The sequence below is a fragment of the Salvelinus alpinus genome, chromosome 29, assembly GCF_045679555.1.
Source record: "Salvelinus alpinus chromosome 29, SLU_Salpinus.1, whole genome shotgun sequence".
NCBI classification, from domain to species: domain Eukaryota; kingdom Metazoa; phylum Chordata; class Actinopteri; order Salmoniformes; family Salmonidae; genus Salvelinus; species Salvelinus alpinus.
The window spans coordinates 41,951,655-42,073,550 of record NC_092114.1 but is presented as its reverse complement, the minus strand read 5'-3'; the positions used below and the strand labels follow the sequence as shown (position 1 = coordinate 42,073,550).

The window sequence follows — 121,896 nt, the reverse complement described above, 5'->3', positions numbered from 1 at the left end:
ACTGCAGAGCTCTCCCTGTCCTCTGCCGTGCCTTGATTGTATTACTGTTGATGATATCTGGAAATGTGCATGTACACCCTGGCCCATCTACTGTTGCTAGCCCCAATTCTGACTTGTGCTCTGATATCTACTTCACTGATTTCTGCTCTCGTAAAAGCCTGGGTTTTCTGCACGTTAACACTAGAAGCTTATTACCTAAAATGGATCAATTGAAAGTGTGGGTTCACAGCTCCAATCCAGATGTGTTGGTCATTACTGAGACGTGGTTAAGGAAGAGCATTTTGAATACTGATGTTAACCTTTCTGGTTATAACCTTTTTCGGCAAGACAGATCTTCCAAAGGTGGGGGAGTGGCAATCTTTACCAAGGATCACCTTCAGTGCTCAGTTGTCTCCAAGTCTGTCCCAACAATTTGATTTGCTGGTTTTAAGCATTAAACTTTCAAATAGCTCTTTGTTGACGGTTGCTGAGTGCTATCGTCCTCCATCAGCACCGGCCTGTACACTACCTGCCCTAAGCTCTCTCCTGGCCCCTGACATTAAGTCTGAATTCGTCCTGCTAGGTGACCTAAACTGGGACATGCTTAAACCACCTGCCTTCTTTAAAGTTAATTTGTGGAATTCTTTACCTTCTTAATGCGTTTGAGCCAATCAGTTGTGACAAGGTAGTGGTGGTGGGGGGGGGGGGGGGGGGGGGCTATGATGAAACTGACTCTCATGAGGACCGCCACAGGAAAGGAAGACCCAGAGGTACCTCTGCTGCAGAGGATAAGTTCATTAGAGTTACCAGCCTCAGAAATTGCAGCCCAAATAAATGCTTCACAGAGTTCAAGTAACAGACACATCTCAACATCAACTGTTCAGAGGAGACTCTGTGAATCAGGCCTTCATGGTCAAATTGCTGCAAAGAAACCACTACTAAAGGACACAAAAAAAGAAGAAGAGACTTGCTTGGGCCAAGAAACACGAGCAATGGACATTAGACTGGTGGAAATATGTCCTTTGGTTTGGAGTCCAAATTAGAGATTTTTGGTTCCAACCGCTGTCTGAGACGCAGTGTGGGTGAACGGATGATCTACGCATGTGTATTTCCCACCATAAAGCATGAAGGAGGTGGTTATGGTGTGGGGGTGCTTTGCTGGTGAAACTGTCTGGGATTTATTTAGAATTCAAAGCACACTTAACCAGCATGGCTACCACAGCATTCTGCAGCGATACACCATCCCATCTGGTTTGAGGTTAGTGGGACTATCATTTTGTTTTTCAACAGGTCAATGACCCAACACACCTCCAGGCTGTGTAAGGGCTATTTTACCAAGAAGGAGAGTGATGGGGTGCTGCATCAGATGACCTGGCCTCCATAATCCCCGACCTCAACAAAATTGAGATGGTGTGGGATGAGTTGGACCGCAGAGTGAAAGAAAAGCAGCCAACAAGTGCTCAGCATATGCAGGAACTCCTTCAAGACTGTTAGAAAATCATTCTAGGTGAAGCTGGTTGAGAGAATGCCAATAGTGTGCAAAGCTGTCATCAGGGCAAAGGGTGGCTATTTGAAGAATCTCAAATATAAAATATATTTTGATTTGTTCAACACTTTTTTGGTCACTACATGATTCCATATGTGTTATTTCATAGTTTTGATGTCTTCACTATTATTCTACCATGTATAAAATAGTAAAAAGAAAGAAAAACCCTTGAATGAGTAGGTGTGTCCAGACTTTTGACTGGTACTGTATTTAACTTTGAGCTACTTGTATGTACATATGCATAGTATGTTCTGTACAGAGTAGGCCACACTATACTATCAGTTGTCTTGTCTCACTCTTAACAGTCCTGTATCTTGTACACCCATCACCATGGTGTTCAGAACATCTTGCTCAGTGTTTCTAGATTATGTCTGTGTGAATCCTGATAGCCAGTCAAGATGATAGTCAGACAGTACCACTCCTCAATTTTGACCTGTCTGCATTATAATAACATGTGAAAGCCCATGATGTCCCCGAATTTCTTTCTCCAAGGAATACATGACAGTATACTGTAACTTAGCTACAATTGAAGATCTATGAAAGAACAAGACACCTTTTAGATTAACAAGACATTTGAACAACAGTTTCATTTTTGATAGTTTTATTTAATATTTATATATTTTATAACCACTCATTTCTTTTCACATTCTATTTTTGGTATCAAAGAATAATGCATTGAGGTGCAAGGCATTTGTGTTAAATAATACAAATAAGAACGTAACCGGTATATTGACAGTGATTGGCAATGTATGATTCATATCTATGAAAATAGATATACCATAGTGAAATAGAAGAACATACTGTGTAGCATTAGAGAGGAACTGCATAAAAGCCCACAGAGTCATTGCACTGCATCATACATTATTATATGTATTGTGTATGTATTATACTGCATCATACATTATTATATGTATTGTGTATGTATTATACTGCATAAAGAATACACTTCCCATCCAATGTTTTCCCAAAACGTAGTAAACTACATAGTCAGTATGTAGTTTACTACATTTACCCAAAAAATACAGAAAATAATGTGCATAGATTTGGCTTCCTTTATGAATCCCTCTTAAATATACTGCTTGTAGCCACAGATGATGTATCATATAGTAGATGTAACGTGACCTTCCCAATAATCATTAGTGGGTTCAACTGAATGGTTCTGTCCACTACTGTGTGTGCTAAGCCGGGTCATACCATCTAAGTCAAGGAAGAATCTGAGAGGGTAGAATGTCTGTAAATAGAATAATCCAAATACACACATTTTAAGGGAGGGGAAAAGAAGGACTACCCTTCCCATCCTCTCCAGTTGACCACATCCAAAAGCACTGGTTGTTGATTGTTGAGTCATTCGTATGCTGCTGTCCTCACATTCAGGCTAAAAATGATAACCCCTCATATGATTCTTCACAGAATTCAAGAAACCCTTTAACTGCAATGAAGATGTTCTGGGGTCCTCTTGAGAGTGCCTGACCATAATGACACAAGGTTAAGTCTGTGGTGCTTCCTAAAGGCCATGTCCATCTCCGCAGACTGAAAAGCAGGAGTTCTGAGGGGTTGGGGATATTGGAATGTATTGTATTGGAGGAGCGGGTGAAGGGTGCAGGTTGAGGGAAGGTTATTGGAAGGTTACAGCAGCTCCAGCTCCCACTGTTGGCAAGGCCTCTCCTCACTCTCTGGTAAAATCACCACATGGTCTCTGTCGTACTGCTTGCCACCTGAGAGAATTGTATGTTGAAAATACCCTCAAATAAAAGGTGACATTCTGTACTGTCGCCTCATATGAAACATTTGGGAGTGGGGATTACCCCAAACATTTACGCAATAGGTGCTGAGTGGTCATCATATTACATGAAAGTACAAATCATGTATGTGTAGGTCCTATAATTTCACTCCTAAAATTAGACTAGTGTCTCACCCTTGATGTCCAACACCATGCCAGGGAAGGTGAGGCTGGGGATGGAGCCTCTCATCTGGGCCGACCAGGTCTGGACAGGCTGCCGGGTCTCTGACCACAGCACCACTTTCACCCCCGCCTCCACGTTCCCCATTACCTGCAGGCTCATAGTAGGAGCCAACTAGAGAACGAGAGCAAGAGACATAAGAAATTGACAAATCTGGCGTGCTCAACTAGCAAAACATCTAAGCGATGTGGATAGGATATGTGGTAAATTAATTGTAAAACATGATAAATATAGGTGTAAAATAAATAGGAGAAATAACATCGGAAGATATAAAAATGCTCGATATTTACTTCTATGGGGGAAAAAAACGGATTCTCTGCATTTTAGGGCTGTCAATGTATGTATGTGTTAACTCATGTGGTCCCAGGGGTTCCTCAGTAAGGTGAAAGAAAATGATCATGAGAATGAAAAAGCCGAGGCACTTTATTCCTAGTGAGTAATACCTTGTTCTTGATGAGGCCTTCCTGGTAGAACCAGATTTCGCTCATGCCCTCCACCTGCTCGGTCACCACCACGCGTCCCGACTTCATTTCCTCTACGCCACCCTGGATGGACAGGAAGTGACCTCGCTCTTTGCTTTTGATGCGAAAGAAGTGCCGCCTCTGCAGGAAATGGGCACATGTAAATAATATATATGAGGAAATATAAGTAATAAAAAGAGGAAACATGAATTGGGTAGAACTACTGTATCATCAACCAACCCAAACAAAGTGAATGAAGTCATCGGGATTCTAACCTGCCGTACTGGGTACATTGAGCCAATGGTGAGAAGCTGACTGAATTTGGGCCAGTTGGAGATTTCAATGGGTTCTAATAGGAACTGTCGCCCCCTGTAGTTACTGTGCTCACACATCACCCAGCTGCAAAGAGAGCAAGTGAGGTATAGGGAGAGAGAGTGACACAAGGGAAACGTTTGTGGTCATACGCACATCCTTAAAAACATAGGTGCCGGTCTAATAAAGAATACTAGTACAGAACAAGAAGGGCCCCACACTGTTAAAGCTCCCAATTCACCGCTTTATGACAACGTTTCCATCTGGAACGGATCTTCATCAGGTCAGAAACACAAGAGAGCATAATGTCAACACACACACACACACACACACACACATTTAAACACGCATACCCTTACGCACATACATACGCACACACTTAAACGCAGACTCACCAGCCTCGGTTGACTCTGACCGAGAGTAGATGGTTGTTGTAGCCCTCCTCAAGCATATTGGCCACCTCTGTGTCCACTGTGATCTCCCTGCCCTCCAAACACTCCAGACCAAACAGGGAGACGGAGGGCACTGAGAATACCTGGGGAAACGGGGGGGGGACAGTGTTAAGATATACTTTATTAGTCCATATGGGATGGAAATGTGTTGTCTGTTTTTCTTCCAACCCCTCCTGTATAAACACACACTAGGTTGGGTAGGCTGCAGCGGTGTTACAGTGGGTCAGGGTATGGGGTTGGGAGGAGTAATGGTGTGGGGAAGAGAGAGGGCTGGGGGCGTCAACCTGAATACAACAACCTGATTCATTAACTGATATAGAGTGAGAGACAGACAGAAAAAAGTGAAGGACAATGTGACGTTGAATAAGCCAGTTTATATGAGTGTGACCAGTATATGAGGATTGGTCTTACCAGCGGGACAGTCTTCAGCGAGCGTATGACACAGTTCGGAGGACAGCCCATGCTGGTGAAGTTGGGGTAGTCTCCTTCTGACAGGATGTACAGGTTCCCTGAATACTCACGGCCCTCGTACACCACCCAACTGGAACGTTAAGGAACACACAAAACCCATTTAAAACGAATTTACTAGCACACTCATCAGTACAGTGAACTCCCCTTTAATTGTAATAATTATATGCTGGCTCATCTCTAGGTTCTGCAGTACTCCATACCATCCCTCTACAGCTCCACTAAGCCTGTGTATACTGCCATCTCTCCTAATTCTACATTTTTCCTACACTTGGTGTGTGTGTGTATATATGTATATATATATATATATATATATACAGTATATCACAAAAGTGAGTACACTCCTCACATTTTTGTAAATATTTGAGTATATCTTTTCATGTGACAACACTGAAGAAATGACACTTTGCTACAATGTTAAGTAGTGAGTGTACAGCTTGTATAACAGTGTAAATTTGCTGTCCCCTCAAAATAACTCAACACACAGCCATTCATGTCTAAACCGCTGGCAACAAAAGTGAGTACACCCCTAAGTGAAAATGTCCAAATTGGGCCCAAAGTGTCAATATTTTGTGTGGCCACCATCATTTTCCAGCACTGCCTTAACCCTCTTGGGCATGGAGTTCACCAGAGCTTCACAGGTTCCCACTGGAGTACTCTTCCACTCCTCCATGACGACATCACAGAGCTGGTGGATGTTAGAGACCTTGCACTCCTCCACCTTCCATTTGAGGATGCCCCACAGATGCTCAATAGGGTTTAGGTCTGGAGACATGCTTGGCCAGTCCATCACGTTTACCCTCAGCTTCTTTAGCAAGGCAGTGGTCGTCTTGGAGCTGTGTTTGGGGTCGTTATCATGTTGGAATACTGCCCTGCGGCCCAGTCTCCGAAGGGAGGGGATCATGCTCTGCTTCAGTATGTCACAGTACATGTTGGCATTCATGGTTCCCTCAATGAACTGTGGCTCCCCAGTGCCGGCAGCACTCATGCAGCCCCAGACCATGACACTCCCACCACCATGCTTGACTGTAGGCAAGACACACTTGTCTTTGTACTCCTCACCTGGTTGCCGCCACACACGCTTGACACTATCTGAACCAAATAGGTTTATCTTGGTCTCATCAGTCCACAGGACATGGTTCCAGTAATCCATGTCCTTAGTCTGCTTGTCTTCAGCAAACTGTTTGCGGGCTTTCTTGTGCATCATCTTTAGAAGAGGCTTCCTTCTGGGATGACAGCCATGCAGACCAATTTGATGCAGTGTACGGCGTATTGTCTGAGCACTGAGCACTGAGCAATGGGCTGACCCCTCACCCCTTCAACCTCTGCAGCAATGCTGGCAGCAATCATACGTCTATTTCCCAAAGACAACTTCTGGATATGACGCTGAGCACGTGCACTCAACTTCTTGGGTCGACCATGGCGAGGCCTGTTCTGAGTGGAACCTGTCCAGTTAAACTCCTGTATGGTCTTGGCCACTGTGCTGCAGCTCAGTTTCAGGGTCTTGGCAATCTTCTTATAGCCCAGGCCATCTTTATGTAGAGCAACAATTCTTTTTTTTCAGATCCTCAGAGAGGTCTTTGCCATGAGGTGCCATGTTGAACTTCCAGTGACCAGTAAGTATGAGGGAGTGTGAGAGCGATGACACCAAATTTAACACACCTGCTCCCCATTCACACCTGAGACCTTGTAACACTAACGAGTCACATGACACCGGGGAGGGAAAATGGCTAATTGGGCCCAATTTGGACATTTTCACTTAGGGGTGTACTCACTTTTGTTGCCAGCGGTTTAGACATGAATGGCTGTGTGTTGAGTTATTTTGAGGGGACAGCAAATTTACACTGTTATACAAGCTGTACACTCACTACTTAACATTGTAGCAAAGTGTCATTTCTTCAGTGTTTTCACATGAAAAGATATACTCAAATATTTACAAAAATGTGAGGGGTGTACTCACTTTTGTGATATACTGTATATATATATTGTGCATGTTGGTTCTGTCCCACCTTCCTCCCACCACTCTGCAGGACATGGCGACGAGCTTGTCAGAGAGGGACTCCTGGTTCTTGTCACACACATGGCATTCCCCCTGGAAATCTGGCTCGGTGTACAGCATCACCTGAGACGGACCGGGGCAGCGAGGGAAGAAAGAGAGTTCAAATCTGTAGTACATAGTACAAGTGAAGTGTGAAAAGAGAGGAGCGTGACTGCAGAAGGATACACACACACGATACTACACGATGTCTCACCTCACTTCTGACGCTGCCCTGGTTTTCACTTGGAGCCTGAAAACAGACAAGAGAACCGGGTGCACCGAGTAAACACCACGATGTCTGACACCAGCAATCCCTTCACATGTTCCTCAGCGATGAATACGTTTCAATGTTAACATTAAAGGAGCATCTAAGCGGTGCGTGTGTGTTCTCCTTCCAGTTCATTTGCCTGCCTGTTTCCGTCTTCTCCACTGTCAACTCCGTACAAAAAAGCGTCTCTGGACGACCTACTCACCTGCAGGATGGGCTGGACAGAGCAGATGCGGTTGTCTGAAGAGCCCCAGTCGGCAGAGTTACTGTAGAAACCTTTCTCCAGGACATACTGGTCACCAGAGAAGTCCACGTGAGAGTAGGCGATCCATCTGGAGGAGGAGACAGTGGCCACTTAGCGTCAAACCTCCACTAATACTCCGTAACATCCTTCATTCACTGTTGGAGGGAACTTATGTTTAACGTATTATGTCTATAAAGGTATTGTCAAATATGATCGTATTCTTATCAATGTATCAGCCAGTATCAAGTTATTATCAGAGCCCTATCTACTGTGTATTGGCTCTAGTTATGAGCATGTTCTTACTATCTTATCAGGCACAGTTAAAATGATATCAGTCATTACTGTTCAACACTGGATTACACCCATGTTGGACTGTAACGCTGCTCGTCACAAGCATTTGTACTCACGCTCCACTGACGACGTGGATGGAGCGCGTGGTGGTGCGGAATCCAAACAGCTCCACGTCAGGAATGGCCTCGGTCACCTCAAAGGTGTTGTCCTGCTCCACCTCCTGCTCCACGTCAGGCTGCTCATACAACACCAACATGGGCTCGGTCAGGTCCTACAGGGGACAGAGTGGTCAGAGGTTACATACTGTGGCTCCAGGTAGGGGTTGTCTTTAGGCACAGATCTAGGATCAGCTCCATCCTAAACGTAACCAACAGGAAAGGGGACAGCTACAGTGTGCCACTGCCCTTAAAGATGCTACCTTTAGTTCCATTTCTGGTCAAACGTATTTCACACTGATTAGTTCAATGGAACTACATTTGTTTTTGAGTGAATTATAAATTGTAGATATTTAACCCTAACGCAAACCAAAAGCCTGAGTACGTCCCTTTGCCGAGGTCAACTGCCAAAATAACGGAAACACGAGTAAATGAGGGATACAAAGTGTATTGAAAGCAGGTGTTTCCTCCCAGGTGTGGTTCCTGAGTTAATTAAGCAATTAGTATCCCGTCATGCTTAGGGTCATGTATAAAAATGCTGGACAGGCCATTATTTTGCCTCCATGGCTGTACCCCTATAGGATGACAATGCCCCCATCCAAGCGCACGAGTGGTCAATGGTTGAACGGTTTGATGAACATGAAAACGATGTAAACCATATGCCACAGGGGTCGCGTTTGCGTTTTTCATACAGAAAAGGAAAAATGAAATGCAGAAAAATATCTTGCTGCGTTTTGTAAACGCAGATCTAAATTTGATTTTATTGTAAATTCTGCTCGGCTTCAGTCAGGGTTCCCTCCAAATCCTGAGTGTTAACGGGCTATTATTGTACTTTAGTTGCACTTCTCCACTATATATTTCATTGGATCACTATACATTGCTCTGAGTGATATGTAGGCTACTTTTCCACGGTACTTTCCTCTGGTGTAGTTTTTCTCTGGTAGCAAGTTAAAACGCAGGCTTAACGTCAAACGTTAGGAAATGTAGCTGGCTACATTCTTTCTATGATAAACATTAGAAATATGACGGCCATTCATCGTAAAAAAAACAACAAAAAAACTTTTCATTGTAATTTAACTTACTTTTATGTGTGGCTGCTAGCCAAACAGTGTTGCACTTTTGCTGTCATCTGATGAAAACGATTTCCTGCCGAATGTGTTGCACTAATGTATTTTGTGTTGCACGCCTCTTATCACTCTGTTGAAGCCAAAACACACCGACTTTCAATATGAAACGCAGGTGAAATGGTTTAAAAGATTTTTGGATGGTCTGCGTTACGAAAGTGCAGATTTCTGAAAGCTAATACAGCCCCTGTGCCACGGCTGTCACCGTCACCAGATCTCAACCCAATTGAACACTTATGGAAGATTCTGAAGTGCTGCCTGAGACAGCGTTTTCCACCACAATCCCTCCAACAGAGTTCCAGACACTTATAGAATCTATGCCAAGGTGCATTGAAGCTGTTCTGGCTCGTGGTGGCCCAAAACCTATTAAGACACTGTATGTTGGATGTTTGCTTTATTTTGGCAGTTACAGTTGAAGTCGGAAGTTTGCATACACTTAGGTTGGAGTCATTAAAACTCGTTTTTCAACCACTCCACACATTTCTTGTTAACAAACTATTGTTTTGGCAAGTCGGCGAAGACATCGACTTTGTGCATGACACAAGCAATTTTTCCAACAATTGTTTACAGACAGATTATTTCACCCAACCGTGAAGCACTGGGGTGGCAGCATCATGTTGTGGGGGTGCTTTACTGCAGGAGGGACTGGTGCACTTCACAAAATAGATGGCACCATGAGGAAGGAAAATTATGTGAATATTTTGTAGCAACGTCTCAAGAAATCAGGTCAGGAAGTTAAAGCTTGGTCGCAAATGGGTCTTCCAAATGGACAATGACCCCAAGCATGCTTCCAAAGTTGTGGCAAAATGGCTTAAGGACAACAAAGTCAAGGTACTGGAGTGGCCATCACAAAGCCCTGACCTCAATCCTGTAGAAAATGTGTGGGCAGAACTCAAAAGGCGTGTGCAAGCAAGTAGGCCTACAAATCTGACTCAGTTACACCAGCTCTGTCAGGAGGAATGGGCCAAAATTCACCCAACTTATTGTGGGAAGCTTGTGGAAGGCTACCCGAAACGTTTGACCCAAGTTAAACAATTTAAAGGCAATGCTACCAAATACTAATTGAGTGTATGTAAACTTCTGACCCACTGGAAATGTGATGAAAGAAATAAAAGCTGAAATAAATAATTCTCTCTACTATTTTTCTGACATTTCACATTCTTAAAATAAAGTGGTGATCCGAAATGACCTAAAACAGGGAATTTTTACTCGGATTAAATGTCAGGAATTGTGAAAAACTGAGTTGAAATGTATTTGGCTAAGGTGTATGTAAACTTCCGACTTCAACTGTACCTGTATATATGATACACACTGAGTATACCAAACATTAGGAACACCTTCCTAATATTAAGTTTCACCCCCTTTTGCCCTTGGAACAGCTTCAATTTGTTCCACAGGGATGCTGGCCCATGTTGACTCCAATGCTTCCCACAGTTGTGTCAAGTTGGCTGGATGTCCTTTGGGTGGTGGACCATCCTTTATACACACGGGAAACTGTTGAGCGTGAAAAACCCTGCAGCATTGCAGTTGACACACTCAAACTGGTGCGCCTGGCGCCTACTACCATGCCCCGTTCAAATGCACTTACATTTTGTTTTGCCCATTCACCCTCTGAATAGCACACATACACAATCCATGTCTCAGTTGTCTCAAGGCTTAAAAATCCTTCTTTAACCTGTCTCCTCCCCTTCATCTACACTGATTGATATGGATTTAACAAGTGACATCAATAATAAATCATAGCTTTCACCTGGAAAGAGCAGACCTTCTTAATATTTTGTATACTCAGTGTATATGTCATTTAGGGCATGATCATTCCTGCAGCAGCTGGATACAAGATACAAGGGCCTGATAGAGATGGGGGTGTTACGTGATGGTATGGCCCACTCACCGCTCGTATGACTCTGACAGAGCGCAGCTCGGCATCGCAGCCCCCCCACACCCTCCAGTCATGGTACTCTCCCTCCTCCAACATATACTGGTGGCCTCGGAAACCCTCCTTCTCATAGCCCACCCAGCTAGAAGTACAGGGAGACAGAGGATGAGATGCAGGAAGTAACACACACACACACACACACACACACACACACACACACACACACACACACACACACACACACACACACACACACACACACACACACACACACACACACACACACACACACACACACACACACACACACACACACACAGTCTTCTCACCAGCCTCCCTGTACTTTGATGGACCCGGGGCTGTACATGAAGGTAGTCTGCTGTCTATCCTTCCTGGTCATGAAGTCTCTCATGTTGGTGTAGATTGTCCTCGTCTTCCCAGTGAAGTAGGGCTTTTCATAGAGCACCAGCTGGGAAGACAAAACAGCAGGCGCAAGGGGGGGCTGAGTAAGATTCAATGGAAAGTTACCCAATAACTTTTACATTGAGGTATCGGCTTCAATCATTCGTTTGTTTGTTCATTCTTACCTTGGGCTCACCAGGTTTCTCCACTCTTGGTTCACCCTGTCATAAAAAACATTAGGAAAATTTCATTTCGTGGTCATCACCTATGAATGCAAAACATGAAGTATACTAAAGCTATTTCCATGGGGTGTACATTGTCCTAGCTGTGGTCAGTCTCTACAATGTGTCTATTATAATCTTACGATTTTGAGAGGGTGCACGGAGCCCACGTAAGGGTGTTCCACGCCCCAGGCTGCGGGGTTGGGGAACCCCCCCACCTCCAGAACACGTGGTACGCCCTGGAAGAAAGGCTGAGCATATACCAGCCATCTGAAGAGAGAAGAGAGTCAATCCAATCAGAACAGAGATATCATTACAGATGACAGACCTCACCAAAACCATGCTATCACACCAATAAAATAGCCAATATACTGTAATATATTGAGCTTAACTTCTTTTCACCCAATACAACGTTAAACCCCTAGAGTTGACTGACGCACTGGTGCGTCAATCTAAGTTCCATAAAAAATTCCCCATCAAAATCCATCAGTTTAAGCTAGAGATATCGTATTTTTTTGCATTGGATGCGTTTTAAATCCACCGCATTCGCCAGTGTTGCACTTCCACATGGCAGGGCTAGAGCGGTGTTCGTCAGATCATAAGACATCCTGAAAAATCGGTCTTCTCACGGAAACGTATGTAGCGTCAGAACGGTTCGACCTCAAAACTATTATGACCACTACGGAAAGGGGAGATTCTCATGAACACGGTGTTCTCCGTTTTGCACTACGACCCCACAAGTGTCACAGGACTCTGCTGAAGGTGACCAGATGTAAAAAATATTGGAAGTATGAAGGTAGTTTTGTGCCTACACAAAAAAAGGGGTTAAATATGTGTAAAGAAAACTACAAATATTTCCTGAGCTTTCTTATATCTCCTTGATTGAGGACAGACACTTCAAACCCTTCTTTCATATGATATATTTTTTGACTGTCTTTTTTGCCATAACATTTTTTTTGGACCTAAATGGGTCCTAAAATTCAAAATCAAATAGCCAGATGGTCCATAGTACGACCATCTTAAAACAATTCCATATGTCAGCTTAGCACTAATCCCCCAGGTATAACATTTGAAGCTTTATTTGATCAAACAATACATTGTATCATCTTACTTTCATAAATGTTTATCCTTGTGCCCGACGTGGCCGACTAAAAAGCAGTTGGCGGAGCTGACTACAGTTACTCACAGTCCAGCGTTGATGATGATGGAGTTGGCTTTGATGGGGAAGCCAAATATCCTGGCGTCATCTGACGTGTCTCTGAAGGTCACCTTCTTCCCCTCGGCATTCTCCTCTGGGAACAGACTGATCTCTGGCACACTGTAGTCCTGCGGGGGCAGAGAGAAATGACAGGTATGGTACTTTGACACTAGAGGGTGCTATAGTCTCACAGAGCAGCGCAATTGTGATACATGCTCTAACAGACAGGACGGCGTTGTGAGGCAGAAATCCTTAAAGGTGCCAGAGTCTATCAACAGATGAGCACTTCTACTGAACCACACCTAATCCGATTGACATAACTCTCACCGAAAGCCTTTGGAATTCTTCTGATCCACCAAATACACAAAGCCATGTTTCTAACCACAACTGAGGCTTTAGGAGTTGCCTGGTTGCATGCCACACTTTGAGAAGCACTGCTCTAGGGCTCATCATATAATCATAATAGTAAGGGGTCATCTGTGACTTCTTCTTCTTCTTACCCTGACTACTCTTCGTACTGATCCTATGATGAACCTCCTGGCCGGCTTGGCTGCCACCACTTCTTCTCCTCCCTCCTTCTGGCTGTCCTCTCCATTCTGCGGTTGTTGTCCCTCTACCTCCTCAGGGGGGTCGAAGGGGTAGGTGAGCTCTATGTCCCCCTCGTCCAGAGCGATCTTCTCCCCTTTGAAGTTGGGCTTCTCGTACAAGACCCAGCTGAAGAGAGGAATGGAAAGACGGGGGTTAACAACAAGTCCAGTTGGATCAGTGGTCTGAACAAGATTAATTTAACAATGCATGACCTATTTTAAAAGTGAGTTAAACAGGCAAAGCTGGTGAATAGATTGGCCATTGCTCTAATGATGGGCACACTAGTAGAGCTCTACACTAGCACCCTGAGGATGGCCCTGGTGTCCCTATTGAAGATATGAAAGGGTGAAAGTAGAAATATCTATCCAGTTATGTAAGTATTCACAAGATGTTGAGTCGTCAAATCAAGCTGTATTTATACAGCCCATTTCAGACATGGAGCGCAACACAATGTGCTTTACAGAAGAAGAAAAAGAAAAAGAAAAAAGGAATGACTAAAAACGAAAAGCAAAGCTAAAAGGGTGTTATTTTATGATTATTTTATCCACAGTTTCACCCCCCCTCAGGTTCTCTGGCAGGCTATTCCAGCGGCTGGGGGCATAGTAACTAAATGCTGCCTCTTGGTCCTAGGCTTTGGGACAGTTAAAAGGCCAGTGCCAAAGGACCTGAGGGACCTACTAGATACTTAACTTCAAAGCATGTCTGACATGTATTGGGAAGCACCATCGTGGATTTATTTAAAAACCAATAGAAGTATTCTAAAACTCACAGGCAGCCAGTGCAGAGACCTTAAAACCGGTGTAATATCTGCTCTCCGTCTGGTCTTGGTCAGTACCCGTGCTGCAGCATTCTGTATGTGTTTGAGTTGACCAATGGCTTTCTTGGGTAGACCAGACATGAGACCATTACAGTAGTCAAGCCTGCTTGTAATAAAAGCATGGATGAGTCTCTCTGTGTCAGCCTGAGAGAGAAACAGCCACACCTTGGAAATAGTAAAACACTATTTTGGTCACATTCCTAATGTGTGATTTGAAACCGAGTTCAGAATCTAAAAGAACACCTAGGTTTTTTAATCTGGTGTTTTATCTTTATTGCCCGTGAATTAAAACATGTGGCCAGATTCTCTCTCTGTGCTTTGGCTCCAACAACAAGCATCTCGGTCTTATCTTGATTTAGCTGGAGGAAGTTGTGAGCCATCCAAGTATTTAAATCACTAATACAGTCAAATAATTTATCCGTGGAACTAAAATCCTCTCATTCTTTCATACCCATAGCCCACGGAGAGTTTGCAAAAGTGAGTGTTCACACAGAATAAGTGACAAATAACATTTGCTTGTTATTTGGACTTCTTTCAGTCAAACATTTGTATTAGTGATATAAATCCAAACCACCCGGTGGCACATGTTCTGTACTGCACTGAGAGTTCCGAAAACCACAAGTTCACACACACACACACACACACACACACACACACACACACACACACACACACACACACACACACACACACACACACACACACACACACACACACACACACACACACACACACACACACACACACACACACACACACACACACACACTCACACACACACTCACACACGCACACACACACACACACACACACACACACACTCTCTCTCTCTCTCTCTCTCTCTCTCTCTCTCTCTCTCTCTCTACCACACACACACACACACAAGTGATAAATAATAATCATGTCATGCCAATTCGGCCATGGCTCATTAGCTGCATATTCTACACTGAGAGTTTTGAAAAGTCAACATTCACACACACAGAAAAAGAGAGAGAGATGGAGACAGAATGAACAAGTGACAGATGTCACCCTTCAGATGATCTGTGATGGTAATGAAAGCAGCCTAATGACTATTCACCGCTGTGTCTCAGTGAGGCTTGGCGGTAGAAGGGGGTTGCACCACATCACTGTTCAGTGTTCTGGAGCCCCAGGGATGGGTGAGTCAGCATGTTCAGACCCATTTTGGACACCATGCTACCCTACACCACGCTACCCTACGGCTGCCCCCATAGAAGAACCCTTTTTTGGTTCCAGGTAGAACCACCTGTGGAAAGGGTTCTACATGAAAGACAAAAGGGTTCTACCTGGAACCAAAAACGGTTGTCCTATGGGCTAAAGTCGAAGAATCCTTTTAGGTTCTGGATGGCACCTTATTCTAAGAGTGTACAGTAATAGGTTGTGAGAGACTGTTTATATTTAAACATTTTAGAGTAGGCAAACTATAGCAAGAAAGAGAGAGAGGAAGACAGATACGCAAATATCCCTCTCCAGAGAGCTCCTAAGAAATCCCGTGCAGCACGGAGAAAGGGATGGTTGTGAGAGACTTGAGAACATTCCCCCTGCAGTGCACACACCCAGTGCAGGTGTTGGACTGTATGCCTTTGCTCTACTTCCTAATATTAATAATCCATTCCCTCTCAGAAATAATGCAATGATTATAGTGTGTATTACTACTAGGTACTTGGTTGAGCTCCTCCTGCAACTATCTTCATCATAATTCTATGGATTAGCATCTGTGGTGCACCAGGGTCATGGAGATCAGGCTTTAGTTCAGAGAGCTGGCTGGGACGATTGCACTTTGTGTGTGAACACTTACCCTCCTCTGACAACCCTGATAGAGATGGTCTCCTGCAGTTGCCAGGGTGTGGTATCAACGACATCACTCCACACCTCCATCCTCTGGCCACACATCCCTGGCCGGTCAAAGATGAACATCTGGAAAAGACAGCACCATTTCATAAGAGATGCTCAAATTAAAACAGCACACTCATACTGTACATGTACCATGGCCCATCCTCTATCCGAGCACGGACGCTAGATCTGCTCGTCTTTAGCCAATATCTGGCGTACATTAAAAGGTTCTGATGAAGGCCACTATCGAAGGGAATGAAGGCTCAAACGTCAAGCTTTTAATAAGTTGCTCAAATAAAATTATATGTTTTTAATGGTGAACGAGCGTTGCACCGTTTCCTGTTCAATGACGATGTAATTTTTTGGTTGCACCTTCACACACGTTTGTTAACCCCCCCCCACTTCTTTCCGTGCATTAAAAGGAACAAACAGATCTAATGACCAGGCTAACTCTATCCATCCCTTTTCAACATCAATCGAAGCAGCAAACAGCAAACAGCAAAAAGACTGAGATGCAACTTAGACACACTGCTTTGTGTTGTGAACCACATGAACGTTCAGGTAAGGTATGCTATTGTGTATCACAGGTAGGCTCTGGAATCAGAAACTGTCAGACCTAAATGTCAAGCAAGCCTGTAGGTGCCATGACGGAGCTGAGATAGAATGGTACAGTTGGGGGAGGAGCAATTTGGTTGCATGCAGGAGCAAGCTTGACATTTAGCTAGGTTCATAATCTCCGTCTTGATGGCAATAGGCAAATGAGGCAGGTGTTTAGCTAGTGTTACTTGTTAGGGTTGAAATACCACAGTAATTGATTAAGAGCGGGATTGTTGAGAGGAGAACAATGGCGTTGGCAAGGCACCGGCGTAACTTCTGCCAACGCAGAAATAATTACGGATGACTAATAACAAGAGATTGAAACTGTTACCAAACGATGAAACGAAAACATGCCCATCAAGTACACCACAAATATGTATTTATTTTTCTCAAGTCAAGCTCTGGAAGCTTTGGCAGGCCCGTGCTGGGGTTGCGACCCTTAGGTTGGGAACCCCTGCTCTGTAGTATGTTAGGTCTATAGTGAATGAACTGGGCTTTTAGTAATATTCTCCAAACCACTGAGTGTGCATTGGAAAAAAGAAAATGTCTTTCTTTGTGAAGACGAGATTTCCACTTCCACATAATTCTGATTGATATATCTAAATGTTCAACAGCTTAAATAGAGAACGATGTTTGGGCTGAGTGAATAAGAATACAATCATACTAATCTTATTTCCTCAGCTTTACCATGCTCTTCTCATCCTTAATTACTCGACTTTGGCAACTGTCGGTCTCTGGGGTACCTTGAAGTGTGAAGCCGTTAATTCACTTTTAATTATCATCATTAAAAAAAACATGTTTGAGGATGTTATGTGGTTACTATTGCTCCTTGAAGACCTCCATAGTTCGAGTCAAGACAGCTGGCAAAATAAACCATTTTTGATAAGGCTAAGTTGGTTGGTGAGCAGATCCCTCATTACATCTAAAAAAAGGTTGCAATGGGACATTGACCTTTCCTGCAGGACAAAGACGATAGATGAGGGACAAAGATGGGTGATTCCTGTAGTTGTTTCACAGTCAGACAGACACTCACCTTTCCTGGTCGAGGGTTGAGCTTTCCATGTTCTTTCTCCTTGGTGAGCTGCAGACACACAGCGAAAACAGCTATTTAGTCATTTCCTACTTTACCAAACCACTATAAATAGCACATAGCTATCTTACCTTGCTATCTTTTAAGATGAATGTGCAAACTGTAAGTCGCTCTGTATAAGAGCTTCTACTAAATGACTAAAAATGTCAAATGGAAAAACAAAAAGGAACAGTGCATCACTAGACTTTCTACAGTATGTCATGTTTAACTTCTAAATAGTTAACATACCAAACCTCAAAACATCTAAACTACTGCAGCAATAGTACCCAAACTACAGAAATGTAAAATCCACAACCCCCAGCCACCCTGTCAACCCCCTTTTGCAATTACTGATTAACACACAAGGCCAGCCATGTCCCATCACTCCATGAGAATGCAAACATGAACTTCACCTTGAGAGGAACGATGTATGAGACGGACAAAAACAAACTACTGTGTGTGTGTGTGTGTGTGTGTGCGTGCATCCACACAATTAACAAGATCCTTTGCAGTGATTTACTATGCGTTTCACTTTATTTCAGCACATGCCTAACCATCTCAGCATTAGTTCTGATTAACACCCCATCTAGGAGAACTGGTTCTGAGGAAGACAAGGAGAGGGGAGCGGCCATTCTGACAGGACAACAACAACAACATCTCAGATCTTCAGGAGAGAAAGACACATTCTCTTGTCACTTGTTCTACTCTCACCAGACCGTGGCATTCCTTGGTTACCCCTTTTTCTCAATGACATGTACTTATGGCATATAGTTGGAATGTGATAGAATGTGTCCACACTGTGGTCTGTAGTCCTTCACCTTTCTGGGTGGACAGGTAGAGAGAGAGAGAGAGTGTGTGTGTGTGTGTGTGTGTGTGTGTGTGTGTGTGTGTGTGTGTGTGTGTGTGTGTGTGTGTGTGTGTGTGTGTGTGTGTGTGTGTGTGTCTGTGTGTGTGTGTGTGTGTCAGGGATCCGTTAGGAAAATGTGGCGCCGGACAACTTGACCGAGAAGATATTAATTTGCCGGACATTTGAGAAATTTACCTGACGTATATGCACTGGGTGCATGACCCATTAGGGCATCCACCCCGCGGTGATCAGAATGACAGACATCACATTTCGATTATGGTAATGCATCTTAACAGAACATCAACTCATGTAATGAACTAGCCAGTAAAACGTCATTTTCAAACATTTGACAAAATGCAATTCGCGGTTAAACACCATCCTAAACAGAGCACCTGGGAAAATACCATCCTAAACAGAGCACCTGGGAAAACACCATCCTAAACAGAGCACCTGGAAAAACACCATCCTAAACAGAGCACCTGGAAAAACACCATCCTAAACAGAGCACCTGGGAAAACACCATCCTAAACAGAGCACCTGGAAAAACACCATCCTAAACAGAGCACCTGGAAAAACACCATCCAAAACAGAGCACCTGGAAAAACACCATCCTAAACAGAGCACCTGGAAAAACACCATCCTAAACAGAGCACCTGGAAAAACACCATCCAAAACAGAGCACCTGGAAAAACACCATCCTAAACAGAGCACCTGGAAAAACACCATCCTAAACAGAGCACCTGGGAAAACACCATCCTAAACAGAGCACCTGGAAAAACACCATCCTAAACAGAGCACCTGGAAAAACACCATCCTAAACAGAGCACCTGGAAAAACACCATCCTAAACAGAGCACCTGGAAAAACACCATCCTAAACAGAGCACCTGGAAAAACACCATCCTAAACAGAGCACCTGGGAAAACACCATCCTAAACAGAGCACCTGGAAAAACACCATCCTAAACAGAGCACCTGGAAAAACACCATCCAAAACAGAGCACCTGGAAAAACACCATCCTAAACAGAGCACCTGGAAAAACACCATCCTAAACAGAGCACCTGGAAAAACACCATCCAAAACAGAGCACCTGGAAAAACACCATCCTAAACAGAGCACCTGGAAAAACACCATCCTAAACAGAGCACCTGGGAAAACACCATCCTAAACAGAGCACCTGGAAAAACACCATCCTAAACAGAGCACCTGGGAAAACACCATCCTAAACAGAGCACCTGGGAAAACACCATCCTAAACAGAGCACCTGGGAAAACACCATCCTAAACAGAGCACCTGGGAAAACACCATCCTAAACAGAGCACCTGGGAAAACACCATCCTAAACAGAGCACCTGGGGAAACACCATCCAAAACAGAGCACCTGGGAAAACACCATCCTAAACAGAGCACCTGGGGAAACACCATCCTAAACAGAGCACCTGGGAAAACACCATCCTAAACAGAGCACCTGGGAAAACACCATCCTAAACAGAGCACCTGGGAAAACACCATCCTAAACAGAGCACCTGGAAAAACACCATCCTAAACAGAGCACCTGGGAAAACACCATCCTAAACAGAGCACCTGGGAAAACACCATCCTAAACAGAGCACCTGGGAAAACACCATCCTAAACAGAGCACCTGGAAAAACACCATCCTAAACAGAGCACCTGGGAAAACACCATCCTAAACAGAGCACCTGGGGAAACACCATCCTAAACAGCGCACCTGGGAAAACACCATCCTAAACAGAGCACCTGGGAAAACACCATCCTAAACAGAGCACCTGGGAAAAGGCCATTCTAAACAGCACATCTCATAGCAGCTCCATACAGGATGTGATAGACGTTCTATGTTAGAAACTTAGAAAGAGGGCGAATCTAAAGATGCAGCAACTACGATGGGTTGCTAATATGACTAGGAGTGTATCTTTGCCTTCTGGACAATGAAAGATATTGGATATGAAAACCAATAGAACAGGAGATAAATGGCATATGTGCCAAAATTATATAATTACTCCTGTGTTTGAAGAAATAAGCAAAATCATTCAAAATACTTCCCCAGAAAGCATGACTTAGCCACAGAGGAATCAAGGATCATTAGCTTCTTTTAAAAAATAGGTGTGGATAGTTACAAATTACAAGCTCATAGGCCTATGCCTAATTGGGAAGCACGCTATTTGGAAAGCGCGTGTGGCAATAGGCCTAGCTGATTATTGAGTTGCGGCTGTCAGTGAAAAGCATGTAAAAATACAGTATGTGTTTAGATAATGCGTCTGAGTATAATTGAAAATGTTGAGACAAGAAGAAGGGGAGGGGTGTGTGTCGAAGACCTAGGCGAGTCTCTACAGATGGAGCAGTGGTCTCCCGACAATTCTTGCTCATTCAGTGTTTCATTGTGTGAATTGTTTGCACTTTTATTTATATTTTTTATCAATTCCACATTACATACAGTGCCTTCGGAAAGTATTCAGACCCTTTGATTTTCCCCACATTTTGTTACGTTACAGCCTTATCCGACGATGGATTAAATAAATACAAATCCTCAGCAATCTACACACAATACCCCATAATGACAAAGTGAAAAAAAAGGTTTGTAGAAAGTCTGCAGAGAAGAATCGCCAAATAAAAGTGTGCCAAGCTTGTAGCGTATACCCAAGAAGATTCTATGCTGCCAAAGGTGCTACGACAAAGTACTGAGTAAAGGGTCTGAATACGTACACTACCGTTCAAAAGTTTGGGGTCACTTAGAAATGTCCTTGTTTTTTAAAGAAAAACACTGTTTTTCCAATTAAAATAACATCAAATTGATCAGAAATACAGTGTAGACATTGATAATGTTGTAAATTACTATTGTAGCTGGAAACAGACAATTTTTTATGGAACACCTACATAAGCGTACAGAGGCCCATTATCAGCAACCATCACTCCACATTGTGTTAGCTAATCCAAGTTTATCATTTTAAAAGGCTAATTGATCATTAGAAAACCCTTTTGCAATTATGTTAGCACAGCTGAAAACGGTTGTGCTCATTAAAGAATGAGACTAGTTGAGTATTTGGAGCATCAGCATTTGTGGGTTCGATTACAGGCTCAAAATGGCCAGAAACAAATAACTTTCTTCTGAATCAGTTTATTTTTGTTCTGAGAAATTCCATGCGAAAAATGGCCAAATAACTGAAGATCTCGTACAATGCTGTGTACTACTCCCTTCACAGAACAGCACAAACGGGCTCTAACTAGAATAGAAAGAGGAGTGGGAGAACCCCGGTGCACAACTGAGCAAGAGGACAAGTACATTAGAGTGTCTAGTTTGAGAAACAGAATCCAGCATCCCAGAGTCTCCTCTTCACTGTTGACATCGAGACTGGTGTTTTGCGGGTACTATTTAATGAAGCTGTCAGTTGAGGACTTGTGAGGCGATTTGGTTACATAAATTGCTGTTAATGCATTTATTAATTACAGTCATTTACTGTTCTCATTCTCTGAGTGGAAACGTTGTTTGCAGAGTTCACAACCTGCTAAACTTGTGAGAAACAAGTTTTGGTTTATTTCATAACCATAATTTACGAGATCTGTACATTTTTCATTGTCTTTTGTTTGGAGTGCTCCAAACGTGTCTGGTTTCTGTCCTGATAATATTGAGGGAGCGCGCGCACCTGAGCACGCATAGACGTACCTGGCCTGCTGCGAGGAAATGTAGGAAAGTGTTTTTTTAACATCCATTGTGAATGACATATTAAAACTATAGTTCCTCACAGTAAGCTATTTGAAAAATCTTTCCTACAATCTCCCACTCAGTAATCACCAATCTTCAGTGTGAAAGAGCAGTGGAAGTTATAGGCCTACCGCTGCATTGGCCTATAGGCTATGAGTTCCATGCGTTCATTTATTTAGCTGCCAATGGATCACGGTGTATAATGGTGTATCAATGTGCCCATATGGCAGAGGCTGGTGAACTTGCATTAGTTTACTTTTAACTTTGACATTTTTATCATTTTAATTCAGATTTTTAGGATTAACCACGTGACAATGATTTTGAGAAACTAAAAAGTTATTGAAATGAAACTGCTCCACGAAAATGGGCATATGAAAATCCCAACTGGCATGCAGAGCGGTATAAATGGTATAAAATGTAAGATTCTCTTTATAAAATAATTGCCTCCAGGTTTCCATGGTGGGATTTTGCCTATAGGCTACTTTGAAGCAAGGTAAGACATGCGCCTCATAATATGAAATAAAACATTCAGGTTTCAAAGAATTAAATATATTTTCATAATGCATACTGCCTCCAGCGCACATCGTAAAGTGGTGGGTGACGAGCTGAGAGCCTGTTGCCTAAACTTTAATGGTGACTGGGAGGCGTGCATCAATTACCAGTTGAGAAATAAAAATAGTAGCTCTTTTTAATCGTGCACCAAAACTGTTTTTAACACGGGACTTTATTTAGAATTGTTGCGCAATGAATGGGCTGATAAAAGCACGTTTTACTCCAACAACAACCAGCTGAGGAGCTGCAGGAGAAATCCCGCTCAAAACAGGCTCTGTACGTGTATGATCGTTGTGTTTGGATAAATAAGATAAATGATGACTAACGATCTCCTCATTTTGGTTGGCACCAGTTATATTTATCGGCTTTTAATTTGTTTTTATCGGCCAAAAGCAGATGTATGTTTGAAATGTGATAACCAATTACAAATCCCAACATTGGAACAAAAACTGAAACCTTGTCAAATGTATCAAAGGTGTCGTGCCAACATCTATAAAATAATGTAATAACGTGCAATTCAAGATAAGGCACAGGTTCGTGCTCTTTCGTTCGTACATCTTGGCTTGCTTGACGAGATGCCTTTGCAGAGCCGTAGCTGAAACATTCTGGAGCAGAACGTATAGAAAATGCTGCAGATGTGTTATGTAAGCCCTAAGTCAACTCGTAGAGTCATTAAACACACCACGTGTATCCGGGATGTCTTTGGGGTTAGAAAAACCGGACTGAAACTGCTGAGAGACGGAGTGAGCAGTCCCACAATAGAGTGATCATCATGTAGTGTCCTCACCTGTCTGGTTACGACACACTGCTGCCAAGGTCCTTTTGTCAAAAGTGATTGAGTGTCGGTTACCATGGCAATTATCCAGACTGTTTCTGTGTCGAGTGTGCTTTTTCCATTAGCGACTAGGATTTGGTTGTAAAAAACACTAGTCCATGCTAACGGGCATGACTGGCATGATTCATAACGCATACTGCCAGTAAACTTCACCTTTGGGACTGACCCACAAGTTGGCGTTACAGTTGAAGTCGGAAGTTTACATACACTTAGGTTGGAGTATTTAAACTCGTTTTTCAACCAATCCACAAATTTCTTGTTAACAAACTATAGTTTTGGCAAGTCGGTTAGGACATCTACGTTGTGCATGACAGAAGTCATTTTTCCAACAATTGTTTACAGACAGATTATTTCACTTATAATTCACTGTATCACAATTCCAGTGGGTCAGAAGTTTACATACACTAAGTTGACTGTGCCTTTAAACAGCTTGGAAAATTCCAGAAAATTATGTCATGTTTCTAGAAGCTTCTGATAGGCTAATTGACATCATTTGAGTCAATTGGAAGTGTACCTGTGGATGTATTTCAAGGCCTACCTTCAAACTCAGTGCCTCTTTGCTTGACAACATGGGAAAATCAAAAGAAATCAGCCAAGACCTCAGAAAAATAATTGTAGACCTCCACAAGTCAGGTTCATTCTTGGGAGCAATTTCCAAACGCCTGAAGGTACCATGTTAATCTGTACAAACAATAGTACGCAAGTATAAACACCACTCCTAGAGATGAACGTACTTTGGTGCAAAAAGTGCAAATAAATCCCAGAACAACAGCACAGGACCTTGTGAAGATGCTGGAGGAAACAGGTACAAAAGTATCTACATCCACAGTAAAACGAGTCCTAAATCGACATAACCTGAAAGGCCTCTCAGCAAGGAAGATGCCACTGCTCCTAAACCGCCATAAAAAAAGCCAGACTACGGTTTGCAACTGCACATGGGGACAAAGATCGTACTTTTTGGAGAAAAGACCTCTGGTCTGATGGAACACAAATAGAATTGTTTGGCCATAATGACCATCATTATGTTTGGAGGAAAAAGGGGGTGGCTTGCAAGCCGAAGAACACCATCCCAACCGTGAAGCACGGGGTTGGCAGTATCATGTTGTGGTGGTGCTTTGCTGCAGGAGGGACTGGTGCACTTCACAAAATAGATGGCATCATGAGGTGGGGAAATTATGTGGATATATTGAAGCAACATCTCAAGACATCAGTCAGGAAGTTAAGCTTGGTTGCAAATGGGTCTTCCAAATGGACAATGACCCCAAGCATACTTCCAAAGTTGTGGCAAAATGGCTCTATGGACAACAAAGTCAAGGTATTGAAGTGGCCATCACAAAGCCCTGACCTCAATCCTATGGAAAATTTGTGGGCAGAACTGAAAAAGCGTATGCAAGCAAGGAGGCCTACAAACCTGACTCAGTTACACCAGCTCTGCCAGGAGGAATGGGCCAAAATTCCCCTAATTTTTTGTGGGAAGCATGTGGAAGGCTACACACAACGTTTGACCCAAGTTAAACAATTTAAAGGCAATGCTACCAAATACTAATTGAGTGTATGTAAACTTCTGACCCACTGGGAATGCGATGAAATAAATAAAATCTGAAATAAATCATTCTCTCTACTATTATTCTGACATTTAACATTCTTAAAATAAAGTGGTGATCCTAACTGACCTAAGACAGGGAATTTTTACTATAATTAAATGTCAGAAATTGTGAAAAACTGAGTTTAAATGTATTTGGCTTGGTGTATGTAAACTTCCGACTTCAACTGTACATAACAGTTATACACTGAGTGTATAAAACATTAGGAACTCTTTCCATGACAGACTGACCAGGTGAATCCAGGTTAAAGCTATGATCCCTTATTGATGTCACTTGTTAAATCCACTTCAGTCAGTGTAGATGAAGGGGAGGAGACAGGTTAAAGAAGGATTTTTAACCCTCAAGACATTTGAGACATGGATTGTGTATGTGTGCCATTCAGAGGATGAATGGGCAAGACAAACTTTTTAAGTGCCTTTGAACAAGGTGTAGTAGTAGTTGTTGCCAGGCGCACCGGTTTGAGTGTGTCAAGAAATGCAAAGCTGCTGAGTTTTTCAAACTCAACAGTTTCCCGTTTGTATTAAGAGTGGTCCACCACCCAAAGGACAACCAGCCAACTTGACACAACTGTGGAAACATTGGAGTCAACATGGGCCAGCATCCCTGTAGAACGCTTTCGACACCTTTTACTGTAGAGTCCATGCTCCGACTAATTGAGGCCGTTCTGAGGGCAAAAGGGGGTAAAACTCAATATTAGGAAGGAGTTCCTAATGTTTTGTACACTCAGTGATTAATGACTAGAACCCAACCAATAGTAATGAGACATCAGTATGTGACGTTGATTGAAATGCCAGGCATACAGTAGGTCCACACGGCAAAGGGATGTTTTCAACTAAATTCACAAAAGCAGGGACGAGCGGGGTATGGGAGCCACCGTTCCCCGTTGAAGGCAGTGAACGTCATTCCGTGAGTGACTATCAAAATGACTAAGAATAGTTGTGGGCACTAACATTTTAGTTTTTAAGATCCTGTATCGCAGTAAAAGAAGCTTGAGTGGCACGTTGGACATGAATTGCCGCAATTGTTCTGCCAATACCGCGGAGTGACCTAACTTTTTAGTGCCTGCAACTGTAGTTATCATTATGCTAATCATCATCATTAATCAAGTCAGGCTAGTACTGCATAGTACAGGATGACATCCTGGCACTTGAGCAGAAGGTTGACTGACAGATCAGTTACTCAAGTCTTTACCTATAGTTCAGTACATCCCCCACTCTCTCTTTCTCTCGGTGTCTCTGATTAATTGAGTGAATGCTGTCAGTTCCATCACGTACCCACGCCTCACCACCTTCCACCATGCAGATCAGATGTCAACCTCAATACAAGCACTGCAGGGTGGGAATGTGCTTACAGAACGTCTTGCAGGCCCAGCGTGATCCGTTCAGACTTGTGTACGAGAGATTAACGGAACAGCGGGTAAAAGAGAAGACTTAATAATTGTTACCCCTCCACCTCCCTCCCTCTTCCTCTCCAGGGCCAGACTGTCGACTCAGCTCTGTCTGATCCACCAGTAAACAGAGGTCTAACTTAAGGTAAACGAGAGATGATAACACAAAAGACGAGGTGTGGCATCCAAAGCAGGATTCGACAGATAGATCGCTGGGTGGAGAAGTGCGATAGAGTCTCGTAAAAATAATACAAGAAAAGAAAACATAACAGTGTGCCAAGATTAATTATGCCCCTCATGCTACCTGGATGGGTAGTTTTCATTAATGTCATATACAGTTGAAGTCGAAAGTTTACATACACCTTAGCCAAATACATTTAAATTCAGTTTTTCCACCATTCCTGACATTTAATCCGAGTACAAATTCCCTGTCTGTTAAACGTCAGAATAATAGTAGAGAGAATGTTAAACGTCAGAATAATAGTAGAGAGAATGATTTATTTCAGCTTTTTATTTCTTTCATCGCATTCCCAGTGGGTCAGAAGTTTACACACACTCAATTAGTATTTGGTAACATTGCCTTTAAATGGTTTAACTTGGGTCAAACGTTTCGGGTAGCCTTCCACAAGCTTCCCACAATAAGTTGGGTGAATTTTGGCCCATTCCTCCTGACAGAGCTGGTGTAACTGAGTCAGATTTGTAGGCCTCCTTGCTTACACACACTTTTTCAGTTCTGCCCACAAATTTTCGATAGGATTGAGGTCAGGCCTTTGTGATGGCCACTCCAATACCTTGACTTTGTGGTCCTTAAGCCATTTTGCCACAACTTTGGAAGTATGCTTGGGGTCATTGCCAATTGGAAGACCTATCTGCGACCAAGCTTAACTTCCTGACTGATGTCTTGAGATGTTGCTTCAATACATCAACCTAATTTTCCAGCCTCATGATGCCATCTATTTTGTGAAGTGCACCAGTCCCTCCTGCAGCAAAGCACCCCCACAACATGATGCTGCCTCCCCAGTGCTTCGCGGTTGGGATGGTGTTCTTCGGCTTGCAAGCCTCCCTCTTTTTCCTCCAAACATAACAATGGTCAGTATGGCCAAACAATTCAATTTTTGTTCCATCAGACAGTTCTGCAAAAAGTACGATCTTTGTTCCCATGTGCAGTTGCAAACCGTAGTCTGGCTTTTTTAATGGCGGTTTTGGAACAGTGGCTTCTTCCTTGCTGAGCGGCCTTTCAGGTTATGTCGATATAGGACTCGTTTTACTGTGGATGTAGATACTTTTGTACCTGTTTCCTCCAGCATCTTCACAAGGTCCTTTGCTGTTGTTCTGGGATTGATTTGCACTTTTCGCACCAAAGTACGTTCATCTCTAGGAGACAGAACGCGTCTCCTTCCTGAGCGGTATGACGGCTATGTGGTCCCATGGTATTTATACTTGCGTACTATTGTTTGTATAGATGAACCTTCAGGCGTTTAGAAATTGCTCCCAAGGATGAACCAGACTTGTGGAGGTCTAAAAAAAAGAATTCTGAAGTCTTGGCTGATTTCTTCTGATTTTTCCCATGATGTTAAGCAAAGAGGCACTGAGTTTGAAGGTAGGCCATAAAATACATCCACAGGTACACCTCCAATTGACTCAAACAATGTCAATTAGCCTATCAGAAGCTTCTAAAGCCATGACATCTGTCACGTCCTGACTTTAGTTATATTTGTTTTCTTTATTTTTTGGTTAGGTCAGCGTGTGACAAGGGTGGTTTGTTTAGTTTTTGTATTGTCTAGGGTTTTTGTTTATCTATGAGGATTTTGTATGGTCTAGGGGTTTGTAGGTTTATGGTGGCCTGAATTGGTTCCCAATCAGAGACAGCTGTTTCTCGTTGTCTCTGATTGGGGAGCCTATTTAGGTTGCCATTTTCCATGTTGGTTTTGTGGGTAGTTGTTTTCTGTTTTGTGTTGATGCACCTTACAGGACTGTTTCGTTTTTGTTCATTCTCTTTGTTATTTTGTTTAGTGTTCTGTTTTAATAAATATTTAACATGAACACTTACCACGCTGCGCTTTGGTCCGACGACTCTTCATCCGACGACGAAAATCGTGACAACATTATTTTCTGGAATTTTCCAAGCTGTTTAAAGGCACAGTCAATTTGAATGTATGTAAACTGCTGACCCACTGGAATTGTGATACAGTGAATTATAAGTGAAATAATCTGTCTGTAAACAATTGTTGGAAAAATTACTTGTGTCACGTACAAAGTAAATATGACACGCAGCTCACTTGACAGCCATGGTCCCAACAATTTTGCGCCCTATAGGTAATATCAAATGCGCAAAAATAACTTAAGCCATAGTTTCAATTATCAGAGATTCTCACATGGCTCTTATATTAGGATATCTGTATTACTAGGCCAGTGGCAACCCGTAAAGCTAAACTATATACAGTTCCAGTCAAATGTTTGGACACACCTACACATGTCAGGGTTTTTACTTAAGTTTTACTATTTTCTACATGGTAGAATAATATTGAAGACATCAAAACTATGAAATAACACATATGGAATCACGTAGTAACCAAAAAAGCGCAATATATTTTAGATTCTTCAAAGTAGCCACCCTTTTTTGATTACCACATGATTCCATATGTGTTATTTCATAGTTTTGATGTCTTCACTATTATTCTACCATGTTCAAAATAATACAAATTCTTCTCTCTGTGCAGCAAACAGTGGACAAGCCTATGCTATATTAAGATGCTATATTAAGGCAGTCTGACAAACCAAAATGTATCAAGGGTTGATAGAGGCGTTTCCCGACTACACAAAACATGTCAAACACAAATGTGAGGAAGACCTGGTAGAAGCTATTGATGATGATGAATGGATAAAAATACTGTATGTTCGAATGCCCAGTCATGTTCATATCATCTCAGTCATAAATTACTGCAGTTTAACACCATCCATAGAACAAACTATATGCCAGTGAAACGGAATAACATGCACTCAGAAATGTCAGTCCTCTGCTGGAGCTGTACAACACCAAAGGGGACATATTGTATTTGCATTTGTTATGGTCTTGTGAAGGCTGGCTGAATTCTGGCAAAGAGTACGTTCTTTTATCTCTGCATGTCTACAGATTCTCCCTTCTCCCTGTTTTTGTTTGCATGGAAATGTTGATACTGGAGACTGTTATCTGAAGAAGCTGTGTAACCTAGCATTTATAGTGGCTAAGAAATGCATTGCCATTCATTGGAAGGTTGGTTACCATCGCACAATGTCAAGTTATGTATCACTAGATTTGATTTATTACAAGACTGAGGTTTTACTGGGAAACTTTCATAAGGTCTGGATGCCTTGTATGGAGTACAGTATGAGTAAAGAAGTCTGTATTGAAAACATGCCCACGTCAGGGGAGATACCTATTTAGGCAATCCCTAGCTGCTTGGCTGCTCAGTCCTGGCCCTGGTGGTCTGCCGTCCAGTGGGTTGTCACTCCGGCCTTGGCCTAACACACCCAAAACCAATAAGTGAATGTTTCACTAAGACCTTAAAGCTGAGTGGGGTGTGTTGTGGTGCTGCAGGGTGGTGGACCCCTCGGGACAGGACAGGGTGACCCAGCTATATTTGGTGTAAAAGTAAAAAAGAGCTCTACAATACTATTCGGCCTATGAGAGTAATTATATGGAGGAGGTGCTGTTTCTGTGTGTTAATGTGTATGTGCAGTGTTATGTGTTTTGTTGTTCTTACCAAACCTTTCCCCTGGGAATTACAACAATTGTAGGTGGGAACCGGGAAGGAAATTGTGTTGGGAGAGAGTTGAGTTATTGACGAGACTGGTGGGGGTCTGGCGTGCAGGCATAGAGGATGTCTTAATAAAGAGTTGTTTCACGAGTTGTTCATTTGTTAGGTTATTGGTTTTAGGTGCAACACAATATTTATTATTGAACTACCTTTGATCTAGTTCAGTCTTATTAATCACTTAAACTGTGGGCCCCCCCCACTTCCCACACTTCTAAAACCCTGCCCCTGAGTATTACAATTCCCCAGAAACTCCAACCATTGTGTTTTGATAGGTCTGTCTTTGCGTGTTGGACTCTCTCTCGTACACTCTCCCATCCCTATTCTCTTTTCTTCATCTCTCCATCCCTCTGTCTCTCTTTTACTATCTCATTCTCCATGTCCATGTCCATCGCTGTCTCTCTCCATCTCTCCCTCAATTCTCCTCTCTGTTGGCAGAGGGAAAGCAGGATGAGGCTGTAAAAGCCAACAGAGGGTGGTGAAACAAATGTTCCCCAAACACTCGCCTGGCAACACCCACTTGATAACAAGCCACTTACTTTACCTGTCCTAGTGACATAGCATTTGGGTCAGAGAGCCACTAACATTATAGGTAACTGAACTGCCCTTGTGACTTCTGGCTGAATCCTTACCTGAGATCTTACCTGAGATCTAGGCATGCACAGAAACGCTTACATAAATCATGTATTGATGTCAATGGGAGATTTGCTCAAAAAACTTGAGCCAGGTTGCCATTGTAAATAGTAATTTGCTCTTAATTGACCTGCCTGGTTAAATACAATAAATTTAAAAAAAAATCTCACCCATGGGGGATCTCATTTTCGGGTTGTGGATCTCATATTCTGATTTATATTAGGTTTCGGCCTACACATTTGAGGTCAGACAGCCAGTTCCATTGAGGAGCCTAATCACATGGTTCAACAGGGTCAATAATAGTCTCAGTGACACAAAGCAACATGAGCTTTACCTGTGGCCCTGACAGGAGGCAAGGCAACTAGATATCCGGACCGGAAAACAAAGAAGGCACACATGCAATGTGCCAACTCTGCAAAACACCCTACAGTTTGCATAGGACAAGCGCCAACATCTCAGTAGAATGCAGTCGGATAAAGCTCAAATGTATACTGTATGGCATCTGTATCTTCCGAAATCGTCTGAAACCCGAACTCTTCAAAGAGTATCTTAAATAGTCCCACAGCAACCACCCCCTTTTCGTGAACTAACACTCGCACTTGACTTTTTCCCCCACTTACTAGCATGAATATGCTATTGGCTACTTTACTGAGGAAAAATCCTAAATGGCTAAAATGTAAATGTATTTCCCATCGAGGATGCATCTTGTGGTGTGACATTTATGTGGCATAAACGGTATATGTAAACTGTAAAAATAAAACATAATGTCTGATTGTGAAACCATTTATGTGCCAGTTTCACAGTTCTGTAGAAGAGGCTGGAAAACTGAAAGAACTCCGGTGGAGTTTTATATAACGAGTTAACACAATCTCACACTCAATTCGTGCAAATGTGTACAAAAAGTATTTCAGCAGATTTCTTGCATTTTTGTGTGGCTTAATTTGTGTGAAAATACACACATTTTTGTGATACTTAATTAGTAGAAAAATACACCTTGTGCGACTAGATTTTTGGGGGGCAAACTTTGGAAAAATCTTTTGAAAGTTATTGGAGCAATGCATTTTGGGCAAAGATGTTCTACACTGCCTTTTTTTGTGTCCCACATTTATTTATGTAAAAAAACAAACATGGGCCCCCCGAGTGGCGCAGTGGTCTAAGACACTGCATCGCAGTGCTATGTAGCTGTGCCACTAGAGATTCTGGGTTCGATCCAGGCTCTGTCGTAGCCGGCCGCGACCGGGAGACACATGGGGCGGCGCACAATTGGCCCAGCGTCGTCTGGGTTAGGGGAGGGTTTGGCCGGCAGGGATGTCCTTGTCCCATCGCGCACTAGCAACTCCTGTTGCGGGCAGGGTGCAGTGCATGCTGACACGGTCGCCAGGTGCACGGTGTTTCCTCCGACACATTGGTGTGGCTGGCTTCCGGGTTAAGTGGGCATTGTGTCAAGAAGCAGTTGGGTTGGTTGGGTTGTGTTTCGGGGGATGCATGGTTCTCGACCTTCGCCTCTCCCGAGTCCGTATGGGAGTTGCAGCGACGAGACAATACTGTAACTATCAATTGGACACCACGAAATTGGGGAGAAAAAAGGGTAAAAGTTAAAAAAATAAAATATACACAGTTGAAGTCGGACGTTTACATACACTTAGGTTGGAGTCATTAAAACTCATTTTTCAACCACTCCACAAATTTCTTGTTAACAAACTATAGTTTTGGCAAGTCGGTTAGGACATCAACTTTGTGCATGACACAAGTAATTTTTCCAACCATTGTTGACAGAGATTATTTCACTTATAATTCACTGTATCACAATTCCAGTGGGTCAGAAGTTTACATACACTAAGTTGACTGTGCCTTTAAACAGCTTGGAAAATTCCAGAAAATTATGTCATGGTTCTAGAAGCTTCTGATAGGCTAATTGACATAATTTGAGTCAATTGGAGGTGTACCTGTGGATGTATTTCAAGGCCTACCTTCAAACTCAGTGCCTCTTTGCTTGACATCATGGGAAAATCAAAAGAAATCAGCCAAGAAAAATTATTGTAGACCTTCACACGTCTGGTTCATCCTTGGGAGCAATTTCCAAATGCCTAAAGGTACCACGTTCATCTGTACAAACAACAGTACGCAAGTATAAATAGAACAGGGCTCCGGGCAGCCGAGCGGAAATGGAGGAAAACTCGCCTCCCTGCGGACCTGGCATCCTTTCACTCCCTCCTCTCTACATTCTCCTCTTCTGTCTCTGCTGCTAAAGCCAATTTCTACCACTCTAAATTCCAAGCATCTGCCTCTAACCCTAGGAAGCTCTTTGCCACCTTCTCCTCCCTCCTGAATCCTCCTCCCCCTCCTCCCCCCTCCTCCCTCTCTGCTGATGACTTTGTCAACCATTTTGAAAAGAAGGTCGACGACATCCGATCCTCGTTTGCTAAGTCAAACGACACCGCTGGTTCTGCTCACACTGCCCTACCCTGTGCTTTGACCTCTTTCTCCCCTCTCTCTCCAGATGAAATCTCGCGTCTTGTGACGGCCGGCCGCCCAACAACCTGCCCGCTTGACCCTATCCCCTCCTCTCTTCTCCAGACCATTTCCGGAGACCTTCTCCCTTACCTCACCTCGCTCATCAACTCATCCTTGACCGCTGGCTACGTCCCTTCCGTCTTCAAGAGAGCGAGAGTTGCACCCCTTCTGAAAAAACCTACACTCGATCCCTCCGATGTCAACAACTACAGACCAGTATCCCTTCTTTCTTTTCTCTCCAAAACTCTTGAACGTGCCGTCCTTGGCCAGCTCTCCTGCTATCTCTCTCAGAATGACCTTCTTGATCCAAATCAGTCAGGTTTCAAGACTAGTCATTCAACTGAGACTGCTCTTCTCTGTGTCACGGAGGCGCTCCGCACTGCTAAAGCTAACTCTCTCTCCTCTGCTCTCATCCTTCTAGACCTATCGGCTGCCTTTGATACTGTGAACCATCAGATCCTCCTCTCCACCCTCTCCGAGCTGGGCATCTCCGGCGCGGCCCACGCTTGGATTGCATCCTACCTGACAGGTCGCTCCTACCAGGTGGCGTGGCGAGAATCTGTCTCCGCACCATGTGCTCTCACCACTGGTGTCCCCCAGGGCTCTGTTCTAGGCCCTCTCCTATTCTCGCTATACACCAAGTCACTTGGCTCTGTCATATCCTCACATGGTCTCTCCTATCATTGCTATGCAGACGACACACAATTAATCTTCTCCTTTCCCCCCTCTGATAACCAGGTGGTGAATCGCATCTCTGCATGTCTGGCAGACATATCAGTGTGGATGACGGATCACCACCTCAAGCTGAACCTCGGCAAGACGGAGCTGCTCTTCCTCCCGGGGAAGGACTGCCCGTTCCATGATCTCGCCATCACGGTTGACAACTCCATTGTGTCCTCCTCCCAGAGTGCTAAGAACCTTGGCGTGATCCTGGACAACACCCTGTCGTTCTCAACTAACATCAAGGCGGTGACCCGTTCCTGTAGGTTCATGCTCTACAACATTCGCAGAGTACGACCCTGCCTCACGCAGGAAGCGGCGCAGGTCCTAATCCAGGCACTTGTCATCTCCCGTCTGGATTACTGCAACTCGCTGTTGGCTGGGCTCCCTGCCTGTGCCATTAAACCCCTACAACTCATCCAGAACGCCGCAGCCCGTCTGGTGTTCAACTTTCCCAAGTTCTCTCACGTCACCCCGCTCCTCCGCTCTCTCCACTGGCTTCCAGTTGAAGCTCGCATCCGCTACAAGACCATGGTGCTTGCCTACGGAGCTGTGAGGGGAACGGCACCCCCGTACCTTCAGGCTCTGATCAGGCCCTACACCCAAACAAGGGCACTGCGTTCATCCACCTCTGGCCTGCTCGCCTCCCTACCTCTGAGGAAGTACAGTTCCCGCTCAGCCCAGTCAAAACTGTTCGCTGCTCTGGCACCCCAATGGTGGAACAAACTCCCTCACGACGCCAGGTCAGCGGAGTCAATCACCACCTTCCGGAGACACCTGAAACCCCACCTCTTTAAGGAATACCTAGGATAGGATAAAGTAATCCTTCTAACCCCCCCCCCCCCTTAAAAGAGTTAGATGCACTATTGTAAAGTGGTTGTTCCACTGGATATCATAAGGTGAATGCACCAATTTGTAAGTCGCTCTGGATAAGAGCGTCTGCTAAATGACTTAAATGTAAATGTAATAAATACCATGGGACCACGTAGCCGTCATACCGCTCAGGAAGGAGTCTTCTAGAGATGAATGTACTTTGGTGAGAAAATTGCAAATCAATCCCAGAACCACAGCAAAGGACCTTGTGAAGATGCTGGAGGATACAGGTACAAAAGTATCTATATCCACAGTAAAATGAGTCCTATATCGACATAATCTGAAAGGCTGCTCAGCAAGGAAGAAGCCACTGCTCAAAAACCACCATAAAAAAAAACAGACTACGGTTTGAAACTGCACATGGGGACAAAGATCGTACTTTTTGGAGAAATGTCCTTGGAGAAATGTCCAAAAATAGACCTGTTTGGCCATAATGACCATCATTATGTTTGGAGGAAAAAGGGGGTGGCTTGCAAGCCAAAGATCACCATCCCAATCGTGAAGCACGGGGGAGGCAGCATCATGTTGTGGGGGTGCTTTGCTGCAGGAGGGACTGGTGCACTTCACAAAATAGATGGCATCACGAGGCAGGAAAATTATGTGGATATATTGAAGCAACATCTTAAGAAAAGAGTCAGGAAGTTAAAGCTTGGTTGCAAATGGGTCTTCCAAATGGACAATGACCCCAAGCATACTTCCAAAGTAGTGGCAAAATGGCTTAAGGACAACAAAGTCAAGGTATTGGAATGGCCATCACAAAGCCCTGACCTCAATCCAATAGAACATTTGTGGGCAGAACTGAAAAAGCATGTGCGAGCAAGGAGGCCTACAAACCTGACTCAATTACACCAGTTCTATCAGGAGGAATGGGCCAAAATTCACCCAACTTATCTTGGGAAGCATGTGGAAGGCTACCCAAAGCATTTGACCCAAGTTAAACAATTTAAAGGCAATGCTACCATATACTAATTGAGTGTGTGTAAACTTCTGACCCACTGGGAATGTGATGAAAGAAATAAAAGCTGAAATTAATCATTCTCTCTACTATTATTTTGACATTTTACATTCTTAAAGACAGGGAATCTTTACTAGGATTAAATGTCAGGAAATGTGAAAAACTGAGTTGAAATGTATTTGGCTAAGGTGTATGTAAACTTCTGACTTTATATACAAAACAATACCCCCCAAAATATAAATGTGTTAATTAACAACCCAATATTGTTAATCAACCAAGTTGTCAGTGAAATACTTATAATATAATAGTATCCTTACATTATTTTTATTTAGATGGTTGCCAATGCTTGTTTTTGTTTAATACTTTCGGATACTGGTGCTATGTCGGTTGACAGATTGCAGTAAAAAATTGTATTTGTCTTTTTTTGTGTGGTATCAATCAATGAAGGTATTTGATCGTGGAATGGGGAAACATTTTCATGATGGGAAATTAATTAATCGATCGATAAATGTGGGGAAACAGAAGACCTGCAAAAAAAGACATGTTCGGTTTAAATTCCCCTGCCACACATGAGCCCTGGTTAGAGTTCCTGTTGCAGCTTTCACTTTCTTACGCTACATTGGTGGCAGCGTTGGGATCACGTCCAGCTCACGTCTAGTTATGTGATCTAGTGGTGGGAAGCATTCTGTTTTTCAACATTGTGTTGGGTGTAATTACATTGATATATCTAGTGGACAATGGGTAAGCATCAATGGACGTGATGGATAGACATACTTACTACTGGTGTGATTTTTTTTTACATCAAAGTTGCCTGAAGATGAATGGAAAGTGCTATGCTCTGACCAGTGATTCAGAAGAAAATCCTCTGTGACTAGACATTTACATAAGTTAACTTACCAGTGTGGACCCAAAACAAACACGTTCTACACATTGACAAACTACCTGTTTAAAGTGTTATCACAAACATGGTGTTCTTTTGTTACTGAAGCTTATACATCTTATAACCTGACAATGATCCACATCAGATGGGTGTGGATCACCCATATGCCCGTGTGGATCACCAATATCACCCATATGCCCGCCTGAGTGGCACAGCGGTCTAAGGCACTGCATCTCAGTGCAAGAGGCGTCACTGCAGTCCCTGGTTCAAATACGGGCTGCATCACATCTAGCTGTGATTGGGAGTCCCATAGGGTGGCACACAATTGGCACAGCCAAGACAAGAGTTGGCTATAACATGAGTACAAAGAAAGTGAGTGTGTGTATAAGTGTGCAAGTGTTTGTGTGCGCTTGTGTGTATTATGGTGTGTATTATAATTTCCCATCATAAAAATGTATCCCCAATCATTATGAATGAAATTGTATAATGTACATGAAAAAGTGGATCCTTGTATTAAATGCATTATGAAAAAAATAGTGTAATGTAGGCTCCCCGAAATATGAAACACATTATCAAGAAAATCGTGTTGCCTACACGAAAATAAGGGCTTTCTGACTACAAGTGCACCAGCATCCCAAAGTATTAAGCGAAAACAAGCATAAAAAACAGTATTTGCATTAATAAATAAAAAAACTGTGTAAGGCTACTATTATGTTATAATTATTTCGGGTGACAACCTGGTTGAATAACAATATTGGTTTGTTTAAAATAAGGCAGTGTAGAACAACATTGCAATGGGCACTCTAATAACTTTCAAAAGATTGTTCCCAAAATGTGCCCCCCAAAAAATGTATTTTACCTGTAAATTAAATCGCACAAAAATGTGTGTCTTTTCACACGAATTAAGCTTCACAGAAACGCACAAAACACACAAAATCTGCCAAAATACTTTTTGGAGTGTGAGACTGTGTTGAATGAGTTTAGCATGCGATCCAAGCCTTGAGGACCATAGAGTGAATGATTGTGTGTGCGCTCACACATGCATGTGCGTTCATGTCGTGCATGCCTGGACCCGTCCTGAAAGCTATTGTCATCAGAGGCACACTGCAAAACATTGGCTTAACCCACTCCCCTTGTAACCACAGCAACCCTCGCCACACAATGAGTTACTTCTTTATTTCTAAAACTTCTTATGAAATCACCTCCCTCTTTTAGTGTCACCTGTATTCTCGTGTACTACTGTATTTATTAGAGACTTGAAAATGTGTATTATGACAAGAGAGAATGCGGATGGGAAGAGCTAGCTACATGAGAGGGGAGAACAGATATCGTACATACTGTAAACTGATCTAATGTATATGGCCATGGATCGTCACCCTAGACACATTTCACTGCTCTCTCACACACCCTTTCGTTCAGCAAGGGCATCGGCATCACTGTGGTGGAACTCATTCAGTGAAAGGTTAAAAAAAATCGAAACGCATCTGTATTTCAGAACTAATGCTCAAATGCTTAGTAGGCGTCTAAAACATTTACATCCTGCATACTTAGGCTGAATTCCATTTCCCCTCCTTCTGTATTCTTTTCCTCTCACACTTGTGTTCCCACAAACTCTCGCTAAGCATTATTTAAAAAATGAATGAAGCCAATGCTGAAACACATGTCCCAGACAAATACAATCTAATTGCAGTCCTAGTAAATGCCTCCATTTCCCTCACTCTAGACCCTGTCCCATTAGTCTTTTCCATGACTCACATCACACCCCTTTTACCATCCCCATGATCCGAGTATTCACGCAATCTCTTGCTGAAATATCCTCCCTTCTCAAACCTTCCATCTAAATCAATGCTAAAAAGAAACCCCCAGGTCAGTACTCACATAGGCGTCAGGGAAAGCCCTGTACTTGGGCACCAGGTTCTTCTCAGCCTCTGGACTGAAGTGAGACCCTCCATGGGGCGAGCCCATGTTGAACAGTGGTGAGTTCAGGCCTTCGTTACTGAAGCTCCTCTGCAGACCCAGACCAATAGAGCCCACAGAGCCCACGTTGCCATTGGAACCCATACCACCCAGCCCCGGGCTGAGCTTTAATGCGGACTCATTAGCATTGGCGAAAGACCTGTGGATGTCCAGAGATGAGCTTGTGGGACTGAGAAGGCCTTCTCGGGTAGAGGTGAAGCTAGGGAGAGGAGGGGGCCTGCTCATTCGAGAGTTGGTGTCTGTGTTGTTTCCGGTTAAGGAGTCAGACATCCGGGAGGAGAAACGGTCGTAGCGGAAGTGGGTTGAAGGGTCAGTTCCTGTTCCAGTTTGGGTTCCAACTCCAGATTCAAATCCAAGTCCGCTACCAGGCCCACCAGCCATGCCCATACCAGGCCCTGAGCTCATGTGGTCCTGGTTAGGCCCTATGTCCGTTAGGGAGCCCGTACGGAACAGAGAGGGCCGCTGGCCTGGGCTATGGGCCTTGCCGTTCTCCTGTGGTTGATCAATCGATGCTGAACGATAGCTGGAGTAGAGGAGGGACCTGTCCAGGCGCGAGGGGTTTGGAGACTGGTTGCTGCTCCCTCCGTTTAGCAGAGGGGACGGCGAGTGCTCTGGGGAAGAGTCACTGCCCAAGGAGCTCTTCCTCATGACGATGCTGCTAAGAGCCGAGGCTCGGAGTGGGAGGTTGAGACCTCCACGGTTCCAATGGTGGTCTCCAGCCTGCTGCTCCTGTTGCTGCTGCTGTTGGAGCTGCTGTTGGAGCTTCATCAACTCCAGAGGGGAATGCATCTCCTTGGGGGCACTCCAGTTGAGGCCAAGGTCTGCGGGCAGGTTGTAGCGGCTGTTGGGGCCCTCCAGCAGAGACCCAGGTGGCACCTGGGGAGATTTGGTATTGGTGGGGCTTGAGCTGGGGGTGTCCTCCTCGATGGAGGGCAGGGAGGAGATGATGGAGGGGGCGGTGGTCCCACGCAGCCTCCTCTGCCTCTGGGGAAGGTTAGGGTTCATGCTCTTCAGGGTGTCCACCAGGCTCTCTATGTCGCGGTTATAGGGGGAGCCCGGGTCAGGGGTCACGGGAGAGGAAGAGGGGGAAGGGTCCAAGGAGGAGGGGGAAGGGAGCAGATCCACGCGTGTGGCCTTGTACTGTCCGGAGTAGGAGTAACTGCTGCCTCTGCTGTAGTCCACGTTGTCAATGGTCTGACCCGCCGAGGAGAAGTTTGAGACTGGGAGTGATTGCAAGTCGCAGCCTGACTTTATCTTCCTTGCCATGGACTCTCCCTCCCTCCCCTCTTGCTCTACCTCTCTCTCTCTCTGTCCTGCAGGTGCAGTGGCTAGCTCCTCCTCCCACTCCTTCCTACTCCCCCTGCCTGTTCCTGCCTCTGGCTCGCTACTCTCCCGGGTCAACTGAACTTCGCTCCTGTCACTCAACCAGCGGCCGTTGCCGGGGGAACGGGGTGTCTCTGAGGAGAGGGAGGACAAGCCAGGTTCTTGGAATGGCGGCCCGTGAGAAGTGAGTGTGTACACAGAGAGGGAGGGGGAGAGGGAGGAGTAGTGTCCCTCGTATGTGGACACTCTTGACTCATCTGACTGAGAGTCAGAGCGCCAGGACTCCCCTGTGGGTTCGAAAGTAGTTTGCACCCCCTCGTACAGGTTCCTCCATTTGTATTCTGGTGCGACTGGACCTAGGTCACTTTCAGTTCTATTCGGATCATTGACAGTGCTTTCACTGTAGTCCACACTGTCTTCAGTGTGGTCTGTGGTGTCATTGTCAGTGACCAGGGAAACTTTGCGGAAGCCCTGTTTTGATTTGTCTATGCCCTTGTGGGTGGGAGAGGGTCTTAGAGTGAGGGTGGAACTGTATGACTTCATCTCGCTGTCTGACTCCAGATCAGCCACTATCTGCTGAATTTCTGAATCGGAGTCCTCAGAGTCTTCTAAAGCTGTACTGAGAACAGCTGAAGCATCCAGAGACCTAACAGACAGAATGACACATGTTAATAATTGTCATTGACCAACCATGGAAGTGTGTTAAGGACTGTTTTGTCAAGAGGTGGTGATTATCTAGACGAGCTATGCAAATTATAGAGGTGAACTTTAGGTATGCAGTAAAAAATGTTAACAGAAGCTAGGTTACATGCTTAACAGTTGCATTCACTCTGGTGGGCCAATTTATATTTTCTTCCTAAAACGTAGTGAGGCACAAAAAAACGCACACAGAACTTCTATAATGTCAACAGCTCCACAGACTCTTTCGGTACCTATAGGCCTACACACATTGCAACAATGTGGTTTAAACGGAGATTAGCTTGTGTTTGCAATGTTCCATGAAGAGTTGACGAAAGCTAAAAGGTTACTTTAAAAGTCAACAGGTTTCAAATGATACCATGCCCAACCCACTGTCGTAATACTACTGTCGATGTAACTCTGTTAAATCACGTTTGAGCTTGAATGTCACAGGTTAACTATCAGGCAATGTTGAAATGACTTCGAAATGAATCACCATTTCTCCTCACCTCCAAATGTGCAAAGAACTCCAAACAAAGTGTGACAGGTAAAGTCATCTTTGTATCCCAGTACTATTCCACGTGTCAAATAACATTTAACAGCTAATTACTGTTATGTTCAAGCTCTTTGCGCTGGGAGAACTTTCCGGCAGTGACATTAACCAAAGTGCCCTACCTACTCTTCACGGAAGGGGTGGGTGCTTTCCAGAAGCACTGGAGAAGGTCATAAGATTAAACAATAGCAGTGGGTTGCGATTAACCTAATCACAAACCTGTTGGGCGTACGACCGGAGTTCTCTCATATGTCAAATCAAAACACACAGATATCAGACATGTGTTCCTCATAGGTCACTGTTGCATACTTACTATGTTTGTCGGTATGACTAATAACGGTCTTTTAGCAGCACGGTATCCCTTTCATTGGATAGTCCATCTGTAGATGCTCTACAGACTAGTCATTAACATTTCAACTAACTATCTACTAACCCTAACCTTAATCTTTATCCTAACCCTAAAATCAACCCGACCCTAACCCTTATTCTAACCCTAACCCTAGTCATAATCCTAACCCTAAAATCAACCCGACCCTAACCCTTATTCTAACCCTAACCTTAATCTTTATCCTATCCCTAAAATCAACCCTACCCTAACCCTTATTCTAACCCTAACCTTAATCTTTATCCTAACCCTAAAATCAACCCGACCCTAACCCTTATTCTAACCCTAATCTTTATCCTAACCCTAAAATCAACCCGACCCTAACCCTTATTCTAACCCTAATCTTTATCCTAACCCTAAAATCAACCCGACCCTAACCCTTATTCTAACCCTAACCCTAACCTTAGTCTTTATCCTAACCCTAAAATCAACCCTACCCTAACCCTTATTCTAACCCTAACCTTAATCTTTATCCTAACCCTAAAATCAACCCTACCCTAACCCTTATTCTAACCCTAACCTTAGTCTTTATCCTAACCCTAAAATCAACCCGACCCTAACCCTTATTCTAACCCTAACCTTAATCTTTACCCTAACCCTAACCCTTATTCTAACCCTAACCTTAATCTTTATCCTAACCCTAAAATCAACCCTACCCTAACCCTTATTCTAACCCTAACCGTAACCTTAGCCAGCAGTCGCTTATCAACAGATAGTTTGTTGATAGTATGACCATGTACGAGAGCATCCACAGATGGACTATCCAAATAAAGTGTGACCGATGCTTTTATCCAAAGAGACTGACAGAGACGTCAGCATTGACGGTGACACGTGTGTTCAGTATGTGGTCCACGTGGGAATTGAAACTACGACCCTGATGTTGCCAGCACCATGCTCTAACCCAGTGGTTTATAAACCCCTCCAGAAACCTAACCATTTTGTTGTAGCCCTGAACTAACACAGTGTTTGTCAATCCTGGTCCTGTGGATCCAAAGGGGTGCACGTTTGAGTTTTTTCCCTAGCACTCACACACTGCACTCAACTAATCAACTCCTCAACAAGCCTTTGACTTGAATCAGGTGTGCGAGTGCTAGGGCAAAAACAAAAAATGTGCACCCATTTGGGGCACCAGGACCAGGATTTAGAAGCACTGAACTAACTTACCTGATTCAGGTAATCAAGGGCTTGATAAATAGTTGACAAGTTGAACCCGGTTTGCCAGCCTTGGAATAGTTCAAATACATGGAACGGATTAGTGTCCCAGAGGAGAGGATAAAAAAACCCTGCTCTAACACGGGGTTTCCCAAACTCTGTCCTGGGACTCCCCTGGGTGCACATTCAGTTTTTTACGAACTAGCACTACACAGCTGATTCAAATAACCAACTCATCATCAAGCTTTGATGATTTGAATCAGCCGTGTAGGACAAAAACCAAAACATGCACTCATGGGGGACCCCAGGACCGAGTTTGGGAAACCCTGCTCCATTAGAACCACTGACCACGTTTACATGTACTCAGTATTCTGGAAAGTAGCTCAAATCCCGCTTAAGTTCTTATTCGGAATAAGCTGTTTACATGCACCTTTGATATCCACCTCATGAGTATCCCTGTGTCCATGAATAAACAGAATATTCCTCATTAAGTATATGGGTTAAATTGAATAGTAACTGAAATATGGACACTGACTGCAGGCCTATAACCTTTCAAATGTAGATTAATATAATATGAAATCCTGCAGAATTATGCATTTTTTGCAGTGATATTATACAATATATGTTAATTCTGTCTAGGGAATAGGAGTGGAGAAATATGATTTCTTTCTTTCGGCATCTCTTAAAACCTCTACGGGATCGGCGTCTCTATACCTTGACGGTTGTTGCTAACGTGTGCTAATGTGACTACAATAACGTTGTCAGTAACATCCAACAATCCAGGACATAGACATGTCTTATATGAGCAGAAAGCTTAAATTATTGATAATCTAACTGCACTGTCCAATTTACAGTAGCTATAACAGTGAAAAAATACAATGCTATTGTTTGAGGAGAGTGCACAACAACAAAACGCCTTTATCACGGCACTTGGTTTGATACATTCACCTCTGAAGGTAAATAATGTACTTACATTCAGTAATCTTGCTCTGATTTGTCATCCTGAGGGTCCCAGAGATAAAATGTAGCATAGTTTTGTTTGATAAAATTAATTGTTATATTCAAATGTAGGAACTGGGTTCTAAAGTTTGAATCCCTGCTGTTTCTGGCAGTACCCAAGTAATCATCAATTCTAAGCACAGCTGCACGTGACCGGATCGCCAATAGTAAATTATAGTAAATTAATTACAGTAGGCTAAATTATTATGGTGGATCGAACTGCGCATGTAGCCAACTTTTTGAAGTGATTTGTTTGACAATCAGATGAAAACATCATCACACAACACCCATGATATGCGAAACTGAGCCTGAGCACACCGCAAAAACAACAGTAAACGGAACAAGATGTTTACATGACACAGTATCGTCTTAGATCAGCATAGCCCAGGCATCATATACTGGTTTCTCATAACCGGGATACAATGTTTATATGCGTCAACTCAAAAATAGAATACTTGAGTATCCCAAATAATAACGACATATTGGTGTGCATGTAAACACGGTCACTGACTCAAGATTAGATGACGCAGAAGCCTTTTCATTTAGCGGTCAACAAAAAGTAGTTGGTCTGTTCAAACATGCAGGGTCTCTCTCCAGGGACAGTTACAACTAGACGGATTCATCATAAAGTGCACAATATGCAAACTACTAGAGCCCTCAAACTCAACTCTGGACCTCGAAGCCAGTTTCAATGCATTTTTCCCATTGTCCCCTTCTAATCAGGGACTGATTTAGAACTGGGACAGACACCAGATGTTGTGCAATTCATTATCAGGGAGAACAGAAAACCAGCAGGCTTTGGACTTTGTAGGGTAAGAGTTGAATACTCCTGTACTAGAGAGACAAGTGGAGTGACAACACAGACGTAAGCATCCAATCTAAACTCAAAAAAAATAAACGGCCCTTTTTCAGGACCATTTCAAAGATAATTCGTAAAACTTCAAATAACTTCACAGATCTTCATTGTAAAGGGTTTAAACACTGTTTCCCATGCTTGTTCAATGAACCATGAACAATTAATGAACATGCACCTGTGGAACGGTCATTAAGACACTAACAGCTTACAGACGGTAGGCAATTAAGGTCGCAGTTATGAAAACTTAGGACAGTAAAGAGGCTTTTCTACTGACTCTGAAAAACACCAAAAGAAAGATGCCCAGGGTCCCTGCTCATCTGCAAAAACAGCGCTACAGGGAGACAGGACGGACAGCTGATCGTCCTCGCAGTGGCAGACCATGTGTAATAACACCTGTACAGGATCGGTACATCCGAACATCACACCTGCGGGACAGGTACAGGATGGCAACAACAACTGCCCAAGTTCCACCAGGAATGCACAATCCCTCCATAAGTACTCAGACTGTCCACAATAGGCTGAGAGAGGCTGGACTGAGGGCTTGTAGGCCTGTTGTAGGCAGGTCCTCACCAGACATCACCGGCAACAACGTCGCCTATGGGCACAAACCCACCATCACTGGACCAGACAAGACTGGTAAAAAGTGCTCTTCACTGACGAGTTGTGGTTCTGTCTCACCAGGGGTGATGGTCGGATTCGTGTTTATCGTCGAAGTAATGAGCGTTACTCTGGAGCGGAATCGATTTGGAGGTGGCGGGTCCGTCACAGTCTGGGGCGGTGTGTCACAGCATCATCGGACTGAGCTTGTTGTCATTGCAGGCAATCTCAATGCTGTGCCTTACAGGGAAGACACCCTCCTCCCTCATGTGGTACCCTTCCTGCAGGCTCATCCTGACATGACCCTCCAGCATGACAATGCCACCTGCCATACTGCTCGTGATTTCCTGCAAGACAGGTATGTCAGTCTTCTGCCATGGCCAGCGAAGAGCCTGGATCTCAATCCCATTGAGCACATCTGGGACCTGTTGGATCGGAGGGTGAGGGCTAGGGCCATTCCCCCCAGAAATGTCCAGGAACTTGCAGGTGCCTTGGTGGAAGAGTGGGGTAACATCTCACAACAAGAACTGGCAAATCTGGTGCAGTCCATGAGGAGGAGATGCACTGCAGTACTTAATGCAGCTGGTGGCCACACCAGATACTGACTGTTACTTTTGATTTTTTACCCCCCATTTGTCCAGGGACACATTATTCCATTTCTGTTAGTCACATGTCTGTGGAACTTGTTCAGTTTATGTCTCAGTTGTTGAATCTTGTGTAAATATTTGTATGAACATATGTTAAGTTTGCTGAAAATAAACGTAGTTGACAGTGAGAGGACGATTCTTTTTTTGCTGAGTTTATGTTTTACAGACTAAACAGCAGTCCTTTTGTGAACCGACAACCAATGTTTACCTACAGTAAATGGAGTTCATCTATCCTCACAACTCCTCCTTCATTTCATACTACCACTTCGGAAAAATTTGACAGCACATCACCACAACAATGCCATTCTGTAGCAGTGGTTTTTTCCCCTAAACCATTTCCAACTTCTCTCCGGTGTGTGTCTTGGTAGCCTGCTATGCTACTTCTCCATCCCTCCGTTTCAGCAGTTAACTCAGCTCATCACCACACCTGCACCCCGGGGAAGACAGAAGGGCTTAATAGCTACCACATACCACTGCACCTCCCTGCTGGAACATGAAGTTGTATAGAGCGACTGCCCCTAAAAAGCAACTTCTAGTTTTTTTTTTAAATGGCTGATGTGGCATCGAACGGAGTCCAACGTTTACTCTAGTGTCAAAATTGACTACAAAATGTAAATAGGATAATTTTGGTCATGAAGTCAGTCTTGTCCAAAACTAAGATTTGCAATATAGAAAAAAATGGAATGTCATGGAATGAAGGGTACCGTAACAGTTTTCCGTGGGTTGGGTTTATTTTAATCCTGCCCACAGCTGGCAGCACCCAAGTAATCAATTCTGAGCCCAGCTGCATGCGACCCGATCGTAATGCCCATGGTCAATTTGGTTTGACATTCAATATCCCTATGGGGATAGTTAGGGACCATCAGTAAATTACACAACATACATGGGACTATATTTTAAAAGGTCAATTGCTCCACATTACAATGAATTAACCTCAAACCAACTATAAGTTGTATAAATTAATATACAAATATTGAAAGCAAATAATGAGATGTGCAACATGAAAATATTGTCCCATTTACATTGCGTAATTTATTGACGGTCCCTAACTATCCCCAGAGATAGGCTATCCAAAGTCAAACCAACTTTGCCACAGTCGCACACCACCCGGCTGAAGCTAATGTATGAAATCACCTGAGAACACACACAAGTGACACCCACATCAAACCATACCCCGAAATCAACTCACGTTTGAATTCAATCACGGCTGCTAGCATTTCTTATTGAACCAAATCTAAAACGAGGTCAAATTAGGAAGGCCCTATAAACGTCAGACCAACACAAACTCACAATCATCTGCTTCAACATGAAAAATTGGAAATTCACGCATATGCAGACACACCTGTGCTGGCGGCGAGGTGCCAGGAAAATAATTTGTCCCTCAACGATAAAAAAAGGAAGGATCTTATTGTGGACTACAGGAGACAGGAGAGGGAGCACATCCCATCCTCTTCGAAGGGGGCCACAGTGGAGGGGTCAAAAGCTTCAAATTCCTCGGCCTGCACATCACTGAGGACCTAAAATGGTCTCACCTAACTGACATCGTGGTGAATAAGGTGCAATAGCGCCTTTACAACCTCAGATGGCTAGAAATCTATTTGTCATTGGCCCCTAAGACCCTCACGGACTTCTACAGATGCACTATTGAGAGCCTTCTGTCGGGTTACGTCACTGCTTGGTACGGCAACTGCTCCAGTCCTCAACCGCATGACTCCCCAGAGGGTGACGAGGACAGCCCAACGCATCACAGGCCACGCTGCCTGCCCTTTAGGACATGTACAGCAGCCGGTGTCAAAAAAGAAGGACAAGAAGATCATTAAGGACCTCAGTCACCCGAGCCACGGACTGTTCACTCTGCTCCCGTCCGACAGACGTAGACAGTCCAGGTGCATCAGAGCTAAGACCAAGAGACTAAAAAACAGCTTCTATCACCAGGCCATAAGACTGTTGAACCGTTCTTGATTTCTTACGTCTTTTTCTTATTTCTTTCTTTCCATTCAAATGATTTTATTTTTTACATTCGACTGCATTATTAGGTTGTTAGTAACCGAAGCATTTTGCTGCACTGCTATAACACTTGCTAAGCTGGGTACACAACCAATAAACTGATTTGATTTGGATCATGTTCCAATCACAAATTTGGGTACAATTATTATTATTATTTTTTTACTTGTTTTTCCTCTATGCTGTCTGAAGGGTAAGGCGGAGGAGGGCTTTGCAGTCTAAAGAAGACAACGAACACCCACACACTCTTTGCATGTTCTTACATTTGAATAGCAGTGCATCAATCACGAAGAGATTTTCTCAGGCTTAACTACTGAAATTCAGCAGCATTCCAACAGCGAAATGTTCTGCGGGTATTTCTTTTCCTACGGCAGTATTTGTACCCTGGCAGCACCTGTGGATGTTTTTGTTGTTGTTCAATGTACTACAGTATATTTGAATTGGGGCCTGCCTGTGTGCCTCCACATTCCACACAGGTCTCTCCATTCTCACAGCTCCATTCGCCAGCTCTGGGAACTCATCTGGTTGGTACCATGTGTACATCTGATACCAGGTGTACCAGGTTTACACGCAGAGAGCCAGCGCAACTTTAGATGTGACCTGACAGGCTGACGGCTTCAGAGGACAGAGCAACACCATCCACTGGGTTCATTAGGTTCTTAGTCATGTCGACATGTGAAACGACCATCACTGTAGCTCAACATACCGGGATCAGGGTGTATAGTTCCCGTAAGATAATTCATTTCGCTGGCACTACAGATATTCTAGATCTGTAGATCTCCAGTTATTAAAGATGCTCCAATACGTTGGCGACTAAGAAAGTATTCTTAAAACCTCCCGCTTTGGCCTGGATGTGTCAATATGCATGTGTGAACTACACAATCTATGAGCGGATTTACTGTCTTACCTCATTTAGCCATGAAATCCCTAGTTTGAAAGCAACTGTTTTGAATATTAGAGAAAATCTAAGTAGATTCGGTAAACAAAGAATGGAGGGCACCAACGACAGCACCAGATGATGACATCAGGAAACATTTGACCCTTCCCATCCAGGGCGGCCTCCGAGTTATTACCATACATGCCATCATCGTCACCTGCTGAGGAGGGCGGAAGGAGAGATAAAGACTGATTTACACATTTTAAAACCCTCTTAACGTAAGGGGCACCTGTTTTCATTCCTGTTGTCATTCTATGCAGTGCTGTCATTCCTTGGTCTTTGTGAGTGACGGAAACAGAGGTGACGGTAACAGAGAGGACGGAAATGGAATGGACGACCTGCGGTAAACACTGAAAGCGGTGTCAAGAGTTACCTCCAGTTTCCACCCCACCCACAATACGATAGCCATGTAATATTCTGCCTCAGGACAGATAAGGGTTATTCCTTAGTTTAGCTTTCACCTAGCATTAACATGCCTGTCCATCAGAGCTCCCATCTCATAAAGAGGAGGTGGAGGTATTATCTAATCGGCAGATTATGACAGGACTTCCTAGTTCATACCAGGGATGTTGTTGGACAGTGTGCAATTTACCTGATTGAAGCTGAGGCTAGCGAACCCTTTTTGTGTCCTGTGTGACTTTCTAGAAACTGCCCACATTCACACAACCTGATTCTTTCTACTTCCCCCCTTTACATATAGAGATATCTAAGTGATATTGTAATAACTAAACGGACCACTGACTTTACTATATGTATTTGCCGCCATCTTGTGGGGAAGCAGGAAACAACAGTTGCTATTGGGAAAGAAAATAACACATGGACAACACTGTACAGTCTGTTTTCATGTTTTCCGATGAACTGAAAACAGTGTGGCTTGGCTATATAAACTGTACTGTGGGGGTCCACTGGGTTCTTTACTGTGTTCCATGAAAAAGGACTAGGTCCAAGATTCCCATGATCAGATAGCACATGGCATGCAAAAGGCCTGTCGACCAGGCAAACAATGGAAGGCTGTGCCTGCGTTCTACGAGAAACAATTTGCATGGTGTACACTATCTTAAAGAATGAAAGCCATAGGCTACACAAAGAGTGTCGCGTGCGCACACACACAAACACGCACGCCCAGCCATTCATGTGCAGGTGACGACAACAGGCGCACCACAGTACGTGCCGATGAAACGTTACGCCACAAGTGTTCCCATAGGCAAACGCCTATTATCCATTAACAGGTGTATCTCGGGTCTACCATCTAACACAAACAAGCCACTGGACTAGAAGTCAAAGTTCTTTTACTATGACTCCTTACAGCCCATCCCACTGAGAGGGTGCAGAGAGGACCACAAGTATGTGGGTGGATGGGTGAGGCCAATCACCACTTCTAGTCTGGCTTGGAGACTTTCACGTGATGTGTTCCACCAAGGAAACTGGCCTATTCGACAACGACAAAAAGGATGCCGTTGCAATAAAGAAATGTCCACAAATAATATTAAAAGGTGACCGAAACAAATGCCTGGGTGAATGCAGAATGAATTCCACTCTACTGGTGAATATTCTAGTTGTATCGCCTGAGAATTTACAACGCAACGTGTCTAGTTCAGATGGCTGTTACGCAGTGAAGTAGACTGTCTGTACTGTACATAGTAGAGGGGATGTGCTATTGAAATCCAATTCATAATTCTAGCTAATTACCCTCAATCACAACATTATGAGCTAATAACAGTCTTTGCATGTACAAAAAACAACATCCCAGACACATTGCATAGAAAACGGACATCAACAATTTCCCCCTCCAGTCCACCTACTCCCATACCATACTCATGCAATTTACTGTGCAGCACACACAGAGCAATTAGCTATAGCCCTATTGTTGTTGAGTCCCCCACATTCTCTCGCACTCACAGACACACTTGTGCAATCTGCGCACACACTCACTTATTTACCATAGAAAGATCACATGAAACTTGATCACCTCCACTTCAAAACACACACATCAAGAAAAGTAGGAAATCAGAGTAAGGATAGCAGATGAAATTTCATCCCTTACCCTTCGGGCTGGCTGAGGAATTTGACTCTGTTCCTCAGTGAGTTGAGGAGTGTGTCTGCAGTGACTGATAGCTTCCCTCCCACCTGCTCTGGCTCTGCACCGGGTCTCTCTGTGTCCTCAGTGGCAAGACCGTTGGCTCTCTTTCGAAGTCTGTCGAGGACTGTGTCTCGTGTGACTGGAGGATTCACTGCCACCTGCTCTGGCACTGGCTCTGAACTGGATCTGTCTGTTCCCTGCGTGACAATGCTGTCTATCCACTCAGTACCGAGTGTCCCTTTATGTTCTATCGTTCCAGTGTGTGTTTTGGACTCTGTGTCTGTCGCTGTCTCTTCTCTGTCAAGTGTGAATGTGTTCTCGCCATGTGTGCTCGTGGTGTTTATTGTTGCTTTCTGCTCAGAGAAAGAGGATGTGTCCTCGGTAGTACGAGTGACTAGGTCCGCTTTCTCTGCTGTGTGTGTGTCTGAAACGCTCCCCTCTCGGTCTGTGGTGTGTGCGAGTGTGTTATGTGTTGCGAGTGTGTCCTGTCGCTCTCTGTTGTCGGTGGCAGCGTGTTTATTCTCGGCGCTGTGAGACTCCTGTGGCTCTTCGTGGCCTGGGGTCTGTCTGAGTGTATGTGTATCAGCGCGGGCCTCTGTTACCAGGTAAGCGTGTGTAACTGCACTCCGGTTACTCCCTGACCCCTCCTCCTCTCCATGCTGCTCTGTGATGGAAGGCGGGGTGGGCGACTCACATTCCATGAGTGTGTGCACCTGCTGAACAGGTAGGGCTGGTTCCACCCCATCCTCCCACTCTTCTTTCACCAGTGACGAGACTTCTCTCGCTCCTCTCTCCTCCACCAGCACCAGCCTCTCTGCATCACTGTCTTCTGGGGACTCAATGTGTCTCTTCTCCTCTCGGTGGACTTCATTCTCTTGACCTCTATCCTTTGTTTCTAACATTACTTCCGTTACTTTCTGTGACCCCAAACTCCATCCCACTTCAACGGTTTCATTACCATTCCTCCATTGTTTTCCCCTTCCTTTCATTTCCTCTGATTTTACTTCTTCAACTCCACTCTCCTCCATGTAATCCTCCAGGATGCTGTAATGGACCGCTGGTATAGCGACTTCCATGGGATTGCTGTTCTCTGGTATGATCACATGCTGTGAGCTTGCCCTGTTAACTTCTGCATCACAGGGCATATGTTCCTTAATCTGTCTATTAGAATCTATGCTGTTGGCCTCTTCCATAATCTGTACTTCTGCTTCTTGAACTTTCTCAGTAACCATGGTGGACATATCATTTGATATTTCCCTGACAAGGTCTACGTCATAGGACATAATATTCTCCTCAATCTGTCCCTTTTCCTCTTCCATAATCTGTACTTCTGCTTCTTGACCTGTCTCAGTAGCCATTGTTTCTGCTATGGTTGAGGAGACGGACGCACCAATGGAGATGGCGGTTTCACGAGTACTGGAATTCTTAGTGCTTGGATGGCTAGCGCTAAGAATGTCAGAAACGAGGGTGACATTGTCTGAGAGAATGTGATCAGAGTTATCAATGTTCATGTCAGAATGATGAAGGACGGGATCTGTGTTTTCAGTGTCCTCCGTATCAAGGTAAACTGGAAGAGCTGAGGGTAAAGGCTCCGACTGATCAACACGGTTTGGTCGAGTGTTGCAATCTGGTCGGAGCAGATCAGAATCAGTGTCCGTAACATAGACTGGTTTATCAAGGACGGGGTCAGAAATGGTGGACACTTGGTCAGAAGGAAAACGTTCAGGGAAAAGAAAGTCATAGAGAGATTCATATGTGTGACTAGAGCCAGTATCAGGGACAGCGATATCAGTATTTGGGAGAGGTGAGTCTGAGGTGGCAAGCTCAGGCTCTAAGTCATCCATTTCCATTGGCTCAGTTGTGGGGAGTGTAGGCTCAAAGCACAGAGAGGCAAAAGCCTCAGGCTCAGTGAGGGAGATATCTGTGTTAGGGTGGGCAGTGTCTATTTGAGGAACAGGGGGAAGCTGGTTTTCAAAAGAAGTGTCTATATTAGTAGGTGTGCATCGAGTGTCCATCGTAACGTCCGATGTCACAACGCCAGCAGTGTAACTACTGATAGCAGATGCGGTGTGGCCAGACATGTGATGTGAGGGAAACATTCCAGGGAAAAGAGAGTCGTAAAGATCTCCGAATACTGGTTGAGAGTCAGTATCAGTAACAGTGAGGTTAGTATTAGGGGAAGCAGTGGTGTCTGTGTCAGGATGGCTGGCATCCATTTTGGAGACTGCAGTGGCAGGTATATCCATGTCGGGGACAGGGGCGTCAGTGGCAGACTGTAACGGAGTTGATTGGGTGGGGTCACCGGCACTAGCTTCAGTGTGATCAATGGCAGTTTCAGACTCCTGTTTAACTGATTCAGGTAAAATGGGACTTGGTGAGTCAAAGGGGTTATCCAAGGACAGGTGTGGGTTAGTTACATCATTTATTACGGGTAGGTTGGTGTCAAGGCATCCCTCGGTAGAGTCATTGTCTGATGTGGCAGATTCTTGCTCCGAGGTGAAACTTTGCGGAAAGAGTGAGTCACACAGAGTTCCAAATACCTCCGTGTTGGCAGAGAAAGTGTCAGTGTTGGGGACAGTGTTGTCACTGTTGGTAATGGAGTTGACAGTGTTTGCAATGGAGGCTCGCAATTCAGGTGTAGATTTGTCAGTGCTTGGAACGGGGATGACCATTTCAGCGAGAGAGGGGCCAGGATCAGCAATAACGGTGCTGATCGCTTCAGAGGTGATGGAGGTGACAGTTTCAGGCATAGGCCTAGATGTATCAGCGGTGGAGACAGAGGCGTCATTGATGGAGTCGGTGTCCATGTCAGTAACAGGGTTGACAGTGATAAGAGCAGAGGTGGCGGTGATGAGAATAGGTGTCTCAGTGTTGTCAGCCAAAGTATCAGCGTTGAGAGGAAAGGTCTCGGTTTTAACTTCAGGGATAGGTGTGTCTGTTTCAGTAACAGTGGCTTCTATATTGGGGTCCAAGGAAATGGGAGAGGGATCTGTATTAGGGGTAACAGTGCTGATATTTTCAACAACAACAGGTTGGCCAATGGAGAGGGTAACATAAGAGGCCTCAGCTTTGCTAAGTGAGAGTTCAGTAACAGGAAAGACGGGATCAGAAATACCACTATTCACAGGGTCAGCGCTGGGTAAGGGGGAGAGGGAAATTTCGTCACTCTGGTTTGAGGTGTAAACTGTAGTAGGAGGAGAGCTAAAGGGGGAAAAGGATGTAGGTGGGCTCAATAGGAACCAGGGGGGTGGGCTAGATGGATAGGACGGTAGAGGTGGGTTAGGTGGGAAAGGTGGAGGACTTGGGTTAAAGCTATCAACATCCATAAGAGAAGCTGTGTCCGTATGGTCTGTTGAGGCATAAGGGTTGTCACACTGAACATCCGGGCTCTCCTCTTCCTGTGAGGTCTCATTCCACTCCATCTCAGGCATAGCTAAAGGAACTTTTCTTGTAGCCCGGCCCACTTCAAGAGGAATAATGTTATCCATCTGGGAATTTGGTTGGTTGGTGGCAGTCTTAGGACTGTCCATCGGTGGCTCCTGGGCCTGCGATTTCTTGGGGACAGTGGGAGGAGGATAAGAGGTGACCAGTGTCTTAGTGTTGAGGTCAGGCTGAGACACAGCGAACCTTACCCTCTTGTTCAGAGTGCCACCTTGGCCGATGTCCCAGAGGCTGAGGTTCAGAGGCTCCTCCTCCTCTTGCCCTTTGACCTCTGGCTCGGGGCTGTGGAGGACCACGATGCTCTGGGAGAGATCCCCGTCACTCTTCTTCTTCCTCCTCTTCAAGCCAAAGGTGAACGTGCCGAACCTCTTGGGCTTGGCACGGAGATCCATCTCTGAGTAGCTGAGGTCCTTGGCCTGTTTGCGAGCGATAGACGGAAAGGCAGAGGGAGGTATAGTGAGTGAGAGAGGGGGAGGGGGGGTAATGTGCTAAAAGAGAGATTGGGGAGAGAAATGAGAGAGAGCATTATTTCTTAGCTTTGAAATGAACATTTCATACTGTACCAACTTTTTCTAGAGAGCCAATAATCTCACTGCATCATTCACATAATGCAATAAAATGCAAATGAATTACTTAAAAATCATACAATGTGATTTTCTGGATTTTTGTTTTAGATTCCGTCTCTCACAGTTGAAGTGTACCTATGATAAAAATGTACAGACCTCTACATGCTTTGTAAGTAGGAAAACCTGCAAAATCGGCAGTGTATCAAATACTTGTTCTCCCCACTGTATATTCTTGAGTTTAATTCGGGAGATGGTAACTCGTTAAACAACTTCTTCCGTGGTGCCCCAAATTCCTAATGAGTTAATTGTTACATGATTAATTTAATCTGGTAACAATTAAACATAGTAGGTAATTATTTGATAAATAACAGTCATCACATGAATGAAAGTCACGTCACGACAGATGATCTCCAGAGAAGAATGGGAGAAACTCCCCAAATACAAGTGTGCCAAGCTTGTAGTGTCATACGGGGGCGGCAGGTAGCCTAGTGGTTAGAGCGGTGGGACAGTAACCGAAACGTTGTTCGATCGAATCCCCGAGCTGACAAGGTAAAAACATCTGTCATTTTGCCCCTGAACATGGCAGTTAACCCACTGTTCCTAGGCCATCATTGTAAAGAATTTGTTCGTAACTGACTTGCAGAGTTAAATAAAGGTTAAATAAAATAAAAAATACCCAAGAAGATTTGAGAATGAAATTGGTTATTTATATTTAATAAACCTGTTTTTGCTTTGTCATTATGGGGTATTATGTGTAGTTTGATGAGGGGGAAAAAAACGATTTAATACATTTTAGAATAAGGCTGTCACCTAACAAAATGTGTACAAAGTCATGTGGTCTGAATACCTTCCGAATGCACTGTAGAACAGAAGTTACAAAATGATTTGTCATTTTGTCATCAAGGCAAAGTGTGGATACTTTGAAGAATCTCAAATATAAAAATATATTTTGATTTCTTTGACACTTCTTTGGTTACTACATGATTCCATGTGTTATTTCAAAGTGTTGATGCCTTCACTACTATTCTACAATGTAGAAAATAGTCTAAATAAAGAAAAAAAGTATGGATGCCTTTTGCACTGTATTCCATCTGAACAATCACTTCGTCTGATTTGGCTGCAATTTATTTTCCATAATCAACTGTCAGAGAAGTCCAGTCGAACCTCCTGCACAGCACACTTTGCACCGGACTACATTGCAAATCAGCCTAGGTACAAATGTGGATTTCCCAGCAGCTCCATCAAGCATTGCGTGGGTCTTGAAAATTGGCAGCAGCAGCAACCCATTCACGTCTAGATAGTTACTTTTCTATTATAAGTAAAGGGCATGTTATTCATGGGTTGCATGAATACACATTTTGACAATAGATATTTTGCCAGTTAAAGCAACTGGGAGGTGGGACTGAATTTAGCGATCCGTTCAAGTTTCCGGCAATGGTTTTATCTAAAGAAGGAACTATATCTATCTACTCCCAAATATTTCAATTGGGATTCCATAAGTAGAGATGGAGTTCTCCATCAGGGTCTTGAGAGGCAGTAGGGCTGATTTGGTTAGATTCATTTTCATTTATTGAACCTTTATTTAACTAGGCAAGTCAGTTAAGAACCAATTCTTATTTACATTGACGGCCTACCGGGGAACAGTTAACCAACTGCCTTGTTCAGGGGCAGAACGACATAATTTTACCTTACCAGCTCGGGGATTCAACCCAGCAACCTTTCGGTTACTGGCCCAATGCTCTAACCACTAGGCTACCTGCCGCACTTTATAACTTTAGCAATGTCATCGTATTTCCAGGCCACTATAGTGTCTCCTCAGATAATGTTAGCTTGATTGCTAGTTACCAAAGTCTGTTAGCTAGCCTGTTGACTGTTGTTCAACACTGTATTTGTCTTTACTTTTAAATAAAATGGTCAAATTGACAATTTGAAGAGTATTTGTCATTAGGTAATAGAGCTAAAATGAACGGGCTTGTGATTGGCTTTGTAGCTACAAGCCTGCCAGCCAGAAGAAGGAGAGAGGGTAGCTATTATTATTATTATCATCATCATCATCATCATCATCAGGTGTATGTGTAGCTGTGATATGATTCCTAAAAAAATAGTAAGACTTCTGGCTGTTGAACGCAAGAATGAATGTATAACCCTTATGATGGATCATACAACTCATTAAAGCTCAGGCTGGAGGTCTAGCTGGTTTGACTTTGCTACAGGTATACATTATCATATTATTTCAGTTATGGACTATCAGATATGAATTTATGTAACATTTTCTCAAATGTGAGAGTGAAAACCTTACAATTATAAAATGTAACTTTGACACCTTGCCAACAGGTTGATAACTTTTAGCTACACAATTCCCTTCCATTCATGAATGGAATTATGTGCTGAAACGGTCATCGGTGAGGAAGGCTTTCAGAATGAGGAGGACCAAGAGGTCATTGACTTCTTGTAGGAAGGTGCTTTTGATGAGGAGCTACTTGGTGAAGACTAGGTCAAAGAGTATGAGACACACACACAGACAGAACATATAAAAAAGTACTATATTATACTATGGTCTAAATACTGTAGTAATGCTATATGTATACACACTATATTCACTGTAGTGTTTTTACGGACTGTAGTATACTGTCATATTTGCAGTTAATTATACACTACATGACCAAATGTATGTGGACACCTGCTCATCGAACATCTCAATCCAAAATCATGGCCATTATTAGGGAGTTGGTCCCCCTTTTGCTGTTATAACAGCCTCCACTCTTCTGGGAAGGCTTTCCACTAGATGTTGGAATATTGCTGCGGGGACTGGCTTCCATTCAGCCAAAAGAGCATTAGTGAGGTCAGGCACTGATGTTGGGCGATTAGGCCTGGCTCGCAGTCAGCGTTCCAATTCACCCCAAAGGTGTTCGATGGGGTTGAGGTCAGGGCTCTGTGCAGGCCTGTCAAGTTCTTCCACTCAGATCTTGACAAACCCTTTCTGTATGGACTTCTCTTTGTGCATGGGGGCATTGTCATGCCTTCCCCAAACTGTTGCCGCAAAGTTGAAAGCATAGAATCGTTTAGAATGTGAAAGTATGCTGTAGAGTTAAGATTTCCCTTCAATAGAACTAAGGGGCCTAGCCCGAACCAAGAACAGGCCCAGACCATTATTCCTCCTCCACAAACTTTACAGTCGGCAATATGCATTGGGCAGGCAGCGTACCCCTGGCATCCGCCAAACCCAGATTAGTCCATCGGACTGCGAGATGGTGAAGCGTGATTCATCACTCCAGAGAACACGTTTCCACTGCTCCAGAGTCTAATGGCGGCAAGCTTTACACCACTCCAGCCGACTCTTGGCATTGCGCATGGTGATCTTAGGTTTGTGTGCAGCTGCTCGCCCATGGAAACCCATTTCATGAAGCTCCAGACGAACAGTTATTGTGCTGACATTGCTCCCAGAGGAAGTTAATGAGTGCTGCAACGGAGGACAGGCGATTTTTACACACTGAGCGCTTCAGCACTCGGCGGTCCCGTTCTGTGTTCCTAGACGTTTCCACTTCACAATAACAGCACTTACAGTTGACCGGGGCAGCTCTAGCAGGGCAAGAATTTGACCTCCAACCTCAACTTCCGGAATTGTCTACGTGCTGCTGTGCTGTTTGTTGCTACTTTTGGGTTTTAACCTTTTTGTTTTAACTTTTTTGATTGAACTTTTTCACCCCGGATGCTTTAACACCAGCCGTAAAAACTAAGTAGTAACATTAACACTATGCCATCCAATTGCAGTCGCTGTACTCATAATATACAGGAGAACGATCCCCTTATGGTGAGGATAGCCGTGTTGCAAGCCCAGCTTCAGATGCAATCGTTAGGCAGGGGTGATTTAAGTGTAGGAAAGGATAAAACAGTGTCTGTGCCACCAGTAAATAGAGACAGCAGTATAAATCCCACCCAACAGTCCCCGCAGACAGACAATTTTCTCAAGACTTCTGGAAAGAAATGCTGTCGGCATGCTCAACCAGTGTCATTCATTCAGCAGACAGAAACGTTCAACCAGTTCTCCCCATTTAGCAACGAGTCGGAGTCAGAGGCTGAGCCTTCTCAGGTCTCTCCTCCACCCATTACGGGGTCTGAGCTGCCGAAGTCTCCCACCATTAGCTCTGACAAATTGAAAACCCTAGTCATTGGTGACTACATTACCCACAATATTAGACTTAAAAAGAACCATCCAGTGACAACACACGGTTTACCAGGGGGCAGGGCTACCAGCGTTAAGGCTAATCTGAAGATGGTGCTGGCTAAGGCTAAAACTAGCGAGTGTAGAGAGTATAGGGATATTGTTGTCCACGTCGGTACCAACAATGTTAGGATGAAACAGTCAGAGGTCACCAAGCGCAACATAGCTTCAGCGTGTAAATTAGCTAGAAAGATATGTCGGCATCGAGATGTCTCTGGACCCCTGCCAGTTAGGGGGAGTGATGAGCTCTACAGCAGAGTCTCACAACTCAATCACTAGTTGAAAACTGTTTTCTGCTCCTCCCAAAAGATGGAATTCGTAGACAATTGGCCCTTTTTCTGGGACTCACCCACAAACAGGACCAAGCCTGGCCAACTGAGGAGTGACTCCATCCTAGCTGGAGGGGTGCTCTCATCTTATCCATCAACATAGACAGAGCTCTAACTCCTTTAGCTCCACAATGATATAGGGTGCAGGCCAGGCAGCAGGCGGTTAGCCAGCCTGCCAGCTTAGTGGAGTCTACCACTAGCACAGTCAGGGTAGTCAGTTCAGCTATCCCCATTGAGACCGAGTTTGTGCCTCGATCTAGGTTGAGCAAAATTAAACATGGCGGTGTTCGCCTTAGCAATCTCACTGGAATAAAGACGTCCATTCCTGTCATTATTGAAAGAGATAGGGATATCTCACAATAGGGCTACTTAATGTTAGATCCCTCACTTCCAAGGCAGCCATAGTCAATTAACTAATCATTTATCATAATCTTGATGTGATTGGCCTGAAAACATGAAAACATGGCTCAACCCTGATTAATTTACTGTGTTAAATGAGACCTCTCCTCCTGGTTACACTAGTAACCATATCAACCTCGCGTCCCGCAAAGGCGAAGGTGTTGCTAACATTTACGAAAGCAAATTAAAATGTCATTTATTTCCTTCTTTTGAGCTTCTAGTCATGAAATCTGTGCAGCCTACTCAATCACTTTTAACAGCTACTGTCTACAGGCCTCCTGGGCCATATACAGCGTTCCTCACTGAGTTCCCTGAATTCCTATCAGACCTTGTAGTCATGGCCGATAATATTCACATTTTTGGTGACTTTAATATTCACATGGGAAAGTCCACAGACCCACGCCGAAAGGCTTCCGGAGCCATCATCGACCCAGTGGGTTTTGTCCAACATGTCTCCGGACATACTCATTGTCACAGTCATACCCTGGATCTAGTTTTGTCCCGTGGAATAAATGTTGTGGATCTTAATGTTTTTCCTCATAATCCTGGACTATCGGACCACCATCTTATTACGTTTGCAATCGCAACAAATAATCTGCTCAGACTCCAACCAAGGATCATTAAAAGCAGTGCTATAAATTCTCAGACAACCCAAAGAATCCTAGATGCCCTTCCAGACTCCCTCCACCTACCCAAAGACGTCGGAGTACAACAATCGGTTAACCACCTAACTGAGCATCTAAATTTTACCTTGCGTAATACCCTAGACGCACATGTACCCCAAAAAACAAAAAACATTTGTCACAAGAAATTTGCTTCCTGGTATATAGAAAATACCCGAGCCCTGAAGCAAGCTTCCAGAAAATTGGAACGGAAATGGCGCTCCACCAAGGCTCCCGACTAGCTAGTCTCCCGACTAGCTTGGAAAGACAGTACCGTGCAATGTTGAAGAGCCCTCAATGCTGCTCGATCATCCTATTTTTCCAACCTACTTGAGGAGAATAAGAACAATCCAAAAATGTATTTTAGATACTGTCGCAAAGCTAACTAAAAAGCAGCATTCTCCAAGAGAGGACGGCTTTCACCTCAGGAGTGATGAATTCATGACCTTCTTTGATGAAAAGATCATGATCATTAGAAAGCAAATTACAGACTCCTCTTTGACCCTGCATATTTCTCCAAAACTCAGTTGTCCTGAGTCTGCACAGAACTACCAGGACCTAGGATCAATGGAGACACTCAAGTCTTATAATACTGTATATCTTGACACTTTCATGAAAATAGTCATGGCCTCTAAATGCTCAAGCTTCATACTGGACTCTTTTCAAACTAAACTACTGAAAGAGCTACATCCTGTGCTTGGCCTTCCTATGTTGAACATAATAAATGGCTCTCTATCCACCGGATGTGTACCAAACTCACTGAAAATGATATTAATAAAGACTCTTGAAAAAGCCAAACCAAGCCAAAAAAAACCCGAAACGGACCATTCCTCGCAATAAAAAAAAAAAACAGCTCCCTGCCTTCCTTACACTCGTGAAGGTGGTAAATTACCTTTTAATGGAGTCAGACCAAGGCTCTGCAACTGTCCTCGTGCTCCTAGACCTTTGTGCTGCCTTTGATACCATCGATCACCACATTCTTTTGGAGAGATTAGAAACCCTCATTGGTCTACACTGACAAGTTCTGGCCTGGTTTAGATCTTATCTGTCGGAAATATATCAGTTAGTCTCTGTGGATGGTATGTCCTCGGACAAATCAATTGTACGTTTCGGCTTTCCTCAAGGTTCTGTTTTAGGACCACTACTGTTTTCACTATATATTCTACCTCTTGGTGATGTCATTTGGAAACACAATGTCAACTTTCACTGCTATCCGGACAACACACAGCTGTACATTTCGATGAAACATGGTGAAGCTCCAAAAATGGCCTACCTTGGAAGGCTGTGTTAAAGACATAAGGAAGTGGATGGCGGCAAATGTTTTACTTTTAAACTCGAACAAAACAGAGATGCTAGTTCTAGGTCGCAAGAAACAAAGAGATCTGCTGTTGGATCTGACAATTAATCTTGATGGTTGTACATTTCAAATAAAACTATAAAGGCCTGATTGGTGGAGTGCTGCAGAGATGGCTGTCCTTCTGGAAGGTTCTCCCATCTCCACAGAGGAACACTAGAGCTCTGTAAGAGTGTCCATCGGGTTCTTGGTCACCTCCCTGACCAAGGCCCTTCTCCACCGATTGTACAGTTTGGCCGGGCGGCCAGCTCTAGGAAGAGTCTTGGTGGTTACAAACTTCTTCCATTTAAGAATGATGGAGGCCACTGTTTTCTTGGGAACCTTCAACACTGCAGAAAAGTTTTGGTATCCTTCCCCCGATCTCTGCCTCGACACAATCATGTCTCGGAGCTCTAAGGACAATTCCTTCGACCTCATGGCTTGGTTTTTGATCTGACATGCACTGTCAACTGTGGGACCTTATATAGACAGGTGTGTGCCTTTCCAAATCATGTCCAATCAATTGAATTTCCCACAGGTGGACTCCAAATTAAGTTGTAGAAACATCTCAAGGATGATCAATGGAAACAGAATGACCTGAGCTCAATTTCAAGTCTCATAGCAAAGGGTCTTACGTAAATAAGGTAATTCTGTTTTTTATTTGTAATAATTTTGCTAACATTTCTAAAAACCTGTTTTTGATTTGTCATTAAGGGGTAATGTGTGTAGATGGCTGAGGATTTTTTTTTTAGAATAAGGCTGTAACCTAACAAAATGTGGAAAAAGTCAAGGGGTTTGAATACTTTCCGAAGGCACTGTACATACCAAGCTGGTGAGGCAGATTGTAGAAATCTGGTCTCAGATCTGTTAATGCTGTCTTATTAACTCCTAATGTATGATGGTTGTCATGCCATGTTACCATAGCAGGTGGCTTGGCTATACATAGGGGTTGCTATATACAGCAGCAGAAACAGATTAATGACATAGGTAGCATTTGGCTGATTGTCAGAACAGAAAGAGTGACACGTCAATGTACTTGAAGACTACTATAGAAATGGTTGACTGTTAAAGGAAAAACTGAAAGGAGAATATGATGTGGTTTGTGGTAACAAACAATGGTTGGCAAGGACTAATAAGTATGTTTGAAGTTCCCATAGGTAGTTCATCGGTTTTATTTTTGATTCAATTGGCATGTGTCTGTTTCCTGTCGATTCACACACCCTCTGGTACTGTGACCTTTACTGGGAAAAACACACACACACACACACACACACACACACACACACACACACACACACACACACACACACAAACCGAAGTAGAAAAGCTACCAAATATTGAAAGTTCCCATGTGTCTACTAACTCACTAGAACACTTTGAGAAGTGTTCACTAATGTGTTGGAAATATAAAATAGGCGCAACTTTTCCCTAATCCCTCTGAGCAATTCTAAAAATCTAGCAACAAGAAATAGCCTACATTAAACCAAAATCAATCTGATTATTAAGCTGGTCATTATTTTGTTATTGGCTTGGCCCTTTTTTAATAGGCCACACCAAACCAGAGTTAAACTATTTTGCGTATTTCATTCAAAATACAAGTAGATAGAATACAAGTAGGGCCGTGACGGTAATTGAATAACCGTTTAACTGACGGTTATGGATGAAGACCGTCGTGAACATAAAACAACCATCAAAACAGTTTAAATAGGCATAGATTAATTTTTTTGATTTTTTAAAACGTTTTATCAACTTTATTTTCATGTAGATAAACTTTACCTAATAGTGGGAGTGTTCACTAATGATTATAAGCAATTGTTTTGCTAACTTAGTCTGTCTACTAAACGTTCTACATCTCCTCCTCGTTCCAACTGATGATGCGAGGGGGTGTAGAGCGCTATAGGCTATGGCACTTCAGTAAAAACAAAGTTTTTTTATACAATGCACGTTTTCATTGTTTATACTAAACTAAATAAATAAATCGGTCTTCTTTTAAAAAAGGTTAGATGTGTCTGACTATTGATGAATTATTCAACAGCAGTCGACAAGGTTGTTCTGGCTATGAGGCCTATGACAGGTGCCCCCATGCAGTCTAGCTGTTTCGGCTACAGAAAAAAAAATAAACAGAAAATAAGTATCTCAAATACAAATACTCAAATGCACATGTATTTGAACCCAGGTCTGTGCAACACACAGTCACACAGCAGAGGGGGACAGAGCTCCACCACAACCTGTTGTGCTGCATCTCCCTCTAGCATGGAATAACAGAACCTGATAACGTCATAATTCACTCAAATTACAACGCCGCTTAAAATGACTGCTACACAGATCACAGTGTGATGAGTCTATGTGTGGGTGTGTACTGTACTGTCATGACTGCACTGAGAACTGACAGAGGGACTGGAGGGGGACTACGACTGGCATGCAGTTACTGTTAGAAAGGGGCCACACACTAACCTTTAAAGAGGCGATACGCATTTTATAACACAAACAAAAATAAGACCCCGAGTATATTCCTGCTCGGACAAGCCTTGAGAAAATTAAGAGAAATAACCAGATGGTTTCTCCATCAGAATGACGGACACCATAATAACACCAACAAAAGCAGTAGTTGCCCTTATGCGTTTAGGCTTCTCAAACAGACAGTGGCGTGTATTCATGGATGCCAAGGGAAGCCAGGCTTCCCCCCAAAACATTGGGAAAATATATCAATAATAATGTATCTTTCGTCTCTCTGCGTTTCACAGTGTTCGTTCAATTCGCAAGAGGCTGAATGTATCTTACCTGAGAAAGCATCCGAGCGAGCGAAACAGCGCCCCTCTGTCTCTGTATGTGTAGGCCATCTATCTGATGCTGTCTGGTCCAACGGAGTATGACATTGTTGCCGCCTGTAGCATTGAATGCAAGGGAAGCCAGTGAGCATTTGGCCTCCCTTGATAGAAAAAAAGTATAAAGCCAATAGTAAGCTCAACTGTGAATGGTCCTGGCGCACCAAAAAAAAGTGTAAATGGAAGCCAGTTTGGATTTGGCGTCCCTCCTATCAAATCGCATTGAGAGCATACGTCATTGACCGAAACAACTTGAATTGTTGCATTTCGTTGTGTTGTTGTCCTCCAATGGATAGCTAGCTAGATAAAATTGTCCCTTTCCTATATTAGCCACGGATAAAGATAGGGATTTGGACTTGTGGTTTTACTTAATTCTCTGTACTGACCAATGATCATAACTGTGATTTTGATCCAACCATTGATTCGTACATTGTGCCCCTGGCCTCAGAGGATGGAAGTTCAAAATGTAGCTAGAAGTAGAAGGCTAATGTTAACGAGCTAACGTTGCCAAAGAAAGGAAGCGAGCAAGCATGTTAACCAGGTAGCCTAGGACAACAAAAAATAAAAGTGTGTACGGTATGACAGAGTGATAGTTTCGTCAACATGAAAGAGAGGTGGATGGCATTGGCGTTTCTCTTCAAGTAGGGTGAGTCAACATGTTTTCTACTTGCACAAAGGAAAGCGCACGCACACACAGAAATCAGAACCATGGATATCATATTTAGCTTACGTTGATTGGACTAATATGCGTGCCAGTTATGGTTTTCATATACACATTTTCGTGAAAGTTATCTAATTTATAATAACATCTTCATATCTCAAAATCATTGTCATGTGGTTAATCACAAATCTATCCAAATCTAAATCTAAATGATCAACCTAAAAAGTAACTTCTATTGCCATTGACAACTATTTAAAAAACCTACATAAAGCAAACAAATAAAAACATTGCAGCCTGCAGGTAGAAAATATCCTGCTGAAAATAAATATCCTATAAATCATTTTAGCTATGCATGGCCTGTCTGCAACGAACTTGAAACATTGTATCAACTATTAAGTTGGGTCCAGCCCCGAAACTTGCAACATTGTATAAAATATTCTGGGCCCTCAGTTTCCTGTGCCAGTGAGCTCGGGACAGACACAGCTGTAGGCTATTTGCACAGTACCGGCACCTCAAATTCTCTACTGATTGAGCTCCTGTTCCTCTTATAGAATATTAGCTCAAAAGTATTGTGCACCTAAATATAAACAGTACCAGTACCCAAAATGAGTACCGGAACCTATTTCAGTCCAAGTCAAGCACTGCTAAGAAGTAATCAAGTAGGCCTGTTTTATGATGTTTCCACTGGATTAGAGCATGACATTTTTCCCTATCACACTGACTGGTTATTGAAAGGGAGAGAGCTGGAAAGATTTTTCAAATACATTAAGGAACTATTGTAATTCAACAGACTTTGTTTACTTGCTGTTTGAGGTGAATAAAACATCACTTTGAGAAGCTCCACAGGTCATGCATTAGTGGTGGTGGGTTAAGCCAATCAGAAATACTATCAGATCCACAAATGGGCACATAGGGAAAGGGGGATACCTAGTCAGTTGTCCAACTGAATGTATCCAACTGAAATGTGTCTTCCGCATTTAACCCAACCCCTCTGAATCAGAGAGGTACGGGGGGCTGCCTTAATTGACATCCTCGTCTTCGGCACCCGGGGAACAGTGGGTTAACTGCCTTGCTCAGGGGCAGAAAGACAGATTTTTACCTTGTCAGCTCTGGGATTCAATCCAGCAACCTTCCCGTTACAGGCCCAACGCTCTAACCACTAAATGCCTACATTTACACGCAGGCCAGGTAGCCTATAGGCCTACTTCTATGCGTGCGCGTCCTTACTCAACATTTACAGGTGCGCTCCAAACAAAAGACAATGACTAAATTGACAGAACTCGTAAATTAAATTAAATAAACCAAAACTTGTTTCTCACAAGTGTAGCATAGGTTGTATTCTCTGCAAACAATGTGTCCACTCTGACAATGAGAACAGGAAGACTGGAATAATATTACTGAACGCATTAAAATAAATTACCCTAACTAAAGTTACAAACATTGTAGATTAGAAATGATAAGAATTAACAGTAAATGTACTACTGGTGATATACTGTATGTAAATGGGAATCGATATACACTAACAATCTAACCCAAACAATACACACAATAAAGTTATGAAACAATGAATGTGCACAAATTGTCAGGAGAGCGCACATTCTGGAGAGAGAAATGGGTTGTGCATCTGGGCGCATAGTCAATCCGACGTCTGCATTGGCCATGCATCATTTACGCTGATATGGCCTCGGCAGAAGTCAGGGCATTCATACCTCTTGCGCTTTGCGGAGCAGAGCTGTTGTCAAGGAAGTGAGTTTGTGTTTATACAGGATGTACCGCCCCCACCTACCATCAACCAATCCATGCTGAGCTATACAGAGCCCTCCGCATTGTTACAAAATGTGGAAGGCGCATGGCAATGCTGTACGCAGCTCGATTTGGCCTCTGCATGCCTCTGTAGGCTCAGCAACTGCATCACACCCTCCATGTGGAGCCACTGACCACATTTTCTAATCAAGCATAAAATGAGCTTTTATTCTAGGTCATCCGCAATATATATTTGTTACTGCTCGACTAAAACAATCTCGGTCGACCAACAGCCTAATGACCAAACAATCGAACAGTCGACTTATTGGGGTCAGCCCTAGTTGTCATTGTATTAGACTAAGCAGAGGCGATTTGATGATGTTGAAATGTTGAAGTTGAAATGGTGCTAGAAGAGGGGAGGCAGCTCCTGTTTTCTTTGCGACTTCCGGTAACTCTCTGTGGTTCTAAATGAATAGTTGTTTAGTGGATGGAAACATTAACTTGCTCGACCATGCTGTAGGTCATGTAACTGTTGTTACATGCAATATGCATTGTGGACTTTGCCGGACAGTGGTTGCTCTCCAGTTTTGTGTTGAAACAAAGGTGTGGTTGAATTTATTCTGCCACCGTCTTCTTATTGTCTTCTTTAGGCCTAAATATCACAGTCACAAGGCATGAGAACTAACAAGATTTATAGAGAAAACCACGCAATTATCACAACACATAGGTTGTAATATGGCTTCATTTTTTTACCCAAGCACCACTACTGAAAAACGATACTGCACCTTAACAGTTAGGAGTGAGCTACAGGCATACTATAGTAAAGCAAATTAAATGGATACCATAGCTAATAAGCTGATAAGGAAATATATTTTTGACATAATTGTATACCATTTTTTTTTTTTTTTTACAGAATTGTAACTATGATTCTATTCCCATGGTGATATAATGATATAATTAAATATTTGATTCATGTGCATTACTATTTCTCAAACGGAGCTACAGTCATTACAGTAAGTGAAGTGGTACGATCCAGTACGAGGATCACCTGCACCCATATTGGGCATAACTGAAAAAAGACTTTGAGGACAGAGGACAATGACTACAGAGCAAGAACTGGAACCCCACTGGGATAATACCACAGCAAATATACTGACCATCATCACAAATATCCACACAGAACTGGCAGTTGAGCCTGAAAACACTACAGCAAACAGCACTGGACAAAATGGAGTTGCAAATGGAGTCACTACACTAGGACAAACAGAGAGATCCTAGACACAACCTAGACAAACACAAAGGTAAAACCCATGTCGTGTGATGAGCTACAACAGTTTCACATTACATTAGGTTGAAGGGAAAGGAACAACTGAAGTACTTTGGACATACATTCCAGTATATTCTATGACCACAGCACAGCCATGATTAAAAATGTCATAACACATGGCCTCTCGTATATTATTGTTTAAATAGATCTCCAGATGGACCGACAGCGGTGGCGACAACTTAAGAGACACAGGTTACCTAACGTTTGAGAGAGAAGGATGGCCTAAAGTGCAAGAATATGACAGATTTTTGAAATACTTGTTTACTGTGTATTTTTGTATTTTCAAAAAATGTGGCCAAAATCCACTACTTCTATTTGAAGTATTTGAAAGTGCTGAGCGATTAGTGCTTTTTGAGGCCGGTTCGGTTTTGGTTCGATTTTGAAAAATAATCCCCAAAAATTATTTTGGTTTAGATCATATTTTCTTAACATGAAATGCATTATGAAATAATGATGTTATAATGATGTTTTAACTTTTTAATGGAAATTTCAAAGCCAAAAATAGTGACGATTAAATTGCCAAAACATTGAAAATATTCCATTGTCTCTGTCAGGTACACATTGAGTACACATCAAGAGAAAAATAGGAAATGACTATGAAATAATACAATATTTCAGTTATTATTTTTCATGCCTTAAAGTAGTCATCTAATTTCTGTTCAGGCAGTAGCAGTCAGCCAGGCCATATAACATTACGTCTTCCCCATTCTGTACTGTCTTAAGTCATCCTATTTAGCTAGCCTGCCTAAGTATGCTGCAGAGCTGTCTGAAAACAATATTTTACTCGTTCTACAAAGTAGATAAGGCATACTTTCAAAAACTGTCTCTGTCCCTCTCATCGTTGTGAACATTCCTCTCTCATGCAGTCTGTGTGTATATAACCAAATGTAGCAGGCGTAAACTTTTAACTGTCCAGAGATCTGTATATAATGACGATATGCTCATGTCTCCGCCCTAACAAGGGAAATAGTTGTCCCAAAGACGGGAAGGTAGGTGACAAGCTTAGATCCAAAATAAGTACATAGAAATGTATTGGGCTTATTTTGGACATATTTTGGCAAGAGTGAAACTTCTCACTTCGCCTCTTCCTCTGATTTGATCAATGACAACTAAGACTCAGCGTCACACAGTGTTCTTGACTTGATTCCTCTCGTGAATGATTTGCAGTGGTGGAAAAGGTACCCAATTGTCATACTTGAGTAAAAGTAAAGATACCTTAATAGAAAATGACTCAAGTAAAAGTGAAAGTCACCCAGTACAATACTACTTGAGTAAAAGTATTTGGTTTTAAATATACTTAGGTATCAAAAGTAAATGTAATTGCTAAAATACACTTAAGTATCAAAAGTAAATGTATAAATCATTTCAAATTCCTTATATAAAGCAAACCAGACAGCATAATTTTCTTGTTTTTTTAAAACTTACGGATAGCCAGGGGCATGCTCCAACAGTCCGAAATAATTTACAAACAAAGATGTGTTTAGTGAGTCCGCCAGATCAGAGGCAGTAGAGATGACAAGAGATGTTCTCTTGATAAGTGTGTGAATTAAACCATTTTCCTGTTGTGCTATGCATTCAAAATGTAACGAGTACTTTTGGGTGTCAGGTAAAATGTATGGAGTAAAAAGTACATCATTTTCTTTAGGAATGTAGTGAAGTAAAAGTTGTCAAAAATATAAATAGTAAAGTACAAATACCCACAAAAACTACTTAAATAGTACTTTCAAGTATTTTTACTTAAGTACTCTACACCACTGATGATTTGATTTGCCTCTAGAGAAACAGGGCGTTGGGCTCACGCCCCCGGACTTTGGTCCTGTAACGGCGTTCCTCCTCCTCTTCATCCGAAGAGGAGGAGCAGGGATTAAACCAAGGCGCAGCGTAGTGAAATGACATGATTTATTAAACAAACAAAGACGAAAACGAACTATACTTGATAACTAATAAAACAACAAACGATGTAGACAGACCTGAAACGACGAACTTACATATAACGTGAAGAACGCAAATAACAGGAACAGACTACATGAAACGAACAAACCGCAAACAGTCCCGTATGGTGTAACATCGACACAGACACAGGAGACAACCACCCACAAACAAACATTGTGAACAGCCTACCTTAATATGACTCTCAATCAGAGGAAACGTCAAACACCTGCCTCTAATTGAGAGCCATACCAGGCAACCCAAAACCAACATAGAAACAGAAAACATAGAAATGCCCACCCAAACTCACATCCTGACCAACTAACACATAAAACTAACAGAAAACAGGTCAGGAACGTGACATAACCCCCCCCTCAAGGTGCGAACTCCGGGCGCACCAGCAGAAAGTCTAGGGGAGGGTCTGGGTGGGCATCTGACCACGGTGGTGGCTCAGGCTCTGGGCGAGGTCCCCACCCCACCATAGTCAATCCCAGCTTACGTCTACCCCCTATCATGACCACCCTCTTATTTCCCCCACCTAATTTAAGGGACAACACCAAGATAAAGGACAGCTCCGGGACCAGGTAGCTCAGGACAGAGAGGTAGCTCAGGACAGAGGGATAGATCAGGATAGAGAGGTAGCTCAGGATAGAAAGGTAGCTCAGGATAGAGGGGCAACTCCGGACTGAAGGGCAGCTCCGGACAGAGAGACAGCTCTGGACTGAGGGGCAGTTCTGGATTACTAACAGCTCATGGCTGACTGACGGCTCTGGACGCTCATGGCAGGCTGACGGCTCTGGACGCTCATGGCAGGCTGACGGCTCTGGACGCTCATGGCAGGCTGACGGCTCTGGACGCTCATGGCAGGCTGACGGCTCTGGACGCTCATGGAAGGCTGACGGCTCTGGACGCTCATGGAAGGCTGACGGCTCTGGACGCTCATGGAAGGCTGACGGCTTTGGCTGCTCATGGCTCGCTGACGGCTCTGGCTGCTCATGGCTCGCTGATGGCTCTGGCTGCTCATGGCTCGCTGGCGGCTCTGGCTGCTCATGGCTCGCTGGCGGCTCTGGCTGCTCATGGCTCGCTGGCGGCTCTGGCAGATCCTGTCTGGCTGGCGGCTCTGGCAGATCCTGTCTGGTTGGCGGCTCTGGCAGATCCTGTCTGGTTGGCGGCTCTGGCAGATCCTGTCTGACGGACGGCTCTAGCGGCTCCTGTCTGGCGGACGGCTCTAGCGGCTCCTGTCTGGCGGACGGCTCTGTAGGCTCATGGCAGACGGGCGGCTTTGCAGGCTCATGGCAGACGGGCGGCTTTGCAGGCTCATTGCAGACGGATGGCTCAGACGGCGCTGGGGAGACGGATGGCTCAGATGGCGCTGGGGAGACGGATGGCTCAGATGGCGCTGGGGAGACGGATGGCTCAGATGGCGCTGGGGAGACGGATGGCTCAGATGGCGCTGGGGAGACGGATGGCTCTGGCCGGATAAGGCGCACTGTAGACCTGGTGCGTGGTGCCGGAACTGGAGGCACCGGGCTAAGGACACGCACCTTCATGCTAGTGCGGGGAGCAGGGACAGGGCACACTGGACTCTCAAAGCGTACTCTATACCTGGTGCGTGGTACCGGCACTGGTGGCACCGGGCTGAGGGCACGCACCTCAGGACTAGTACGGGGAGAAGTGACAGTGTGTACAGGACTCAGGAGACGCACAGGTGGCTTAGTGCGTGGGGCCGGAACTGGAGGCACCGAACTGGATACACGCACTACAGGGAGAGTGCGTGGAGGAGGAACAGGGCTCTGGAAACGCACTGGTAGCCTAGTGCGTAGTGTAGGCACTGTAGGTACTAGGCTGGGGCGGGGAGGTGGCGCCGGAAATACCGGACCGTGCAGGCATACTGGCTCTCTTGAGCATTGAGCCTGCCCAACCTTACCTGGTTGAATGCTCCCGGTCGCCCGACCAGTGCGGGGAGGTGGAATAACCCGCACCGGGCTATGTAGGCGAACCGGGGAAACCATGCGTAAAGCAGGTGCCATGTATGCCGGCCCGAGAAGACGCACTGGAGACCAGACGCGTTGAGCCGGCCTCATGACACCTGGCTCAATGCCCAATCTAGCCCTACCAGTGCGGGGAGGTGGAATAACCCGCACCGGGCTATGCACACGTACAGGAGACACCCTGCGCTCTACTGCGTAACACGGTGTCTGCCCGTACTCCCGCTCTCCACGGTTAGCCTGGGAAGTGGGCGCAGGTCTCCTACCTGCCCTTGGCCCACTACCTCTTAGCCCCCCCCCAAGAAATTTTTGGGAATTACTCACGGGCTTTTCAGGCTTCCGTGCAAGACTCGTCCCCTCATAACGCCGGTTCCTCTCTCTCTTTTCCTCCGCTCTCCGAGTTGCCTCCAGCTGTTCCCATGGACGGTGATTCACTTTAGCCCATGGTCCTTCTCCGTTAAATATTTGCTCCCAACTCCACAAGTCCTGTATACCTGCCCGTTGCTCGAAATTACGCTGCTTGGTTCTGGATTGGTGGGTGGTTCTGTAACGGCATTCCTCCTCCTCTTCATCCGAAGAGGAGGAGCAGGGATTAAACCAAGGCGCAGCGTAGTGAAATGACATGATTTATTAAACAAACAAAACAGACGAAAACGAACTATACTTGATAACTAATAAAACAACAAACGATGTAGACAGACCTGAAACGACGAACTTACATATAACGTGAAGAACGCAAATAACAGGAACAGACTACATGAAACGAACAAACCGCAAACAGTCCCGTATGGTGTAACATCGACACAGACACAGGAGACAACCACCCACAAACAAACATTGTGAACAGCCTACCTTAATATGACTCTCAATCAGAGGAAACGTCAAACACCTGCCTCTAATTGAGAGCCATACCAGGCAACCCAAAACCAACATAGAAACAGAAAACATAGAAATGCCCACCCAAACTCACATCCTGACCAACTAACACATAAAACTAACAGAAAACAGGTCAGGAACGTGACAGGTCCGAACTTCAGCTTGCCTCCAGAAAAAATGCTGTGTGCCCGAACAACTGAAAAAACCCTCACAGAATTCAACCGAAACGTCAGAAAATGTCGTCAAAATATAGGCATAAACTCTACCGAACTGTTTCGGTTGGGATGCCTTAACTGACCTTTGATCTGGGAGCAGACAGAGATCTGGTCTTCTTGGTGTGACTGACATCAGGCCAGTCCTCAGCATCCCTCCTCAGGGCATCACCACCAGATCCATTGGTCTCAGCAGCACTGGAGAACACACAAATACAACCTGATTAGGTGTGCTTGCTGAAGGCACAACTCTAGATTTCTTACATACTTATTATTATTATTCCACTTGCTCTAGCGCTTCAACCTCTTGAGCTATTAACACTAAACCACCTTTAGAATGTGCAGACTGACCATATTCAGGTTGCTTGAGAAAATATACTTTATAAAGTACCAGTCAACAGTTTGAACACACCTGTACTCATTCAAGGGTTTTTCTGAATTTTTTACTATTTTCTACATTATAGAATAATAGTGAAGACATCAAAACTATGAAATAACACATATGGAATCATGCAGTAACCAAAAAAGTGTTAAATATATTTATATTTGAGATTCTTCAAAGTAGCCACCCTTTGCCTTGATGACAGCTTTGCACACTCTTGGCCTTCTCTCAACCAGCTTCAGCTGGAATGCTTTTCCAACAGTCTTGAAGGAGTTCCCACATATGCTGAGCACTTGTTGGCTGCTTTTCCATCACTCTGCGGCCCAAATCATCCCAAACCATCTCAATTTGGTTGAAGTCGGGTGTTTGTGGAGGCCAGGTCATCTGACCTCCACCAGCTATGGGCGGAGTTAGAAAGTTGGCTGTCAGAAGTATTACAATGGAAATGTACTTTTAATCCGTTTGTCTGCATATATCAAGACATGGCATATGAGGGTGCAGTGAGATACCTGATGGGTTGGACGATACCTTTCTCGTTAATCATCTTAAAAACATATAGTATATTTAAAAGCTGGAAATCAACCAATCTTCAGTCGTTAACGCAATGGAAAGGTCAAATGCATTATTATCTAAAAATAGAAAGTGTGTGGACGACAGAGAGAAACAAAATGGTGCAGTTTAAGGCCATGGGGGTGTGTGCTTGTGGGTCTGGGCATGTGTGATGTAGTTGATGTTTGTATGTTGTTGTCATTTGTATGTGTATGTTTTGTATTGTTTATAAAAGATCAAATTAAATATACAGTATATAAAAAAAATATGATCTCTGTTACAATAGACAGACATCGACAATGTCATGATGAAGTATTGCATGTAAAGGGAGTGAAGTTGAATGAGTGGCAGATGATCCATTGGAGTGATCCAATTCCAAATTCCATATTTTCACCTCAAGGGTGTTGAAAAAGCAGTCGGGTGTTTGTGGAGGCCAGATCATCTGGCCTCCACAAGCTATGGGCGGAGTTAGAAAGTTGTCATTCCTCTCTAAAATACAGTATACATTTGCTGTTTAGGAGAGACTGTCGAGCACTATAAAATCAGACATGTTCAATGTCTTCTACACACACAAACAACTACAAACAAACCCCATCGCCTCACTTTCAAGTTTCTACTGTGTCATCTGCAGTGCTTGGCCTGTCAATCATTCTGTCCATCCATCATCACACAGAGAAGACGAGCATGGTGTTTCTCTGGCTCAGAGGGAAGAGTGCTGATGCATGTAGACGGGTCATGTCATCTTCCAAGATCCTTCCCTGGCGACATGTATTACCTGACAGAAGCACAATGCCTTGCTTGTGTGGGCTTCATAAAGACTTCATATAAAGGCCCATAGACCGACATCTTCCTATCTAAGACATGATTTGGCTGCTGTTCAACTGGGCACACCTAAAGAGCAGGTGACAGGTGCACAGGCAGAAATAGAGGGAGAAAGTGAGGAGCGCCTCAGTGCAACTAGACAGGATGCTTTAAGAGTTCAGGATTTGCATAGAGGAATATTGGTTCACAGCCAGCCAACCCACCCAGTTTCCCTATTCAAATGATTTAATATACTGTAAGGCTCACCTTAAGGATTCAGACTATTCTTCACATTCTATTTGGGATTTTAAAGTTCTGCTCAAACGATGTGTTATGCCAACCTTAATCGTTAATAGAATCACATGCATACAGTTTATAGCCTAATTAAGGTTGACAACAAACTATACTAAGCAAAATCTTTGAAATTGTTGCATGTTCCGTTTATATTTTTGTTCAGTGTGTAGTAAGCGAAAATATAAACGCAACATGTTAAGTGTTGGTCCCATGTTTCATGAGCTGAAATAAAAGATCCCAGAAATGTTCAATATGCACAAGAAGTGTATTTCTCACGAATTTTGTGCACACATTTATTTACATTCCTGTTAGTGAGCATTTCTCCTTAGCCAAGATAATCCATCCACCTGACAGTTGTAGCATATCAAGAAGCTGATTAAACAGCATGATCATTACACAGGTGCACCTTGTGCTAGGGACAATAAAAGACAACTCTCAAATTTGTCACACAACACAATGCCACAGATGTCTCAAGTTGAGGGAGCGTGCAATTGACATGCTGACTGCAGGAATGTCGACCAGAGCTGTTGCCAGAGAATTGAATGTTAATTTCTCTACCAACGTCATTTTAGATAATTTGGCAGTACGTCCAAACAGCCTCACAACCTCAGACTAGATGTAACCACGCCAGCCCAGGACATCCACATCTGGCTTCTTCACTTGCAGGATGGTCTGAGACGAGCCACCCGGAAAGCTGATGAAACTTTGGGTTTGCACAACCGAAGAATTTCTGCAAACTGTCAGAAACCGTCTCAGGGAAGCTCATCTGCGTGCTCTTCGTCTTCACTATGGTCTTGACCAGACTGCAGTTTGGCATCGTAACTGACTTCAGTGGGCAAATGCTCACCTTCTATGGCCACTGAAGTGTGATCTTCAAGGAGGAATCCTGGTTTCAACTGTACTGTACAAGGCAGTTTGCTGATGTCAATGTTGTGAACAGAGTGCCCCATGGTGGCGGTGGGGTTATGGTCTGGGCAGGCATAACCTACGGACAACGGACACAATTGCATTTTATCGATGGCAATTTGAATGTACCAGAGATGCCATGATGAGATCCTGAGGTCCGTTGTCGTGTCATTCATCCGCCGCCATCACCTCATGTTTCAGCATGATAATGCACGGCTACGTTGCAAAGATCTGTATACAATTCCTGGAAGCTGAAAATGTCCCAGTTCTTCCATGGCCTGCATACTCACCAGACATGTCAGCCATTGAGCATGTTTGTGATGCCTTGGATCAATGTATATGACCGCCTGTTCCAGTTCCCGCCAATATCCAGCAACTTTGCATTCCACAGGCCACAATCACCAGCCTGATCAACTCTATGCGAAGGAGATGTGTCGCGCTTGCATGATGCAAATTGTGGTCGCACCAGACACTGACTGGTTTGTGATCCACGTCCCTACCTTTTACAGTATCTGTGACCAACAGATGCATATCTGTATTTCCAGTCATGTGAAATCCATAGATTAGGGACTAATGCATTTATTTTAATTGACTGATTTCCTTATGTGTAACATCTTTTAAATTGTTGCATGTTGTTTTTACATTTCTGTTCAGTGTAGTAGTAGGGGGGGAGACTGGTATTGACACACATGTGCAAGCATGCATGTATAATGTGAAGTTCTGTTGGAGTCTAGGAAGTTTCACCCAGAGCCTGAGGGGTGAAACATACCTGTGTACACATCCTTCACATAGCTCCTAGTAACTGTGTACAGTATGTGAGATAACCTTGCCACACTTTGGTAAAAGTAGACCTTATTGAAAAACATCTATTCGACTCAGTCTGTTTAACTCAAATGTTGGGCGGTGCTATAAAACATGAGAATTCTACTGAGTTAACTGCTATTATCTCTTGCTGATATGCCTTAATTGCAGGTAAACAAACTCTTATTTACACACCTCCCAGTAAACCAGTAAGGTCTGTTGACGGAAGCGTCGTTTCGAGATCCGGAAAACACATTGTGGAGCATACAAGAATGCTAGTGTACTGGGGTCAGTGAGTTGACATGACAGTTGGGATCAATAGTCAAATGGCTAAACGTGAACAATAGAAGGCAACGTAACATTCAGAGATGGGAGAAGGTACTGGGTCAGAAATATGAAGCACATATTGTTTTCACTATTGATTTAGCTACCATTGTAGAACTATGAAGAGGAAAGCGTGGACAGTGGTGGGAAAAGTACCCAATTTTTCTTCGTGCCCCTTCTCTGTGCTAAGGCATGAATATGTCCATAGACAGTCCTCCTTAGATACAGATAATGTAGCTACAATTCTGGCTAGACAGATGGCTGTGAAGAAGCTAAGCTATGCACAAGGACAGAATGGAGTGGGACGTGTCTCGAGTTGTGTCAAGACAAATTTGATTTTTAAATTGTGAAAAGGGGTTATGCTGATGCCAGGTTGCCTCTTGTCACACAACTGCTCTGAGCACGACGTGATAAGTTCAGTTAACACTCCACACTGGATTTTTAGACTAAACAGCATGAAGTGCTCTATATTTGGAAGTATCTTTACCTGTGTGGTTTTGGCAATGCTGACTGGATATTGTAATGGTATTTTATGTAGTTTTGAGTCTCACATATGGGATTAATGTCCTTTTTTTAATGTCATGGAGACATGTGTACTTAAAACCTTTCCCCTTCACCACTCCCCATTGAAGAGATAATGGTGGTTTCACTAGAAGGGGTTATGGGTTATGTGTAGATAATCCTCGAAGAAAACCAATGGTCCAGACCTCATGCCTCTATCATAATCCGCTCAAAAGTTATTGGAGTTTTTATCTTTGTAGGAAGGCCAAAATTCGGGTGACTAAATTCAGCTCATTGTCATGCTACTTTTGCGACACACGGAAACAACTTTGAAGACAACAACCACGAAATGCAAAATCTTCAAAAGTTGTTCAGAGAGACCTGCACTGCTATGTCAACAGGGCTCTGTGCTTATTAATGGATATATTAGGTTACAAAATCGGACTTTTTGGATATAATGTTAATGATATGTTAGAGAAAGACCCCACTGAACGATTCAGAACATGAATACTCATATTTGTCTTGGTAAAATAGATTTTATAACATAAGGAAGTTATTTATCACCAAAGCCTATATTAAATAGTCAAACATGGCAACTACCCTTGATACCCTGGAATTGACAAACACCAACAAAACAAACACTGCCTAAACCTCAACTCCATTGGTATCCTGGTTTGGCCCTCCTGCCTTTGAATGAACTCTTCTATGAAAAGGAGATGTTTACTCTTGCTGTTGATCCAGGCACTGAGGTGTATAGTTGGCACTGTTCAAATAAGGCGACCTGGTGTATTGGTGCCAATAAGAACAGATGTCAACCGCCACTTTCTAAAACGACAAACCACTTGATTGTTGTGTAATGTGCTATGCCGCTCATTCACCTGTTTGTTCATATTCAAATTTGCCACTAAATAAGGGTCAAAGTTTCATCACCACATAGCATACCTAAATAAAGCCATTGAGAACATAAATGTGTGTAAATACTGCATGTTTGGGCTACCCCCAGATGAGCATGCAAAGTGGATGGTTTGAACCAGTAGCTCTGCATCCTGTCTAGCGTGTTGTGTATGGTTTAACACCACAGGGACTGGACCTCTTGTGAGGTTGCTGGTTCTGAATCACCCCACCACCTTCGCAGCATTGCAGCTGAGGATTCGCCACTGTTGGGGGAACTATCAATATGATAGTCCAACTGTATGAAAGAAAAAGAGTTAATCAAATAGTTATCCACAGACTAACAATGATGTTGTTGCCTTAATGTCTGGTGCCTTAATGTCTGGGGCCAAGGAGGGACAATTTTGAATGGCAGGTCATGGTGAACAAATATGAAAGGTGATATGACAGGTATCATATCATTGGGAGGATTCCTATGATATCTACACAATATACTGCATCTACACATGATAATAGGGACCACACCAATCGTAAATTGGATATTTTAGGACTCCAATTATCAACTGATCCCACATAACCAGGGATCCAGACTGCAACCATAGTCGAATTTTGCAACCCTTTGACTTGGTTGTGAGGGTAAAATTTTACTGGTGCGATCTGCACATTCTACCTCAATCAAAATGTCCTACTTTTTGAATTATCCTCAAGATTCCTGTAATAAAAAAGTGTCTGCACTGCCGCCGTGCCTGTTTCGCTGGGGCCGGCTGCTGGAATTAACGAGCCTCTCTCTCTCTCGCCCCGAAAAAAAAACAAAACACTCTCCCTCCCGTGGCTGATGGCTCCCGCCCACGTCTCTCAAGCAGGCAGCACAGGTCCCCCTGTTGACTTTCTCTCAGCACACTATCAATGCATGTGGCTTTCCACATGTTTTCTGTATTTTCCTATTAGTTTGTGTGTCTTGCTCTCTGCAAAACACTAGTTAGTTGGTCTAAGGAAGCTGGCATGTGTAACGCTAATCGCTAACTAGCTAGCTAGCTGGCCAGCTCAATTCCATTTACCTAATGCACTGAGCTAGTGCAAAGCAAACGTTAACTCTAATGGATCCCACATACCAGTACAATTATTAAACGTTTGCGTGCCGGGGGTACTTAGCACCTCTGAACAGAGTGTCAGCAGTCAATCTCTTTTGTGTTCGACCACACCGACATTGAAGCCATCAGCTTTGTTAAAATACTCCAAAACAGAAATTGGCAGTAGAGTAGCATTCTTAAGATTAGTTTGGCAATGCTATTCTCTCTGTATTTTGCTTTGAAGCTTTCCGATGTTGGCTAACTAGCTAGCTAATGGGGCTAATGTTGCTTTTGTTGTAGAAAGCCCTTGTTGATACTAGCCAGATGGCCACAGCAAGATGACGAAGAAACAATTTAATTCACTCTCCATAATCCCATAGTGCCAGCCCATAGACAGTTTTTTTTAGCTCGCTAGCTAACGTTAGCTAAACCGTTAGCGTGTCATTCGCTACCTAGCACAACACTTTTTTCCTTTTTGCTGTCACTCCTGTCAGCCCCACATGGAGATTTGTGCTCTATTATTGGCTCAAAGCCAAGTTATCGGCCACTGAGGACCATTGCGATTCTACAAGTAGAAACGTCTCGTTTGTCGGTACGCAGCAGGAACGTATTTTGTTCTAGCAAGAGAAGGAACAGCCTCCTACTGTGATACTTAAGTACTTATCGACAATCAGATTGTCAATATGCTTCATGCTTAATTAGGGTTGCACATTTTGGGGAATATTCAGAGGTGGAAACTTTCCCTGGGAATTAACGAAACTATTTAGTTACGAATTGAACTTGAATTAAATGAGTTGACTCTTCACATGGGATGATTTCACTGAACAACAAAAGAAAGGGAATATTGAATGATCCATTGCATCTACCAAAAACGTTTTCAACATACATCTGTAAAATGATAGTCTAGAAACTAAAGCTTTGGTTGTCTTCCTCTCAGGCTTCCATGTCTTCTCCCAGGACCTCCTCAATGTCTACCTCTTGAACATCAGACTCTGAGGCCTCATCTTCACTGTCACTTTCCAACCTTGTTGAGGATGGCTCGTTGTCAGGCTCAAAAAGCCTCAAATTTGCCCTGATGGCCACCAATTTTTCAACCCTTGTATTGGTCAGCCTGTTGTGTACTTTGCTGTGTGTGTTCCCAAACAAGGACCAGTTGCGCTCTGAGGTGGCTGATATTGGTGGGATTTGGAGGCAACAGGGGAAAGAGCCTCAGATCCACAAAGTCCCTTCCACCAGGTGGCTGATGAGATATGTTGGCACGACTGCCATATGGCATCTCCATCCCAAAGCCCTTGCTTGGAAGTGTACTTCGCCAGACTGCCAAGAACCTTGCCCTCATCCAGTCCAAGGTGGCGAGACACAGTAGTGATGACACCATAGGCCTTATTGATCTCTGCACCAGACAAGATGCTCTTGCCAGCATACTTGGGGTCCAACATGTACGCTGCGGCGTGTATGGGTTTCAGGCAGAAGTCTTCACGTTTTTTTAATGTATTTCAGAACTGCAGTTTCTTCTACTTGGAGCAACAGTGAAGTGGGCAGGGCAGTACGGATTTCTTGCCTTACATCTGTAAGCAGAATCTGAACATCAGACAGGATGGCATTGTCTCCCTCAATCCATGCAATGGCTACTACTATAGGTTTCAGGAGTTCCAGGCTGCTTACCACTCTCTCTCAAAATACATCACCCAGGAGGATCCTCTTGATGGGGCTGTCCATATCGGCAGACTGTGATATGGCCATTTCTTGGAGAGACTCCTTCCCCTCCAGGAGTCTGTCAAACATGATGACAACACCACCCCAACTGGTGTTGCTGGGCAGCTTCAATGTGGTGCTCTTATTCTTATCACTTTGCTTGGTGAGGTAGATTTCTGCTATATCTTGATGACCCTTCACATACCTAACCATTTCCTTGGCTCTATTGTAGAGCGTATCCATTGTTTTCAGTGCCATGATGTCCTTGAGGAGCAGATTCAATGCATGAGCAGCACAGCCAATGGGTGTGATGTGAGGGTAGGACTTCTCCACTTTAGACCAAGCAGCCTTCATGTTCGCAGCATTGTCTGTCACCCGTGCAAATACCTTCCATGGTCCAAGGTCATATATGACTGCCTTCAGCTCATCTGCAATGTAGAGACCGGTGTGTCTGTTGTCCCTTATGTCTGTGCTCTTGTAGAATACTGGTTGAGGGGTGGAGATTATGTAGTTAATTATTCCTTGCCCACGAACATTCGACCACCCATCAGAGATGATTGCAATACGGTCTGCTTCTCTATAATTTGCTTGACCTTCACTTGAACTTTGTTGAACTCTGCATCCAGCAAATGAGTAGATAAATCATGTCTGGTGGAGGGGTGTATGCTGGGCGAAGAACATTCATAAATCTCTTCCAATACACATTGCTTGTGAGCAACAGAGGTGAACCAGTTGCGTACACAGCTCGAGCAAGACATTCATCAGCATTTATCTGACTACGTTCCTCCATTGAGTCAGAAAAACTTCTGGTTCCAGGAGGACCATGAGCTGTTGCTATCGATAAGGTGTCTGATTCAAAATGTTCACCTCAAATAGAAGTAAAGGGACTTTTGTCAGAGGTTGCTTGCTGTGAGTGTTGAGGGAACTTTATGGACATGGCCAGATGATTCTGCATCATTTTTGCATTCTTCACATATGATTTGGCACAGTATTTGCAAATGTACACAGCTTTTCCTTCTACATTAGCTGCAGTGAAATGTCTCCACACATCCGATAGTGTCCGTGGCATTTCCTGTAAAGATTAGAAAAAAATTGTTAAGCAGTTAGATTTAAGCATGTAGTTCTTGGCTCAGACAGTGTAGAAGTGTGGGCTCAATAGCATCTCAGTAGTGTGCAAGATCTTGAGAATCAGCTGTATATGTGATGGAAGAGTGCACTGCACATGTGATGGAAGAATGCACTGTGCATGCAGAGTGTTGCAATTCCATTGAATTGGGGATAGTTTAACCAAAATATGCCACAAGACCTAGAATTGCCTTATGTGTATCCCACAAAGAAAGTTAACTGTTATAAGCTAAAATTCCCAAAATTACCGGGCTAACTTCCCAAGCCTGCTAAAGCCCGCTAAAACCCACATGGTACTAATAACTAATTAGCAGAAATTGTTAACAAGTTAGAAATTATTTAAACACACTTTGCTGTAGGCTACTATTTACTAGTTAACAAAAAATCATGTATGTCATGTAAAATATATTCACCTCACACAGTATTGTAATCAAAACTTACCAGAAAGCATGTAGTTCTTGGCTCAGACAGTGTAGAAGTGTGGGCTCAATAGCATCTCAGTAGTGTGCAAGATCTTGAGAATCAGCTGTATATGTGATGGAAGAGTGCACTGCACATGTGATGGAAGAATGCACTGTGCATGCAGAGTGTTGCAATTCCATTGAATTGGGGATAGTTTAACCAAAATATGCCACAAGACCTAGAATTGCCTTATGTGTATCCCACAAAGAAAGTTAACTGTTATAAGCTAAAATTCCCAAAATTACCGGGCTAACTTCCCATGGAAAATTTCCGGAAAAATTCCAGAAATTTACCGGAAAGTTTCCGACCTTTGCAACCCTATGCTTAATAGAGGTTGCAAATTGCATTCTGTGTGGTGTAGATCAGCATGTTGTTTGTGGAACAGTATGTTCTGAATCAGAGAGCCTATTCTGTAATATTTGTCTAAATGTAACATCTATTAAAATGTAATTCAGGTCCCCTGGGAAACACTGACCAACACTTCGGTTCCTACCTTGTCATAACCCCTACCTGGCTTTTTCCTTTCTTGTCATGCAAAACACCAACCATAGCATTAGAATAATTATTATTTAGAAGCAACCAGTTGTCCACATTATAGAAAGGAGGGTCTCAGCTTTCTGTAGGTATTTGTTTCTCAATGCTAAATACTGAGCTCAAAACACACTGTTTTACAAATAAATATCTGATATGGATTTAAAATATGGAGCGTGTGAAATGTGCATCGGTCATCGCAAGTGCACTAGGTCTCATTGCAAAGTATTTTTTAGGACATTACATTTATTGATTAATACATTGTTACTAGCAGTAGGTTTTATATGTAGAGTTAGTGACCTAATGTGTTTTGAGCCCTATTTTGAAAGTAGCCTAAAATAGAACAAAAATAGCCTACTTGTCAACCTTAAATTCATGACAATCACTGGATTATCTTATTTATTGAATTCCAACTGAGTAGTCCCCTTCTTAATAAAGCATTGTGAATGACTTTATAATCACATAATAAGATGATTATTCATATTTTTTTTTCTATTGTGTTACACTGCAGAACGATGAAACCTTACCTCTGTGTGTACTGGCATTGATACCCAGGGTCGCAAGTTTGACACTAGCTACAGCCAACCACTAAATATTACACATTTTAAAAAGCTACAGCACAAACGGGATAAACCCTACAGATGTATGCAATGTTATACTCTATCATGAACCATAATGATAACTATCCAGTCAATTACTGTAGCTAGCAGCAGTAGGTAGCTTAGCGGTTAGAGTGTTGTGCCAGTAGGCTAACCGAAAGGTCGTGGTTGAAGACCCAAGCCAACAAGGTGAAAAATCTGTCGTTGTGTCCTTGAACAAGGCACTTAACCCTAAATTGATTAAGGGGCGCCGTACTACTATGTCGGACCCTGTAAAACAACACGTTTCAATGCACCTATCCGGTGTATGTAACAAAACAATAACATATATATTTTTAAGCCTAATTGTTTCCACTGTTTAGAGATGCGGGCAACAAATAGAACAAAAGTGTGAATTAATTTCAAGTCATGCACAAAATAAATAAAGTATGCTATTCAAAGTCTGTGGACTTTAGTAGAGCATTATAATGGTAACGTTATCACGACCATTAGTTCAAATTGCAAACTACGACAGGTGTCATTCCACCAAACCAGTATGTTGTTTCAACAAGAAAAGCCTGGAACTATTTCAAGTATTTGGCATAGCCTACCCGACGACTACTTGCTTCTCTTCATCTTTGTTGGGTTTCCTCTTTTTCTTGAATTTGAAGAGTTTAAAAATGTTACGTCCACCGTTATCTTTCTCCACCGAGTCGGTTAAATTGGCTTCGCTTTTAGAAAACAAGCTTTTGAATGACTTTTTGGAACTACTCTTTTTCGCCATCTTTATGTGTATTCCGGACACGAGGTCGAGATCTGGCAAAACACCGAATTGTCACGAATCTTGACATGGAAAACACAAGCTTAGGTGAACCTGCTGACAGCAAGATGACAGCTGATCCTCGCGCTTCACTTTCTCCGGTTCCACGCGCAGTCGCGCACAGGTGAGTGACAACACCGGGAGTCTGTGTATTGAGTGTAGGTTTGACTCCCGGAGTTGTACATCGTTCTGGTGTGTGTATCGACGGAAAGTAACACTATAACAATGTTGCCGACTTCAGCCCAAAAATTGTTTCCTGTCAATTAAAGCATATGTATAATCTGTATGAACTTTTTACCTGTCGTATAGTCAAATGTGTCCCTCACTATCAAATACATGTTTGAATCTAACTTTTGTCTGAACCGCACCATATTGCTGCTCTACCCAATACACAGACTCCCGATGTTGTGGCCCAACGCTAGCCCTTGTGATGCGTTGGCCAAGCATTTTAACGAAATCCACATACCTGCAGATGCGTAAATCGCTCAAATATAGACACAAGCAGAGCCAGACTATTGATAGACAGATTTCCAGACAAATATAACAGCTCATTGAACAGCTCATTGATGCTTTTTGGCTAGATAATCTGACGTCTGTGCGTTCAAGACAACTGGGAGCTCAGGAAAAAAACGGAGCTCCGACTGGGAAAAATCGGTTTGAATGATCATCCAACTGGAAGTTGGGGAAACCGCTCGAGTCGAACAAAATAGAATATAGTTTTGCGGATACAGTTAGGAATTACCCAATTTCATGTGTACAACTTCTAAAGACCTGCAACACTACACTGAGAGCAGGGCCGGATTACCGAACAGGTACACAGGAGGCCTGGAGGCCGAGGGCCGGTCTGATAGCATATGAACACGTCATAAACGATGGCAAGATGTGAAGAATAGCAGGAAATTAGCTGTAAAACGGCAACATTTTCTGTCAGCCTCATGGTAAATCGTGAACAATAGCATGAGATGAGCTATAAAACAGCACACATGGTATAAAGTGTAGAATTAAAGGAAATTAGCTTTAAAACTGCAACATTTTCTCTGCACCATGGCAAAATGTGTTGAAATGCAGGAAGTTAGCAGTTCTCCGTCTAGCCCACACAGCACAGCTGGTAGGGGAAACCACTCAAGTCGCACAAAATGGAATATAGTAACTTGGAATTACACAATTCCATGTGTACAACATCTAAAGACCTGCATCTCTATACTGCGAGCTTTGACGTTTCTCTAAGAGGACATCACATTTGGGTGTTTTTGGAGCCGTTGTTCGTTTTCTTCCATAGCCTCCATCCTGCAGAATGAGCAGTGAGGAAGTCTATTGCAGCCGAGTAGGCACCCAATCAGACTGATTGGATTTTTTTTTTAATGCTCTCTACTTGTCAGTGTTCCAAACGGGACATTATTTGTATTTTTACCCAAACATGCAAACACCATCAGATATAATTCATAGCAAGCAGTGCACTGGAATGACATTCAGATCAACTGGAAGGACATTCACTCTCATGGGATGGGTGGCCAAACATAACTAACTGAAAGCCACACTTCCAATAAGCCACAAATACCACTGGGCACACCACATCATTTCAACGTGGAGAATTGGGTCATATTTGGTTGAGACGTTGATCAATGAGATTTCAACCTTTGTTCACCCACTCGAAAAGACAGCTAGAAGTTTGTTCAATTCTCATTGTGTTATCACTATGATTTCAACCATCGAAAAGCACAACCAAATTACAGAGGAAAAACAATGCCAGGTTTTTGGCATAGTTGTCATCTAAGTGTGTTATCACTACGCTTTCAACTATTTAAAAGTTCAAATGGGAATACAATGCCAGATATTTTGGGATTTATACAACAATTTAATGTGCTATCACTATGCTTCATCTAATGGCACAACCAAATTACCTGGATTGTAGTTGAGATTACATTAAAATGACATAGTGCAAGTGTTCCATGCTGTTCAAGATTCTTCGCAGATTATTATAATAATTAAGGAGATCTCCACAGACCTGCAACCTTTGCATGTTATCTTGAACATGTTGAACCTACTCATTCAAGGGGTTTCCTTCATTTTCACTATTTTCTACATTGTAGAATAATAGTGAAGGCATCAAAACTATGAAATAAAACGTGGAATCATGTAGTAACCAAAAAAAGTGTTAAACAAATAAAAAATATATTTTATATTTGAGATTCTTCAAAGTAGCCACCCTTTGCCTTGATGACAGCTTTGCACACTGTTGGCATTCTCTCAACCAGCTTCATGGATGCTTTCCCAACAGTCTGGAAGGAGTTCCCACATATACTGAGCACTTGTTGGCTGCTTTTCCTTCACTCTGCGGTCCAACTCATCCCAAACCATCTCAGTTGGGTTGAGGTCGGGTGATTGTAGAGGCCAGGTCATCTGATGCAGCACTCCATCACTCTCCTTCTTGGTCAAATAGCCCTTATACAGCCTGGAGGTGTGTTTTGGGTTATTGTCCTGTTGAAAAACAAATGATAGTCCCACTAAGCGCAAACAAGATGGTATGGCGTATCGCTGCAGAATGCTGTGGTAGCCATGCTGGTTAAGTGTGCCTTGAATTCTAAATAAATCACAGACAGTGTCACCAGCAAAGCACCCCCACACCATAACACATCCTCCTCCATGCTTCACAGTGGGAACCACACTTGCAAAGATCCTCCATTCATCTACTTTGTGTGTCATAAAGACACAGCGGTTGAAACCAAAAATCTCAAATTTGGACTCATCAGACCAAAGGACAGATTTTTTACATCAGCCGATGTCACAAAGTGCTGTACAGAAACCCAGCCTAAAACCCCAAACAGCAAGCAATGCAGATGTAGAAGGACGGTGGCTAGGAAAAACTCCCTAGAAAGGCCGGAAACTAGGAATAAACATAAAGAGGAACTAGGCTCTGAGGGGTGGCCAGTCTTCTTCTGGCTGTGCTGGGTGGAGATTATAACAGAACATGGCCAAGATGTTCAAACATTCATAGATGATCAGCAAGGTCAAATAATAATAATCACAGTGGTTGTAGAGGGTGCAACAGGTCACAGTGGTTGTAGAGGGTGCAACAAGTCAGCACCTCAGGAGTAAATGTCAGTTGGCTTTTCATAGCCGATCATTCAGAGTTAGAGACAGCAGGTGCGGAAGAGAGAGAGTCCAAAACAGCAGGTCCGGGACAAGGTAGCACATCCAGTGAACAGGTCAGGGTTCCATAGCCGCAGGCAGAACAGTTGAAACTGGAGCAGCAGCATGACCAGGTGGACTGGGGACAGCAAGGAGTCATCAGGCCAGGTAGTCCTGAGGCATGGTCCTAGGGCTCAAGTCCTCCGAGAGAAGAGAGAGAGAAAGAGAGAGAGAAGGAGAAAGAAAAAGAGAGGGAGAATTAGAGGGAGAATACCTAAATTCACACAGGACACCGGATAAGACAGGAGAAATACTCCAGATTTAACAGACTGACCCTAGCCCCCCGATACATAAACTATTGCAGCATAAATACTGGAGGCTGAGACAGGAGCACCATTGTGAGAAGTGATAATCTTCTATTTGTAATAATAACAATAATAAGTGATGAGTAGGACTATTATAGGCGTAGGCAACAGATCTGGATGAAATGACATGTTAAGCAAAAGGTGCTGAAAGGACTGTGCCAGGATCAGACAATGATGTTAATTAAAGAAGTTGAACCAACTTGTGGTGGTGACAGATAGTTGAAGGCAGGGGCAAAACTTTGGTTTTAGAAGTTGGGGACACATAACCTGGTGGGGGGTCTCGGGGTCCTCCCCCAGATTTTTGGCTGGCATCAGAAGCTAATTTCCTGCATTTCTACACAATCCAATGGCCCTTCTAGCCGTCTCTATTTAGAACAACAGAAAGTAAGCAAGCTAGGTAAGAGGTCATTATTACATATGTTTAAGTGATTGATAAGACTGAACTACATCAAAGGTAATTCAATAGTCAATATTGTTGCACCTTTAACTAATAGCCTAATAAATCTTTAAACAAATCAAGTACAACGACTTTTGACGGTCTTTATTAAGACATCCTCTATATCAAATTCTAGCCAGACTGCCCAGCCTGCCCAAGCCACCTGCACACCTGACCCCCACCAGTCTAGTCAATTCCTCAACTCTGTCAACTCTTTTTTTTACAAGGGAAAGGTTTGGAATAAAAAAAACACATACAACTGCACATACACATTAACATACAGAAACACCACATCCTCCATATAATTACTCCCATAGGCCTAATAGTATTGTAGAGCTCTTTTTACTTTTACACCAAATATAGCTGGGTCACCCCGTCCTGCCCCTAGGGGTCCACCACCCTGCAACGCCCCAATGCAACACACCCAACTCAGCTTTAAGATCTTAATGAAACATTATTGGTTTTGGGTGTGTTGGGCCAAGACCAGAGTGACAACCCACAGGACGGTAGACCCCCAGGGCCAGGACTGAGCCACCCAGCAGTTAGGGATTGCCTAAATAGGTATCTTCCCTGACAGCATGTTTTCAATACAGACTCCTTTTGTCATACTGTATTCCATATAAGACCTTATGAAAGTTGCCCAGTTTACCCTTAATCTTGTAATAAATAATATTGTGATACATAACTTGACATTTCTGCCATCCATTGTGACATTGTGGAAGGATAACCAACATTCCAATTAATGGCAATGCATTTCTTAGATGCTAGGTTACACAGTTTCGTTTGATAACAGTCTCCAGTATCACCATTTACAAGAAAAGCAAAACAGGGAAAAGGGAGAATCTGTAGACATGCTGAGATAAAAGACATACTCTGCTCAAATTCAGCCAGCCTTCACAAGACCACAACAAATACAGAGCATTCGGTAAGTATTCAGACCCCTTCACTTTTTCCACATTTTGTTACGTTACAGCCTTGTTCATCAATCTACACACAATACCCAATAATGACGAAGCAAAAATAAAACATTTTCACATTTATTACAAAAAAACTGAGTATTCAGACCCTTTGCTATGAGACTCGAAATAGAGTTCAGGTGCATCCTATTTCCATTGATCATCTTTGAGATGTTTCTACAGTTTGATTGGAGTCCACCTGGGGTCAATTCAATTGATTGGACATGATTTGGAAAGGCTGTCTATATAAGGTCCCACAGTTGACAGTGCATGTCAGAGCAAAAACCAAGCCATGAGGTCGAAGGAATTGTCAGTAGAGTTCCGAGACAGGATTGTGTTGAAGCACAGATCTGGGGAAAGATACCAAACAAATTCTCCAGCATTGAAGGTCCCCAAGAACACATTGGCCTCCATCATTCTTAAATGGAAGAAGTTTGGAACCACCAAGACTGATCCTAGAACTGGCCCCCCGGCCAAACTGACCAATCAAGGGAGAAGGGCCTTGCTCAGGGAGGTGACCAAGAACCTGATGGTCACTCTGACAAAGCTCCAGAGTTCCTCTGTGGAGATGGGAGAACCTTCCAAAAGGACAACCATCTCTGCAGCACTACAGCAATCAGGCCTTTATGGTAGAGTGGCCAGACGGAAGCCACTCCTCAGTAGAAGGCACACGACAGCCCTCTTAGAGTTTGCCAAAAGGTACCTAAAGGACTCTGACCATGATAAACAAAATTATCTGGTCTGATGAAACCAAGATTGAACCCTTTGGCCTGAATGCCAAGCGTCATGTCTGGAGGAAACCAGGCACCGCTCACCACTTGGCCAATACCATCCCTATGGTGAAGCATGGTGGTGGCAGCATCATGCTGTGGGGATGTTCTTCAGTGGCAGGGACTGGGAGACTAGTCAGGATTGAGGGAAAGATGAATGGAGCAAAGTACAGATGAAAATCTGCTCCAGAGCGCTCAGGACCTCAGACTGGGGCAAAGGTTCACCTTCCAACAGGACAAAGACTCTAAGCACACAGACAGGACAATGCAGGAAGGGCTTCGGGACAAGTCTCTGAATGTCCTTGAGTGGCCCAGCCAGAGCCTGGACTTGAACCCGATCGAACATCTCTAGAAGGACCTCAAAATAGCTGTGCCATCCAACCTCACAGAGCTTGAGAGCATCTACAGAGAAGAATGGGAGAAACTCCCCAAATACAGGTGTGCCAAGCTTGTAGCGTCATACCCAAGAAGACACAAGTCTGTAATCGCTGTCAAAGGTGCTTCAAATATTTGTTTTTTTTGTATTATTACATTTCTAAAAAACAGTTTATGCTTTGTCATTATGGGTTATTGTGTGTAGATTTATGAGGGGGAAAAACAATTTAATAAATTTGAGAATAAGGCTGAAAAGTAACAATGTGGAAAAAGTGAAGGGGTCTGAATACTTTCCGAATGCACTGTATGTTAATGATATGTGACCCATTGATTCTTGAAGAATGTATGAACGCCTCATGAGCTTAGTTCAACTGTCGTACCCCATCAGAACCCAAAATATTGGCTTGTTTTACCCAAAATATAACCTTGTTTTAGTCAAATGTTTTTATACAAAATAAATGTAAAAAAACATTGTTAACTATTATGGTTAAAACTATTATTTTAATATTGTTGATGGTAAGGCCTTGCATCCATAGCTCTGTCCATAAATTGAAAGTGGTTACATTTCCCCAACCCCATCACTCAGCTTTTTACCAAAACGGGAGGGGTGTGTGCTTTGTTATTGTTACAACTACCGATTACAGCTTTAATAAAAAAATAATACAATAAATGAATTACAAGGCCACTGACTAGCAAGGAATTGTATAGATTAATCTATTAAATTGCTCATCATTACCTGATTCTTCCTCCTCAGTGACTGGCCCAAAAGCTTGCACTGGTCTGGCCCTTGGAGCTGAACAAATAATTCATAATACGGGTTTTTGGTTAAAAATAATTGCTGGAGTTTTGACACTCCTTTTGTTAAATATTTATTTTCTTCAGAGACAGACAACTCATAAAAGTCTCGCACAAGCATGGTTTACTTGCGCACATATAGAACACAAGCAAAACTTGTGCTCCATATGGTGAAGTGATTTGTCACCTGAGGAAAGGCACCTGCGCCCATCTCAGTGAACGAATCCATTACGGAGGCTAAAAAGGTGTGATGCAATTGCGGAGCCTCCAAAGGCATGCAGAGACCAAATTGAGGTCTATACCACATCGCAATGCGACTTCCAAATTTTCGAACAATGAGGAGGACTATGTATAGCTTCGCATTGACATGATTGGTTGACGGTAGGTGGAGGCGATACATCCTGTATAAACACATACTTACTTCCTTGACAACAGCTCTGCACTGCTCCGCGACTTACAATAAATATGAATGCCCTGACTTCTGCTGAGGCCATATGACTGTAAATGCTGCATGGTTAATGACGATGTCGGATTGACTATGTGCCCAGATGCACAACGCACTTCTCTCTCCAGAATGCGCTCTCCCGCCAATGTGTGCACATTCATTGTTTCATAACTTCATTGTGTGAATTGTTTGCTTTTGATTCTTAGTGTATATCAATTCCCCATTACATGTATCACTAGTAGTACATTGCACGTCCTTACTCAACATTGACAAGAGCGCTCCAAACAAAAGACGATGACTAAATTGACAGAACTCGTAAATTAAATTAAATAAACCAAAACTTGTTTCTCACAAGTGTAGCATAAGTTGTAAACTCTGCAAACAATGTGTCCACTCTCGACAATGAGAACAGGAAGACTGGAATAATATTGAATGCAATAAAATAAATGACCATAACCAAAGTTACAAACATTGTAGATTAGTTATAAAAAAGAGAGAAAATTGTGCCATCTGGTTTCCTTAATATAAGGCATTTAAAATTATTTATGCTTTTACTTTTGATACTTAAGTACATTTTAGCAATTGAGTACTCTTTCCACCACTGCCAGAATATTTTATACAATGTTACAAGTTCACTAGTGCAAGCTTTGTGTAGCCAATGTGATGTATAGGATATCATTTTTTTTATCAGGTTATTTTCTACCTGAAGGCTGCAATGTTTATATGTGTTGGCTTTATGTAGACAATTTGTACATAGTTGGCAATGGCAATAGAAGTTACTTTTTAGATCTGAATAATTTTCGTTTAGATTTGCATAGAATTTTGATTAATCACATGACAATGATTTTGCAAACAATTTGGGATTTTGTAATCTGGTTCAGGGAAGTGAACTTGCAGGAAAGTGTGCATATCTCCAAGTTCAGCTCAGACCTTGCATATGCACAACTTCTAGTGGTTGATCAATTGTATTGCAAGCAAATACTGTTCTTATGGGGAAATGGAGGTGTTATATGCACAGGGAATTATAATAATAAAAACATTTTAAACGTGGGCCTAATGATAAAACAGATGCATTTGCTGTTGGTAAGGAGATCACATAGCAGTATGTAGCCTAATATGTTTCTTTTACATTTATTATATAGTTCTAAATCTTAATGATATATTGCAGGACATCTCAGCTAGCACATTTGGTTCATTGGAAGTTGCAGGAACGTATGTTTTTGGTTTCCCATTGGTTCTGGGAATGAAGCCATAAGTTTCCTGACTGGTAAAATTGAACTAAAAACGTTCTGAGAACGGAAGTGAAAATTTCACCTGTTCTGGGAACGTTCATTTTGAGGTTCTGAGAATGTTTTATTTACTATGGTTCCATGAAAGTTTTCCTGCGAGATTTTATTCATGTTCTGAGAACAGAAAATATAGGTTATTTGAAGGTAATGAAATATCGTTATGAAAACATGTTTTATAAAAAAAAAAAATTAACTTTAAAGCTTTAAACTCCAAGCACAGATATGATATATGGGCTGTGTTTACACAGGCACCCCAACTCTGATATTTTTTCACTCATTGGTCTTTTGACCAATCCGATCAGCTCTGAAAAGAGCTGATGTTAAAATATCTGATGTGATTTCTTAAAAGACCAATGGGTAGGCGAAAAAAAATCTGAATTGGGCTGGCTGTGTAAACACAGCCATGGAAATGAATTTGCTTTGGCATTAATCAAGCAAACACAATTATTTTTAATTGTGGACTCCAACCTAGGATCTTCTGTTTGCTATCCATGGAATTAGTCCACTACATTTACATTTACATTTAAGTCATTTAGCAGACGCTCTTATCCAGAGCGACTTACAAATTGGTGCATTCACCTTATAATATCCAGTGGAACAACCACTTTACAATAGTGCATCTAACTCTTTTAAGGGGGGGGGGGGGTTAGAAGGATTACTTTATCCTATCCTAGGTATTCCTTAAAGAGGTGGGGTTTCAGGTGTCTCCGGAAGGTGGTGATTGACTCCGCTGACCTGGCGTCGTGAGGGAGTTTGTTCCACCATTGGGGTGCCAGAGCAGCGAACAGTTTTGACTGGGCTGAGCGGGAACTGTACTTCCTCAGAGGTAGGGAGGCGAGCAGGCCAGAGTTGGATGAACGCAGTGCCCTTGTTTGGGTGTAGGGCCTGATCAGAGCCTGAAGGTACGGAGGTGCCGTTCCCCTCACAGCTCCGTAGGCAAGCACCATGGTCTTGTAGCGGATGCGAGCTTCAACTGGAAGCCAGTGGAGAGAGCGGAGGAGCGGGGTGACGTGAGAGAACTTGGGAAAGTTGAACACCAGACGGGCTGCGGCGTTCTGGATGAGTTGTAGGGGTTTAATGGCACAGGCAGGGAGCCCAGCCAACAGCGAGTTGCAGTAATCCAGACGGGAGATGACAAGTGCCTGGATTAGGACCTGCGCCGCTTCCTGCGTGAGGCAGGGTCGTACTCTGCGAATGTTGTAGAGCATGAACCTACAGGAACGGGTCACCGCCTTGATGTTAGTTGAGAACGACAGGGTGTTGTCCAGGATCACGCCAAGGTTCTTAGCACTCTGGGAGGAGGACACAATGGAGTTGTCAACCGTGATGGCGAGATCATGGAACGGGCAGTCCTTCCCCGGGAGGAAGAGCAGCTCCGTCTTGCCGAGGTTCAGCTTGAGGTGGTGATCCGTCATCCACACTGATATGTCTGCCAGACATGCAGAGATGCGATTCACCACCTGGTTATCAGAGGGGGGAAACTACGCCACTAGGTTGGTTCTAGCATGCAAAGTTTTTAACTCATATAAAGCTGTTCATTTTAGTCTATTCAAACAGACCTCATTTCAAAGGAAACAAGCACTCATTAAGATCAGGTGTGGCCAACACCTGAACACACTTAACAAAATACAGGATACAGAGAGTTTTGTTGATGCTGAGAAGGGAATGTATGTTTTTAAATAACATTCTTAGAATGTTCTCTGAAATGTTGTTAAAGTTTTATTCTGTTTTTTTATGTAAAAAAAAAAGTATGTTCTCAGAACAATGTGAGAATATTCCCAAAGTCAAACCAGTTGGAGAACATTCCTATAACATTACCAAAATGTAAATGAAACGTAACCATGTTTGAACTTTTAGGAAATAATGAAATACCAAGAAAATAATGTTTTTTTGACAAGTTCCTTAAACGTGCTGAGAACGTTCCAAAGCCAAGCAACTATCCTGCACCTTTCCCAGAAAGTTGTGCGAAGGTTGTACGCCAAATAAGCATAGGACAACCACGCTCTCACCAACCTTTAAGAAACATGGTTCTCTGAACTTTATGTGCTAGCTGGGATGTCTCTCCTTTTCGAACATGACTGGTTTATTCCCACTGCACAACCAATATTAGGCTACCATTGATTTATCCATTGCTCATTCAGTAGCCAAGAAGCATCCTCGAAATTAAATAGACGTCAAATATGCGACAGTATGACTAGGCTACAGTATTGTTGTGCTGTATAGAAGCACGACATCCTAGCCTATTTCATCTCAGAGTCAGCAAGGCAGGAGATATAAACACAATCATGTACTGCCTTGGCTATTCCTAGGAAAAGCCAGACAATAGCTTGTTGGACAATTATTTTGACTTATTTGATTTATAATAGACTATTGGAGGAGAGATGCACACTTGCTCTTGCTTGCTGAATGTGAAATTGGCTACAGACTTAAGAACTGGCGGGGAGTTGGAAAAGAGCGAGACTGTGCATCTCAGTGTCAGAGGAAGCCCATATTTTCCGATGGTATCTTAGCACCGATACATCCTGACAAAATACACCATATGAGTAGCCTGCTAATAATGTACCTTTCTGGACCATATAAACTGTCGAATAGACCCATAACTGATCCAAATGGTTGGATAATCAGGCCTAGGCAGTTTGCAGTTATTTCGGCATATAGCCTAAAAGAAAAGTAGACATTTGAGCAGTTATTCAAATTAGCCTACATCACTGCAGTTTACAGCTTATAGACAATAATTGTATGCTCACTTGGTAACAATAATACATTCCTTATTGCACTTTTTTGTTTTAGCTTAGGTGAAATAATTTTCTTAAATATAAGCCTAATCAATAGGGGAGCTTTGCGTGCCCCGGGATCACAAAGCACAGTCTGGAGTAGTGTTGGTCCGAATGTTTCATGAGCTGAAATAAAAGATCCCTGATATTTTCAATATGCACAAAAAGCATATTTCTCTCAAATTTTGGGAATATCAAGAAGCTGATTAAACAGCATGATCATTACACAGGTGCACCTTGTGCTGGGGGGGAAATTAAAGGCCACTCTAAAATGTGCAGTTTTGTCACACAACACAATGCCAAAGATGTCTCAAGTTTTGAGGGAGCGTGCAATTAGAACGCTGACTCCAGGAATATCCACCATAGCTGTTGCAAGATAATTGAATGATCATTTCTCTACCATAAGCTGCTTCCAATGTCGTTTTAGAGAATTTGTCAGTAAGTCCAACCGGTCTCACAACCGCAGACCACATGTAACCACATCAGCTGAGGACTTCCACATCTGGCTTCCTGCGGGATCATCTGAGACAGCTGATGAAACTGAGGAGTATTTCTGTCTGACCTAGTGGGTGGGCCTATGCCCTCCCAGGGCCACCCATGGCTGCGCCTCTGCCCAGTTGCAGCGTACTGTGGCGCAGCTTGCATGGTGCCGCTGAATTCTATGGCACGTTATTTAAGTGTGAACTTGTACCATTAATGCTGGTTAGTGCTAGTTTGACCACTAGAGGGCATCTTTGAAAAGCAATTGATAGCCTTCAATAGTGGCTGTACTAGAGAATAATAAAAACCTTAGTGTAACAGTTTTAGTGAGTAATACTGAAGTCGTTCACAATTATCAGTCTCTATTTAGCATAATCAGTGCTCTAACTCCCCCTTGCGCTGGTCTGGAGCAATGAAGTGGTGACGCAGGGTACTAACCACAAATGACCTCTTAAGTACCTCGGCATAATCACAAACATTTTAGTGGAGCAACCACTGTAGGTTACTGTATCTGAGAGCCTGTGTCACTGATCCAGTTTATCACTGTCTGCTCTGCACCCTGCCCTACCTATGTTGTCAGAGACGGTGTGTAATGGAAAGACAAACAGCCTAGGACAGTGACGAATGGACCAGGGTTGGACACCAAGATAAAACTGTCACGAACCGGCTCGAAGTGCGTAACAAAAAGGGAGACAACATGGAGATAAGGAATAACAGAATATATTTATTAACTGAAGTAAATTAAATACAATTAACAATGGCGTGTAGTCAGTAATTAGTAGTGTAAGTGAGTATTTGAGGAGTGTTGAAAGGTGCCAAAGCAAACAAACGGCCACAAAAATGGCACAACCAAAATCTATCAGTGTCTGCATGGAGTGAGTCTCCTCAATAAATGGGGAAGAGGTGTATTTATCCCGGGACACACCCGAGCCCAGGTGTGTCCCATTTTACTGATGACCCTCCCGGCTCCGCCCACCGACATCCTATTAAGGAAAACAAGAGCAAAGAGAAAGAATTCGGCAGACAGAGTGGGAGGGTCGTCACAAAACATATTTGTGTTTCATTTTTAATCAAAGGTCCATATTATAATTTTTTTATTTTATAGTTTTGACATTTTGTATGCCTTATTGAATAGAGTTTTCGCAAATAATTGTCAGTATGTGATCAAGAGGCAGCAGTTTAGACTGCTAGACAACCCTAGACCATAGTCTTAATACATATTTTCAATTGAAGGACAGATTTTGTAATATAATGTAAGCTTATGTTTCTGTGCAGGTAGCCTAATCCATATGTACTGTATACACTACCATCAATTGGTGTTTTTGAAGGGACATTATGCCTGTAACAAATTATATTTATTGTCAGTTAGGCTTAGGTAGAAGTAGGGGAAACAGATCTTGAATAAGTTGTTAAATAAAAGCAATTAAAGTTAAAAGTAATCCCATTGGACTGAGAGCTTGTGGGGCCAGTCATGTGACATCTTGGAACAACCAGTTCTTTGTGATAAGAATCTAGCAGTTATGTAAAAGGTATCACATAAAGAAAGCTCCCAGTTTACCTTCATGTTGTTCTTTTGAAGATAACAAACCACGAAAAGTGCAAGAATGTACTTTTTTTTTCTCTTCCAGCAAAGCCCTGGATCTTTCCTTGTTCCAGGTAAAAACACCACACCTTCACAGAATGTTTTTATCTTTTGCTTCTACTGTATTGTATTATCCGTGTTTGCTCTCAGAGGCCAAGGCAAACAGGACAGGCTCATCAGTGAAATGAAGCCCTCCTGATAACAAGCTACAGTAGTTGTTACCTCAGTTACAATATATAGCAGGGCTGTGGTGTCACCCTAATGACTATTATTCTACAAATCAATCAACAGTAAGAAGTATGTAAGGAGCCATAGATTGCCCTTTATCTAAACATGGTGTCAGTTGGCATACAGCACACACACACACACACACAACCAGGGCTAAGATATAGAGGCCTATGGTTGATTTTATTATTGTGCCCTTTACTTTTAACATCTCTTATGAAATGGTGCTGTCTTTTCCAGATGTTCATCTTTGACCAGACAAGGATGTGTGGCCAGAGGATGGAGGTGTGGAGTGATGTCGTTGATGCCACACCCTGGCAACTACAGGAGACCATCTCTATCAGGTTAATGGTTCAAAACGCCACACACACACACAGTTCATTTTGGGTGTTTCAGATGATTTTGTGCCCAATATAAATGAATGGTAAATAATGTATTGTGTCATTTTAAATAAGAATAGAATATGTTTTTAAACGCATTCATGTTGATGCTACCATGATTACGAATAATCATGAATAATGATGAGTGAGAACGTTACAGAGGGTCAAAGATCATGCCCCCAAGAGATGCTAACCTCTCACCATTAGCAATAACAGGGGAGATTAGCATGTCTTGAGGTTATGATTTTTGACCCTCTGTAACTTTTTCACTCATCATTACTCACGATTAATTCAGGATTACCCATAATCAGGGAAGCATCCACATTAATGTAGAAGTGTTTAGAAACATATTATATTCTTATTTACAATAAAAGTGAGTCCAAAATGACACAATACATTATTTCCATTCATTTCTATTGGATGGGCCTATGCCCTCCCAGGCTGCGCCTCTGCCCAGTCATGTGAAATCCATAGATCAGAGAGCCTAATGAATTGATTTCAATTGACTGATTTCCTTTTTTGAACTGTAACTCAGTAAAATCATTGACATTGTTGCATGGTGCGTTTATATTTTTGTTCAGTGTATATATATAGAGGGAGAACTGCGAGTTGTGGATGTTTGTTTTCAATGTGCAAAGATAGGCCTAAAAGTAGGTCTAAAACTTCACTCAAATTAGCCGAAGCGACTTTTCCTCTGCTACTACACAAGACCTAAAAAATATGGTTGTGCATTATGTCCCATGCCATCTGTTGTATGCTTTAGACTTAGCTACAGTATGTTAATGTAACCGCAAATAAATTGACGAAAATAGGCTCTGTCAAATTTCCTTGTTGTGTCAATAAGGAGATTCGATTTAATCTGGCCCGAGTGCCCGGGTAGGTGTGTTTTGCACCAGGTGAAAGTTGATTGCATTCGTTTTGGAACCTGGCTGACTCCCGGGCGTTAGCCAGGTGCCCTGTTCAAAGCCCACGGCAAAGTCAGTTATCTTCAGTTCGGAAAGTCGGAAAGTCGGAGCTCTAGGAGGAGGCCAGAGTTTCTGACTTGGAATTCCAAGTTGGATGACCGTTCAATTTTTTTTTTCCACCAGTCGAAGCTCGTTTCTTTCAGAGTTCCCAGTTGTCTCGATTGGACTGAAGTCGGAGGCCGGAGATTTTTGTGTTCCCAGTTACCAAATTCCCAGTTGTCTTGAATGCAGCAATAGACTGACTAGGCCTACAAAATTGACACAAGAGGGCGTTAAAATACAGAAAATTGTGATTTTCATCTACTGTGGCACAAGAGGGGTTCTGACTGAACTTTGATACATATAATGAGAGAAAATCAATGTCACTGCATTTCCTTATTGTTTGATAGTATTTATGGAACAAATTTACAATAGGATTTTTCTATTTATAAAAGAAGAGTATCATATCACTTTATCTTGCCTTTGAAAGTCACCAAAAGCAATTGTTGAGTTCAGTTGCAGGTAGAAAATCATATTTTTGCTAACTAACTTAGAATAACCCAATTTCCCCCAGAATAACATATGATAGTGAACAGAACACGAGATACACACCAGATCAGTTGAATATGGATGCAGCTCTATGACATCCGCAGAATGATGCGGGGGTAGGGTGCACGTCACAAGCAGCATATAAATGAATAAGCACCCTCTGTCTGTACCTTTAAACCCATATAGGTTACTGTATCTGAGAGCCTTCATCACTCATCCAGTTTATCACTGTCTGCTCTGCACCCTGCCCTACCTATGTTGTCAGAGACGGTGTGTAATGGAAAGACAAACAGCCCAGGACAGTGACGAATGGTCCAGGGTTGGACACCAAGATAAAACTTATCTGTGTTTTTTTATTTTTTATCAAAGGTCCATATTATACTTTTTTTAAAGTTAGTTTTTGCATTTTGTATGCCTTATTGGACAGGGGGATACCTAGTCAGTTTTACAACTGAATGCCTTCAACTGAAGTGTGTCTTCCGTATTTAAACCAACCCCTCTGAATCAGAGAGGTGCAAGGGGGCTGCTTTAATCGACATCCACGTCTTCGGCGCCCAGGAACCTTGATAGAGTTTTTACAAAAAATCGTCAGTATGTGATCAAGAGGCAGCAGTTTAGACTGCTAGACAACCCTAGGCCATAGTCTTAATACATATTTTCAATTGAAGTACAGATTTTGTATTATAATGTAAGCTTATGTTTCTGTGCAGGTAGCCTAATCCATATGTACTGTATACACTAACATCAATTGGTGTTTGTGAAGGGACATTATGCCTGTAACAAATTATATTTATTGGTCAGTTAGGCTTAGGTAGAAGTAGGGGAAACAGATCTTGAATCAGTTGTTAAATAAAAGCAATTAAAGTTAAAAGTAATCCCATTGGACTGAGAGCTTGTGGGGCCAGTCATGTGACATCTTGGAACAACCAGTTCTTTGTGATACGAATCTAGCAGTTATGTAAAAGGAGAAAGTAAAGAAAGCTCCCAGTTTACCTTCATGTTGTACTTTTGAAGATAACAAACCACGAAAAGTGCAAGAATGTACTTTTCTTTTCTCTTCCAGCGAAGCCCTGGATCTTTCCTTGTTCCAGGTAAATACACCACACCTTCACAGAATGTTTTTCTGGAGGCCAAGGCAAACAGGACAGGCTCATCAGTGAAATGTGATGACATCATATGGAAACTAAAGCCCTCCTGATAAGAAGCTAGTTGTTACCTCAGTTACAATATATAGTAGGGCTGTGGTGTCACCCTAATGACTATTATTCTACAAATCAGTCAACAGTAAGAAGTATGTAAGGAGCCATAGATTGCCCTTTATCTAAAAAGGAAGTCTGTTGGCATACAGCACACACACACACACACACACACACACACACACACACACACACACACACACACACACACACACACACACACACACACACACACACACACACACACACACACACACACACACACACACACACAACCAGGGCTAAGATATAGAGGCCTATGGTTGATTTTATTATTGTGCCCTTTACTTTGAACCCCTCTTATGAAATGGTGCTGTCTTTTCCAGATGTTCATCTTTGACCAGACAAGGATGTGTGGCCAGAGGATGGAGGTGTGGAGTGATGTCGTTGATGCCACACCCTGGCAACTACAGGAGACCATCTCTATCAGGTTAAGGGTTCAAACCGTCACACGCACGCACGCACGCACACACACTTCCAAAGAACTTCTGAGGAAAGTGGAGGACCAGTTGTGTTTTCACTTTCACAGTTCCATGCAAATAGGCACAAAGAGTTCTGAGTGATGGGTTTTATGGTGTGTGAAGCACTGGTGTGCAATGCACTGTCTGTGATGACTACTTCAAGCTTGTGACTCTACAAACTTATTGGATGCATTTGCAGTTCAGTTTGGTTGTTTCCGATTATTTTGTGCCCAATAAATATCAGCACTCCTACTAAAGTTTTCATTTTAAATATTGGGGGGGAAATGTATTACTTGTTAAACTAAATCTCTTTCTCTGAGCAATTGTATTAGTGTAAGATAGATTAATTTCCAAATGTTTTGCTCAGTATTTTAATTACTTATTTGATACAGTCATTATTGCTCGTCTTTATCAAGGGTGTCAAGTGTGTTAATCTGGTTTAATGACCTGTTAAATGCCCCTCCAATACAGTCACCACAAAGACACCCATCAATCAAAAGTAATGATGTAAGAAAACACCTGTTGCATGTTCACCGTCCATGGCATGTCAGAGTAAATGTTTGGTTTTGCAAGACTGGCTATGAATATTTTGTGAAATCTAACTCAGACTGACAGGTTTCTGATGAACCATGGCCGCTTCGCCTTACATCTAATAGTCTTGGGCAATTCCATGTCAGCATGGCTCAAATATTTTGTGTGTCTAAGATTGTTCTGGCAATTCTCACATAGAAACCTCATTGGTAGAAAGCATGTTTGATATGCTTTTTACATTTGTAACATAAACCATTTTTATGAAAATGATGATGAAAGTGGCCATTCTAGGCCCTTTTTAAACCGAAACATGCCCCCTGTAAGACCCAGTGATCCGTGAACCGTACATGATACAGACGACACCTTGCCCACAGGGCACAGATGCCAGTTCAACGTCTAGTTTTGATTTACATTTGGTTGAGTTGTCAACTAACGTGAATTCAACTAAGATGTTTTCCTTGTCATTGGATTTAAGTGAAACTTTTTTTTTTTTATTATTAAAAGGAGACTGGTGCCACTTTAATGTGTTCAATGAAGAAGGTCCGGATGGCATTTGTAACGATCTTCTTCATCTGAGGAACAGGAAATATCGGACCAAAACACAGCGTTGTAAGTGTGCATGTTAATTTATTAACTGAACACGAAAATACAAAATAACAAAGTGAATGAAAGAAACGAAAATCGAAACAGTCCTGAAAGGTGTGACAACACAAAACAGAAAACAACTACCCACAAACCATAGGTGGGAAAAGGCTACCTAAGTATAGTTCTCAATCAGAGACAACGATAGATTGATTGGGAACCATACCAGGCCAAACACATAGAAACAGAAAACATAGAACAAAAACATAGAATGCCCACCCCAACTCACGCCCTGACCAAACCAAAATAGAGACATAAAAAAGGAACTAAGGTCAGGGCGTGACAGCATTCCATTAAATTGTGATTTTGTGGTCCCACCCCTTCCCAGCTACAGACCGGAACAAGGGTAGGTTTAGAAGAAATTCAAGAGTAAACAGGAAGTTGGCCCTCATAACTTCCCCCTCTCCACAATAACTGCTCCATCCCTTTCTTCACCAGGATGTGTTTTTCATCAGCTAGTGAGCTAATTTGTTACTGGTATTCTGAAAACAGACTGACCGACTGGTTTACTTGATGACTGCTGAACAGGCAGGCTAAAAATAAGAAACAGAAGTTTATGCATTGCTGAACAATGTGGAAAAGCCTTTGTGCAAAGAATTTTAAGAAGTTATCAAAGAACTCTAATGTAGTGAAAAACTTAAAAAGCCTTTATTCTCTACGGCTTATACTGGCAAGAATATACATTTACTGACTAATTCTGAAGCTTACTGACTGGCTAAATGGTCATATATTGTATGTAACTGGCTAGTTAACAGGCATGCTAACTGACTTACCGTCTAGCTAACATCATCTCTGCTCGACAACGTGACAAACCTATGGCTCTTAATCCGGTTCGAGGTGTTTTTGTTCTGGTCAGAGGTGTGCAGTGGGGTTCTCCCTTGATGAGCGCAGACTCTGAAAGCAAAGATCACGAGAGGAAACACAAACACTCTGGAGAGAGAGAGAGAGAGAGAGAGAGAGAGAGAGAGAGAGAGAGAGAGAGAGAGAGAGAGATCACTCATGTAAACACCCTGAAAGGAGAGGAGAGACCACCTGAGAAAGAATGGGAGTAGTGGCCCAGCTTACTGTAACTATGCTGTTGACTGAAAGTGTGGTTTAATGTCAGGGAGGTCCATCAACAGATAGTTTCAACTTCATCAGGTGTGCCAGTACTCAGTCAGTCCTCAACAGATGGAGCCAATTCCTGTAAATCGATATCATTTCTAAGAATGTATTTGTGGAGAACAGCAGCGTGGTCTTTTACCAGCCTTTCAAACTACGTTCTGGTATTGTCACGATCGTCGTAGTGAGGAGAAGAAGTGGACCAAGGCGCAGCGTGTGAGAAATACATCTTCCTTTTATTTTGATGACGAAGACGTAACACGAAAAGAAACACTCTTACAAAAAACTAACTAAACGTGAAGCTATAAACGTAGTGCACACACAGGCTACAAACGTATAACATAGACAATTACCCACATAAACCTAGTGCCTATGGCTGCCTTAAATATGGCTCCCAATCAGAGACAATTAATGACATCTGTCTCTGATTGAGAACCATTCAGGCAACCATAGACACAGCTAGACAACTATACTAAACACAAACCCATCTACTCTATTTAACCCCCTAAACCATACAACCACCTAGACACTACAAAAACACATCCATTCCCCATGTCACACCCTGACCTAACTAAAATAATAAAGAAAACAAAGAATACTAAGGCCAGGGTGTGACAGGTATAATGTAATTATAGAAATCATATTGAATTCAATTAATCAAATCAAACCACATTTTATTTGTCACATGCTTGTAGACCTTACAGTGAAATGCTTACTTTACAAGCCTTTAACCAACAATGCAGTTTTAAGAAAAATACCCCCAAAAATAGTTTTCCATAAAAGTAACAAATAATTAAAGAGCAGCAGTAAAATAACAATAGCGAGGCTATATACAGGGGGTACCGGCACAGAGTCAATGTGCGGGGCACCAGTTAGTCGAGGTAATTGAGGTAATATGTACATGTAGGTAGAGTTATTAAAGTGACTATGCATAGATAATAACAGAGTAGCAGCAGCGTAAAAGAGGGGGGGGGGGGCAATGCAAATAGTCTGGGTAGCCATTTGATTAGATGTTCAGGACTCTTATGGCTTGGGGGTAGAAGCTGTTTAGAAGCCTCTTGGACCTAGACTGGCGCTCTGGTACCGCTTGCCGTGCAGTAGTAGAGAGAACAGTCTATAACTAGGGTTGCTGGAGTCTTTTTAGGGCTTTCCTCTGACACCGCCTGGTATAGAGGTCCTGGATGGCAGGAAGCTTGGCCCCAGTGATGTACTGGGCCGTACGCACTACCCTCTATAGTGCCTTGCAGTCGGAGTCGGAGGTCAAGCAGTTGCCATACCAGGCAGTGATGCAACCCGTCAGGATGCTCTTGATGGTGCAGCTGTAGAACCTTTTGAGGATCTGAGGACCCATGCCAAATCTTAGTTTTTTTTATATATTTTTACTCTTCACGACTATCTTGATTACATACTATATGCGTATGCTGAAAGGTGGTAACAATAGTTTCACAGATTTTCAAGAGAGCTGAATATCCACAAAGGTGACATTTTCTCAGAAGACATAAACCGTATTCAATGTTATTAGCACAATCATTCAATCATTATTAGCACATTAGGTATAGTCTGATGGTAAGTGATGCTGATTCTAGTGAACATCATTGCATACTCTCAGTTCCTCTATTTTCTAAGAAAGTGAACTCAAGAGTTTTGAGTGGGCCGCCGTATGGGACTTTCTAGAGTTTGGTTATGAGTAAGAGAGGGCGAGAGTATGTGGGGGATTTGTGAGGGGGTGTCTGTGTGTGCGTTCATGTGAATGTGCAAATACAAGCATGTTGGATTTTTGAAGCGAGAAAAATAGAAAACTCAAAAGACATCACATTTTGAAAAACAACATGTTTAATGTGCTACATTTATTACAAAAGTATCATCAAAATAATCTCTGACATAAAGTATCCACATATCATAACCTTGGTCCAAAAATAAACTACATAGACAAAACTACAAACGTGTATACAAAAACAATTATAATTCACACAGTATTAATGTTAGAACAGTTCCACCATTTTGGTTTTAGGTAACAGAAACCTTGGTGAGAATGGATCTATTTCTGGCTTTTTCCAGTGAGAGCGAAAACGTACAGCTCTCGTATGAGGTACTATTGTCAATAGTTTTGGTAAAATAACAAGAGTCGAGAGCCATTCACCTGAGTGTATATATACAGTGGTACTAGGAGCAGACTGAGTAAAGGGGCAAGTGCAGTACAGACTACATTGGGTTCATTCTCACATACTGTATGGTTCAAGCTCTGATTCAGATGACACTCGCATCTACAGTACCACCAGTATAGAGGACGAATGAAATAAAACTTTAGCGACAGTGGGTAGATAACAAACTAAATCAAAGAGAAAGAGCTAGAAACACGAACAAATTCAAATAAAAATACACGGTCTTAATGTTTTAACATACAAAAAGACACAAAAAAAATAGAGAAACAAACGTTTTACTTTGTATTGCTAGTTTCTGTGCAGAAGTATGTATCTCCAATACATCACTAAATGACTCACAGGAAGTCCTGAGAAGCTATTTGCATTGAACCGGAACATTATAACATTTGGACTACTTTTAGTTTGCTTTCCTCTCTTGTTACATTACATTAGAATACACTATTTAAGTTATTTTTTTAAAGTTATGCTACATAAGTTAGACCCGTTTATCCTCATATTTTATTTGATTCTTGTTGTTTTTTGGCAAACGCAAACACATACACATAGTTTCAAGATCCCTGATCTACCCTTTTTTAGCAAAAAATAAATAAACACACACAAAGATTGTCCGGTAATAAAACATTAGATATCGCAGTAATAGTTTGTGGCATTGGTCCAACGGTTTTCCCAGGAGTAAGCCTCCTTGGAAGTGTCAAGACGTAACATTACGTTAACAGGAAAAATAACCACTCAACTGAACAAATATAGCTGACAAACTCTCTCACACATTCCATGTAAATTACACCTGTGAACCGGAGTGAAACTTCACAGCGAATAAGAAAACACCCTTAGTTAGGGTGGAAGTGCAATCACTGAACACACTGGCCATGTCTTTGTTTTGCTGCTCCCTTATTGGCTGTCCATAGTCTCTCTTCCCCTCGAGGAAATACTTATTTGTACTCGAGGATTTTTTTTCCCAGATTGTGCTCTGGCTTTTCAGGAGGTAGACCCTTAAAATGTTTCTTGTTCCTTACCCCTCCCCACAAGGGTCCTTCTACTTCGCCTACTGCCCTTGCGTCTTCACCATTGGCCGGTTGTAGAGGCGTACCACACTAGCCCTCTCCTGATAGGCTGAAGTAGAAGTGTGCGATGATGTGGTGGGAGGAGCTGGGGCGTTAATGGCCGCCGTGAGGGCCTTGAGCAGCAGGGTGGCTTCACTCTGGTCCTCCTTGCCCTCTCGCCCTTCCAAGCTCCGGGCTACCCAGCGCTCCACTGCAGCTTCCAAATGGGCTGGTCCTGCCCCTTCAGGCAGAGTGTCCGCCTCGGGGCTGGTGTCGAAGCGCTCGACCAGCTCGCGGATGTGGGTGTGGGCATGTGAGATGGCGTGGACCTGGGCAGAGGCGGGGCAGCAGCTGCGCTGGTGGATGCGCAGCGAGAAGCGATGGAGGAAGGCGCGGGCGCAGAGAGGGCAGCAGTGGGGGCGGTCGCGGGCGATGTGCAGGCGTCGGTGCAGCTTGAGGTGGATGTACTGGGTGAACTTGGTGCTGCACAGCTTGCACTGGTAGGGCTTCTCACCCGAGTGGAGCCGCAGGTGGGTCCTGAGGTTGCTGGTGCTGCTGAAGCGCTTGTGACACACCTATATGAATAGGAACAGATAGATAGGAAAGTTCCGGTTAGGATGATGTTGTGATAGTGATATCATGAGAACAACTGGGTGAAACCAGGCTCCTGGGTTTCTGTTGTTCGCCCGCCAGCCAGACAGGGCCTTCCCTGGTTGCGTGCTAGCAGGGTATGACCCTAAAAAGGTGCTAGAGACCCATAGGAGAACCATTTGAACAACCCTTTTTGGTTCCAGGTAGAACCCTTTTGGATCCAGGTAGAACCCTATTGGGTTCCATGTAGAACCCTTTCCCCAGAGAGTTCTACATGGAACCCAAAAGAGTTCAGCCTGGAACCAAAAAGGGTTGTTCAAAGAGTTCTCCTATGGGGACAGCCGAAGAACCCTTTTTTCTATAAGTGTAGACTGCTTCTTTTGAGTGGGAGATCACTGAACCCTACCAGGAAAATCAACACAGGACTGAGGTCATGATCACACCCACATAGTTATAAAATAGTGTTCAACAAAAGCCCAGGGATTCCTTACATCACAGGGGCAGGGCAGGGTGAACGTCATACTGGCACGCAGGGGTGTGTGTGTGTGTTTTAGAGCTGAAGTGGACTGGAAAAAGCAGATCAAAACACATGCATACCGTGCACTCATGTGGTTTCTCTCCAGTGTGGACCAGGTGGTGCTTCTGCAGGTGGGCTAGCTGGGTGAAGCTCTTCTGACAGAGGTGACACTGGAAGGGCTTCTCTCCACTGTGAACTCTCAGATGCACCTAAAAGAAAAATGCCTCGGTTAGATAGGAACCCACAATAAGACAGGAATAGATTGGGCCACCAAAGAAACCAAAAGTACCACCTATGTCTATAAGATCCTCACCTTGAGGTTGGACAGCTGTCCGAAAGTCTTGATGCAGACGTTGCATTCGTACTTGATCTTGCCGTTCTGTTTCTTCAGGGGGTAGGGGAGGGATTTGTAGCCAGGGGCAGCAGGTGGCGAGGGGCTGCTCTTTGGCATGGCCAGGCTGAGGTTCATGGCCTCCTCACAGCCACAGGGTGACGGCCGGGGTGTCTGGTTCTCCTGCTTGGGAAGGGGAGAGAGCTCTGGGGTGGCTGGGGCTCCACAAGGAGGTGACATATTTAGGGTCCTCTCCTTCAGCTCTCCCTGAGTAGCTCCGGGGTAGGGCAGAGGCACTGGGAGCAGACCAGGCTGGTGGGTCATGGAGGGGTATGGAAGTCCATCGCTACTCGGGTAGCTGCTGTACCGCAGAGGGCCTCTGGAGGGGAGCATCCCAGGGAAGGGTGGGGGGTACTGGGGGAGGAGGAGGTGGGGGTAGTGGGGGCTGCTGTATGGGGGGAGAAGGTGGTAGGGGGTTTGAAGGGGTCTGGAGGGATGGTAGAGGGGGTAGGAGGACACTAGGCCCTTTCTGTGGCCGTAGAGCCCTTGGAGGTGGAGGTCGCGGGTCGGGGAGGGGGCGGTAGGGTGGCACTCTGGGAAGCCGTAGACGTGAGATCCCAGGTTGGGCTCTCGCTGGTCGGGTTGAGGAGAGGGGATGGGTCCCTGGTGGTCCCGGTGGTCCTGGGTCACCTTCTCATTCTCTATCTTCTGGCTGAAGTCCATGATTTGGTTGTCTGGCGTGTCGGGCGGAGTGTCTCTTTCCAGCACCTCCACGTCAATTCTCTCCTCATCCTCTCTCTGGTCTGTCATCTCCTCCTTCTCTTCGGATTCTCTGACATCTCCGATAATGTGTCCTATAGAAGAAGACAAAACACAAGGTTCGGACATAGTGGTTGGGTTTGAGTGTGTATGAAATACACTGCAAAAACAATTGTCAACCTTGCCAATCCACACAATAATACAACTTCCATCCGTCCTTTGTGTAGACCTGATGAGCCATTATTCACTTATCACTCTGTAATAGGACAGTATTGATGGGCAAGTGACAAAGTTCACAGTCTTAACGGAGCGAGAAGTGACTGTAATGACGCACCACACTCACACTCGATCTCTCACATCCTCCCTAGCACTCCCTCTTATGGTAAATGATGATGATGGTTTCAGTTTTTAGATGAAACTTCAAAGAGTTCACGGTTTCTGTCTGGCACTATGATAGCAATGTTTTCATTTTGATGTGTGGGTGTATGTGGGTATGTGACATGTAGGATTTGTAGTAAGACAAAGAGCTTTAATTTTTTGGGACGTTTCTGTCGCAAGGTTTCAGTTACCGCACAAGCGTGTTTCTCGGGACCGCAGGAAGAAATACATTTGCCATTTAGTTAGCTTGTTTTAAGTCCTACTTATGTTTTATGTGAATAGCTGTGTAGCTTAGCTAACGCATTACTCGCTGTTTAACAGAAATTGCCTTACAACCAGGATTAAAGGGAAAGTCAAACCACTGCAGGCTAAAATAGTGCATTAAACCGTGCACTAGTGATACTACAAAGCTTAGGCGTGAACTTTCAACTGTCACCTGTTCAGTGCCAACCTGTTCATTGAAAAAAATTTTAAGCCATTTAATTAGGCCTATAAATTGGTCAATTTAAACCAAATGTGTTTGGATAAACTATTTAAGCTACTTTTGTCGTTTATTGTTTTGTTGAAATTTTAGAGGCCTAGTCTATTTACGACAGTCTTTATCAGGGGTGTCCCCAAGTGTGTGTAGTACACAGTAAAAAGGACTGTGTCAATGCAGTTGCCATTGTAGCCTAGTCAACATTAGTCAACAGGTTGAATGACTGTGTAATGTAATTATAGTTTAAGAGGGCATGTCTCCTTACAGAGTTTCTGGCAACAAAACTAGTTGTCATATAATGAGTGGACAACTTGCCATACCTGAATTTACAGCTGACTATGACTCATGGACTTTACTTGACCAGGCATTGTTGAGATGACTTTCTACTCCTTTTGAGATTTGTGTAAGGAAGAGTGAGTGTGTTTGTGTGTGTGTGTGGGTGAGCTGTCTTCTACATTAAGGCAGGTGTAGCCGTGTATTGTGTTTTGTCAGTAAGTCTCTCACTCAACCATGACTCAGGATGTATTCCATAACAATGCCACCCACTCCATAAAGGGGATAAGACAGGAAACGGTTTCCGTCACACTCAGTCTCATTGTTTACCATGTAATAAACTCAGTTCTTATCAATATGAGACCAAAATACTACGTTGAAGACAATAATCATGAAAGTCGGTGTTCGGACAAAAATGGCTCACCTTTGTGTCATCTTATCGAGCAGACACACACACACACAGATTTAAATCCCCTTTTTATCTGATATAGGTATGAAAAGAAAACTGTCTCACTGTTCACCATCGTTTCCACCTAGAGACAAATATACACACCTGGCTGGTCTTTTACTACATTGACCTCTCACTCACTAATAGTTTTTCATTGAGTGTCATAACATAGAATAGTGCTTTATTGTAGAGCCACAGAAAAGAGAGAGGTAGATGGAAAAGCAAATCAAGGAGAGAGAACGATGAGTGCAGAGGAGAGAAGAGTAGAGGATGGGAAAGACGAGTGGAGAGGGTAGAAGAGAAAGAAACAAGGAGAGGAGTTGAGGAGAGTGAACAGATGAGAGGAGGGCAAATAAAATAAAAAATCGAAGATGGTACTCACTTTGTTTGTGCTCGTCACCCGGTTGGCTGCACAGTCTCTGGGCGAAATCTTGGCTGTACCACACCAGCAGCTCCTGCTTGGGCTCCACGGGCCGGCTGGTGTAGAAGTAGACGTCGCGGCCATTCTGGCACGCCACCAGGTTCTGTTCGGACAGCGAGCGCGCCGGGTTGACGTAGCGCATCCAGTTGCTGCTCCGCACGTCATAGCCGTCGATGAAGTGGTATAGCTGCCTGCCGTTATAGATCTGAGAGGGAAAAGATGGGAGAGTGAAATAAGAATACAATGCAATAATAGAACACACACACACACACACTTGTATTTAAACGTAGTGTAACATCAGTTAGTACACAACTTTGTAACCGACTGATCTCTACTGTGTTGTTACATTCACTCATGACTGAAATGTTCACTGTGGCAGTCGAACTGCTGAGCTGACAAACATTGTCACAGTATACAGATAGAAAGCGTAGTTCACCTCTGCCATGTACAGAATAGTCTCCTATATCCTCTTCGAATGATCTGGTTCTCGTTCCACCTGGGTTGTTTCTTGAGTGTGTGTCCCTGAACTACTGTCACTGTCTGGTGTGAAATCAACGCTGTCACTGCTTTTATCAGCTGCTAGTTAGACTGACAGAGAGGGGGCAGGGCAAAGAGTTTGAACGCACGCCCAGACAGACAGACAGACATTTTTTTCTCTCTTTCTCTTTCTGTCTCTCACAATCTGGTTGGGGGGTTTCTCTCAACATGCCCAGACTTGAATGGCTGCTTCCCACCAGGAGATGCAGCATATCGCAATATTGTCAACCGTAGGCATTTCCATTACATTTCCTCACTTGTCAAGTTGTCAATCACTTATTAAATATAGGGTGCACTGTAATTGTTTTTACTGGCATCCCTTAAGGAAGTGTAAGAGGGGTTGTGTTGGCAGACACAAACACACACAAATAGATGGCGGCACGTGCTCACAGGCACACACACGTCACACACGTCCACACCTGTCCCGTGAGAGAGTGTTGACATACTCTCGAGGCGAGTCAGACTTTCACCAATTTGCAGTAGTAGGACAGGATGGATCTGGTTAACAGGAAATGCCAGAAGGAAGGTGAAAACGTAGGACAGAAAGCCCTAACAGGGAAACGACTCAGAGAAAACTCCTGAATTAGGCAAGTCACCGCCGGGAGACAGAGAGAGGACGAGGGTGTGTGGGAATGAGAAGGAAGTGTGTATGAGAGAGAGAGAGGGGAACACTATCAATCACTTCCTATATGTCATACTTGTTGAATGGGTTGAATGGTACTTGAGCACTGGGAAGGATGTAATTGTTGCGTGCGTGTAAAGATCCACAACTTCCCCAAAAATCTGTCCAAAACCCCTGAATACATATGTGGCTTCTGAGCAATGCATTTTTGTTTCCTTTTAGATGGGAAGTGACTGACTTGGTGTGAAACTGTTCGACCACTTTTGCTTCTTTTTCCAAGAATAATTGGAGAAGAAAACTAGGACGAACTTTTTCCCGTCTCTTTCGAGAAGCAGTTCCCATATCTGCTTGTTAGGTAAGGTATTGAGATTTCTCCCCTAGAACCCACAGTATAATTTCATTCACCTGCTTTCATGGCTGTAGCAGCTCTCTCAGCTCTCAACCAGCTCTCACATTCTCGCGTCAGAATTAGACGTTCAAACGTCAAATTTCAAAGTTGCTCCAAAGTCAAATTTGTGTTTAAGGCATTAAGTTTAGGCATTAACTCAGCATTTTTAAGTTAAGGGTTACGTTCAGGAATTGACTACAAATTGTGAAGGTATTAACTCAGAATGGTTAAGGTAAGGGTTAGGGGCTGGGATAGGCTTAAAACAAAAATATCACTGGATAAGCACTTGCAACCTTTGGAATCAGAGGCAGATGCTTACGCCCATCCACCACCCCTGTCCACAATGCCCTAGCAAAACCCAAACCTACTTGAAGGTAACAGCGCTCACTGTTGCCCCTAGTGGCTGGTTTCCACATCATCTCCCGACATCTTGACGTCTTCAGACATGGATGGAAGTTGAATACTAACTTGTATCACGGGTGACCTGGCTGGTATTTACAGTATGTCTTCATATACAACTCCAGCTGACTGAGAGCAAGTTATAACTATTTTTGGTTATCCTGTTTCCTTTAAGTATGCCAAATCTAATTTGTTGCTGCCAAAATCATGTTAGGACAAGATGGGAAGAACTTTAATGAAAAGGACAATTGGACCAAGGCCAAACAAACCGTGTGTTGTGTGTGTGAAGGGTTATTCCGCCAACTTACCCTCCAGAAGTATTTCCTGTCGGCCTGTTTGGGGACGTTGTATTTGGTGTAGATGTCACCCTGCAGAGGTCCGAACCGAGTCCCCTGAGGAATGTACTCTTTGCTGAACACGCCTGTCACCTAAACACAAGACGATACATCATCAAACAGTTAGCCTTAGAACCAGATTTCAAGACAGCACAAACAGATCTGGAACCCATGCTATCAAACATTAGAGTCAGTCAAACAGTGCCAGTTCCTCAAGACAGCCTTGACCATAGAAATAGAGTTGTTAGAAGCATGAGGCTGCAGTCAATTTGCTGTGGCCTGAGGAACTTGTTCTGTTCTACCAATTTTATTTCTATGGCCTAGACATGTTGACCCAGACAGGAGCTCTGGTCTTCTCTCCTGAGCTCCAAGGTGACTCGCTTTCTTCCTCTTGCCTAATGAGTTAAATGAATGAAGGGAATTGCACTTTCTCTGACCTGCTTCTCTGACCTGCTGACTGTCCTCATAAACACCATTGACTTAAAGCCAATTTATGCTTGACCCGACAATGTGGTTGGAGGCATCGAATGAATGGTGTGACGCAATCGCAATTGAGCTCTGTACCGCATCGCCGTGCGCCGACCAAGTGATTTAACAATGCGGAGGGGCCCGTATAGCTCTGCATTGACAGTATAAACACGAACGCACTTCCATGACAACTTACTTCACGACAGCTCTGCTCTGTTCAGCAAAGCTCAAGAAGTATAAATGCCCTGACTTCTGCGGAGGCCGTATCGCAGTGAACGCTCTACGGCCGCCGCAGACGTTGGATTGACCATGCAGAGCCCTTTTACAGGGACAGAGACGGAACATAAATGACCTAACTCAGCTCACCGCTGCCCCCGCTGGTGAGAATGACCACCAGTCTCTGTAGTGCCTGGACTTTTTCTGGTACGTGTTCAATGTCTACACTCTGACTCGGAGTTTACCAGACTCAACTTACACACTTACATGAAGTAAAGTAAAAAAACGCATCCACAGTTAACTCGAGAGCTGGCGTAAGGAAACAGGGAAATAGCTACAGTAGGACTGACTCTCTCCCCTGAGCCTTGACGGCCAGAAATAGCAACCTGACTCATACTTCAATAGGGATTCTTTAGAAAGTACTGGAAGTTTGAATAAGGCACAGGGGACACCCCCGCTTGGCAGGGAGCATCTGTGAGACGCACCCATAGCTTGGGGGGGGAGTCTTAAGGGGCTTTGTCATGAAGATCTGTTGAGTCCTGGCCAGGGGGTGACGGAGGGTGAGACGAGAGTGAGTGTGACAGGGACATTGTGTGGCCCCGTTTTAGCGTGACTAATGAATGAGCTGCGACGGGGCTGCTGATTAACGACCGCTCAGCCAGGTTTATAAGAAGACGAGGAAGGAGGGAGGGAGGGGGGAGGGGAGGAGTAGAGGACTCGCTTCTTGACTGGACCACGCCACCACTCTCCCTCCCACCTTCCCCCCTAACTGTCCCTGCTCGGGAATAGGTCCTCTCGCAGCCAGGAAATACGGCCTGTGACGATGCCTGCCCTGCGCCCCAAACGAAAGTTAATCGTTGGAGCTTAACCTACTTACCCCCCCCCCCCTCTTGGCACACTTAGGTGTTACGAAGAGCGTTGGAAGGAGGAGTGAAGGGGGGAGTGACCCCTCTTCTATACTGACCAGCCAAATCCTTCCATTCATGATCTTACGTGTGGCCTCAGCTGTTTACTGGGAAGACTTTCCAATAGATGTTGGAACATTGCTGTGGGGACTTGCTTCCATTCAGCCACAAGAGAATTTGTGAGGTCAGGCACTGATGTTGGGCGATTAGGCCTGGCTCGCAGTCAGTGTTCCAATTCAGCCCAAAAGTGTTTGATGGGGTTGAGGTCAGGGCTCTGTGCAGGCCAGTCAAGTTCTTCCACACTGATCTTGACAAACTATTTCTGTATGGACCTCGCTTTGTGCACAGGAGCATTGTCATGCTGAAACAGGAAAAGGCCTTCCACAAACTGTTCCCACAAAGTTGAAAGCACAGAATTGTCTAGAATGTCATTGTATGCTGTTGCATAAAATATTTCCCTTCACTGGATCTAAGGGGCCTCACCTGAACCATGAAAACAGCCACAGACCATTATTCCTCCTTCACCAAAAATTATAGTTGGCACTATGCATTGGGGCAGGTAGCGTTCTCCTAGCATCCGTCAAACCCAGATTCTTCCGTCGGATGGTGAGGCGTGATTCATCACTCCAGAGAATGCGTTTCCGCTGCTCCAGGGTCTAATGGCGGTGAGCTTTACACCACTCCTGCCGACTCTTGGCATTGCGCATTGTGATCTTAGGCTTGTGTGCTGCTGCTCGACCATGGAAACCCATTTCATGAAGCTCCCAACAAACAGTTATTGTGCTGACGTTGCTTCCAGAGACAGTTTGGAACTCGGTAATGAGTGTTGCAACAGAGGACAGACGATTTTTATGCGCTACACACTTCAGCACTCGGCGGTCCCGTTCTGTGAGCTTTTGTGGCCTACCACTTCGTGGCTGAGCCGTTGTTGCTCCTAGAAGTTTCCACTTCACAATAACAGCACTAACAGTTGACCGGGGAATCTCTAGTAGGGAAGAAATTTGACGAACTGACTTGTTGGAAAGGTGGCATCCTATGACGGTGCCATGTTGAAAGTCACTGAGCTCTTCAGTAAGGCCATTCTACTGGCAATGTTTGTCTATGGAGATTGCATGGCTGTGTGCTTGATTTTTTATACCTGTCAGTAACGGGCATGGCTGAAATAGGCGAATCCACTAATCTGAAGTGTTGTCCACATACTTTTGTATATAAGTATTACATTAGAACTCAAAGAGGACCAAAAAAAGTCATGAAAATTAATTAGAATTTCTCTTTCTGTTAGTCAATAATAACTTGGTGAACAACTGAAAGAATCCCAGAATTGAAAAGTATGACTGGTAACAAACAATGGTTGGCAAGGACTAATAAGTATGTGTGAAGTTCCCATAGGTAGTTCATAGGTTTTATTTTTGATTCAATTGGCATGTGTCTGTTTCCTGTCGATTCACACACCCTCTGGCACTGTGACCTTTACTGGGAAAAACACACACACACACACACACACACATACACACATACACATACACATACACACATACACATACACATACACATACATACATACATACATACACACACACACACACATACATACATACATACATACATACACATACATACATACATACATACATACATACATACATACATACATACATACATACATACATACATACATACATACATACATACATACATACATACATACATACATACATACATAAAGGTAAGATGCCAAGACATAAAAACGCCATAGGTTATATGGATTCCCCAAGCAAATGCCAACTACTCAGGGGAGAAATTGACATGATGCCATTATCAGAAAGGGAAACTTCTCTGAGGCTACAAAGCCAGCCTTACCAAAAGACTGTAACATGTTTGAAATGTTGTACTTTACACGTGTGTTTTAGTGAGACACTCATATAAAAAAGTTCTGCTTGCAAGTGCAAGTAATGTTGCTGTCTTGCATGCAAGTACAGTAGAGTTGAGGGTCACTTTGCCTCTGCTGAAACAGGAAAAGAGTTCTCACAAACCCTTGGTGTGAAAGTGAAGTCTTGCACTGTGTATTCAACTTGCTACATCTGGTTTGGCTGATGTTTGTGTTTGTGAGGGTGGAAGGAGACTAACAAAGTCATATAAAACCGTACCATGCGTTCATAACCACAGTTTTCACACCTCTCGCAGGCCTAGGCAGAAAAAGCAGCAGAGAGAGGAAGAGAAGAGACGCTCACAGCTAAAGCAGGGACATCTAAGCGTTGCTCGGATGAAAATACTGAGAGAAGGAGGAAGGAACCGTATGCTCACTTAACCACACGAAAAGTGAAGAAGATTGACCAAGTGAGAAGAATGCAAGAGAGAATTATAGCCTTTTTTTTCCCAAAAAGAGAGAGACGACTTTTCTGCCACAATTTGAAGTTCACTTTTCACAAGAGCATGGTGTACATTTTAGGACACCCTCGGCCTAAAACCTCACACCTCAGATCCCTTCTCTAGTGAGTCATAATGCCATGCCAGTCAGCTGATTCACTGACACTCATAGCCTGGAGATATTGTGTAGAAGACTGATTCACCTAAATGGAGGGAAAGGAGGGATCGAGAGGGGAGGGGGAAGGAGGGCAAGACCGGGAACTGTTGATGTGATTTTACGGCTCAGGTTGGATCACCTGGATGCAGCAGACCTGGTCCCTTATGCCTGTTTGTGGTTGGAAGATCCTGGCAGTGAAGAAACTAAGGTGATTGTGATGCAATATGGAAAAGACACATAATGACAAGGTATTTGTTTCAGTATTGCAGCTACCTGTTCACGGAAATGTGTGTGTGTTGACCCCGAGACGTGATTGTAATACTGACCTAGAGACTTGGTAACGGTAAAGAGGCTGGGGGCACACGCAAGATGGCCATCGTGACACTGAACAAACCAGCAATGGAATGGAGAAGCTCTTGCTCGCACCTAACACGAGCCTTGACCACAACTTGTCATTGACCTCTGACTCTCCCAGATTCATTCAGACTTAATTAATAGAGTATGTAAGAAAGACATGGTGCATCACAGTAAATGTCAATACACAAGCATGCACTTGGCTGTGAACATGTACTGTATTCCCCTCCTGGTTCTAAATCTGGCGCCTTCACAGAAATGCTGATTTTAAATGTCATTTCTAATAAAGTTCCTACCTCATTCTCTGTGCTGTACTCAAAGGTGAGGTTGCGGGGTATGGACGTCATGGCTTTGGGCACACCGAAGCTGGGGTCCGACACCTGGTCAGGGACAATGTAGGTACAGTTGAGGGCAAAGTCGTCCTCTCGCCACTCACTCATATCTGGGTCTGTCTCCAGCTTCATCGTAACACTCTTTGTGTTGATTCTCTCTTCCCCACTGGACTTGGTTTGGGTTGGGGTGCTTCGGTACGGTGTCACTTTGCTGATACTTTGTTTTTCTTGGCGGCCCTCGTCTTTAAACGCGTTGGCTAAAGCTTGAGGTCTGGAAGAGAGAAAAGGGAGAGAAGGGGTCTCATGCTACTTTATCCTAGCATGAATAAAATGGTATGTTTGAATTCACTAGTGACAACTAGCGGAATTCCTTTGCCTTGCGTCTTGTTGTCACTTGTCATTGTCACTTGATAAGCAAAACCCTGTACTGTGAGAATTGATTGAAAGTGACTTAATCCCACTGCATGATAGGGTGTTGACAATGTTTGTCCTCATCAATATAATCCATGGAGCAGCAATATATTGCAAAAAGGCAACAGAACCACTGAATGACAAAATGATCAGCAATGTAATTCAGCCAAAACATCATCAAGCTAATAAGTTATTGCTCAATACCGAATCAAGTCAACATGCTTCATTTCACCAAAAATCCTTGCAGCTTTTTCATTCAACAATATTCCAAGCCCCAATATTAATCTGAATATCGCCAAGGTTGATCAAATCCAATCCAAATCCTAGTCCATCAAGTAAGTGTAAACAAGTCAACTCCATTTCTCAACCCCCGTTGTTGACCATGACCCAAGAGGTCAAGCCCATTCGGTGCTGTTCATTCACTCAACATTGACTCAAATACAAAAGTTCACAATTACTGTATTTGACATATTGCTTAAACACCTTCCTTCTAAAAAAAAATGGATTGTCATACAGGCACAAAATAGGAAGCAGTTGACAATTACTTTTAGACAATCATTTTGCCGTGGGATCATCATCTCTTTGGTAAGGTCATCCCTCGCTTCCTCTCTTTGTCTTGTCTTCTACTATTTCCAGTGTCACTCTCACTTTGTTTTTCCAGGAATTCCTCCCTGTAAGATCCTTCGGGTATCCAGGCTGTGGCCACTTTGCCTCTGCCACCAAAACTCCCGAGCCACCGTTGGGCAATGCTTTTTTACCCCATCCTCTCGTCCAATGAGAAGCTGCCGTTGGCCATGTGACAGAGGATTAGTTGGACGTGCGCCAATTGACACACAACTGGTGGCTTTGGACAATTCCCTGAATGTACACTTGGCCGCAAGTGACCATGCACACACACGCGAACACACACACACACAAAGGAACACCCCAGGGCCCACGTAAGGCATCCAAATGAATGAAAGAAAGAATAGCAGATGGCTGGCTTGTGGCCACTGACAAACACACTGATAGACTTTTGCATGGTTTGGCCCTTAACGAGCAATCTGATCTGGTGGAACAATGTCCTCAGCCCCTCACCTTGACCTACAACATCTTGGTCTCCTCAATCCCCCAGATCACACACACACATACTTTTTTCAAATTCATAATAAAACATTTAGGTTCAAAGGACCCTGAACGGTCACACACAAGTACACACACACACTTCAAATATTTTATTTGGATTCACAATTTAGCATAGAGGTGCAAAGGATCATCCATTGTATTGTGAAATGACTGTAAATTGTTGTAAGATCTTACTGGATAATTGGAAGCGGGGAGGCAACGTAAAATTCTATGCCTCTAGGTTGATTCCTTTAGATTTTTACAGGAAAACCTCGGATGAATATTGAATAATTTAATATTTTAATATTGAATTAATATTTTAAAAATAATCTGGCAAAAATGAAGTAGTTAGTACATCTTACGCTGAAATATATACATATGAAAATATTATTTATATATAGTTCATAAATAGTTTATCATGTTTATTTATATAGTTTGGATTATAAGAAGGACTTCCCGTATTTGATTTTATGAATCTTATGCGTACATGTGTTGTGTTGGGGTATAGGGTATGTGTGCATATTATGTGGATACATTTCTGGCTAGCCCCCTGCAACACGTGGACATCGGTTTGTGGCATAGACATCCTGTGAGGTGATGGAACTCCAATTTTAGCTGTACTGTATTTGTCTAACACCTTCAAGACAGAGGATTTTTGGTAAAACTTTCTATGAACCGTCAGTGTTATTAAGTGTTATTAATGCTTGTACATGGTATAAGCCTCTATGATGTCTTATAGCAAGGTTTTTGGTAACACTTTCTTTTTAGAGCCTGACCGATA

The 121,896-nt window shown here is 43.3% G+C and overlaps 2 protein-coding genes across 3 annotated transcripts; both read right to left on the bottom strand.

The window, feature by feature from the left end:
* Nucleotides 1–2,109: 2,109 nt before the first annotated feature.
* LOC139558751 (serine-rich adhesin for platelets-like) lies at nucleotides 2,110–86,011 on the bottom strand. Its single transcript, XM_071374166.1, has 22 exons — nucleotides 85,450–86,011; nucleotides 74,015–74,126; nucleotides 51,380–55,344; nucleotides 39,106–41,173; nucleotides 17,883–17,930; nucleotides 16,218–16,336; nucleotides 13,497–13,710; nucleotides 12,985–13,124; nucleotides 11,942–12,068; nucleotides 11,763–11,798; nucleotides 11,505–11,644; nucleotides 11,191–11,317; nucleotides 8,137–8,291; nucleotides 7,691–7,817; nucleotides 7,432–7,467; nucleotides 7,189–7,301; nucleotides 5,123–5,252; nucleotides 4,655–4,794; nucleotides 4,223–4,346; nucleotides 3,930–4,088; nucleotides 3,441–3,600; nucleotides 2,110–3,240 (listed from the first exon to the last, which is right to left on the bottom strand). The coding sequence occupies exons 1-22, from the start codon at nucleotides 85,620–85,622 to the stop codon at nucleotides 3,152–3,154; spliced, it is 8,502 nt and encodes a 2,833-aa protein (XP_071230267.1). The 5' UTR covers nucleotides 85,623–86,011; the 3' UTR covers nucleotides 2,110–3,151.
* A 20,926-nt stretch (nucleotides 86,012–106,937) lies between these two features.
* LOC139558750 (PR domain zinc finger protein 1-like) lies at nucleotides 106,938–120,748 on the bottom strand. Of its 2 annotated transcripts, XM_071374164.1 has the most exons (7): nucleotides 120,557–120,748; nucleotides 119,565–119,871; nucleotides 114,775–114,894; nucleotides 112,482–112,725; nucleotides 109,746–110,617; nucleotides 109,513–109,641; nucleotides 106,938–108,899 (listed from the first exon to the last, which is right to left on the bottom strand). In XM_071374164.1, the coding sequence occupies exons 2-7, from the start codon at nucleotides 119,730–119,732 to the stop codon at nucleotides 108,327–108,329; spliced, it is 2,106 nt and encodes a 701-aa protein (XP_071230265.1). In that variant the 5' UTR covers nucleotides 119,733–119,871; nucleotides 120,557–120,748; the 3' UTR covers nucleotides 106,938–108,326. The 2 variants fall into 2 exon arrangements, with proteins under 2 accessions (XP_071230265.1, XP_071230266.1); XM_071374165.1 differs by lacking the exons at nucleotides 114,775–114,894; nucleotides 119,565–119,871; nucleotides 120,557–120,748 and adding an exon at nucleotides 112,957–113,089.
* Between the last annotated feature and the right edge of the window lie 1,148 nt (nucleotides 120,749–121,896).

Coding starts and splice junctions, on each gene's coding strand:
- LOC139558751 (XM_071374166.1), bottom strand. CDS start 85,622: ATGGCGAAAAAGAGTAGTTCCAAAAAGTCATTCAAAAGCTTGTTTTCT. Junction 7,302..7,431: donor AGGGCAGCGTCAGAAGTGAG/GTGAGACATCGT, acceptor GGTCCGTCTCAG/GTGATGCTGTACACCGAGCC. Junction 4,347..4,654: donor GTCAGAGTCAACCGAGGCTG/GTGAGTCTGCGT, acceptor CTCTCTTTGCAG/CTGGGTGATGTGTGAGCACA.
- LOC139558750 (XM_071374164.1), bottom strand. CDS start 119,732: ATGAAGCTGGAGACAGACCCAGATATGAGTGAGTGGCGAGAGGACGAC. Junction 114,895..119,564: donor AGTACAGCACAGAGAATGAG/GTAGGAACTTTA, acceptor TCTTGTGTTTAG/GTGACAGGCGTGTTCAGCAA. Junction 108,900..109,512: donor AGAAACCACATGAGTGCACG/GTATGCATGTGT, acceptor CTATTCATATAG/GTGTGTCACAAGCGCTTCAG.